Source organism: Martes martes (assembly GCF_963455335.1).
Source record: "Martes martes genome assembly, chromosome: 10".
In the NCBI taxonomy this organism is placed as follows: Eukaryota; Metazoa; Chordata; class Mammalia; order Carnivora; family Mustelidae; genus Martes; species Martes martes.
Genome location: NC_137898.1, coordinates 4,610,456 through 4,749,468, shown reverse-complemented (window position 1 = coordinate 4,749,468; position 139,013 = coordinate 4,610,456). Strand labels below are relative to the sequence as shown.

At 57.9% G+C, this 139,013-nt stretch overlaps 2 protein-coding genes across 2 annotated transcripts; one reads left to right on the top strand and one right to left on the bottom strand.

Moving 5' to 3' along the window:
• Positions 1-2,924: 2,924 nt before the first annotated feature.
• On the bottom strand, positions 2,925-13,869 carry LOC308351679 (uncharacterized protein C11orf24). The gene is made up of 4 exons (XM_080817553.1): positions 13,717-13,869; positions 9,476-9,676; positions 5,071-5,244; positions 2,925-4,320 (listed from the first exon to the last, which is right to left on the bottom strand). The coding sequence occupies exons 3-4, from the start codon at positions 5,144-5,146 to the stop codon at positions 3,206-3,208; spliced, it is 1,191 nt and encodes a 396-aa protein (XP_080673679.1). The 5' UTR covers positions 5,147-5,244; positions 9,476-9,676; positions 13,717-13,869; the 3' UTR covers positions 2,925-3,205.
• A 25,404-nt stretch (positions 13,870-39,273) lies between these two features.
• Positions 39,274-138,132, top strand: LRP5 (LDL receptor related protein 5). The gene is made up of 23 exons (XM_080814892.1): positions 39,274-39,463; positions 66,257-66,653; positions 72,167-72,364; positions 75,691-75,887; positions 76,912-77,043; positions 93,271-93,667; positions 95,019-95,190; positions 103,754-103,970; positions 106,000-106,289; positions 107,842-108,068; positions 109,381-109,565; positions 111,853-112,176; positions 113,187-113,386; positions 118,199-118,407; positions 119,563-119,753; positions 120,263-120,472; positions 123,279-123,404; positions 126,361-126,597; positions 128,800-128,910; positions 130,702-130,938; positions 131,147-131,286; positions 135,786-135,883; positions 137,665-138,132. The coding sequence occupies exons 1-23, from the start codon at positions 39,400-39,402 to the stop codon at positions 137,924-137,926; spliced, it is 4,821 nt and encodes a 1,606-aa protein (XP_080671018.1). The 5' UTR covers positions 39,274-39,399; the 3' UTR covers positions 137,927-138,132.
• The last annotated feature ends 881 nt before the right edge of the window (positions 138,133-139,013 follow it).

Here is a 139,013-nt window from a genome sequence, read left to right as displayed (position 1 = left end):
AAAGGTGAACCCCAGACAGCACACCACTTCATCTGTAGAGACTTTAGTGCAACAAAATAATGTCTAAACCCAAAATCAGATGACGTGCTTCTGCAGAGCACCCTCCTGGGCCTCCGCCGGCAGTCAGAAGCCACCGAGGGACCTAGTGGGGGGCGGGGTATCATGTGGCTGAGCGTGGCTCGCTCTGCACAACCCAGCCGGTTGCTTCTGGGAGGAAGCGCGGGCGTGCGCTCTACCTGAACTCCTGGTGTGTCCTTCTGCTGGAGCGCAGGTGACAGAATTCCACGGAGAACAGTAGTCCCACAGGAAGACAACCCAGCCTGGGAGCACGTAGGGGTGAGCCTTCTCTAGTGTGGGCTTGCCAGGAATTCCAGGGGAGCTAAGCTGGAGGGATGCCCCCGGGGTGGGAGAGCCAGGGTGCCGGGCGCCGCCGGGCCGAGCACCCAGGGTGAGGGAGGGAGGCTTGGCCACCAGGGGGAGCCCTTGGACTTCCCTGGCTTGGGAACATGGGGCTGCCCCCAGGGGGAAATAGGGCGGGCTCTGTTCCTTGGGTGTCCCAGCTGCCTGTGTCCTTAGATCTTGTCCTGCCATTTGCGGAGAGGGTGGTCTTGGGCAAGCCCCTTGGCTTTCCCACACCTTGGTCTAACTCACTGGAGGGAAGAGAGACCCCTTGGGGGCCGAGCCCCGAATCTGCTTTTCCCTGCGCGTTGGCCTTCCATTCAGACTCTCAAACAGGGACCTGCTGCTCCGGGCACTGAACCAGCCCGAGTCCCTTGCCTCCGCAGGAAGACGCTAGGAAGAGAAGCTCTGAGCCCCCTCTGCCGGGCAGCCTTCCCTGACCTTCCCAGGAGGGTCAGGTGCCTCTTCCGTGAACCTACCATCTCTTGCCTCCTTCCTCACATCTCACCGGCCCATGTGAGCTCCTGTGGGTTAGGCGGGTGGATTCCTCTCTGAATCCCCGACTGGTTGGCAAACCGCGGGTACTCGGTAAGTACCCGACAAGCTCATGCTGGACGGGTCTTCCGAGCAGGCCAGGAATGGCGGCCTGCTCACCGCAGTCTCGGGGCCTCCAAGGCAGGGGAGTCGTCGGGGACAGGCCTAAAAGCACGGGGAAGGGGTGCCTGGCCGGCTCCCTCGGGGGAGCAGGCGACCCCTGGTCTCAGGGTTGTGAGTTTGAGTCCCACGCTGGATGCGGAGATTACTTTAAAATCTCAAAAAAATTAAAAAAAAAAAAAAAAAGCATGTAGGGTGGTTGGTGGGACCCTGGGCTGAAGGCCAGGTCCCTAACTCAGGTAAACGGCAATGCCTTTAGGTTTAGGAAGAATTCCAAAGGCCCAACACACTCCAGGGGCCAGTGCTGAGCTTGGCCTTGGACGCTATGAGTTGAGGCACCTGCGGCCCGCATGGGGAGCCAAAGCGACTAGATGGTTGGGAACATGAGCCCCCAAGGAGGGAGGGACGGGCACTGCCACCAGTTCTCAGGGGATGAAAGGGCAGGAGGTCCCAGGCTGGGGCGGCGGGGACAGGCAGGCCCTGACATCCCAAGTCTCCAATCCTTGTAAGTGGTGTGTCGGGCAGAGGCCCCCAGTCGCAAGCTGAAGACGAAAGTCATCCCCGTGCGTTGCCCCCATCCTACCTCCCTGGAAGGGAACAAAGCACCCAGTTTGTGGGGACAGCCTCCAAGTTCTGGGTCTCGTGTGAGACTCAACCAGCCAGGACGTGAAACCCACCTTTGTAGGCAGGTAGGTCCCAACCTGGGCTGCCAGGTGGCAGCTGGTGGAGGAAAGGGCACCCTCCAAAGCCCCGGTCCCCACGCCGACAGCAAAGCTGCTGTCCGGGGAAAGCGGTGCAGGCTGGCGGCCGCCCGGGCCGGGAGCTCGAACAAGCACTTTCAAGGTGTGAGGATGTTCTGATGCCCGCTCCCCGCTCTGTTTCTCCATCCTTGGCTCCTCCGGGATTTCTCGGTGATTCTAGGTCTCCCCATTCCACAGATGTAGAAGTGGAGCTCCAGAACACGCCACACCCGCTCCAAGTCACCCTTGGTCTGGGGACGCAGCTTTACGGGCTGCCCACCAGCTCTGGCAACCTGGGGCGGGTAGGCGGAGCCAAGGCCATGCCCTACCTGGGCAGGTGAGTCGGCAAAGACGCGGGACTCCGGAATGGGTTTAACCTCAATGCCGGCCCTCAGTGGGTGAGTGCGTCTCCCCCTCCTGTGCCTCAGTGCCCCCACCTTTAGGATGGGGATCTAGTGCTTCTGTGCTGGGGTCGAGGAGGGGGTTAGGTTAGTGCGTTAAGCACGAGGACAGCAGCCGGCATGGGACAGGCACTCTGTGTCAGCTCTGAGGGCTGGAACCTGGGAACCCGGGGACGTCACCCTGCTCGGGAGAGAGGGCCCTGGGTGCATGCAGGCCTGGGGCTCCCCTGCCTTCTGGAGTGACGTGGGGCAAGGTGCTAGTAGGGACGGTCCCACCACACCAGCTGACTGGGTTTTCACGGGGCGAGTGCACAGTGTGAGCTGGGCAGGTTCACTGAGAATTCAGGCCAAGCAGGTCCAGGCTGAGCCGGCCACAACGGGCAGCTCACCGGGTCAGTGTGTGGGACTCAGCTCTCTCGTGCGCAAATCCGGCTCCCAAGCTTGCACCAGCGAACAATTCAGAAAAGGGACATCTGTGGGAAGGCCCTGTCTCCAGGGGGTGCCAGAGATGCCCAGGGCCTGGGGCAACCCTCCCCCCACCCACGGAGCACAGGCGCGATCGGCATTAACAGTGAGGCCCCAGGAAACGGCGCGGACACAGCAGACCCCAGACCCCGGCGTTACCGTAAAGGCTGATGAACACGAACCCCATCACGCGCGTCCCAGGAAGGCCCCCCCGGGCGCGATGGCGGACAGGACACGGCCTACACAAATGGGGGGACACGGGTCTGAACGGAAGGTGGTCATTGCTTTAATTCAGGTCAGGATCCACACGGGGCCCCGCCAGCCCCGCCCACGGCGCGATCGCTGCCCGTCCCACGGACATGATTGTTTACAAAAATAAATACGAAAAAGCGGCCGCTCTCGAGTGATCGTGGACTCAATCCGACAGCGAGGAAATGTGCGGAGACGTCCGGCCTGCGTCCTAATTGCACCAAAAGGATCTGGAAGCACTTGGTTTGGTCTCAGAGGCGACACGGCAGGAGGGGCGGGCTGGGCGCCCTCGGCCGCTCACATTTCCGAGTCCGCGTACATCCCGTTGATGAGATAGTCCACCTGCGTGTACTCCTTCTTCCTGTAGCTCTCGAAGGCTTGCAGGGCGAGCAGAACCACGACGACGATGAAGAGGGCCACCCCGAGGAAGAGCGCCGCCAGCAGGAAACCCTTGTTCACCAGAGACGGGCTGAGGGGCCTGGTGGTGACCACCACGTACTGGCCTTGGGTGCTGAGCGGGCACAAGTCTGTGGCCGACATCTTCGTGCTCCCGGGAGCCCCCGGCGTCGGGATGGAGGCCGCCGTGCCAGGAGGGGTTTCAGGCGGCACTTGGTCCGGTGTCCGGGCTGTGCCTGGCGCCGCGGCCCCGTGCGTTGATGGGGCAGGGCTCGGCGGGGTCGTGGGGGACGCGGCCTCCCCCCTGGGGGTCGGGCTGGCGGGGGGCACAGGTGCTGGCGCTGTGCTGGTGGTCGGCTCCTGGGCGTGGGCCGTGGTGGTGGTCACTGCTGTGGTGGCCACGGGAGTCAAGGATGGGTGGGTGGACTCTGAGGCTATGCGGGAGAGGGTGGGTGTGGGCCCACTTGCCGTGCCAGCCGTGGGCCAGCCTGTTGATGCCTGGACGGCGGGGGCTTGTGTGGACACGTTAAGCACGTGGGGACCCGAGGTGGCCGTGGGACCGGCTGTGGAGTTGCCGGGGGTGTGCTGGGAAGGGCTGTGTGTGCCCGTCGGCGTGTGGGCAGTCATGACAGTCCCAGTGGCAGGCTGAGCGCTGGTGGCCAGTGTCGTCAGAGCTGCTGTCCCTGGCAGTGGGCTGCCACTTGGCACCTGCGTGTGGGGGACACGGACGGCGGTGGAGGATGGGGTCCGCTGTGATGCTGCCGGGGCAGGGGGCTGGGGTACCCCGGAGGCTACGCGTTCAGGGGAACTTTCCGTCCCCGCGTCTGTCCTGAGTGTTCTCCCTGCTGTGACTGCAGGAGACCTGGCGTTGGCCACCGGGGTCCCTGTGGCCAATGGGACAGGAGAAGGTGTCACTGCGGTCGTTATTTCGGACATTCCATTAAGGACTCTGGTAACTGTCATCACAGATGCACTTTTCTTGGCTGCATTATCTGTCTGGTTGAGGACTAAGTGCCCTTAAAGTCAGAAAAGGGAGAAAAAGATACCGTCACTTTCCATCCTGTGCAGGGAATTGGCTCAGAGTATCTTAGTTTGTGGCCTGTCAGTCTGGCCCGGGTGGCCTTTTGGCCTCAGCCCAGTGAGAACGAAGGAGGTGAATTGTGAACACGTTTCCCTCCTATCCTCCCCGTGAGCACACGGAGCCTGCTGCCCCACAGAGGGGCACTCGGCACTTTGACATAAGAACTCCCTTGTCCTCTGAACCCGAGCCCGTTGAAGGCTCAAGAGCTTCACTCTTGGGTCCAATTCCCAAAACATCAATCAGAGGGAAAGTCTCACCTTTGAGGTGTGATTCACCATTAAGAAAACCCATCACACACATGCGCTTTAGAAACCAGATACATCAGCGCCCAGACAGTCACACCGTAAAACAATTCTTGGCTTTCTGGAAGGATTTGTGGCAGGAATTCCCGGAGATGATCAGTGTCTGGCACAGAGCAGGAGTGTAATGAGATATCTGATGTATGAGCAGACGAATACCCCAGTGAAGCTCGGTTTTATAGGAGAAATTGTGCAGGGCCAAGCAAGTGACCCTGTCAGGACTCAGAGCTCAGAGGCCCAGTGCCCGGGAGCTTTCTCCCCAAGCTGGCCCTTGGTGGCTCTGGGGCTCGCGACTCACTGGACTAGGCCTACACACGTCCCTTGGGCTCAGGGTGCTTTGGGATCACTGTGGGCCTGACCAGCAGTCATTGGGTTTTCTCACTTACGTGCATCCCGGGATGGCACTTGGCTCTCGGATAAGGACAAGGAGGAAATCCAAACGAGCACGAGGGCTGTCCACATCTTGTGGGTGAGCTAGGAGCCAGGCTGGACGGTCCCTGGGGCTCCCAGCTGGCCACTCCTCAGGCTGCTGGTGACTCCCTGCTGCTCGGCTGAAGGATCTGGTAAAAAAGGTGTCTGGTGAGTAACGCACAGCCTCACCTGGGCCATGGGGCATGGCGGGGGGCCTGCCCTGGAGGCTTCTAAAAGGTCAAGGCTGCAAACCGAGCTGAGTATTTTGACCAGGGCCTGGCACCCAGAACAGTGTGATACCTCTCATCCATGGTGATCTAGTGACCTGCCCCACGCCTGCATTTGATGGGTTTAGAGGATTCTTTGACCCACTTTCATTCTGCGTCTCAACCTTTGTAAGCGCCCACTTTCCTGCCCAGAGTTCCTAGTGTGAAAGAGCAGGAGAGAAAGGGCCAAGAACTGACCATGCTCACAAGGCCAAGGCCTTTCGATAACCAAGATCGGCCAAGGTCACATATCAGGCCCAGGGTATTTGTGTACACCCCACGATAGCTGACCTCACCTTTCACATGGGAGATATCGTTTAGCTAGCCAGCCAACTAGCCCCCATTCATCTACCTGTCCATCATGTGTCATCCACTCACCCATCTAGTAACCACCCAGCCATCCATCAATGCACTCATCCAACATCCATCTATCCATCATTCACCCATCATCCACCCACCCACCCATCCATCCATCATCCATCCATCCATCATCCACCCATCCATCATCCATCCATCATCCATCCATCATCCATCCACCATCCATCATCCAACCACCCATCCATCCATCATCCACCCACCCATCCATCCATCATCCATCCATCATCCATCCATCCATCATCCACCCACCCATCCACCCATCCATCATCCATCCATCCATCATCCACCCATCCATCATCCATCCATCATCCATCCATCATCCATCCACCATCCATCATCCAACCACCCATCCATCCATCATCCACCCACCCATCCATCCCTCATCCATCCCTCATCCATCCATCATCCATCCATCCATCCATCCATCCATCATCCATCCATCCATCCATCCATCCATCATCCACCTACCCTTCCATCCATCCAATATTCCCTGAGAGCCTGCCCATGTGCCGGGCAGTGCACGTAGAACAAAAAGACGAAAGCCACACAACTCTGTCCTCTAGGCAGCCTGCCGTCCAGTAGGAAACACAGAAAAGAGGTCACTGCAAGCTGCTGCAAGCATAGAGGAGAGGCGTGACTCAGTGCCCGGAGCAGGCAGGGGATGGTGCACGGGAAGGCCTTGACATGTACGTCGGAGGCTGGTCCTCTGTGTGGAGGCCCCATTGGTGAGTGGGGGAGACAGGGTGCTGTGGGGCCTAGAGGAGGCACTGAATTCTGGTCGGTGGAGAGGTGTGGCCAGGGAAGGCTTCCTGGGAACGCAACAGGTGGGCCATGTTCTGAAGGATGGATGGGATCCGCCTGGTGGGGAAGGTGTGGGGGAGGTGGGTGGGAGAGCACAGCAGGTGACAGCAGCGGGGCCAGAGGCTGGGGGACAGTGTGCTGAGACCTGGGATCAGACCAGAGATTGGCAGGCCACCACTGGGCAGCTGGGGTTTGCGGGGGTGCTGAGGCAGGTGGTCACCAGCACGGGAAGATGCTTGGGCAGGAGGGACAGAGGAGGGGCAGGCGTGACAGGAGCCCAGTGAGGAGGTGGCAGGGGTAGCAACACAGGCAGAAGGGGACAAGGCCACGGGAAGCTGAAGGACTAGACCGGGGGGGGGGGGCACTGCAAGAGACAGAGGTAGTAGCAAGGACCTGGTTACCTAGTTGTCCGCAGAAACTTCCAGAAATGCCACAACAGCTGAGCCTCACCAAGAGGAGGACTGGGCCCAGCCAGACCTGGCTTCCCAAGTACACAGGGGTCTCCCCACCCTCACCCTGGGGCCCTCCAGTGTGCTGGTAGGCTGGTATCCCTCACTGTAGGGTTGCACTGGGGAGCAGAGGGGCCCACTGGCCTCAAGAGTCCCATCACTTCATGCCCTCCTGGTCCTGGGTGGCCCCTAATCCTGATCAGTGTCCCAAGACCCGCGTGGCTGCCTGCAAGGCCCGGTCCTCTCCAGACAATGATGCAGTCACACGCAGTCATGCTTGGTCCCATGACTGAACACCTGATTTGAAAACAGGCCTGCCGGGAGCGGAGGGCAGGCAACGACCCAGGGGCTCCCGAGGGCACCTGCCTGAAGATACCCAAGGCCTCGGTCTTTCCGCGGCCCTTACCACAGAGCTCTCGAGCTGCACAGGACGGCATGGAAGGCAGCGCTCGAGTCACGCTAAGGGAAAATGTCCTGATCGGCTCCTCAGCTGGCGTGAAGGCTACCCGCTACCCTCCGTGGCCCGGCACCTAGGCGGCCCCTGGTGATCGGGCCAGGTTCACCGTCTTTCCACGAGCCCTGAGTCATGAATGAATCACCCTCATGCATCCCTATCCTGGCCCTGATCCACATACCACCCCACAGCTTCCAGAAAGATCCCTGCAACCCACAAAGGTGATCCTGCCTCCACTGCTCAGACCCCACACTATCCCAGGATAACCCCTAAACTCATTAACACGGCCAAGGTGGCCTTCAAAATCCGGCCCGGCTACCTCTGCCCCACGGGCCCAACCCCATGGGGCACGTGGAGTTCCTGCAGTTTCCAGCCCTGCACCAGGCTTAGCCACCAGTGCGCCCCAACAAGCCCGTCTGGCCCTGCTAGGAGCTCCGCCAAGCAGCCCCTGCGTGGCAGAGAGGGACGTGTAGAGAGTGGCCGCCTGGTGGCTTTCTGGCTCCTGTGATCAGAGGGGACTGTGGGAAAGTAGCCCCACGACAGGAAAGCCCCTCGAGCACGAACTCTTCCGGAAAGCCGGCACATACCTTGATGCTTCTCACCCCTTTGCAAGGGTCCCCAGCTTTATTCTAGTTCCCAGTTGCACCTTCCACCCAAAACTGCCCATAAGGGCTCCTGGATGCTTAGAGGTCTAGAGGACTCAGCCAGAAGCTACCAATCTGCATCTTTTCTTTTCTTTTTTCTTCCTCTAGATTTTGTTCATTTATTTGACAAAGAGATAGAGCCAGAGAGGACAAGCAGGGGGAGGGGTGGAGGAAGAGGGAGAAGCAGTTCTCCCTGCTGAGCGGAGAGCCCAGCGGGACTCGATCCCAGGACCCCGGGATCATGACCCGAGCTGAAAGCAGACGCCCAACCGACTGAGCTGCCCAGGTGCCCCCGCATCTGTTTTCTGGAGTGCAAAAGACATTCTTTGTTCTGGCAGAAACAAGTGGGGGCAGGGTGGGGAGAGAAGACACAGACCGATGCCACGGACGAAAGAACTGAAACTGGAAGGTTTCGGGAACAAAGAACCCACACTCCCCATGAACCGAGGCAACAACGCAGCTGGTGCTCAGTGAATAAATGTATTTAAATGGCTCTTGCTTTGGTCGCTCACGTCTACTGAATGTATTTAAAACGCTAGCACTGCCGGGCCCAACATGCTCCCTGCACGGATCTGGGCTCCGCGGGGGGTGGGGAGGATGACGTGACCGGGGCTTCCTGCATGCGCCCCGGGCACTAGTGCCTTCTGCTGCCCCCCTCGCTACAGATCTCCAGGCCAGAGTCAGCAAACTTTTTCTCTAAAGAGCTAGACAGCGAATGTTTTAGATTTTATGGGCCACGCCGTCTCTGTCTCAGCTACACTTGTGAACGATGGGTGTGGCTGTGTCCCAATAAAACTTTATTTAAAAAAAACAGACAGGAGGCGGGACTCGGCCCACGGGCCATAGTTTGCCAACCCTGCTCTAGCACTGGAAGGAACTCCAGAGCGGATAACCGAGCTTAGGGAGAGAGGAACTGAGTCACTGCGCCAAATGGATTTCCTCCTTTTCTTTCAGCTCCTCAATGCGGAACAGACATGGACTGGACTGTCTCGCTGGTGGTCTGGGGACAGACTCTGGCCTCTCTCCTCCCAGAATGGCTGCTGCTAGGCGGCTCCTCACCCCCCAGCCCCAGCATCGGTGAGGGGCAAGCATCGCGAGATCTCAACACCAGGCCCCGAGGAAACCCCCTGCGGTTTGGGAGTCTGTGTCACCAGAACAGCAGAGGGCCACAGAGGACCACATGCTCCCAGCCCCTCCTGGCGTCCCTGCTCCTAGCCCCGCCCTCCTGGTCTACCTGGGAAGGGAAAACCTGCTGTCCATGAAATGCCACAGAACAGGCCACTTTGGGCTCTGCTGTCTGTCCTTTTCCCCCACTTTGCAGCGAAGCCCTCGAGGGGCCCTCTCAATGGTGAGCAGGTGGTCCTGCCTGCAGGGCCATGGACACTCACCAGACGCAGCTGCTCAGGTCAAGCTCCCACGCTGGGCCCTTGTCGTCCCTGGAGAGCGGCGGGCTTGGCACCGTGTGCTTGCGGGGCGAGGTCTGGCTTTGCAGGAGGTGAGAGCAGCTTCGAGGAGAACTTGCAGGCCACGGCATGCTTTGCGGCCCACGTGGGACATGGGCAGATGCCCCGCTCTGGGAACAGACGCATCTACGGTTCAAAAAAGAGTAAATACTCCTTAGGTAAAGCAGAGGGGGGAAAGCCCGGGGAGGAGGGAGTCACTGGCAGAACAGCCTTAAATAGACGATTGTGCTGGGAAACTGACAATGTCTATTAGAACTTTCAATGTTGGGCACCTGGGTGGCTCAGTGGGTTAAAGCCTCTGCCTTCGGCTCAGGTCATGATCTCAGGGTCCTGGGATCGAGCCCCACATCGGGCTCTCTGCTCAGCAGGGAGCCTGCTTCCTCCTCTCTCTCTGCCTGCCTCTCTGCCTGCTTGTGATCTCTGTCTGTCAAATAAATAAATAAAATATTTTAAAAAAAAAAGAACTTTCAATGCCAAGACTTAGCAATGGAGCGCTTTCTACTGCTGGAATTTCTTCCAAGGAAGCAAGTGGATGGGTGTTTAAAGATGGAGGTCTAAAAAGATGTTCATCATGGCGTTATTTATAACAGCAAAACAACTGGAGTGGTTATAGAAGATACGGCCCCACCCACATATCAAATACTATGGCAGCTGTTCAAAAAATATACAACTTCCGGGTGCCAGGGTGGCTTGGTCGGTGGAGTGCGTGGCTCTTGGTCTCAGGTTGTGAGTTCAAGCCCCGCACTGGGTGCAGAGATTGCTTATAAATAAAGTCTTAAAAAAATATATAGCTTCCTCTTTATTGACATGGGCCACATGTACCAATAGATGGAAAAAAAGCAGGTCATACAACAGTATATATACCAGGATTCTCTTTTTATTTAAGTAGACATTTGTTGGGGCGCTGGGTGGCTCAGTCAGTTAAGCGTCTGCCTTTGGCTCAGGTCATGATCGCAGGGTCCTGGGACTGAGCCCCATGTTGGGCTCCCTGCTCAGCGGAGAGCCTGCTTCTCCCTCTCCCACTTTCCCTGCTTGTGTTCCCTCTCTCGTTGTCCCTCTCACTTTTAAATAAAGATTATTTTATTAATTAAATAAAGAAATCATTAAATAAATTAAATTAAATTAAATATATTTTTTAAGATTTTATTTTATTTTTTAAAAGATTTTATTTATTTATTTGTCAGAGAGAGAGAGAGAGAGAGAGAGCGCGCACAGGCAGACAGAGTGGCAGAGGGAGAAGCAGGCTCCCTGCGGAGCAAGGAGCCCGATGCAGGACTCGATCCCAGGACACCGGGATCATGCCCTGAGCCGAAGGCAGCCGCTTAGCCAACTGAGCCACCCAGGCGTCCCAATAAAGAAAATCTTTAAAAAATAAATAAATAGACATTTGTTAAGGGATCTGGAGAGATTTACACCAGAGCATTAATGATAGTTATGCCTGGGGAACGAATTTACTGGTGACTTTCATCTTCCACCATATATATATATATATATATATATGCATATATATATATATTTTTTTTTTCTTGCACAAGCATTTTGGAAACCATTTCGACCCATGAAGGAAAACTGTGTCTGATTTTCTTCAGGTATTTTGAGCTGCGGGGGCAGGAAGGCACAGAGTAACCCTGCGAGATATAGTTTCACATGTGGATTTTAATGATTTAGAGAAACTCCATAATTTACGTATCAGGAACTTCATTCTTCTAGGAGCCAGCCACAACTTCAGAGGAACCAGAAGGACAGTTGTAATGCAAAGACAGTAACCAGCACAAATGATTCTCTCCCTGGTGACTATTTAATGGAAACTTGGGAGATTAAGAAATAGCTCCTCACCTCCTTAGGAGGTGGGGATGTGTGAGGACCCCCATGGGCTCACTCTCTAATACAAACACTCACAGGTGTACACACAGACACACACGCATGCATGTATGCAACTGCACACACAGTTACAAACACATGTGAGTGCACAGACGGAGCATGTTTCCAACACTATGTCAAAGAAACTCCACAAGTTTCTCCGGAAACTTCTACTGACACCGTCACCGCTTATGTACTCCCAGCCCCTGGCACTGGTGGTCACTCCCACAGAGATGGGAATTGGCTGCCCATAGAGTCCAGAACAGGCCCTCGTTGGGCCATGACTTCATCTGTCTGGAAGGTTCTGCCTCCACTTCCCAAAAGCACATTCTAAATGTCAAGATTCACATGTGAGGACCTGCGCTAATCTTTGTAAGCTGACTCGCAATGGACAAACCATGAGCAAGATTTAAAATGATACTCCGTCCTGCAAAGGCTTCCCCGAGCTTTAAGCGAGGGGCCGGCCAGTCATTCTCATTATTAGGGTGCAGGGAGACTAGGTAGCTCGAGGCCTCAGACTATAATAGATGGAAAGAAAAGAGACCCCTGGCGCAAGAAGGGAACCAACAAGAAAGAATGAAGTTATTATTAAACGGAAGACCCGCAGATGGAGAGACAGGGGTTAGGCTGCTGCTGGGATCCCCTCTTTTTCAGCAGTCAGCTCCCCACAAGTTCCGCTGGGGGGAAGCACCCCCTGAGCCAGGTGACCCTCCATCAGAAAGGCAACCCCGGACTGTGGCCCTAGGTGTCAACATCCTGATCCTTTTCTGGTCCATGATCTTGTGATACCTTCCAATACCCCTTGTCTCTGAATTATTATGTTCCCAAACTTGGCTTGATTTTTTTTTTTTTTTTTACGATTTTCTTTATTTATTTGAGAGTGAGAGAGAGAGAGAGCATGAGCAGGGGGAGCTACAGAGGGAGATGGAGAAGCAGGCTCCCCACTGAGCAGGGAGCCCAACATGGGGCTTGATCCCAGGACCCTGAGATCACTACTCAAGCAGAAAGCAGATGCTCAACCAACTGAGCCACCCAGTTGCCCCTTGGCTTGATTTTTACAAAAACTCTTTTAGGAACCTGTTACATGCCGAGTGCTGTGTGCTGATTACATGCCCGCGGACTCCGAATGGCTGGCTTCCTTCTCCTGGCCTACACTGGTTCCCAGGATCTTATACAAGTAACCCTTAGGCTTGGTAAGGGATTATAGGTGTCACCCCTACATTCCATCAGTCCAGTAAGATCTAAATCAGCAGCAGCATGGCCTGGGCCCCTACTCCAAGCTGGACAGGATTAATACAGCAAGGAGCAGGAAGTGCAGAAACAAATACAGGGCAAACCCTAGATACCTAATCCCAGCACGTCACCTGGCTGAACTTTGGCAGCAGAACCCAAGGAACACAGGTGTGTGGTTCTGCATATACAGACATTGCCCTGTGGTCTAAAGGACGTGTCTTCGTGGCAGATGGGAACTGAAGTGGGTATCATCCTAATTACCCTGCTTGCTTCTGTAAGTTTCTGCACCTTTTGGTATCACAGCTAAATGCTGATCAAAGGCTAGTTTTCGCTGGCACTGTGGGCAAATCTGGCATTCCCTTGTCCATAAAGCAAGTCCTGCCTATAGGAGGAAAATTCGTATTTTAAATACTTTCCTCACCGATTTCAGGGAAATTTTTAAAGATGCTTCCTCCAGGCGGTAAAAATAACTGCATGTTGGGATAGGCAGATTTCTAAGCATGATGTTTATGTCTTACGGCAAACCATGTGGATGCTGATTCCGCCTCTCAGCCGGATCGTGAGCTGCACACAGTAAGCAGCCACCGGGCTCCCACGGGGGAGGGAGGCAGGCGGATGGAAAGGCACAACCCCTCCCAGGTGGAGGGCCTGGGGAAGGCCTGGGTCACCTAAAAAGCCAATTCTTTCTTGGAGGGCAGCACTCTGGGGCCCAGCCTTGCCCCGGGAAAGCCTTTCAGTTCCCCGCGCATTTGGGAGTGTCCCGACTCTCCCACCCTCCGCTCCCAAACTCCAACGAGCCGGCCTCTCCCCCGGTTTGGGATACCCCCTGCAGCCCTCCTCCTCCCTCCGGCCTCTGGGTCCCCCATCGGTGCCCCACCTGACTCCCTCCGTTCCTTCCTCCCTCCTGGCCTCCTCGTCTTGCACCTGTGCCCCCACTGATCTTTGCCAGGTCGCCCTCCTGCCTCTTGTGCCCCCATTCAAGCCTCCTCCTGCCCCCACCTCCCTCCCTCGCTCGCAAGCCGGTTCAGGGAGCCGTGACAACAGCTCCCCGGGCGGCGGCGCGGGCCCCTTACCCGGGCGCGGCAGGCCTGCGGCAGCCGGGCGGCCGTCGGACGGCGGGGAAGTACCCGCGGCCCGGCGTGGAGACGTGGCCGGCAGCGGAGCACAGCGCCCGAGCCAAGACTGCTCAAGGCAGCCGCCCCAGCTCGGGCCCCGCCCGGACCGCCCCGGAACTGACGTCACCGGAGGCGGGCCCCTAGTGGGCGGGGCAGCTCCGCCCGGAGTAGGGAGGGGCCCGCGGGGCCCGGAGCCGCCGAAAAGGAGCCGGAAGCGAGGGGCGTGGCCGCCCTCAGGCTCCGCCCACCGCGGGGCGGCTCGGACTCCGTCGAGCTCGTGGCCGGAAGCGGCCCGGAGCTGCCGTTTCGGACGGGCGTGCGGCGGAAGTGGTGGTGCCCCGCCTCCGCCGCAGCCTGTGGGAGCTCGGACGTACCCCGGCAGCGCGCAGGGGCCCGAGCCCTGGGTGTGGCCCAGAGTGCCGCCCTCCTCCCTCCCACTTGGCCCAGCCCTTGGGGGGTCCAGTCGGTAAGGAATCGTGGGTGTGGTGGCCCCGCGCGGGGTTCCGTGTCTGACCTGCAGGTTCACTGATTTAATTGCGACAGCTCTGTAGGGGCTTTGTGCCTCTTTCACGGACGCAGAAGCGGAGACTCAGTGTCCAGTAACTGTGAGACGCCCGGTAACAACGGGGCCGCGTGGAGCGCAAGGGAACGTGTGTAGGACTTGACCTAGAAGTAGGCTTTGCGAACGACTAGTTGTGTGACCCAACCCCGCTCTGTGTAAAGCTCCCTCGGGACCCCCAAGTCCAAAGGAGGCGTGTCTGTGGAGGATGATCTCGTGGGAATAAACCAAAGGCTTTATTTTCAGACCGCTGTGTAGCCTGTCCTGGGGTCCTGGGCTGAGAAACGAAGCCAGACGGTGTGCGAAGGGAAGGTCAGCTCCCTGCTCTGAGCTCTGGGAGAGCCTGAAAGGCAGTTCAGAGCTGCCATCCCCAGGCCCACCTCCTCGTTTCAAGTTGTGTAGAACTTAACACTACGAACGCGAGTTTGCCGGGACCCAGGCCAGTTGGGAGGGAAGACAAGATCTTTTTGCTTTGAGTTTGCTCTGATTTCCCCAACTCGCTCAGATCTAACAAGGGCAGCATCTGCGTTCAGGAGAAAATATACCCAATGGCTAGTAGTAGTTCTGTGTTTTTCTTCCTCAAAAATCAATATCTGTGGCTGTTTTCTCTTCGGTAAAATCAGGACAGTTTTTACTGCTAAGGCTGAAATTAAAAAGATAAAGACATACGCCTCCTTGAAGACCTCCTAGTCTAGGGAAGGGTCTGTTGGCCCCCTCTCTGCTCTTGTAAGTAAAGTTTTTTTGGGGACACGGTTACACCTTTTATATATTGTCTAGGCTTTTGCACTGCAAGGACAGAGTTGAATAATTGCAGTAAAAACTGTGTGACTCACGACACCTGAAATACTTACTGCCTGGTCCTTTACAGAAAATATGTGCGAGCCCCCAGCCTAAGGGGTTACTAGAAAATGGTTTTCAGATGACAGTGGTACTATGTCGCCACGGTGGTCCAGAATACAGGGAAATTCATTCTCTTGTAGAGGAATGTTGCACCTTTCCAGTGGATTGGGGTTACCTGGAACCTCATGTGGTGCATAGCTCTGGGAACTGCATAGCTGCTTCTGCGGAGTATTGTGAAGAGTAGAGCAGGGCTCTGCGCTGCTGTTGATGGTAGTGGATTACGTTAAAGTGAAGGCTTTTGTCTCAGGGTACAGATTATCTCGGGTGCTTTCTGTGCAAAAGAGCTAATAATAAACTCAGAGCCCAGTGTTCTTAGTTGTTGAATTACATTATTATTTGAATATACTCCATGCTCTGGAGTGACCCTGCCTGGCTTCAAACTCCAGCTCCATTTTTTAGCTGAGTGACAGTGAGCAAGAGTCTTAGTCTTTCTGTGCCTCAGTTTTATCATTATTCATGGTAGTTCTGTTCAGCCAGGTTTCCATGAAGACCGACTTAGTGAATTCTGAACCCTCACTCTTAGGGGAAAAAACATGGACAGAATTTCCCTTCGTGCTCAGCCCTTCATTGTCATTATTAATCGAAGCTTCCTTTTTGCTTTCCTTTTGCTCCATAGAAAATTGCTTCCTTTTTGCTCCGCAGAAAATTAAGGACATAAAAATTATGAGAATTTATAGAAAAAAGATCGATAATGATGAGGATAGAAATATAATTATGTATGCATTATTGGGCTACTGTTTCTGACCTGTCACTTATAGTGTTCAGAAATATAAAGTTTGGGGGCATCTGGGTGGCTCAGTGGGTTAAGCCTCTGCCTTCAACTCAAGTCATGATCTCAGGGTCCCGGCATCAAGCCCCACATTGGGCTCTCTGCTCGGCGTGGAGCCTGCTTCTCCCTCTCTCTCTGCCTGCCTCTCTGCCTACTTGTAATCTCTCTCTCTCCCTGTCAAATAAATAAATAAAATCTTAAAAAAATATATTAAGTGTGGCAATCTCCTAGCTAATTACCCAAAGGAAGTGAAAACATATGCACCCACAAACACCTGCATGAAAATGTCTACAGCAACTTTATTCACGATTGCCAAAAGCTGGAGACACTCAAATGACAATCAGTGGGTGACAGGATATAACGTTTCAGTACATCTATGTAACAGACTCCTACTCAGCCATAGAAAGCAGAATTACTGATAACAGTCACCAACACTGAAGAATCTCAAAAGCATTATGCTAAGAGAAACCAACCGGACAAAAGAAACTATTGTTGAGGAAGGTCATTGAGAGGACGTGACCTCCGGTTGAACTGTGAGCTGGAGCCGGGCACTCAGAGGCTCCTCAGCTTCTCTCCTGTCCTTGGAATGTGGGTTCTGCTTGCCTTTCCCTCTCCCAGAGGCTGCTGCAAGGATATAGGCTTGAGATAGTGACGTGATGTTGAGAACACCTGCACGTTGTATGGTCCTGAACCTGGTTAAGGTCTCTCTCTCTCTAAACTTCCAAGATTCAACAGCTGGTGTAGGGATTCACTCACATTGTGGCCGCTCCAGACAAGCCTCGTACGTAAGTTCCCTTCACTTATTAAAACTGCCACCCAGCAACCCACAGTGGTCTTTCTCTTTCTTTGGTCTCTTCCTCCCCTCTGCATTTTGGGGCCAATTTCAGATTATACACGGGAAGCTCCCCAAGAAGTTACAAACCAACATCTACATACAGTGATTCCATGTATATGACATTCATGAAAAGACAGAAGTATAGAGACAGGAATCGGTAGTCACCAGGGGATGGGAGAGGGGACAGGAATTGGCTTCGACTTGCCAAATAAAGCGCAGGCTGCCCAGCTAGATTTGCTAAATCTGGCAACTCTAGATTGACTAGCAAGGAGCCTAAGAGAATTTGGGGGGGGGGGATGACGGAGGTATTATGTGTCTTGATTGTGGTGACAGTAGCAGGACTGAATACATTTCTTACAAGTCATGAAGATGTGAATTTTACTGAATGTAAACTGTGCCTCAATACATTTAACTGAAAAAACAAATGCTCTGCTGTAAAGAAAGGCGAAAATTAAAGGATAGTTGCATGAGCATGTGTGTGTGTGTAAGGAGAACTGAACACTTAAAATGGATGCATTTTGTTGCATATAAATTACCCCAATAAGTTTGGTTTTTAAAAAGTTACGCTAGGGATAAAAAGAGTATCACTTCATGGGTGCCTGTGTAGCTCAGTCAGTTAAACATCTGCCTTCAGCCAGGTCATGATATTAGGGTCCTGGGATCCAGCCCTGCTTGGACTCCCTGTTCAGTGGGGAGCCTGCTTCTCTCCCTCCCTCTGCCCTTCCCCCCTGCTTGTGTGCACGCGCTCTCTCTCTCTCTCTCAAATAAATAAATAAAATCTTTTAAAAAAAGTGTCACTTCAAAAAATTTTTTTTAAAGATTTTACGTATTTATTAGAGAGAGAGAGAGCGAGCACAGGCAGATAGAGTGGCAGGCAGAGGCAGAGGGAGAAGCAGGCTCCCCGCGGAGCAAGGAGCCCGATGTGGGACTTGATCCCAGGACACTGGGATCATGACCTAAGCCGCAGACAGCCGCTTAACCAACTGAGCCACCCAGGTGTCCCTACAAGCTTTCATTATTTACATGAGATATAATTAACTACCTCAAATGTCTAAGAGAGTCAACTTAAAGTCAATTAAAAGTTGTAAGAACAAAAGAAAAAGTTGTAAGAACAAGTCAGTCATCTGTCTGGATGCAAAAGAAATACAGGTCAATAGATTTCTTGTATGCCAACAGTAATGAGCTAAAACATTTTTTAAAATTAATTAATTAATTAATTAATTAAAAGGCTCCACACCCAGTGGTGGGGCTTGAACTCACGACCCCCAAAGTAAGAGTCACATGCTTTACCCACTGAGCCGGCCAGGCGCCCTTAAAAAAATTTTAACATCAGTTACTCTGATAACAAAATTATAAAATACCTTAGGGATACATTAGTAGAAACATTCAGGACTTATGCAGGCTTTCTGACTTGCTTTATATGGAGAACTTAAAAATAAATTTGAATAAATGAAGAGGTACATCATGTTTCTGGACTGAAAAATGAAATCTCATAAGATGTCAATTTTCCCAAGTTAATCCACAGGTTTAATGCAATTCTTTTTTTTTTTTTTTTAAGATTTTTTATTTATTTATTTGCCAGAGAGAGAGAGATCACAAGTAGGCAGAGGCAGGCAGAGAGAGAGGGGGAAGCACCTCCCTGTGGAGCAGAGAGCCCAATGCGGGGCTTGATCCCAGGACCCTGAGACCATGACCTGAGCTGAAGGAAGGGGCTTAACCCACTGAGCCACCCAGGCGCCCAGGTTTAAAGCAATTCTTAAAAAAAAACCCAAATCCTCATTTTGTATTCTTTTGGAACTTGAGAAAATAATTCTAACGTTTGGGCAGCCTGCTGGCTCAAGTCAGTAGAGCACGTGACTCTAGATGTCAGGGTCATGAGTTCAAGCCCCACGTTGAGTGTAGAGGCTACCTAAAAAGGCCCCATGCCTTGCAAAATGCACATGGAGGTGCTTCTCTTCCTCAGCATCAGGGAAGATGAGCCACCCTCTACCGCTCCTGGGCACAGCCTTCTACCAACCTCCCCATCCCACCTCTGATGGCATCAGGCCACTGTCATCCCCCATCCCTCCTTTGATATCATCAAGGGGGCCTCCATGGTTTGTATGCTCTGATTCAGAGTCCTATGTGAATTATTGCTTGGGTCCATTTGTCACTTGAACCACAATATCAGGACCCTGTCATCATTCATGTGCGGAGGCTCCCCGCTCTTGAGCCATCCTTCCAGCTGTCCAACCTCATTACTCCCACTGCACCTGCCTGTGAGCCTCACCCTACCTGTAGCCCATTCCCCTCTCTGCTTTCTTGCCCTTTGCCCTGCCGTCCTCCAGCTGGGATTCTGCGATCCAACGAGCACGTCAGTCTAACGCAACAACTTCAACTTCAGTGTTCTTCCCCATGCCCGTGTGGCAACACCATGTCCCTGGATGCGTCCAGCGGTCTGCCTCTTTCCTGCCTACACCTGGGTGCTGAAGAAGATCTGTGGTGTCCAGCCTTGGCAGGGCCCTCTGGGCTGCCAGAAATCCCACACTTTCCTGGGACGCCCTTTGCTTCTACTTCCTTCCACCCTCTTCAAAGCCCCATGCTCACTCTCTCCGCCTGCACACAGGCAGGCCTGGCCCACAGCCACCCTTTCCTTCTCCCTTCCTATTAAGATGGAAGAGGAGTTCCCTCCTGTGGAAGATGATCTCCTCACCTGATCTCCAGTGTTTTCTGTAGAACTCAGGACCGCCAGCCAACAATTCCCATTCCGTCTGATGCACCTGTCCCTCTCTACTGGCGTCTTCCCATTAACACTCCAACACTTGGGTTCTCATCTAACTTTCTGAGTTGGATATTTATTTCACGCTCCACCTTGTCTTTTTTTCTAAGATATGTGTATGAGACTAAAAATGCCCTCTCTGTGCTGCTTTCACTGTACCCTACTGTTTTGGGATATAGTATTCTTATTATTTTTTTCGTTCAAAGTATTTCTCAATTCCTGTCTGAATTCTGAATTATTCCTTGGATCCATTTGTTACTTGAATGTGTGTTTCTTCATTTCCCTGCAAATAGGGATTTTCCAACTTTTTGTTTCATTTTGGTTTCTAGATGAATTGCGCTGTGGTCAGAGAGAATGTGCTATATGGTATTTCATCCCTTGAGATTTGCTGGAACTGCTTTATGGGCCAGGATATGGTCACTTTGCACAAATGTTCTGAGTGTGCCTGAAAAAAATGAGTGATCTTCAGTGCTCTCTACCCATCAATTCAAGCTGTTCGCTATTTATGTTTTCCAAATCTATATCCTTACCGATTTTTTGTCTACTTGTTCTGTCAATTAGTGAGAGAGAAGGGTTAAACTATCCTGTGAATTATAGCTTTTCCATTTCTCCTTGGTGTTCTATTCATTTTTGCTTTACTTACTAAAGGGCTATGTTATTAGGTGCATATCAGTTTATTTTTAAGTTTGTATTTATTTATTTATTTATTTATTTGAGAGAGAGAAAGCATGAGCAGGAGAAGGGGCAGAAGGGGAGGGAGGAAGACTCTACAGGTGATTCCATACCAAGCCAGAACCCGGTGCAGGGCTCAAACCGGTGACAGTGAGATCATGACCCAGGAAAGGAGCCTGCTCTAAGTCAGACTTGCAGGCAGTCACACTGAGATCTCTAGCAACAACGCAGGAAGGTAAACATCACTCTCGAAACAACCAGCCCGGTATGGCCAGGATTTTATTAACAACTGCCCATCTCCATAATTTTTGTCCCTGCTTTCAGTGCAGGCCAACCACGGGAGGCCAAGTATGCTCCCCTCGCCAGTCGCATAGGACGCCCCACTTCTAGGCAGTCTGCCTACAACTTCCCAGGCCAGCAGCCTCCAATCAGGGCACACCTGGAGCCTTCCCTTCCGCGCAATAGAACCTTCCCCCCCTTTGGCCTGCCTGAATTTGTGCTAACCACGAGCGATGGTGGTTGACTTCTTTGCTGTAGCAAGCTTGACTCAGTAGCCTCGACTCGTTTCGTTTGGGCGGTCTTCGTTTATTTCCACGCTTACCGTTCATCTCTTTCCCTACAGCAGAAGCCACCCTCTTTGGGGGCTGCAGAGTGTTCCTGTCCACCGCACGGGCCCCTCGGTTTGCAGCTGGGAAAAGACAGCGCCCTGCCCAGCACAGCTCTGCGGAGGGCCCGGCTTGCTGAGTGCTTTGCAGCCAGGCCCCTCGAACAAAGGCTCCCTTGTCATCCACTACGTGTGGACTTTCTGCTGCCCAAGAGACACGTTTGCAGTTAGGCTCCCTGCAAGTCAGACTCGGAGTTGCCTGGGTTCGAGTGCAAGAGGTTTATCGTGCAGGTTTTTGGGACAGATACCCATGGGGAAGTGCAGGATGCAGAAATAGACAAAAGAAGCCTCTGGACTGAGATGGGGCCAGAGCACAGCCTCAGGTCATTCTATAGGGCTCTCTGCAGGGGGACGAGGGGCCGGGCCTGAGCCTTTATGCCCCGACATCAGCCAGTCATTGAATGCAGCTGCCCCAAGAAGGGGCCGTGACCTTGGGACAGGCAGCTTCCATTGTCCAAGATCAAGTTCAGGAGACGGACTCCACTGAGAGCAGCTGGCTGCCCCCACTCCAAGCTGCCAGGGAATGAGTGCTTCAGTCCCAGGGGAGGAAGGGTGTCGGGGGCGGGGGGTGTCTGTCACGGTGCACTGCAGAACCCTAAAGCCTGCCCTATCAGAAGCCAGAGGAACTTGCACATTTGCACTGGTGAAGAAACCAATGGCAGTCGGCTTGTGGACTTCAGCGGCTCCAGAGAGTGAGGGCAAGCCAAACAAGGGGGCTCCCACAGAGTCAGAGCTCACAGAAGAGCCTGGGAGAGTCTAACGGGAGCCTCACAGTGGGCGCACATAGGCCATGGACAGTTTCCCCAAACCAAAAAGACATCATTTCCAACATTAACAATTCAAAAGGGGAAATAGGAAAAAACAATAGTCACAGGTGAGAACCTTCTGAAAGATCAGATGGAAAAGCCGAGAACAGAAAGCAAAATTATAGTGAAAATGGAAATTGACACGAAAGAGAGCAGAGATCTGCAAGTCAGATCTAGAAGGCTCCTGCCACGAAGGATGGAACTTCCAGAAGGGAAAGGGGGTTAGAAGTGGGGTAGGGATGACAGGAATGACAGCGCTGGCCCTGCCAGCCTGCGAAGAACTGGTAAGAATATGGGGAGGTGCTCGGGACATAGTGTCAGGTGGAAAAAAAAACAAAACAAGATAAAAACTGCATATAAAACGCAATTACTCTTTTGTATCTCATGAATTCCATGTGACTGTATTTCCAGTTTAAAAATGTAAAGAACAAAATAAAAGACGCAGTTAAAGGAAGAATGAAAACATATGTATAAATGTAGGGGGAAAGTAGTTAAATCATCCTCTTTCTCTCTCTCTTTTTAGCTGAAATGATTAAACAGCTAGAAAGCCCAAGACAACATAAAAAAAAAAAAAGATGCACCTTGCCCTTGATCTTGATTTCTAAATACCATTCTTTTTTTTTTTTTTCTTTTAAGTAGGCTCCACACGCAGCATGGAGCCCAACACGGAGTTTGAACTCATGACCCTGAGATCAAGACCAGAGTTGAGATCAAGAGTCAGATGCTTAACCCATTGAGCCACCCAGGTGACCCTAAATACCACTCTTTGTAAAAGGAACAAGGTTCCCTGGAGAACTGGTGAAGTGATTGACTCTAGGGCTTGGCAGGGAATACGCCAGATAATCCCGAAGGACCTTTAGAGTCACACAAGTAGGGAAATGCTGAAAAAAAAAACAAATAATTATACAGTGCCCCTAATGGAGGGTTTTTGTCAAAGGAGCACAGGAGCCCACCGAAGGGGTTCCCAGTGACTGCAGCTGAAGAAATTTGAGCAAGAAAACAGGTAAAATAGTATTGAACTAAGCCCTAAGTATAAAATAAATACCCACGAGTGATATAAGTAAATGGCTAATAGGTACATAGGAGCGGCCATGGGGGGGGGCGGGCAGAGAGTTCAGTGTCCCATGCAGAAGAATTCTTTTTTTTTTTTTTAATTAAGATTATTTATTTATTTATTTATTTGACAGACAGAGATCACAAGTAGGCAGAGAGGCAGGCAGTGGGGGTGGGCAGGTTCCCTGCTGAGCAGAGAGCCCGATGTGGGGCTCGATCCCAGGACCCTGAGATCATGACCGGAGCCGAAGGCAGAGGCTTAACCCACTGAGCCACCCAGGCGCCCCACAGAATTCTAAATAACTTATACAGATGGCCCACCGTTGGGGAGGTGGAGAACCTCATCCTTTCTTATCTGTGGGCTGCCCCAAGGGATTTCCTTCCAAAAAGCACAGTGTGGAAACAGGGAGTGAGTAACTTTGCCGTGGGGAAATCTCACACACACCTCAGCCAGGCTGTCAAGGTCAGCATGAACGGTGGTAAGCCAGTCATGTTGACGTTCCCTTCATGTGACATGATGAACCTCTGTGGCCTTCCTTCCCCAAGCCCCTAAATCCTGTCTAATCATGAGGGGAAAGACTCCAAAGGAGAGACGTTCTACGTACAGACTTGTGACCGGTGCTCCTGGAAACTGTCCAGGTGAGCCAAAGCACGGACCGTCCAAGAGACTGTTCCAGCCCAGATAAGCCTACGAAGACAGGATTAGATGTGAGGTGACATCCCACAGGGGCTCCTGGAACGGAAAAAGAACAGTAGGTAGAACTACGGAAATCTGGGGGCGCCTGGGTGGCTCAGTCGGTTAGGTATCTGACTTTTTTTTTTTTTAAAGATTTTATTCATTTGTCAGAGAGTGAGAGAGAGCACAAGTAGGGGGAGCGGCAGGCAGAGGGAGAAGCAGGCTCCTCACTGAGCGAGGAGCCCAATGCAGGACTTGATCCCGGGTACTTGGGATCATGACCTGAGCTGAAGGCAGATACTTAGGAAGTAATACGCAGACATATTGGAAAAGAAGGAATAAAACTCTCTTTCTCTCTTTGGTAGCTAATATGATTAAATAGATAGAAAACCCAAGGTAGAAAAACTTTAAAATAATTAAAATACAGGGGCGCCTAGGTGGCTCAGCTGGTTAAGCATCAGACTCTTGATTTTGACTCAGGTCACGATCTCAGGGTGGTGAGATCCAGCCCCTTGTCGGGCTCCATGCTGGGCGTGGAGTCTGCTTGGGATTCTCTCTCTCCCACTCTCTCTGCCCCTTCCCACCCTGCAGGTGTGCATCTTCTCTCTCTGTAAATAAATACGTAAATAAGTTAAAAATTAAAATAAAAACCAAGATGAAACAGGACAGACTTCGTACTCAGATCTTGGTTTCTAAATACCGTTCTCTCATCAAAGGAGCCGGGGCTCCTGGGAGAACCGATGATTTTAGCTCTGGGGCAGGGAAAATTGAAGATGGTCCCGGACTGTTTATGGGGCCAGACATTAGGGAAGCACGGGGGGCAGGTCACGTTCGTTAGAGGGACAGGAGCCAAGTACAGAGCTCCCGTGACCAGCACCGCAACAGCTGGGCTCACGAAATAAAGAAGGGCAGTACGCGATCAGGACCCAAAGAATAAACCCGATACCCGTGGGTCCACACTCGTCTACACAAGCGAGAAAAACGACGAAACCCACAACGCTGTCCTGCGGTTTCTCAGGCTCTCGTGGCTTCCTCCCGCACACACAGCGGACGGTACCACTACTGCACACGTTTATTTTGTTTCAACCAAATGTTTCCCAGTTTTGTCACCTCCCTTTCCCCTAAGAACGGGTTCCAGCAGCGTCTCTTCTGGGGGTGGGTTGGCGAACTCCCTTCGTTCTGTCTGAAAACGGGTTTCCTCGGCCCCGAGCTCTAAGCTGGTTGTGCAGGGTCTGCGATGCTCCGAGCAGGTGTTTCCGCTCTGAGGTCCTCCCCCGGTGCTGCCCCCCACCCCGGGGCCGGGCTGGCGGGCACTGGCCCGTGTGCGTTCTGCCTTCCCTCCCGCCGCCTTTGGGAGCTCTTTCTTCCGTCCTGCGGTCATCACTGTTGGGCCGGGGGCAGACGACCCATTGCTTGTTCTGCTTCTGGGTGTTCCTGCCCCGCCCCCCTGGGCAGCTTCCTCCAGGAGGGCCTCCGGCCGGACACTTCACCACCACAGGCTTCCCTGGCACTCGAGGGTGGATTTGCAGGAAGTGCCGCTGGCACCACACCTCGGTGACCTCTCCGGCATCTTCTGCCCTCTTGGGTGAGGGCTGGGTCTCCGCCCGCGGATCATCTTTGCTGGGCCCTTTGTCTCGGTCCTTGTATCTGCTGCTCCTGTGTTCTTTGGCACCTCTTGCTCCCCCACCCCCCTCACTGCCCTCCCTGTTATTTTGTTCTTTAGCATAAACTTTCCTTGTTCATTGACTCTGTGATTTCTGTCTCTTGACTGGGCCTGAACGTATCCCTATGTGTCTAGGTGTGGATTTCTTGTTTTCTTTTCCTTTCTTTAAAAAAAAAAAAAAAATCCTGTTTGCTGGGCACCTGGGTGGCTCAGTCACTTAAGCATCTGCCTTCGGTTCAGGTCATGATCCTGGGGTCCCGGGATCGAGCCCTGCATTGGGCTCCCTGCTCCGTGGGGAGTCTGCTTCCCCATCTGCTGCTCTCCCCGCTCATGCTCTCTCATTCTCTCTCACATAAACCAATCATAAATAAATGACACCTTAAAATAAACATGCAGGAAACATTTCTTATTAAAAAATAATATATAAAATATATCAATATAAAATATTTTTATGAAAATTTTATAAAATTATATAAAATATATAAATAATATAAAAAATAATAAAATAAGGACGCCTGGGTGGCTCAGTCGGTTAAGTGTCTGCCTTCAGCTCAGGTCATGATCCTAGGGCTCTGGGATCGAGCCCCACTTCAGGCTCCTTGCCCAGTGGGGAACCTCCTTCTCCCTCTGCCTGATGCCCCCCCTGCATGGGCTCCTCCCTCTCTCTCTCTCTCTCTGACAAATAAGTAAATAAAATCTGAAAAAATAAAATAAAATAAATAAAAGTCCTGCTTGGGATTCCCTGGGTTTTCTGAGTCCGAGGACTTCGGGTCCGCGATCACTCCTTCAAACTTCTGCAAACTCTGAGCCATTCGCCCAGTGAAAAGAGCCTCTGCCCCTCTGTGGCTTTTCCTTCTTCAGGCGGGTGCTCTGCGAGGCCTTCTTGCCGGCCCCCAGCCCCGTGTCCTTGCCTCTCATTTACAAAAATCTTAGCTGAGCTATAATTCACATACCACGCAGGTCACCTGTTTCAAGCAAAGAATGATAGTTTTTCGTACGTTCACAGGGTTGTGCAACCATCCCTTCAACTGACGCTAGAACATTTCATCACCCTGAGAAGAAAGCCCACGGCCATCAGCAGCCACTCTCCATCCTCCCATTCCCCTACTCTTGGCAACCTTTAACCCGCTTTGTGTCTGCGGATTTGCCTCTCCCGGTGGTTTCAAATAAACGGAATCATGCAACATGTGGTCTTTTGTGCCTGGTTTCTTTCCTTCAGCGTAACAGTTTTGAGATTCCTCCCTGTTTTATTGCCAAATAATATCCCCTTGTATCAATAAATGGCATGCTGGATTTATTGATACAATATCGATACCTAATCAATATCTTATCATTTGGGTTGCTTCTACTTTGGGGCCATCAAGAATAACCCCGCTGCGAAATTTCATGTGCGCGTTTTCATGTGGATTTTCCCCTTCATTTCTCTTGAGTAGATGCCTGGGAACGTGGCGGTGCTGGGTATAACCTTTAACCTTTGGAGGATCTTCCAGAATGTTTTCCGGTAGAAACAGCGTAGAACACACCATTGTATGTTCCCACCAGAAACGTGGAGCTAACTTCCTTTTTACCTGTTTGTCTCTCTGACTTCACTCCGAGCAATCTCTCCCGTCTGTCTCCACAACACTCACCGCTCCTGTCACATCCTTAACCTGGCCACTCGGTTCCCAGCTGCAATGATCATTTTTATTTCTGGAATCCTTCTTTAGTCCTTTTCTGTAATTTCTCTGAAAATATGATGGTTTCTTGCTTCTTTGTCATACTTTCAATATCCTGTTTTATTTCTTTTTTTTTAAAGATTTTATTTATTTATTGAGAGACAGAGCACACAAGCAGGGTGAGGGGCAGAGGGAGAGAGAGAATCTGAAGCAGGTTCCCCACTCAGCACAGAGCCCTACGTGAGGCTTGATCTCAGACCCTGAGATCATGACCTGAGCCGAAATCAAGAGTCGGATGTTTAACTGACTGAGCCACCCAGGCGCCCCCTATTTTACTTTTTCAAACATTTGAAGAGGCTTTTTTTTTTTTTTTTTTAAATGGTTCACGACCAAACTTCCTCTGAACTTGAGGGTCTGCGGCCCTCACGGCTCTGGACCACTGTTTGCTCTTCTTGCTGGCGCTTGCTTATGGTGGCTCATTTCCCGACGGGCTCTGTGCGCTCCTTCGCTTCTTTGGCGGGAAGCCTCTGTGGGCTTGGTCTGAAGCGCATTTGCTCCTGGGTTTCCTTTGCTTTATCAGGCTCTGTGAACCAGTACCAATGGGGACCGCTTTATTTATTTATTTAAAAAAGATTTTATTTATTTATTTGACAGGCAGAGATCAGTAGTAGGCAGAGAGGCAGGCAGAGAGAGAGGGGGAAGCAGGCTCCCTGCTGAGCAGAGAGCCCGATGTGGGGCTCCATCCCAGGACCCTGAGATCATGACCTGAGCCGAAGGCAGAGGCTTAACCCACTGAGCCACCCAGGTGCCCCTCTCAGTATGGTTTTGAAGCAAATTCTAGACATTAGGCTCTTCCATCTGAATACTTGGGTATGAGTCTCCAAACAATGAAAGCTCTTTAAAAAATAGAGCTGCAACATCTGTATTCACACACCAAAAATTTAGAAGAATAATTCCCTAGTATCATCAGTGTTTACATTCCTGCTATAATCAGGGCTCAACTTGCCCGTTATCTCAAAAATACAAATATGCGGGGACGCCTGGGTGGCTCAGTTGGTTAAGCCGCTGCCTTCGGCTCAGGTCATGATCCCAGGGTCCTGGGATCGAGTCCCACATCGGGCTCCTTGCTCAGCAGGGAGACTGCTTCTCTCGCTGCCTCTGCCTGCCTCTCTGCCTACTTGTGTGTACTTTCTCTCTGACAAATAAATAAATAAAATCTTTAAAAAAAAAAATACAAATATGGCTTTCTTTTTACGTCTGGCTGGGAAGATGTCCCCTACTGTCCTGCCAACTCCACCATGCCTTAAAAAAGTTTTTAAAAATTAATATCGTTTCAGTATTTTTACATGTTCTGTGTCAAGAGGTGCCCTCTGGATATCTAACCTGTCACTCTGCCAGAAACAGAAGCTTCTGACCACAATTTTGCAGTAAAAATGTCATCTCGGGGGCACCGGGCTGGCTCAGTCAGACGAGCCTGTGACTCTTAAGTTGGAGCCCTGTGTTGGGTGTAGAGATCATGTAAAAATAGAACCTTTTTTTAAAAAATGTCATCTCTGAGGCACTGGGGTGGCTTGGTTAGTTGGGTGACAGACTTTGGTTCGGGTTGTGATCCTGGGATCCCAGGATCGAGTCCTGCATTGGGTTCCTTGCTCAGCATGGTGTCTGCTTCTCCCTCTGACCCACCCCCCTATGTTCTCTCTCTCTGTCTCTCTCTCAAATACATTAATAAAAATCTTTTTTAAAAAAAGAGGCATCTCCACATATTTGCTTAGAAAAAAAAGACTGGAAGGAAATAAAGAGCAACGCTAACAGTACTGAGAGCTCTGTCCGAAGACTCTGTATGATTTTTGTTATCCTCTTTATCCTTTCCCATCTGCAATGAGCATGAATGAATTCTATAATCAGAATACAGAATAAATCCCATTAACCTAATGGAAACCATAGGACTGCCTCCGAAACTGGGCTCCTCCCTCTCTGACTTTTAGCCTCATGGACACTAGCCTTACTGTAATGATCACAGGGCTGCCCCAGGCCATTTGCACATTCCTCAGTCTATTGGGGATGCAAAGGGATTGGGGGGGAATCCCGACTGCATCCCTCCCCCACCTGCCCATTGTCTTGCCCTTGGCTGAGGGTCCTGAGCCAGCAGGGAAGGGGCAGGGCAGGCTAACAGTGGAGCTGCCTAGAGTTTTTCCTAGGAGATCTGGCAAACATGCCCAGGGCAGACATGAGGAAGGACAACCCTCAAAGGGTCGGTGGCAGCTGCTCACCTTGGTTGAGGGGATTTGGAAGGATATCAACCTCCCTGGCCCTGCAGAGGTCACTTGGACAGCCCTTAGTGAAAGTTTGTGTGGGACTTGGGGGGGCGCTGCCCCCACCCCCATAAATCCCCTCTCCTGGGATCCTTGGCTGAGGCTGGCTGGGCTCCAGACGTGGTGCTCAGCCTCTCTGAGCCTGTTGTCTTATCACAAGATGGAGATACCAGAGTCCACCTGGGGAGGGTGATATGGAGGCTCAGTGGCTGTTACGGGTCTCCAGATGTGTCTGTCGGTCCCCAGCGTGGGCTGAGGAACGAGGTGCCCTGCTTGTGAAGGTTATGTGCAGACCAGGGAGACTTGGAGTGGCTCTGCCCTAAAGGGCACCTACCCAGGTGTTAGGAGAGTCCATCCAGCCTGGGCGCCCAGGACCCCTCCTCCCGGCACATGCTGGAAGCCCAGCCAACGGGTAACATTGTATGTGTGCTAACCATTTTTTTTTTGCCCCTCCTCTGCTCTCTCTCTGCCTCTCTGTCTCTCTCTCTTTTTCTTTCTGGAGCGTTCTTTCTGCCACACCCCTTTAGGAACTAATGGGAACCTAGGCTTTCAGGCAAGATTTTTCCAGGTCTGGCTACCTGGGGACCTCAGTCCCCAACACAGCCCAGCCAGTGGCTACCCCCATTAGCACCGCCCGGAAAACTGAGGGCCCCAGGGAGGGGGGCTCAACAGCTTGCCCAAGCGCGTCTTCCAGCAGCGCCCACCGATCAGCGAGCCCGCCTTCTTTCCTCCTACCACTACGGCATCAGGTGTTGTGGTTTCTTTGGTGGGGGGCGGGTCCGCCTTCAAGGGTGGTTTCGCAGGTTCCCCCAGCGCCCGGAAGAGCCAGGCCGGCCGGAGGCTGCTGCCCCCTCCTGGCCGCATGGCTGACTGCAGGCCGGGGGACCCGGAGCGCCCAGAGCCCGGGGACGCCTCCGTCAGCCCTCCCCGGCCCCAGCTGCTTCTCGCCAGAAAGGACGCAGAACCTTGTGGAGAGAAGAAATAACGGAGTCTGCCGTCCCATCCCTGGGTCACTGAGGAACCTCAGTCAAGTCACCCATCTTGGCCCTGGCCTCAGTTTCCCCCTCTGCAAAATGGGCATAAATAAGTGAGACCTTCCTTGAAAGGCTGTTAGGAGGCAAGGGGCTCCGCGGGGCTCCTGGAGAGCTCGCCCTGCAGCCTCTGGCACAGGGAGATCAGCGAGAAGGCCTGAGGTCCGTTTCCTCCTCGCAGGACCGTACAAAGTCTGCAGCACTTTGTTGACTGAAAGCCAGGGGCCGCCCATCAAAGGCGCCCGGTGCCCTTGTCCACTGCCCGCTGTGATCTTTGGTCAGAGAATCATAGGAAAACAGGAAGGACGTGTGATCCTGGCCTGGGAGGGGACACTGGCAGGAGGCATGTCCCCCATGGCCAGGTACCCCCAACCTCAGGCTCTCAGCTTCGCCTCCTGCACCCGATAAGGGCTGAAGGCCAAGGCCCAGGGAGGAGCAGTCAAGCCCAGGGTCTCCCTCCCCGGCTTCGTGAGGGTTCTGCGTCCTGGCTGCCCCGACGCTCCAGCAATGCCAGGCCCGGCTCTCCTGCTGGCCTGCGGAGGCCACTCCCACCAGAGCCTAGGGGCTGCTGTTCTGAGACCTCAGCACAGGGATGGAGGGGACTTTCTGGGACTAGTAGGGACACAAGACCCCCTGGGTCTGCCCTCAGCCCTGAGACTCACGCCCTCCTCCACCTGGTCCAGGCAAAGCCTCCTGCCCCGAGTGCCTCCCATGACTTCCCTTGTCACGGCTCCCAGGGCGTCCACATCCCAGGATTCTACTGGGAGGGAGTTTGTCCTGCAGGAAGGGAGGGCCTGAGCCCCCGACTGGGCTCCTGGAGCGCCCCGAGGGGACAATGCACAGTATTCCAGCAATGCAAAGCCCTCATCAGGGGGATCCCCTGTCTGGGTCCTTGCCCCTACAGCCTGCCTACCTACAGATCCCCTTCCCCTCCACACCCCAGAAATCAGCCCCAGACCTGAGAGTGAGCATTCCAAGCACACACCCTGTCTCCTACCAGGGGCACCCAGCCTCTCCAGGGCTGCCTGTCCCAGCTGACCCACAGTGAGGGCAGAGTTCACCCAGTTCACCCTCCGTGGTGGCTGATGGGGGCCTCCCCCACGCGGAGTATCAGCAGAACCTACTTTCTCTTTGCCCCTCCCCCGTCCCTGCCTGAGCCCATTCGTTGGCCTCACCCAGTGACCATCACATTGGCAGAAGGACAGCCACTAGACCCAGAGAGCCAGGGCCTGGGAGGACTGTGACCAGTCTGGAGAATCTGCGCCTTACTGGCAGGGAGGGGATGGGTGCCAGCAGGAGAAGATGCTCCAGACCTGGGACCTGGCAGGAGCAGGAGCCACGGGGCACTGGGGAGCCATAGAGGGTTGATGTGTAGGGAGGCCACGGTCAGATGGACCTTTCAGGACCATCAGGCTGGTGATGCTGATGGCCAGACTGTGGTGGGGAGAGCCTGGGAGCCGTAGCTAGCAGTGGAGATGGAAAACAGCTGCAGGGTGGGGGGCCAGGCCTGCAGCAGGGGACGGCGTGGGCAGGAGGGGCTGGGGCTGGGAGAGGGGGGCCACTGAAGGGGCGTTGGAGGGGACTCAAGGAAGCCTAGGACGGAGGCCTGGGGTGGAGGAAGTCGCAGAATCTAGAAGCAAGAGACAGTAGGAATGGCCTTTGGGGCTGGCGATGGGAAGACCACGGCAGGGACAGGACTGAGGGAGCGGGAGGTGAGGACGGGAGGCGGTGCGTGTGGATGGTGGGCTGGAGAGTCTTGGCAGCTGAGGGGACAGAGAGGAGAGAATGCAGGGGAGTGGTGAGTCTGGGTTGTGCTTTCTTGAGAGGGCAGACCCTCGCTCTGGGTTGAAGCTGAGCGGGTAGAGCTGGGAGAGGGGCAGTGTCAGGAGGGGTCCTGGCGGGAGCCGAGTTCCTGGCGAAGGAGAGGTGGTCTGTGAAAGGAGGGGGATTAGCCTGGCAGGAGGAGTGCCCCCACCCCACCTTGGACCCTGGATCCCGGCTCCAACAACACAGGGCTCAGAGTCCGGGCTGTGTGCTGGGCTCCCTCAGACCCACCCTCCCACCTGCCGATGTCACCTGGGGCAGAGGTCAGGTGAGCTCACCAGATTCTCGCTCCCAGATTCCAACGCAGAACTCCCTCGAATCCAGACGATTCTACTCGGCACTGCCTTCCTGATGTTAGGAAGGACAGAACTGATGTCCGGGAGGACAGAACATTCCGTGTTCTGTAGTCTCATTTATAACTTTTTTTTCAGTGACCACCCAGAATTTTACTACCCAGACTCTAAATTTGCTAAGGTTTTGTTGCCACATTTGCCAAAAATATAAATATTGAGGACATATGGTGTTTCTCCACTGAATAGTTTGGAAGAGATCTCCTAGGAAAATTTTCCTACAAACACAGTTTGTCACAACTAAAAAAATGCTTATGGGGTGCCTGGGCGGCTCAGTCGGTCACGCGTCCCACTCTTGGTTCAGCTCACATAGGGCTGCCCGCTCAGCGGGGAGTCTGTTTCTCCCTCTGCCCCTCCCCCTGCTCGTGCACCCTCTCTCTCTCTTGCTCGCTCTGTCTCTCAATTAAGTAAATAAAATCTTTAAAAGATGCTCATAATTTTTAATATCATCAAAATTATTTCTTTAAGCAGGATATATCAGCCGGGATGTCTCTTTTGTCTCTTTTTATTTAGGAAAATCCCTCTGTTTAAAAAAAAAGAAAATCCAACATCGATGTGTTCAGGAGGGATTTTCAACTTTTAGGTGGCAGGCACAGTGCAGGACCTGCTTTGTGCTTTTGCCCCGGGTCCCCATGGTCTTGCTCTGTGCCCGATGAATTAAGGATCAAGGCAGCTGTACCTGCCTGGCCAGCCACGGAACTGGGCAAAGTCATGTGTCCAGGGGTCAGACGGCATCTGAGAAATAGCCAAGGTGTCCACAAAGACCCCAAGAGGGAAAGAATCGACATTTGGAGTCCCCAGACCTACAGGCGCCCAGCTGGGTCACAGGGATGCCTGTCCGTCCCCCGCTTCCCCCCTCCCCCCACTCCCGCCCCAGCCCTTCCCCTCCCCCATGTCCCTCCCTCCCCTGCTCCAGCCTTGAGAAGAGCAGAGGCCAGCTGGCCCTCTCACGATGGGGCTCCCCTGCCCCCAGCCCAGTCCAGCTGGAGGAAGGGAGTAGAAATGACTTTGAATAAACTTCAGTTTTGACCGTTAAACCACCGCTGGAGTCGCAGCTGCTAACCAATGCTGTTTTGGGGACCAGAAATGACCCGAGGACCTTACTGCACCTGAGAGTGACCAGAGAGGTGTGGCAGCTGCCTCAGTTTCCACCCAGGTGCGCGGGCCCAGGTGCTTTCTGCCCCCACCGGGGAGTCCTCCGTGTTCAACTAAGTGTGTGCTGCATGCTTAGCGCTGGGGAAAAGCCAGGTGCACGTGAGCCACTGTGCGTTTCCAAATAGCTCCTCAAGGTCACAGACAACCACCCATCTGCCGAGTCCAGGGTGCGAGTCTCTGGGCAGCAGCCAGGCTGGCCGTCCACTCACTTTCTCCCCTGGTTTCTGGGAGCCCCTCTATCCTGGTCCCCTCACCTCTGAGCTTGGAGGCCCCCAGGAGCCACCTTGGACCTTTGTCGGCTCGGATGCTTCTCCAGGATCCTGGCCTGAACACTGACGATTCTCGCGTTGCTACGCCCAACCCAGCCCCCCTCCCTGAATCCCAGACCCTTCCATTCTGCTCCTCCGCTGGGAACTCATCAATAGCTAGATGAGTTCACAGCAGGACGCCACACCCTGAGTCTCCGTCTCTTGCCTTTCATTCAGCAACACCATCTCAATGAATGGCAGCCCAGCCTTCCAGGGGCTCGGGCCAAATGCTTTGACAGCATCCTTGACTCCTTCTCTCAGCCTTGATATCGCCCTGCATGTCCTCTCTCCCCCCAGAGAGACCCAGAATCCAACAACTTCTCACCATCTTCGCTGCTGCCATCCTAGTCCCCACCACCTTGAACTTGGGCCCCTGCAGGGGCCCCTCCACTGGCCTGCCTGGTTGCTCTCCTGCCCCCACTGCCTATTTCCCACACAGTAGCGGAGAGATTCCATAACACAGAAATCAGATCCTATGCTCCCTTTGCTGCTGGCCCTCCGGGGAGCCCCCTCACTCAGAGAGGTGAAGGCCTCCACGACCCTGCAGAGCTGGCCCACTCCTTTCTGACCTTGGCTCTCCCTGCTTGGCTCCTCTGGCCCCTCACTGTGCCTCTGGGCCTTTGCACTGGCCTTCCCCGCTGGCGGCAAGGCTCACTCCCTCCCTTCTCCCAGTCAACAGATGTTGCCTCCGGTATCCCTTGATCCTCTTAACGTTGCTTTATTTTTCCAGAACAGGCATTACCATATGACTCCCCAGAGCACGGGTGGGAAATGTGTCTGTAAGCGAGCAGACAGCAAGCAGCTTAGGCTTTGCGGGCATCTCTGTTGCAACCCCTTGACCTTACCCTGATGGTCTGAAGACAGTTCGGGGATGGTACCCCGGACAAACCTTTACCTCTCTGACCTCAGTTTCCTTCCCTGTAAAATGGGTTTGAGAAAGTTAAGATCTGTACTACTGGCCTGTGTCTGCTGTAGCAAACCATAGGCTGGAGGTCTTAAAGCAGCAGAAATGTATTCTTTCGCACCCTGGAGGCCAGAAGTCGGAGACGCAGGTGTTAGCAGGCTGCGTTCCCTTCTGAGGCTCGGGGGGAGGATCGTTCCTGCCTCTTCTGCCTTCTGGGGGCTCCAGGTGCTCCTGGGCTCCTGGCCGCATCCCTCCCACCTCTGCCTCTGTGGTCACACTGGGGCTCCTTCTCTTTCTCCTCTTCTTCTGTCTCATATCACCCTCTGTCTTTCTGGCATAAGGACAACTGTCACTGGGCTTAGGGTCTGCCCAGATAATCCAGAATGGTCTCCTCATTTTGTGATCCTTAACTTAATGATACCCGCGAAGACCTTTTGTGCAAGTAAGCTAACGTGCCCAGGTTCCTGGGATTAGGATGTGGATACGTCTTTTTTTCGGGGAGGGGGGCCACCATTCAACCCACTACAGGTATCTTTAAAGTGCCTTAAAAGGAAAACGAAACCGGAACAACAGCTTCTTAATCTGCCGTGAAAAGAAAATGAGGTGGACCAGAATCTGGTGCACCTCGGTCAAGAACATGGTCCCCAAGGACGCAGCTCACACGGCTGCCGAACCATCAGGAGGGCTGGAGCTCAGGGCTGCAGAAGGTCAGGGCTGGTGACAACTATCTGAGGGAGCAGGCGAGGTGGGGAGGTGACACTGAGTAGGTGCCAGCATGTCCACTGTCCTGCCCTGTCTGGGGCCCATGTTAATCACAATCCACATTTGGGCTGGGTTTTAAAGCCTAAATAGCATTTTTTGTGTCTCTTCTTACTCGAGGTTCACGCCAGCACCGACAGGTAAGAAGTCAATCAGACAGCACCAAACCCATCGTACGAATGCGGACATTGAGGCTCAGAGAGGTGAAGTTCAGCTGTTTCCATGCCACCATGCCCGCTGCCACCTAAGCCTTCCACTGCCCACCCCCACTCGGCAGTGGCCACAGTGGGAGTCAGCGGTGCAGGGGAGAGGCTGGCGGGGCTCAGTGACATTCCCACCGCGCGGCTCTATCGAGCAGCGCTCAGGAGGATGATTGTGGCTGGGAAAGTCCGGGAACACTGGGACCCCAGGCACACCTCTGATCACAGTGGCCAGGCCCGCCAGTCAGGAGGGCGCTCATGCCCAGAATAACTCTCCCCAGAGTCAGCAAGTTCCAGCTTGGGAGGGAAACCAAACAGGCACTTTCGCTCAAGTGTCCCAGGGCTGAGATGTCATCCTCTGATGGGCCCTAAATGGACCCCGGTTGAGCCCCTGTCCCCGGAAACGATTAGATCCAGCAGGTGCCAAGCCCGTTACCTCACTGGGATGGAACTTGCATCTGAGGGACGAACTGAGAGCCAACGCTTCCAAATGGGGGGCCTGAGGAAAGGTCGGCGGTGTGGCGAGCTGTGATAGGCAGTCTTTGGGGGAAGTGGGAGCTTAGCACATTCTCCGGTTGCTTCTTACATGAGTGAGGAGTCTAAAAATTACTGCCCTCGTGACGATGGAACCCTACAGAATCACATAGGGATTCATCCTCCTGTGTTCTCTGCAAACGACTTTTCTAAAGTTCTGATAGGAGTCGGGAAACCTAGGATCTTGCTCTGCTGCGTTGAGACCCGGGGCTTGGTCCTCCCTTCTTGGGACGGGGGTGGTCTCTGCTGGCTCCTCACCTTCCGCATCTCAGGGTCAGCCCAGGAAACCGTGGGGGCGCGCCTGCAGCCCCGGCCCCGCCATCCCCTCCCCAGCACGGCGTCTTCTGTGTTGACTAAATTCTCCCATTTGGAGAGTCAAGCTTTCCATCTCCCTCTTTGAGAACCAAGAATCTCAATGTCTGTCTGTGTGTCCTTTTACTCTGGTTCATTTTCCTTTTAATCGTTCGTATAACTGGGTCCTCTCTTCCCCTCGATGCCTTCTCAGACCTAGAACCTTGATTCGAACTTCGGACCAGCTGCTGTTAGAGGCGTCCTCTTAGCAGAGGCCCTGGGGCTCTTCCCCAGCGCCTTTAGCCAGTCTCATTAGCTTTTCCTAAAGCATGCCGAACCCAGTTCCTTTTCGCCATTCGGGAGCCTCCTGCCCCCCAACCCTGTCCGCCCAAGCCACCATCTCTCCTGGCTGCTGCTATGGGACCCACATGCGGACCAGTCTCCCATATCTCCTCTTCTCTCCTGTCCTGTTCCCACTCAGCAGCCAGAGTGCTCCTTCTATGAACCTAAGTCAGAGCTTTTCGCTTCATTCTGTCATTCAACAAACATTTATTGAGCACCTACTGTCTCCCGGTCTAGACTTGGGATACACAGGGAACAAAACAAATGAAAATCTCTGTCTCTAGAGATTCTATTCTAGTGGAGGGCAGAAAAGTGAGTCAACAGTATGTCAGATGTTGGTAAGAGCCAGGAGAAAAGTAAAACAAAAAAAAAAGAGCAGGAAATATCTGCCAGGCTGGGTGAGGGAGGGGGTGTGGTTTACTATTTTCAAAAGAGAGTCAGGGGAGGCCTGGATGAGGAGATGAAGATGTAAGGGAATAAATCAGTTGGAAAAATAGGGTAAAAGTACCAGCAGAGAGACGAGCAAGTGCAAAGGCCCTGAGGCAGGAGTGTGTCTGGTGTGTTTGAGGACCAGTAAGGGGACCTCTGTGGCTGGAGCAGGGTGAGGAAGAGGAGGGACCGTGCATTAGGAAGTCGGAGCGATAAAGGGACAGATGTGGCCGGATCAGGCCCTTCGGTGCCATAAGGCCTTCGGCTCTGTTCTGAGATGGGAGTCATAGTAGATTCTTGAGCAGAAGAGGGAACGTGATCTGTCTTGTTTCAACAGGCTCACTCTGGCTGCTGGGAGAGGAGGAGGAGGGGGGTCATGGCAGGAAGTGGGAGACCCGTCAGGGCGGAGAGGTGTTGGTAGTGGAGAGGCTGCAAGCCCTGGGAGTCTGCATCCGGCCCAGGAGAGGCAGCAGGACAGGCTCCTGGACCCGTGTGTGGGGCCTGCGTGAGGAACAGCAAGGAAACAGGTTTTGCTACTTAAACCCCCATAACGGTTTCCTGTTGCTCTTGTGATAAGTTCTGGACATGTTTTCCAGGCCCGTCCGCTTCTCCTAATGCAGCGCTGCCCCCTTCCACCGCGACCCGCGGCCTTGGCCTTTGGGCTTCCTCCCGCGAGTCCAGCATCCAGGCGGGCCCCTGCCCAGGGCCTTCACCCTTGATGCTGTCTCTGCCTGAACTGCTCTCCCCACAGCGTGCCTGGTCCTGAGTTGCGGCCAGCGTGTCCCCACCTCCCTAAGTCACAACGTCCCAAGACTCTGCAGCCTAACACCATCTGTCTTTCATGGCCTCTCTTGTAGTCTGTTCATGGTGTTTTTGTTTTTCTGTCTTCAATTTATCTATCTCTTGTATTTTATTTTATTTTATTATTTGTCTCCCTCTCTAGAACATAAGCCCCAGGCAGACAGAGACTTCTGCCTGACACTAGCTTTGTAAAGCTGTCCCCAATACACGAAGAGTCAAGTGGGCATCAAGTGCAAATCCTGGAGTATGGGGTTGCTCGTGTGAGTTATAGCTGGCTCTCTGGCACCTGCGAGGCAGGCATCGCTATACCTATTTTATAAGGGAGAAAACACTACCCCAGAGGTTATATTTAGATCCGCCCAAGGGCACACCCCCTTCTAGGAAGCAGCAGAGCCAGGGTTTGACCTTGGGCCCACCAGTTCCAGAGCCAGTGCTTTGCCCCCCACCCTCCCCCCACCCCCCAGGCCCTCCTGTGTCCTGAGGGTTCCGAGCGGAGCTGCCTCCTCGGTTGGGCGCAGAGCCGGGAGGAAGGGGGGCGCTCGGTTCCATGCTTGCTTTATGAGCCAGAGGTGAGGTCTGACGTCCTCCAGGGGCTCTCTGCCTCGGCCGGTCTAGAGGCGCATTTGGAAGAACAGCGTGTCTACTGCTCAGGGCTCGTGTTCTGTAACTAGCATAGAAGGTATATATTTAGTTAAACAAAAACTAACCTCAAGCTCACCCCCACTCCCAGCCTGGCAGCTCCCTCCTCTGTTCATCATCCGCTTCTGTCCCTGCCCCTGACCGACTCGCGGTCACCCTCCTCTGCCCTCCCGGGCGCCCTCACCGGTGAGAGCAGGTGTCTTGGGGCCGCTCCCAGCGACCGGACCCTGCCAGGGTGGCTGCGGTCGCGGGAAAGTGCACACACCTGGCTCCGGGCTCCTGGCTTCCCACGGAGGAATTGCCCCGCAGTGTGCCCCCCTTCCCACGCCCCGCCCCCTGTGCCTCAGTTTCCCCGCCGGCAAAGGCCGGGTCCTTGCCGCTCTACAGGTGACACACCTGCTTCCGGGACTCAATCGGCCCCGGAGCCCCCCTCCCCCGCGGGCCGTCAAGCCAGCTCCGACCCAGCGCCCCCGCCTCCCCGGGGAGCCCCCCGGGGAGGCGGGGGCGCGGGGAGGACCGCGGGCCGGCTCCGGGGGGCGCCCGCGGGAGGGCGCGGCGGCGCGGGGGGCGGAGACGCGGCGCGGCTTCCGCTCCCGCGCCTCCTCCCTCCTCCCCCGCCGTCCTGGTCCGCGGCGCCCGAGCAGGGGAGGCGGCAGGCGCCGGGAGCCGCGCGAGGAGCCGCCGCCGCCGCCGCCGCCGCCGCGCCATGGAGCCCGAGTGAGCGCGCGCGGGCCCACCCGGCCCCGGACAACATGGAGGCGGCGCCGCCGCGGCTGCTGCTGCTCGCGCTCTGCTGCAGCCTGGCCCCCGCCGCGGGTAGGTGGGCGCCGGCCGCGGGGACAATGGCCCGGCGGCCAAGTGCGCGGCGCGCGGAAGCGACTTTGCAAGTTGGGGGCGAGTTGGGGCGCGCGCCGCGGGTGCCCGCCGCCCCCCCTGCCCGCCGCCGTCCCGGGGGGGGGGTGACCACGCGCGGGCCCTTTGTCTCGCCCGCCCGGGCCCCTCCCGGGAAGGCCGGGCCCCGTCCCGCGTCCCGGGCCGGCGAGGAGAGCGCGCGGGCGGCGCCGACCCCGCCAGGTGCGGCGCGGGCGGGTCCTCACCTGCCCGCGGCCCGGGGCGCGCTCCGGAGTGCGGCCGCGTGTGGCCGGCGGGGAGAGGCCGCGCCGGGACCGTGGGGACCCCGCGCCGCGGGCCGGCGCCGAGCGGGGACTTTCGGCCCAGAGACAGGCCTCGCCGCCCTGCGTCGGGGACTCCTCCTCGAGCCCGTTTCCGATGGCCGCGCGGCCGGCCTGCCAGCCCCGAGAACTGATTTAAGTTGCGGAGAAAGTTCTCAGATCGGGCGCCGGCGGCCTGGCCTGTTGCGCGGCCCCCTGCCATCCGCGAGGCTGTCGGCTTCCGAGCGGACCGACACCTGCCAGGTGCCCGGAGGACCCGTCTCGCCGCCGGGCCCCCCGCCCCCACCCAGCACCCCGCAGTGGCACCGGGCCGGTGTCCACGCCAGGGGTGGCCTCGTGGGGCCGCCGCGCGGGGTGACGTGGTCGCAGAGCCCGGCGTGGTCGAGAGGCGCGCTGGTGCCCTCCCTTGTGCACACCCTTCGGGAGATCGAGGGCTGGGGACCTTTCTCTCCAACTTTTGGTGTGTCCCAAGGGGTGGAGTTGAGGTCAGGAGGACTCAGGAAACCTAAGCGCGCTGTGAAACGCTACACATGTTCTTTTAATTTGGAGATTGCCATGTGGTTTTGAAGCAAATCTCTTGCTACCTAAATCATTCTCTTCGGACGTGAGTGTTTTGTTTTTCTGGAGTGTGGCTGGCCAAACCGGACAGGGCCACGGAGCCCTGGGCTCCCCCGGCTGCTGTTCTGCTGCTGGGAGCGGATTTTTGGAGGTGGTGCTGGTGGTGGCGGTGGTGGGTGGCTCAGGTCCCTTTGTCTGGGCCTCTTTAAGGCAAACAGCTGTCTCCCTGAATATTTCCAGTGTGGGACATTGCCGGGAGGTGTCCCGGCCAGGCGCTGTGGTCACATTCCCAGTGCTGCGGCCTCTTCATTGAGGTTGGGGGGGGGGCATCGAGGGGATAGTTTCCCCAGGTCCCTTTGCCTCCCAGTCCAAGCCTCCAGAATGCTGGCGGGTTCACCCCAAATTTATCTCCCTGGGGAGTGTGTTTACATTTCTCGGCCATGTCTGATACTAGCAAAACAAGGTGACGACAAAACAGTATCTGGGTAGTTCAGGCCAACGCTGCTGCTTTTCTTTCCGGAAATGCCTGGATCACGGAGGCAAAAGGTTTTTTTTTTTTTTTTGGAAGATGTTTGTTTTAAAGGTGGGGTTTCTCGGCGGGCTGTGTTGCTTTTCACTTCGCTGCTGTTTTGGATTTCCTGTACCTTTTGGGGTGACGTTGCTGGAGTCGAATGCCTGTTGTTTCGTGGTTCGAGGCCCTAAGGAGAAGAAGTCCCATCTGTGGAGTTCAGTCGTGTAGGAGGCAAAAATAGAGCTGATTATTTTAACATTAGGAAGCATGTCAACGGCACGGGCCAATGTGGCAACCCAGTCCTAAAATGGAAGGAGCGGGAGGATTCCTTCTGCACAACTGCTTCGACTGTGCTTGCTGGTGCCCCTGATGTCTGTGTCAGATTTACGCCTTGGTCCGGAGTGGAGCCAGTAAGCTGGTAGCTAATTATTTTTCCTGATTGCTTCCTGTTGCAATTTAAAGCTGTGAGCCCACGGAAATGCCTTTGTTTTAGTGGTCCCGGTGCTGGGAATGGCCTTTCCCAGCTCCTCAGGCACAGGCCTCTCCCCTCTCTCTGGCCCCACAGCACTTGCTACGGGACCACCTGTCCAGGACGCCCCCCCCCCCAGCCTCCCTACCGAGGGCGGTTCCTGCAGATGCCCACTGGAAGGGCCCAGCAGGTGGGTGCTGAGTTCATGACTGAATGCTGTGGAGTCCACTGAGAGAGGTGCCCCCCCCCCCGTTTTTCAAAGCAGGGCCCACGTGCTTTTAACCCTCCCTGTTCAAATCCAAGAATTTATCCCGTCAGCCCCTATGATCCCACATTTGCTGTGGAGATCCTGTCGCATTTGGAACCCATTTAATTTCAGCCGCACTGTATCACCGCTCAGGCATTTAGCAGAATTTGCACACTGCTGTGGGGGGAGGGGGGAGGGGGTGGGGGGTGCAGTCAGGTGAGTAGGACTCAGCATGAATGCTTGCCCCCACAGCCTGGGCTGAGGATGGTACTCTGGGGCCAGCCCAGCCTGGGTTTCCCTACTCGGGAGATATTTGACTTTGGCTGACTTACTTAGCTGTTCTGTGTCCAGCGCGTTGAGGTCCAAAAGTGCTTTTTACACAATCTGGATCTTTCTTCCGCACGCGACCTTGGATATCTAGTCCAGTGTCCTGACTCACTGATTGCTGCAACCCTGGTGGGGGCTCCTGAGGTCATGAGCAGTGGAGACAGAGCCCGAGTACCAGGGGCTGACGTCAGCCAGTGCTCGCCACGTGAAGGAGCTCGGCCGGCCAAGCCCACCTTGTGGGTTTTAGTTTTCCCTTCTGCGAAATGGGTTAATAGTACTTCCTACCACTCACTCAGTGAGTTAACGCCTGCCTGGCACTCCGTCAGCTCTCGTCCTTGCTGCGGTGACTCTTTGGCCCCCGATTCTGTTTGAAGCGCGGGGACAGAATGGCGGTGGCAGGTGAGGCTGTCAGGGTGCTCTGTGTCGATGTGAAGAGAGGCACACGGAAGCCGCTCGGGCAGCTGTGGGAGCAGTAAGTCCCAGGGTCTCTCCCTCACAGTCCCAGAGTCCTGGCCTCGACGACCGGGTGGTCTCCGCCACTGAAAGAGGCCAGATCGCCATGCAGAGTCGTGATGTGCTCTAGAAGGCGATGGAAGCTTCTGGAAGAATTTAGTCAGGCCTAGGAAACAGACTAGGAAACGTAGGCTGGAGTCGTAAGGCTTGTCCTAGGTGAAAGGTGCTGAATTGATTTTTTTTTTTAATTGAGGTGAAAATCACATAATATAAAATGAACCTTTTGAAAGGATACAGTTTGCCGGCGTTGAGTACTTTCACCGTACTGTGTCGCCACCCACTCAATCTAGTGACAGACATTTCTGTCTCCCCCAAATAAAACCCCACACGCATTGAACAAGAGCTTCCCGTTCCCCTGCCAGCAGCCCGCTTTCTGGCTCAATGGGGTTTGCTGTTCTGGACGTTTCTATATGTGGGGTCACATGAGACGTAGACTGTTGGTGTCTGGTGGCTTCTGTCACTTGTGTCACTGAGCCTCTGTGTTTTCGAGGTTCATCCACGCTGTAGCATATGTCCCCGTTCCATTCCTTTTTGGTGCTGAGCAGTACTCGTCGTCTGGTCAGAGTGCATTTCGCTTATCCACTCACCCATCCGTGGATCGGCCTCGGTTGGGGCCCGCTCGGCAGCCACGAGCTGCGGGCCCTGCTGTCCGAGTGGGGTTTGCAACCGTGGAGCTGTTGGAAGCTGGGCCGGGAGCGAACAGATTTGTTCTTAAATCTGCATCTCCGTTCGGAGACTTGAGAGCTGGTGGCCGAGGCTGGGGACAAGCCGAGGGCCCGTGCTGGCCTCCAGGAGGAGGGATGCCGGGAGGTGGCCTTCGCTCCGTGTTCAGTGTCGCCACAGCCCCAAGAGACACTGCGCAGTTGTGGCTTATGCCGTTTCTTGGACCGTCGCTTAAGACGCTCTCAGTGCGGGAAGGCTCTGTTGGGAGCGAGGGGCTGTGTCCCTCGCCCCCTGTGTTCGCTGACACACTTAGGCCTGCTGGGGGACTGTCCTGGGGACAGTCCTGTTGAGGCAGCGGCCCGTCTGGCCAGGAGCCGCCCCCCCCGGGTCCCGCCTGTGGCTCCAGTCTGGTCTCTGCTTTCTCGGGGGAGCGGTTTGCTAGCCCCTGGCCTCGGGTTCGTCATCCACAAAAGTGGGGCGTGGGGTCTGGCTTGTGGGGTTCAGTGAGCCCGTGTCCAGGAGGAGGGACCAGAAGGCTCTTCCCCCAAGACCGGGTTCAGCGGGAGGGACACCCAAGGGGTCCTGCCCTGCCCTATCCAGGTTGTCTTTTCAGCGTGCTGGAGGGCACGGTCAGAGTCAAGTTGGAGAATGTCTTCCCCAGTGGGGGGCCAGGAGTGCTGAGACCTGTTGGGAGTCTGGGTTTGGCGCTGGCTTGTCCCCGAGGGGTGCCTGGTAGCCCTGAACCTGTGTAGAGCTCTAACAGGGAGCAGACCTGGCTGCTGACCCTTCCCTGGTGAGGAAGGGTGTCCCACTCCCCGAAGCCACGTGGCGCCCTCGTGCACCTCCATTCCGCCCCCGCCAAGCCCTGAGCGGCCCCGGCTCCTGTGCGGCTCCCAGGCCAGCCTTGCCCACCTGGCTGGGGCCGGTTAACCCTCTGCGGGCCCCACCCTTGGCCTGCCAGGGGAGTGCCCCGCTCACGGCGGCCCTGTGTGCGGGAACGTCAGGTCCAGATGGAGTTTGTGCCCGGAGTCATGTCCGCTGTGTCTTTCTTGCTTGGGGTCTCTCTTGCCCCGGGGGAGGTTATCGTGGTGATGTCACATCTGAGCCCTGTTGCAGGGGTGGGGCATACTGTACTTTCTGGGTATTTTCTTATTTGCTTTATTGGTTGGTATTTAATTCAGTGCTTTCAGTTTGCCTCATTGCAGTTTTCTGGTGCTGAAAGTTAAGCAAGATTCGCTCAGGGAGGAAAGTAGTTTTTAGCCTTTTTGGGGTCTCATGCGCCCCCCTGAGAATATGGTAAGGCTCCTCTGGCTGGAAGGAACCAGCGAGAGTGGGGCACGCACACTGGGCCCCTGACTGCCTCCCTGTGGGGTCTGGGGTGCACTTCTCTTCCACGAACCTCAGTTTCCGACTTCTTTGTTTTTTTTTTTTTTTTTTTAAAGATTTAATTAATTTATTTGACAGAGAGAATGAGAGGAAGCACTAGCAGGGGGAATGGCAGGCAGAGGGGAGGGACGGAGGGAGAAGCAGACTCCCCGCTGAGAGCCCCCCCCCCCGTGGGGCTGGATCCCAGGACCCCGGGATCATGCCCTGAGCCGAAGGGAGACGCTTAGCTGACTGAGCCACCCAAGCTTCCCTAGTTCCACAACTTTTTTTATTGCCTGAAACAGAAACTGTGTCCCTGAGCTGTCACGCCCCCGTCGTCGCTCTCTGCAGCTCCCGCTCACCCCTGTCCTGCTTTCCCGTGGCTGCGAATCTGCCCGCTCTCCCTGCCTCCTCTTCGTGGAGTCGTCCGGCGTTTGTCCTTCGGTGGCTGCCTGATCTCATCTAGCCCGATGTTTTCGGGTTCCTCCGAGCCGTAGCGTGTGGCAGAACTCCATTCCCTCTTGTGGCCGAGTCCTATCTCCCCGTGTGGACGGCGCACGTTCTGTTCACCCACGTGCCTGCTGGTGGACCCCGGGGCTCTTACCCCTCTGGCTGCTGCTGAGAACCTGGCTGTGCGAGCATCTCTCTGGGTCCCTGCCTTCACTTTGGGGCACGTGCCTGGGAGTGGGACTGCTGGACCACATGGTAGTTCTGTGTTGGAGTTTTTTTTTTTTTGAGGATCCATCAATCTGTGCTGTTCAGCGGCTGCCCTGTGTAAGTGGCCAGCAGCCGGGGAGTTCGTCTCTCCACATCCTGCTGGACGCCTCTTTGCTTTGCTTCGCCTTTTTTTTTTTTTTTTTTTGCATGTACTTGTTGGCCATTTGCCTCTATGAATAGGTAGAAATACTTAAATGCTTAAATGCTTAAGTGCTATTACAATCATGGCATGCGGCAGTGACCCCTTTGTTCACTCCTATCTGTGCGTTTGTGCACGGGCGTATCTGTAGGATATGTTCCTTGTCCCAGAGTATATCCACTTGGAAGCTGGTAACGATACTGACCAGTTCCTCCAAAGAGGCCACAGCGGTTCAGACCCTGCCGGGCATCTGTGAAGGTACGTGCTTCCCCGTGCCCTCGCCTCAGCTGGCAATGACCAGATTCCTTTCTTCTTAAGTCGGTTTGTTTAAAAACTATGACATCTTTTGATTGGCGCATCCCTCGTGACTGGCTTCTTGGCCATTTAACCATTTGTATGTTTTTTTCTGTAAATTGCCTGCTGTTGTCCCGAGCCCATTTCTCTGTGCAGTGGATCATCTTTTTCTTATTGATCTGTAGGAGCTGTGTCTTTGGCATGGACCGGGGCTCTGTGAAATGTGTTCCTCATTCTTCTTCTGATCTGGAGTTAGTCTTTCACCCTTATTTCTGGCAATTTATTATCATATCAAATTTATTAATTTATTATCATGAAGGCATTAAAAAGTCTCATGTAATCAAAACCACGTCTGTTCCCTTGAGGTTTCTGGGTTTTGTGCTTTATTTCTCTCCCGCCAGATTATAAACATCTCTTCCTTTATTTTCTTCCAGGGCCGTTAGTGTTTTGTGCTCTATATTCAGACATTATTTTCACTAATTTGGGGGAGGTCTACGGTGTGAGGTAGGGATCTGATCTGTCCCTGATGTGTGTCGCCCCCACCCCCACCCCCCACCATCATGAGATAGGGACTTGTCCCAGCACCTTGATGGAAAGGCCCATCCTACCCCCCATTCCTGTAAACCACCACTCATTATTTCGTGCGCAGTGTTCACGGATGGTGTGGCTCCGTGTCCTGGTGCCTTCCGTTCTGCTCCGTGGACCTGTGGGTGTCTGTCTTCACCAGTATGCGGTTTGAACCTCGGTAGCATTGTGGTGAATTTTGAGACCGAGTGTGTCACTCCCCCTTCGTTGTCTTCAAAAAATTACGTCGACTGTTCTTGAACCTTTATTCTTTCTTGTGATAAACTTCACAGTGAGCTGATCAGGTTCCTTCCTTTGATCTCTTGATCCGGAGACCGTAAATGGCCACATTCAACAGGTGTCAGAGGCCCGGGTTCAGACGTGCTCTCCGGCGACCAAGCTGGCCTCTGGCTCTGGAAGTAAATTCATCTTCCGCCACGAAGGAGCCAGTCTTCATATTTTTGCTTCCTCTTACGCGGAGTGGTGTAGAGGTGACATTTGTGCTGGATCGCCCACCGCGCCCCTGTTCCGGGGCTCACACCAGCGTTTGCTCGGGCGACCAACTCTGCTGCAACTGATGCCAGCATGAGCCCGAAGGCGAATATAATTACCGCGTAAATTACCGCTCCCCTCCCCGAGTTCATTCCAGAACAAAATGTGACTGACTTTAATTTCTTACCTGGCTTGCACCCCCTTATTAGCTCAGTGGGGAGGTGGTACCCGCCTAGAGTAGAAGTCTTAGGGAATTGCTCAACCGGGCATTAAAGGCCACCCGAGCGCGTGGCCCTGGCCAGAACATGTCAGCCGGGGGCCTGGGTGCCTTCCAGCCTGTCCGCGCGCAGCAGCTGCCACCCTGGAGTGGGCCCTGGGAGGAGCTGGCCTTCTCCGCGGTGGGAGCCTAGGGGTGGCCGGACTGCAAGATGGTTTCAGAGCAAGATGTGTTCGCAAGTTGCTTTTTGGGGGGAAGGCCGTTTCTCTGAACTTTCTCCAGAACATCAGCTCCAGAAAGAGCCTGACGGAGTGTGCACTGTCTCCCCGCCTCCTCCAGATTCCTCCTTACTGAGGCTGGGGCGCAGGGCCGACCCTGACACCCATTCTCCCTCTGCCCTGCGATGGAGGCCTGGGCTCTGTTCCCTCCGGCACGTTGGAAAGCCCGGGTGCTCCTTTCCTTCCCACCCCCTTTCCCCCACTTCTCCGGCCGAGGCCTCACCTGTCGGTCCCCTCAGTTCTCACCCTTGGAGTGGGAGACTCCACCAGCAGGTCTTCTAGAACCGCCCCCCCCACCCCCGCCCATTTACCTTTCACTCTGGCCAGACGACGTTTTCCCAAAACTCGTTTCATCATGTCCTTCCCCTTCTCAGAAATGACACCAGTTTCCCAACATCTGAAGTGGGAACTTTTGGGCCTAGTATTCCGTGTGGCCCCTGGGCTGGCTTTAGCCCTCTCCTGTGCTTCCTGGGCTGAGCACTTCTCCAGACAGGTCCGTCTCCTCTAGAGTCTAGAACCTTCCATGGCCCACCCAGGCTGAGAGGGCCTTGGGGACAGAGGCTGCCTTCATGCTTGTTCTTCCACCTGCTGTCTGGCGTGGGGGAGATGCTTGGTGGCTGTCCCAAGGCTTCCCACAGCCTCATCTGTCCAGGGAGCAAATCTTACACATCCTTAGGTCGACAGCGTGGTAAACTCCCACCCCCATCGTGGTATCCAGTGCTGCTGTGTTCCCTGGATTCTAGAACACCGGTCCTACATAGCAGAAGCCGCGTGGGGCCGCGTGGGGCTGAGTGTGAGATCCACTCTGCCACCAGAAACCTGTATTCCTTTTTTTTTTTTTTTCAAGATTTTATTTATTTATTTGACGGAGATCACAAGTAGGCAGAGAGGCAGGCAGAGAGAGAGGGGGAAGCAGGCTCCCTGCTGAGCAGAGAGCCCGATGCGGGGCTTGATCCCAGGACCCTGAGAGCATGACCTGAGGTGAAGGCAGAGGCTTAACCCCCCTGAGCCCCTCAGGCACCCCAGAAACCCGTATCCCTGAGGCACGGCCTCTGAGAGGACCCACTACAAATTAGCTGTTTTACTTCAAGAAACCCAGTGTGTCCTGGACACACTTAATCATGGAGTCCCATGTCCATGAACTACTGCCCACTGTGGGGGGATCGTGCTGGCTGTCCCCGTGTCATCTGTGTTTGCCCAGAGTTCTCCTGTCCCACGGGCGGGTTAAGTATTGGCTCACGAGGGCTGCGGGGCTGGTTCCCCAGCCCTGCCAGGGAGCGGCCCCGGCACCGGGGACCTGTGTGGGCATCACTGGCCCGAGAGGAGCGTGGGCCTGGTCGCCTCGGTGCCAGCTGTGGCCCCAGCCTTGCCTTTCCCCACATAGCAGGTGGCCACCTGGCCTTGCCTTTGTCGAGCAGAACAGCCCCGAAGCGTGTCATCCTTTGCTCGGGCCCCCAACCTGCTGGGCAGGGCACAGAGCGCCCCGTCCCTGGGGAGGATGCAGGGTGGGCCGTCTGCAGCTCAGGCAGTCCCTGCCTTTGTTGCCCCCAGGTGGCCGCAGCAGAGGGAGTGGAAGGGCCCCCGGAGGCTCTGGTCATTTTCCTGTAATCCCCACCTTCTTCCGGGGAGCGTGTGGGGGACCCCTTAAAGGGAAAGAGCAGTTTTCGTCCGCTGGGCTACCATTTCTAGTCTGGAAAACATTTTCCCTTTGTTTGGAAACATTGTCTCCTTTCGGGGAAAGGGCCCTTGTTAAGTATTAACTTTTCTGCTTTATTGATTTGGCCACGCACATGGCCCGTGCAGCTGGTCGGAGCTCCGCAAGGTCTTGAAGCTCCGGCGCCGGAAAGTCTCGGGTTCCCTTTGCCCTCACAGAGGGGTCTTCGTTCAGCTTTTTCTGCACCAAAAGCACCTCTGTGGTCCCTTGGGCCGCAGACCTGGGCCAGGAGTAAGCGATTTGGTGGGTGAAGTGGAAACATTCCAGGATCCAGGCAGGTGGGCGCTGGGCCCCACCAGTCCCCTTGCTCTGCTCTACCTGGGAGGATCCAGAAGGACCTGCTCCGAAACGCCCCCTCCCCCATCGCCGCAAAGCATCCCTCCAGCTGGACTCCTGCATCCCTGCGTGGCCCGGTTCATGAGATGTCTCCACAGAGCAGGGACTTGCCGGGGCCCCAGCCCCATCAGGATGGAACGGGACCAGAGGTGGGACTCCCATCACGCAGGCCCAGGGATCCCGTTAGGGTCCCGCCTGACCGTGGGCCTGCGAGACAGAGTGCCCAGGGTCTCTGGGCCTGGAATCCCTGATCTGTCAGCACAGTAAGAGAGGAAGGTACTCTCCCAGATGGCTGAGATCTGGGCACGGGAGGGGTTCAGGGTTTTCCTGAGTTGCACTAGGTCGAGTCAGCAGAGCAGGATGCAGAAGCAGGTGGGAAGGCAGAGTTAGGAATGTGTCCATGGTCCTCATTTTAACATTTGGTTAAAGTGCCCCCCCCTTCCACTCTTTGCGGGTGTGAAGAACACAGGTGGGCCTCCTTTCTTCTTGCCTGCCTGTAGTCCCAAAGGCCGGCTGGGTCACCAGTAGGTACTCGGGAAGGGCACCCCACTGTCGCACATGAGGCACGGTGGGTGTTCACGTCCAGCAGCTGCCCACCACTCAGGGGCTGGCCCCCCAGCGGAGTCTTGGGTACCCCTGGACTGAGGACATGCTGCACCCCAGCCTCCTTCCCTGCCACCTCCCCCGGGTTCACTGTGAGCAGCTGAGCGGGCTGCCAGAGGGATCCTAGCAGGGAGCCCAGGGGCCCCCTGGGGAGCCTGGAACCCCAGGCGGTGCAGGCCTCTGCCACCTGTTCCGGCCCGGCCCACGTTCCTGGCTCTGCTCTCAGCTCTGCGGCATTGGGCAAGTGAGTCGGCTCCTCTGGGCCTCAGTTTCCTCCCGTGTCGGAGGGGTCATCGTCGCCCGAGGATGCGGCGGGGCCGCAGAGTGCTTAACACGGGGCTGGCTGCCGGTGAGTGCTCAATAATTATTAGCTATTAGGGTTATTATTACAATCATAATTGTTGTTCTCCGGGGAGAGGGCCCTCGGGGGATTCGGGAGTCAAGTTCAACTCCAGCTGAGTGGCGGCTGGGCTGGAACCAGCTGAGCTCAGACTCACGGGAAGGTGGGGCGCTGGGCTGCGTGAACGGCCGTGTCGAGCCTGGTCCCTCTGCACTGAATTTGCTTCCTCGTCTTGGTGCGGCCCGGCGGGCGTGGACGCTGGAAGCCCCGGGCCTGGGGGAGCCGGTGCGTGTCCGTCGGGGATGGGGATGCTTCCTGGGATCTTTGCTCTGTCAGAGGCGTGGCAGGGGGTGCTTTGGGTTTCACTCCTTCATCTGGATTTGCTGGCATCGATTTTTAGGGTGTTGCCAGCATGTCCCTTGCCTGTCCCTCCTCGGAGGAAGTTGTTAGGGACCCCGCTTTCTTTGCCCTGTTGTCTGTGTTCGTCCTGGGCTGGGGGCAGGGTATCCTCTGCAGCGGCTCGGCCACCTGGCCGGCCAGCAGTTGTCTCTGGTCCTCTCGTCTTGGTCACCGCTCCAGCTCCATCAGTCCCCGCCGAAGGCAGAGGAGGGAGCCCGGGCACCACGTCTTCACCCTCGGGTGAGCTCCCTGCTCCATCTGACTCCCCCCGCCCCAGTATGTGGATGGTCAATGCCTTTGCTCTGGGTGGCAGACGGGGGCCCTGTGCCCGAAATTGGTGAGAAAGGCTGCTTTCCAGCCCGTGTGCCAGACCGGGTCTCCCACTGCCACAGCCCGCAGGAGGGGCGCAGGCCCCGCGGCCCTGAGCTCCTGCCCCTCCCTCTGCACCTGCCCTCTGGCCGAGAGCCCAGGTGGGACCTGCCCGTCCCCTCTGCAGCCGGGGCTGGCTTTCCTAACTTCCTGTTGCCTCTAGCCCGAGAGTAATCTAAGCCCCTAGCAGGTGCTCCTGTGTGCCTGACCCAGAACTAGGCCCCTGGAACAGGATGAACACAGGCAGGCCGCGGCCCTGTCCTCATGGTCAGCCCAGGCCGGGCCAGGGACGGGACTAGAACGCTCCGACCCTCGGCCGGCAGGGACTGCCCTGGAGGAGAGGCCGTGAGGGGAGGGCACCCGGGCACCCCCCGACCCTGTGCCGTCTGGACCCCGGCTTCCTCGGCATGGCTCACGCCCTCTCGGGAGAGCACTGTGGCCTCCCTCCGCGCGGTGTTTGCCGTCTGCTGCCTGGCGGGCCGGTTTTCCACTGCTGCGACCTTCACAGGAGCCCTGGAGGCAGGGAGGCTGGCCACGTCTCTGTGGTCCCGGAAGAGGCTCAGGGTGCTGACCTGGGTTTGGGGAGTGAGCCCGTGGGGGTGGGGGCGGGAGCTCCCTCCCCCGACCCCAGCACTCCCCGCTCCGTGTGCAACAGGAGTGTTGGGCCCTGTTGTGAGGGAGGCGTGGAGCTCCGCGCTGAGAGCCCACTGGTCCCTGTGAGGGGGTCCTCACTGTGGAGTGTGGATTCCCACCCCCGGGTTGCCGTGTGGTTCTAATGCTTGGCGTGTCCCTACCCGCTTCCTACAGATGGGAACGGTGACTCAGGAGAACCTGGACCCTATACAGGGTTGTGCCGGGACGACGGGGGGTGGTGGGTGAGGGCTGGGGTAGGAGCCGCAGGATGACCGGAGGGGCTGCTGCCCCCCCCGTCTGACCTGGGTCCCCCCTCTAAAGCCACAGTCTTCTGGGACCTGCTCTCTCTGCCTGAGGAGGAGCTGTGTGGCGCCCCAGGCTGCAGGGGCCCCTCTCTGTTCTGTTTCCTCTTCTCTCTGGGGACGCAGGGGTTGTCCTGGAAACCAGGACCCGGATATGCGGTCAGGTGCTGGGAGGCCACTGTCCCGAGGGACAGAGGCTGAGGGACGGGGCCTCCTCCTTGGAGTGTGGCAGGGTCACTGCCATGCCTTGGGGGTCCCTCTGAGGGACCTTGTCTTTCTTGTCTCTCTGACCCTTCTGCAGAGAGATCTTGGGGTCATTTCATTGCCCCATTAGGCAGAACGAATGAACTTCAAGTACTTTGGCCAGAACCTGCGCTCTTTGCTCTCCCACGTTGCTGACTAGCGGAGGGTGACTTTGGGCAGGAGACCCAGTCCCGTCGTGCCTCAGTCCCCTGGTCCGCACCCCAGCATCCCCACACACCAGCAGAGCTCGGCTTCTCCACATTCTCATGCAACTCCAGACCCGACCCCTGGCTTGTTCCCAGGGTAATCAGAGCTGGTCCTCAGTGCTGCGCTCTGTAGGCAGCCCCCAGACCTGCGTTCGGGACCCGGAAGATCCCGCCCTTCAAGGCAGGTTAGTGCTCAGAGAGGCTGTAGTGGGGACCAAGAGGCGAGCGTTTAAAGCAGACCACGGGGAGGATGGTTTGTCTGTCCACCTTGCCCTGCCTGGGACAGAGGTGTCGGGAGCCTGAGGTCTTCTGTTTGGCTCCTGGCCGCAGCCTCAAGGCCTCTGCGCCCAGCGGGCTGCTTTTTTCAGGAACAGTAGATCATTTGAAAGCAGAGCCTCCCCGTTTTGCCCCGTAAAAAGGAGATTTTGTACAGTGATGGTAAATTTGGCACGCCTTTATTATTATTATTTTTTTTTTGCACCACTTAAAGAAAATAAAAGCTGGTACAAAGGTATGTTTGTTTCTGAAATGCGTTTCCTCTCCCAGATGTTCTCTTCTGCCAATTCCAAAATGCGTTCTGAGCTCAGTTATTTCCTCTCTGCCGAGAACAATGAGATCTCTGTGACCACACGGGGAAAGCGCCGTCTTCCTCGCCAGTGGGGCTGGGGGCGGGGGGCGCAGGGGTCCCACCTCCTCCCTCTTCAGTGGAAACGACCCGCTCGCTGCCAGCCCGGAGAGAGACCCCCGCTGACTGTTGCGGATTTGGCAGCCGGCTTGCTTGCCGGTGGTGGGAGCTTGCATGGGGTGGGGGAGGCGCTTAGAGGCACGGGGTGCTCTGCACCTTTGTTCCTGAATCTTGAGTTTGCTGTGTGGCCTTGTACTAAATTCTTGGATGTGCACTGCCTTCGTGCTCCCTGGGATGTGGGACTGTCTGGGCTCCCTGGAGCTGATCTGGCCCCTTCTTTCTTGCATCTGATACTGGTCCCCGGCCAAAGGGCAGGTATCCAGGACCTAGCGCAGAGGCCGAGCCGGCTGGAAAGCCAGGTGGAACTGGGTGGGCGTTACCAGGGTCAGCGGAGCCTCAGGCCTTCCCCGGCTGGTGGACCTGTCCCCTTTTCCACTTGAGACGAGGGGCGCGTGTGCTCCTTGGGAGCTGTGAACCACACACTCTGCCCACGCTCGCCCATAATCCACACGCGCGTGCACCCACGTGCAGTACCCTTAGAACCTTCTTGGGTGGTTTCCACGGACTGTGAAGAGACCCGTAACAGCTGGCACTCAGGATGGTTTTGATACTGGTCTCCATCAGGAACGTTCTCTATAGGGCGTGCATTTCATGCGATCTTTACTTTTTGGTCGATGCCTCCTGCCTTAGAATACCCACAACACAGCTCTAGTCCCCGCACGTTTATGGGGTTCCGAGCAGGTTGTAAGGGATGTCCAGTGGACTCATTTAATCCCTGCAGTCGCTCTGGGGACCACACGCGTAGACTAAGGTTAGGAAAGCCTGCAAGACTTGCTTGGGATCGAGCAGGGCTAAAATTGGCCCGCCGAGGCCCCGCTGCCTACCCCTTCGTTGCCATTTGAATCATAAAAGTGTTTTCTTTCATCTATAAAGGAAATAGGCTGCCGAGCCCCCAGCACATTTCAACAAGTGGCTTTCGTTATGGGGGGGTGGGAAGGGTAGTGAGGCCAGAGGGCGCTCCTGGGTGACCCCACCTTCTGTGGGAACCCGAGCGGCCCTGTGGTGCCTGTTTGCATGGGGCAGGATGCCGGGTGGAAGCTACTGCCCCCAACCCCTTTGCTGGAATGGGCCAGCAGGTCAGGCCCCCAGGGCCCCCGAGTCAGTCTCTGCCATGGCCTTGGGCCACTTCCGGGAGCAGGGAGCTGTTGAACCGAAATGGTATGTAATCAGAATGCTATATTTTGTCGAAAATAAGAATGTTAGTAACGGGCTGGTTTCTGGCAAGTCAAACTGGGACTCTGAAATACATATTTTTCCCTGCTCTGCCCTAAACCTTCTAATTAGTGAAAAACGCACATTTGCAAACATAAATCAAATGTCATCTTTCCTACCAAGTTGTCCTAGGTATCCCTGAGTTGGTAGCATTCCATGGGGGCTAAATTAGGGCTTGCAGAGTGCCTGTGCGCGTGTACGAGAGAGCAAGGGGGCGGGAGGGAGACACTGGGCTGCCTGCGGGTGAGCCCTGGCCGCCTGCTCCCTTCCCTCGAAGCCCCGTCACCGGTCAGCACCTGCACGGTCACTGCAGCAAAATGGATATATCCGCCCAATTAAAACATAGTTGGTAGTGGAGGTGGCTTCCGGGAGAAGCACTTTCCCTCCCAGGGAAATCTCTGCGGTGCTTGTAACCAGACCCTGACATCTACCACCAGTGGGCTCTGTTAATGGGCTCCTTTTCGGGAAGGGCAACTCGTCTCTGGGAACCGGCCCTGGTGTGGGCCATGTCCTCCCTCACTGGCAGTGGGACCAGCTCTGGGGGCCCCGTGCACTTCTGGGGCTGGGTTCAAGGACGTGGCCTTGGGGTCCCAGGCAGTTGGGGTCATTTCTGGTTCCGTGCTATGTTGGCGGGTAGGATGCTTTCTTGCCTGTGTGGACCGGTGTCGTGGAGCTCGTTGGGTCACTTGTGTCTGGGGTGGTTTGTTGTAGATGATTTCCCAGTAGCCAGATGCAGAAAGCCTCTTTGATAGGATTGACATCCTCTGGTCGGAAGACCATGTGGCCCCAGAGAGCCCCCAGGCTTGGACATCATTCTTCCTGTTCACACAAAGGGAAGGAGGTTGCTGGGGGTTGGGAAGCGAGTGTGTCGAGCTGGACGCGGCCGGCACTCTGGGATCTGTGGTGCCTCTGGCCAGTCTGTCCTGATGGCTCCTGTTCAGTTTTGCTTTGTGTTTTCTGTTTCACTTCACCTTCAGGCCAGTATTTTTCAAAACGTGTCCCCTCGGTCAAAACTACATGGCGCTCTTTCATCAGATACACTCGGACGTGAAATAGGTTTCCTTACTGCGGGACTTCTCAGAGCCTTTAAAATGGCAATTTCTTGCTAGACTATGTCCCCCTCTCCCTAGGCTCACTTTACAGGTTGGTGGTTACCAGTGTGTGAGCTGGGCTGTGTCCAGACTGACATGGGACGTCACCAGCACCGTTCTTTCCTGTCACCTGCTTTGGCGTGGTTCTTCACACTCCTCGCCTCTGGGCAGTGGTCTCACTCTGCTGACTGTTCGGAGTAGCCAAGCTTCATGTCTGAGTCCAAGGTCAGAGGAAGCTCCTACCCACTCCCATCAAGAGACTGGGTGAGACTCGTCAACTTTGACATTCCGTGAAGTGGTTTGTTGGTTGCTTCTGGGATTGGTCCCCTCAAATAGACTTGGGTGAGATGGGGGGCATGGTGGGAGGCAGTGGAGGAAAGAGCCACATTAGGATCCGGGGCTCTACCCCTCAGCGCCCCCCTCCCCCCATTGCCTGCTGTGTGACCTCAGTGAGCTGCTGGAGAGATTTGATATCTCCAAAAAAATAAAATAAAATAAAAATAAAACTGCTCCTCCGTCAGGCCGGGGTGGGGGTGTTTTGAGATTGAGTTGGGTTAAGGTGGAGGGTGATGAGCTGTAGGCCCTCGGCAGATGCCAGTTCCTTCCCCTCCCTGCCCATCCCTCTGGGGTCCGCTGACCGGTGTGGGACTTGGGGTGGGGGCTTGGTGCTGGGGGGCTGGGGGCTTGGTGCTGAGGGGCTGGCTTCAGTTGAGAAGTGGTTTCCGGGACTTGCACGGTGGGAGGCTTACTGGCCATCTGACGGTCATCCCTGGACATGTCCTGGGTTAGGGGTGAGCCTCTGCTGGGTGGGAATTAGGGCCACACAGTTACCCCTGAAAGGGGCCCATGTCACTCAGGCCAGGGTTGGGAACCGCACAATGGCCCCTGGCGGTGGTGGGCGACCCAGACTGATACTCAGGGGTCCCTCTGGCAGGTCTCGGTGGGTCCATGCCAGGTCCTGGGCCTTTGCTCGTCTCCCAGGACCTTGCGGAGTACCCGAGCCCAGGCTCTTCCTCAACACGGGCCGGAGTGTCCTTGTGCCTGCCTCAGGGCGCAGCTCCCCCACACGCAGGGGGACAGCGGGGACCCCCCACCAGCCCTTTTCCCTATTTAATGAAAACCCTAATTAAGGGCTTTCCTCTAAGCTTCTTTGTGCTCTGAGGTGTCTGAAACTTCATTTTCTTTGTATCTTTTGCAACTGATTTCTTCTTTCCTGCTCCACCCCCTAAACCTGCCCCTGTCGTTTCCTGTCTGTCTGTGTCCCTGACCTTTGCAATGTGGTCCCTGCTCTGGAAACTTGCCTGGGCCTCAGAGTTAATTACCCTGTGAGTGTGTGTGTGTGTGTGTGTGTGTGTGTGTGTGTGTGTGTCTGTGCGCACGTGCATGCTCGCTAGGGTTAGGAAGCCTAGCATGGCAGTTGGGGACAGCAGAAATGGGACAACCAAGCCAGAGGAAGGGGGTGGCTCTGAGCGACGCTGTGAGCCCAGGCTGGCAAGCCTGTGGACGGAGAAGCAGGTGGGCAGACACTGGGAGCCTGGCAGGTGCGAGGCAAGCCTGAGGGCCTGGCACCAACCTCTGTGACTGGCTGGGACACGGGTGGTGGGACGGGAGGTGGTGGCCTTGCTTCTGTATCCAGCAATGTGCATAGACCTCAGCAGAGACATTCGCCAGTGAATGTCCACAGCTTGGCATCATAGTCCAGGTCGAGGATAGACCTTCTGGTGTTCTGGAAGATTCCTCGAGCTTCTTTCTAACTGTCCCCTGCCCGCCTTGTCCCAGGAGGCACCACTCAAGTTTTGTGCGTTCTGAACTCCCCACGCTTGTGGTTGTAATGAAAGCTCTTTCTTTTTATCCCAAGCGGCCTTGGTGTGGGAGTGGGTAGATAAGCAGTCCTTTGTAATGGGTTATCGTCTTATGCTAGCCTTGGCTGTATCTGCTTTGGATTTGAAGCAAAATAGGAGATTTATTTGTAATTTTTGTGCAACCGTCAGCGTACCTGATCGATGGCCGGGTGGTTATCGGGATCGCGCCTGGCACAGGGAGGGCAGAAGGAGGGCGCTCTGCCAGAAGCCCCAGGTGCCAGGCCCGGCCTTGGAGGGGTGTCCCCCCCCCCAGGCAGCTGGGCCCTGCTGTGCCCGGGCCCGTGGGTGGCAGCAGCCATCCCTGCCCCGAGGAGACGGTGCCAGCTGGGCGGTCTCATGGAGGACCCCGCTTTCACCTGGGCCGGGTGTGGGACCGGGGAGAGCCCGGTCTCCTTGGTCTTCTCTGGGGGAAGTGGGGGCCGGAGGGAAGCCTGGGGGCTGGGACCAGGTTGAGGGGGGGAGAGGCGTTTGGGCAGATCCTTGGGGACTGGGTCTGGGATGAACAGATGGGTGGGGTGGCTTTGGGGGCTGTGACGGGGCAGGTGCGGGGGGGGGGGCTAGGGGAGCGGCGTCTTCCCCGGGCTTTGGGAGAGGTTATCGAGGTTTCCGGCTCCGCCTCGGCCCATTCAGGCCGACCACTTGGACTTTCCTGAGCTTTCCGTAAAAGGCAGAACATCTGTTCAGTCAAGGGAAACCCAACATTTATTATTGTTGTAAATGTCAAGTCGCGCCTTTGGAACATTGTGGAACTGCAGGATGTGTCGTGGAGGGTGTCATGGAGGGGAGCCCTCTTAGTTGAGTGGGAAGCCCCGGATGGAAGGTGAGACTCTGTCACTGGGATGGCGGTCGCCGCGGCCTCTGGGCCCAGTGACAGGGTGCCCCCCTTGCTCCGGGCACCGGGGTGCAGAGGCCCGCGTTGGGGAGGTTCCTGGCTTTGAGGAACTGCCCACATGAAGGGTTGTCTGGGCGTTTAATATGACCGTAGTCTGGAAGCTGCCATGAGAAGCTGCCCTGGGGTTTTGCTGAGGTCGGTGCTCACAGTCAAGCCACAGACATTTCCAGCCATTTTAACATCCCTGCGTTCAGCGCTAAGCAGTCAAGGTTAGGCTCCTTGTACTTGGAGGTGAGGGACTGAACCTCTCTGGGCGCAGAGCTGGGGAGACGAGTTCACTCGCCCTTTTGGGAACTGCACCTATTTCTCCTCGATCCCTCTCATTTTAGCCAGATCAGGGCCTTTCCTGCATTTCCTCTCAAAGGGGAAATAGAACTTTCCTGCCCCGGGGGGGGGGGGTGGGAAGAGGCTTTCACAGCTCCTTCAAGGAGCCCCTGTGCCAGCCCAAGTTCCTTTGAGGTCTGCTTTATCAGAGCTGTTAAGGGAATTCTGCAGTTTCTCTCTGTTGGAGTCCTGCGACTTTTTTTTTTAAATGATGGTTTGAACGAGGATTCTATCTAAGTAATAATGTACAAGACTGTTTGGAAAAATGATACAATTTTATGGAAGGACCCTAAATAAGATTTAAATCAATGTGCATGGATAGGAACACACTATGCTAGAGAGGCAACTTTCTCCCACGTTGGTCTGTGGATTCAGCACGACTCCACGGTGTCCCGCCTTCCCCCGGGCCCAGATGCCGGCCCCTGGCACGTGAGGAAACCGGGTGGTGACGGGGTGCGGCGTGGAGGTGCTGGTAGTGACATGGCCTGGGGCGCCGGGCCACCGAGAAGCAAGAAGGGGGTGCGGTGAGCGGCAGAGGCCCGGAGTGCCTGGGAAGTCGGTTATACTGAGCAAGTAAGTGGCTCGTCGGTCACAACGGCCGGTGTCCGGTTCGGAGAAGCTGCTGACCAGGCCAGCGAGGGGGAGGATTAGAAAGCGCCCCCGGGAAAATGTGCCACGCGTGCTGGGGGATTTTTACCGCGTGTGCACACACACCCACGCAGAAGGAGACGCAGAACTAGCTCTAGGTGCACACGTGTGTAAAAGCGCGTGTATACCAGACCATCGACTCTCCTTATCTATAGTCGTGTGTTCTGGAAAGTCACTGCCGACGTGAATTAGCGAAGGTGGGGAAATGCAGGGCTGGCCTCCCGGGAGGCTCTGGTCACACAGCTGCAGCCACCGACCAGCGAGCCGCGTGGAATCTAGTTTCCCACGGGCCTTCATTGAAAGAGCCCTCGTTTCTCATGCGTGGCTGAGTCAGGAGCCCTGAACTCAAGGCCACCGTGCTGGGGGTCGTGCCCGAAGGACGTCCCTCCCGCATGAACCCACACCGCCGGGCACTGCAGTCTGGGGACCGTTTGGACCGGCGACGCCACGCCGACGAGCCGCAGAAAGGACACCGGCTTGCCGTGTGAGCGGAAATGCTATGGCAAGAGTGTTGTCTCGGTCCCTCTCGGTGGGACACGCTGGTCGGGCGATGGCTCTTTCCGCCTGTGCGTGGGCGTGCACGTCCAGGGATGACCACGGACGCTCTACGGGTGACTTGGAGGCTCTGATAAAACGTAGTGAGTGGCCCGCCCAGACACGGGCTGTGTGCGGATGATGAGGGTGGCCCGTGCTTGTGTTCCCTAGCTCTGTCTCCCGACAGCCCCGGAGACGGTGACTTCCCAGGGACAGTGAGCACAGCCCGTGGCCAGGTCCGGGCTTCCAAAGCTCACTTTCCCCGGAGACGAGCCAGAGCTCGTCAGAGGAGAGGCCGGTGCCAGGCCTGCGGGAGGGAAAGGGGCACCTGTGTCAGGAGCGTGTCATTAGGCCAGAAAGTAAAGAAATCCTTGGGGGGCCGTGGGGAGGTGCCAAGAGGACACCAGGGCCAGCCCGCAGGGAGTCTCGCAGTCCGAGCGCAGGGAGGAATGGACATCAGAGCTAACGGGATCATTGGATCGTAACCTGTTTAATGAGCTAGGAATAGTGAGTCTACACTGGCTCAAATACACGGATATGGAGCACCTTGGGACACGCTTTAATGAGAGCTCAACGTTTAAAACAGACCCCGAATGCAGGCTCTACCTAGAGTTCCAAGTCGTTCTCTTCAGTAGCTGGTAGCGTTCTGTAATGTTACTGCACCATCCGTTTTGGTTTACGTTGTTGTGTTAAAACACACAGCACATAAAATTTAGCATCTTCACCGCGTAAAAGCGTCCGGCCCCGTGGCATGGAGTACGGTCACGCAGTCGTGCAAGCGTCCCTTCCACCCCCCTCCCACGGCGACGATGCGCCCCCCGAAGCCAGGCCTTCGCTCCGAGACAGCAGTGCGGTAAGCATCCTTGTGTGTCTTTCTTCCCACCGGCTGTGCATTGACTTTTCTTGCCTTTTCGTACTGAGAACCCTGTAAGATTTCATGAAACCTCCCAGCAGAGCGCATGCAATTCGGGGGGCCGGTTGTAAAAGCGTGTAGTGGGCCGTAGCAGGCCCGAGACAGCCAGGATGTGCTGGGGAGGAATCCGGAGGGGCTGGCTCTGCCCCGTGTGGGGCGCGTGGGTCTGGTTCAGGGCTGGACAGGAGGGTGAGAGCAGAGCAGAGGGAAGGCGGGAGAGGACCCAGGTGTAGCTGGAGGTGTGGCACGAGCAGGAGAGGCGTGCTGGAGCTCCTGCCGCTGGGGATGGGGTGTGCAGGCGGGTAGTGTCCGTACCCCGTTCGAGAAACTGCTAGGAGGCCCCCAGAGCTGTCAGGTGTCGGGCAAGTTGCCTGTAAGCCATGCAGGCCGTCTTGAGTAAAGTTACCTTGAGGGCAAGGATGGGTCTTGGTCTTGAGCCTGGGCACGCTCGGCAGTAACAGTCTTATTCATCCTTCAAGGCTCTGGTCTCACTTCCTCCAGGAAGCCCACCAGGTCCAGCCAGAGGTTCGCTGTCCTTCAGGCTCCGGGTACTTCCCGTCTGTGGCACTCACCTGCCATTTCTTCTTGTTTAAGTTAACTGTGTGCGCAGCGCGTGTCCTGCCCAACTGACACAGGCTCCTTGAGTGTGGCCTCACGTAGTTTTCCCTCCCTCGAGGGCGGGTGTGGGATGAAAGCCCCCGCCCCTGCCACAGCTGGTGCCCGGGCCTCGCTGCTCCGGTGAGCGATACAGTGCTCGCCGGGTATCAGGGAGGCAAGGACTAAAACTGTTGCTTCTTTGGTGGAGTCGCAGAGGATTGGGTTACCTTGAGCGGGCTGTGTTCAGTGTAACCATGTGAACGGTGTAAAATACAGCCATTGGAATGACGGCCAGACATCTGCTATGAATTCTATATATAAATACTGGATATGCTTACACGGGGTAGCGTGCGGTGGCCGGCGCTGGGTTTTCCGACTCCCGATCTTACTGCGGTGGGGACTGGGAATTGGTCACAGGTCCTGGTCCCCAAGGGAGGAGGGAGAAGGAGCCGGCCTTTGTTCGACGCTGCTCTGCCGAGGGGGGCTGGGAACATCCGACCGCCTGCAGACAGGTGGGAGGGCCTCCTCCCAGCCCCCCACCAGGGAGGTGCAGAGAACCCACAGGACTTTATGGGGTGTCCTGAGGGTCGTGGCAAGAAGGGGCCGTGGACATCCAGGGTCACGGAAAGGGTCATCTGCGCCTGGTTAAACCAAGGGAGAATTTTGCAGGGGGAGTCAGGCTGCTTGGGGCGCGGGGGTGCCTTTTGAGAGTGGATCTCATTTCCTGCCTCCGAAGTTTTGCCCCCAATCTCATGGCGAGAGGCCAGGCCCCCGGAGTCCGCGTCCACGCACATTCTTGTGGAGCAGGGCCGGCCCGGGGTTGGACGGAGGAAGTAATTACTGCCCGCCCCGGCTGCTGTCCACTGAACGTTTCAGATGTGCCGCTTCTGGGCCGGACCTTTGGGTGACTCGCCCGGGTCACGCCCCACAGTCTCTGAAGTGGAGGTACCACGGTCACCCCCATTTCAGACCAGACATTGCCGTCTGAGAGGGCAGGTCTGGGCGGTCGCCCCGGGCTGGCTCCGGGGCTCACACTCCGAGCGTGGACCCGGTCTGTCGGCCCTTCAGTTTTGGGTCCTGAAAAATACATTGGCACAGATGACGTTGTAGCAACATAAACGGAATTCAGGGCGAACACAGGACAAGTCTGTCCACCCAGAGACCCGGCAAGGTCGCCTTCCCTGGCGTCCCATTCAGTCTTCGTTCCCACCCAGCGCGTTGGCATTAACTGTGCGAGTACAGATCCGGGCTTGAAGTCAGGCCGGTGGGTGCGTTGTGACCCAACACGTTATCGTGCCCCTTCTCCAATGTCACTGCAGCCACTTTCCTATGGTTCTGTGGATGTGATTTTGTGCTGAGCGGACAGTCTGGTTACCCCCGACTTTGGAGATATTTTGTTTGTTTTTGGTTATAAATAGGGCAGCAGCCAGTACTGCAGTCAGGACAGTCCTCCTCCCTCTGGTGCTCCCGGGGGTGATTCCTGCAAGGGTGCCCCCCGGGGGGAGGGTTAGGGTTTTCGTGGTCCTTGATACCAGTTGCTACTGTGTTTTCCAAAAGGGTTTTTCCTGGCGTCTGTGGCCTCCCGGTGACAGTGTGATTTTTCCCAGTGACCCGTGTGGGTTCCAAAGCTAGGAGGTGGCCCAGCCCAGTGGCTCCTGGTCTCGGTCCATCCTCCCCCCCAACTCTTCCGTCTTGTGTCGCACTCTTTCTTCCCGTGATTCCTTCTCACCGCCCAGAAGCTCAGGCTCTGAGTCAACAAATCGTCCCTGGGTGGAGTGACCTGGGGTAGGTCAGGTTGCCTTTCCCAGAGCTGTAGTGACCTCATCCCAGGGAGATGAGAGGGTCTTGGGCATATGGGTGCACAGGGAAGGAGCACGTAGGACCAGCATCTGTTCCTCCCACATGCTTCACCCCAGGACCTTTGCACTGGCCATTCCCTCTGCTGGTGATGCCTTCCCTTCCACCTTCCCTCACCCTTTCACATCTTTGCCCCATTGTCACTTTCTTAGGGCAACTGTCCTGACCATCTTACGGGAAGTGACAGCCGCCACTCCCAGACCCCTTACCCTGCTCTGTTTTTCCAAACCACCCGTTGATGTTTCAAGGAACTAACCTGGCCTATTTACTGTATTTATTGCTTATTGTCTGTTTCCCCGTTGTGACGTAGGACATGGAGGTGGGTTCTGCGTGTTGCCGATGGTGCGTCATGGCCCTCTGCCCCCACTCTCCTGGCCGGCTCTGTCCCGGTCTCAGTGCAGAGCGCCACCCGTCCTGACTGCTGTCTTGAGAGCTTCCTCTCCCTTCTGCTCTGCTCTCTTCTCTTCCGTCTGGCCCTGCTCCCACCATCATCCGCATGGCAGGCTGGCTCCTGGCCGTCCTGCCCCGGCGTCTCTCCACCGGTGGGATAGAACGGCCCCCAGGATGCCGTATCTCCCATTGGGAGGGCCACATTGGCCAGGGTTCCCCAGGCCCTGCGCAGGCCACCAGGAGAGTGGGTGCTCTCACCCGCGGGACTGGGGTGAGGCGCGTGCCTCTGGGGAGTCGGGAGTGGAGCGTGCCATGCTTTCTAAACATCCCAGAAGCAGGAGCTGCTCCTTCTGGCAAAAGCCTGCCTGGTGGGGCCACACCCGCCCGGGCTGCACGGAACCTCACCCACTGCCCACCCACCCACTCCTGGCTCTCCAGGGTGGCTCCCCCTCCCCGAGAGCCTCACTTTGGGAAAAGCACAAGAAATTGAACACCCCCCTTCTGTGGCCTTTGAAGGGTGCACCTGAACTGCCCAGAGTGTAAACCGTGGTGAAAATGTGGTCTTTCCAGTTTGGGGAGAAAGTACAGAGCAGAGCTAGGATTTCTTGCGCCTGGGGCAGCTTCCAGGGGCTCCCTTCCTCCCTCCCCCTCCATCTCCCCAGCCCAGGCTCCTCTCCTGCTGGGCAGGGTGTTTCGGGTTTCTGGCCACTCGCTGCCCACCCCTGGGGTACCTCTTCCGTAGTGCTTCCCCTGCCCGCTGGAGAGCAGCCGATGGGAGACTGCTTGTCTGTGGGGCGGGCGCCCTGATGATGCTCGCACCTGGTGCGTCTCCCCTGCAGCCCCTCCCCTGTAGTCCCCTACTAGTGCTTGAATACTTGTGGCCGTGGGGAGCTTGCTCCCTCCTGGGACAGATGCTAACTTCTAGAAGTCAGCAGCTACCCCTGGCCTCTGCTCGCTTTAGCAAGGGGTCGTCGGGCCGGAGCTGGGTCCTCCCTGGTAGGAGGACGTCATGAGGTCTTGGTGAGAGCACTGTGTGTGCACCTGTGTAGGGTCTGGGTCTGGGGAGAGGATCCGTTTATCCGAGAGCCCCGTGGCCCTCAGAAGGTGGAGAATCACAGTGTGGAATTTCAGCTCTGCCTACCCGGGCAGGTCATGCCTTGGCTGGGTGACTGGGGACGAGCCAGGGAACTTGGCCACGGGGAACCTCAGGGGTCTGGGCGCCGTAAACCTCGCTGGCGGAACGGGATGGCTGGTGACCCTTGCTCTGGGTGACCGGGAACAGCAAGACAATGGTGAATGGGAATGTGCTCCAGGCCCGTCCCGCCACCCTGGGTGTGCCGTGGGGGGTCTCTGTTGGTGGTGGCTTTGCCCGCCTGTGTCGCTGTATCCTCCAGACCCCACATATGACCCTGTTTGCAGTGAAGGCCCCCCTGCCTCTGGTTCTCACGGATTCTTCCTCTGGAGGTTTTGGACCCTCCCCAGGCTGGGCATCCTCTCCGTCCCCCCACTGTGCTCTAGGGCTGGCCGGCTCCCGAGTCTCAGATGGCGCCCAGCCTCTGGCCGGGCCGTCGGCGGTGGGCGTCCCTCTTCACTCCCTGGGGCTTCTAGCTGGGGGTGGGGACCGACACCCTTCTGGACAGTCCCCCTTTTCCTTCCCACCTCTCCCAGGGCAGAGGTGACGGACCTCCTTAAGCTGGGGGTGCGGGAGGCGGGTGGGGCGCGGGAACCGGATGAGCAGGGCTCCTGCTGTGTGCCAGCCCCGGGCAGGTGGACCCGTGGTGTGCTGGGAGCGAGTCCTGTGAGAAGCTGGGAAAACAGGAAAAGTCCCATTTCTTAATGATTAAAAACTTTTTAGTGAAGTAAATACACACAGAAAAGTGATGTATGTTTGCAGACCAAACGCACCCACGCGCCCAGCGCACAAGTGGTCCAGTGTGCAGAGGCCTTGAGTGTGCTGTTGAACTTGGCTGTGCGGGCACCCCTCCGGGTCTCCTCTTCCCCATCCACAGAGTGCACGCGACGCCCTCCGCAGCCCAGGCCCCTCACGGGGTCCCCAGGACGCTTGCAGGGGAGCCTGCACGGCTCTGCGTGTCATGGATGACCTGCAGGGACCCGGCGGCCTGTGACGATGCAGCTTCTTTCCTCTCTGTCTGCGTCTGCTTGGGGCAGGGAGGGGCGGGGAGATCCAGGGACAGACGTCCTTTGTGGCCATCTCCTCGCAGGAGGTCGGGATGCCCGGCTCACATGTAGCTGTACCGCCCCTGCCTGATCTTTACAAGTGTCCCTCCCTGCCTTGTGACGTCGTGGTGCCAGGTGCTGGTGGCAGTGGTAGAGCCCCAAGGGGGTCCTGACCTCCAGCTCTCCTTATGTCCCCCATGTCCTCAGGGGGCGTGGCCCGGGTTGGAGCCCGGCGGTGGCCGTGGCAGCCTCTCAGCCCCGCCGCGGCACAGGGTGCTGTCGAAGGGGTATGAGCTGAGGGGTGGCACTCTGGAGTGGGAAACCGAGGTCACAGTGCCAGGAAGGGGCCTGGGTTGGGACAACGGGTCCAGGAACTGTAAGGGAATCCCGAGGCCCGGCCAGGACTGTGCCCCGATGTCCCCCTCTCTTGCATCAGGCTGATGCGACTTCTCTGGAGCCCCTAGAGGCGCCGGGTGGCCTGGCCGTGGCATCCTGGCGTGAGGGGGCAGGCGTGGCAGGAAGAGTCCCCTGGGACTGCCTGCCCACGCGCCGAGGGGAGCGGGAGGAAGGAGCAGAGGGGCCGGGGTGCGGGGGTGGGGGCCAGGAGCTCTCGGGGCCCGTGGCCCCCTATGCCGGGCCGTGGGACCCCCAACTTGGGCCCGGTCCTCACTGATCGCTTCCCCGCGCCCCCACAGCCTCGCCTCTCCTGCTGTTCGCCAACCGCCGGGACGTGCGGCTGGTGGACGCCGGCGGAGTCAAGCTGGAGTCCACCATCGTGGTCAGCGGCCTGGAGGACGCGGCCGCCGTGGACTTCCAGTTCTCCAAGGGAGCCGTGTACTGGACGGACGTGAGCGAGGAGGCCATCAAACAGACCTACCTGAACCAGACGGGGGTCGCCGTGCAGAACGTGGTCATCTCCGGCCTGGTGTCCCCCGACGGCCTGGCCTGCGACTGGGTCGGCAAGAAGCTGTACTGGACGGACTCGGAGACCAACCGCATCGAGGTGGCCGACCTCAACGGGACGTCGCGGAAGGTCCTCTTCTGGCAGGACCTCGACCAGCCACGGGCCATCGCCTTGGACCCCGCTCACGGGTAAGCCCAGCCGCCTTTCTCTTTGGCGGGGGGGCCCGGGGGGCTCTTGTTTCCCTCTTGAATTGACTTGAGCCCAAGCAGCTTTTTCAGAGAAAACCTGGCCATCTTGAAAGGAGTTTGCCTTTTGGAGCCTGTTTTTGGGAACCATTTCCCCTTGAAAGGCCATGCTTCGGTCTCTGTTTGAAACCTGTGGCGTCCAAGGCTCCCGACGTGAATCACCAGGTCTCTGTTGTGTGTGTGATGGCGTCCGAGGCGGTCAGACCCTCCCGCAGGTTGAATCTGCGCCTTCCACACCTTTCTAACGGCGTTTGCTGAAAACGGTATAAAAGGTGAAGGTCCTCGTCCGGAAGTGGAACTGGCCGGGCGGATTGTCTCTCTGGCCTCTTCCGGAAGCCCTCTGCTCTCCTCTGCTCCCCCATCGAGCTGAGCTCACTGTGACCCATGAAGGCCCAGGGCCCAGCCCTGGGTTCCAGGTGGGACCGTGGGAGTGGCAGTAAAGCTAGGAACATCCTGGGGTTTGAAGACAGATCATGGGGAGGTGGCCGAGGGGCACGGCCCACCCTGGCCGGGCCCATTCTAGACTTTTCCGAGTGGGAGCAGTTTGCTCTGTCACCCCTCTGCCCTCAGTCTCCTCTCCCACAGCCTGGGAGTGACACAGCCTTACCTGGGCGGCAGGTGTCCGGCTACCTGGTGGCGGCAGCCGACCCACGCCAGTGTGTGTCTGGCTCTCTGCTGGTTCGGTGGTCAGAGTGGATGGCTCCCTGACGTCTTGAACAGGAACATAGTAGGACCCCTGGGTTCTGCTCCCGATGCCACCTGCTTGCCCCGGTCCTGGCGGTGCCTTCTCTTCCTGGTCAGCCCGCCCCAGGTGGGTGGAACAGGGGCCAGGAGGTGGAGGCCTGTCTCGCCGAGGCTGGGGGAACAGGGGAAGGGGTGCTGTGGCGGGCGAGTACCCCGCCTGACAGTGTGCGGACTTAGCAAACGCACCCCACCCCCGGCTCTCGTGTCCTCCATGCGCACACACACGAGGTCAGGGATGGTCTGGGGTTTATCGCCCGGGAGTCAGACCAGACAGGCCTGGTGCGTCTACCCCAGAGGAGCCCCCCAGCCCCAGCTGGGGGCCAAACTCGATAGTGACTTCCCTTAGGCCCCTCTTGCCCCCACTTCCACGCAGGCTGAGCTGCCAGGGGCCAGGCGGACCTTCCAGGATGTTCCCTATCTCTGACCTCTCCCGTACTGCGGGGCGACCCCAGGACTCCTGGAATCCGACCACCCTTCAGGAGGTGGTGGCTGGCATGGGCTGAGTCATTCGGCTAAGAGGGGACATTGTCAGTGATAGGAGAGGCTGAGGGGTGCCACCTCGAGGCCCTTGCAATGCACTGGAGGGAGAAGACCATAAGCAGATAGTACGTCCCAGAGGGATGTGTGCCACGGAGGAGAGTAACGCGGGGCCTGAGGACAAAGAGGGTGAGGCAAGGGGCTTCCTGTCATAGGTTAGGAGACTAAGAACATCTGTGGGTGATATTTGAGCAAAGACCTAAAGCAGATGAGAGTGAGAGCCATGTGGCCATCCAGGGGATGAATATTCTAGGCAGTGTAAGTGGCCAGTGCAAAGGCCCTGGGGTAGGAGGAGGCTTGGCCTGTTGGTGGGGCTGTAGTGAAGTGAAGGGGAGAATGGAGGACACAGAGCAGGGGAAAGGGTAGGTCCTGTTTAGAGTAGAAGAGTTGCTGGGGGGGGTCCCTCTGGTCGTTGGAGTGAGGGTGGACTTTGGGGTGGGAGCCGGGGGTCGTTTGCAGTTATCACCATGATCTGGTGATATAAGGTAGGGGAGTGGATCAGGAAGCTAGTGGGCTGTGGGTGAGAAGTGGCCAGATTCGGGATCAGAATCACACAGGTTTGCTGGTTCTTTGCATGTGGGTTAGAGACAAAGGCAAGAAGCAAGGGCCACGCACTGCTGTCCTGTGCCTCAGTGTCCCCATCTGTACAGGGTGGGACCGTGTCCCGTGTCATGCAGGAAACGCCAAGAACAGTTAGCGGCTTCAGTGAGTCTTAGTTGTTGAAATACTAAAGATGCCCCTCGCTCACCACCCCAGATACAGTCTCCGTGTCCATGCCCATGTGTCTTCTTTCTTCCTCGTGACCTTTCTTCCTCATGACCTCTCCCTTGTGATCAACCATTGGTTGGTTGGGAGGGGCTTGTGCTCAGTGGGGAGGCTCTGGGTTCCTGGTTGGGGAGGTGCTCGGGGCTTGGTGGGGAGGTGCTCGGGGCTTGGTGGGGAGGTGCTCGGCGCTTGGTGGAGAGGTGCTCGGTGCTTGGTGGGAGGTGCTTGGCGCTTGGTGGGGAGCTATCTTCTCCATGTTCATGTCCAGGCTGGCCTCACTTGTACCATCACTGGGAGTCAGTCATTCTCTAGCTCAGGCTTTTCTTACTAAATGTTTGAAATCCTTTCTGATCTTGCCTCTGAATTCTCTCCAACACCCCAGCCCCTGGGGCAAAGTTGACTTTGGTGTTGATGCCCTGGGAAGGACTCCCCAACTGGCGTTCCCCTCACACTTCCCCTGTGGTGAGGGTTTGAGATGCCCGTTCTGTCCCCTTGGGCACAGGTAGCAAAGTAAGCATCCAGACAGGGTTAAGGGAAGCCACCACCCTCCCCAGGGTCAGGGGCCCCTGGGGCAGCAGAGCCAGCCCTGGGGAGGGCCCTCGGGCCCCAAGTACCAGGAGCCCAGTACCGGGAGCCGGAGAGACACCAGCCCAGCGCTTTGAGGGGAGGCCCAGGCCGGTATCAGCCAGCGAGGGGCTGCAGTCGCTCCGGTCTCAAGTTAAAGCCAGGCTGAAACCCAACCCCTTCTTTAAAATGCAAAATGGTCCTTCCCTAAAATAACACACAGCCGCGACCCGCGACCGACCCGCGACCGACCCACGACCGACCCACGACCGACCGCACAAAGAGCAGGCAGCCGTGCCTTCCTTCGGAAGTGGGTTTCCCCCGTGGAACCGGGCTGGGCCCCCGGCAGCGTTCAGGATTTTACAAAAGCACATCCACGCCAGCGAGTCTCTGGGAACGGAGTGGCTCGCAAATTCCCCATTTAAGGAAACCAGCGGGCCTCTGTTATGAAACCCGGGGGAAGGAATTTGAATTATGCTCCTTGCAGGGGTCCAGAGCCTTCACATTTTCCGCCCTTTCTCGCCGGCTGCAGGACAGCATCTAGGGAGGTTACGAGCCGATGGCTCTGAGATCGATTCTCCTGATACCTTCTCGGTGCATGGCGGGACGGCTGGCTCCTTCCAGGCTGCTGGGGGGCGGGACAGGCGCTGGGAAGAAGGGCGCCCGCAGCAGGTCGGCGGGAGCCTTTGCTGAGCTGGCGGACAGCACCTGCCCGCCCGGGGCCGCTGGGAAAAGCACGCCAACGCCCTGGGCCTGCTGGCCCAGGGGACAGTCCCCCGACGGCCAGGCCCTGGCCTCACTCAGAGAGCCATGCAGTGCTCCCGGAGCCGCCGGCACGTGCCTGGGGCAGGTCCGCCTTCCGGAGCCTCAGTTTTCCCATCTGTCCAGTGGGAAGAGCGATTCCCGCTCCCCCTGTGTTAGCCAAGTGCTCACTAGCTGCAGAGGAGAGAGTGCAAGAGAGGCCCGTGGGAGAAGAGTTCTGCGTGCGGGGCGCTTTCTTCTCCTGTCTGTCCCCACTTGGGCTGGAGAGCAGGGGAGCTCGGTGACAGGAACCTTGCTGGCACGTGGGCAGGAGGCTGCCTTTGGCGTGGCTCAGGGACCTGTCACAGCTCCTCTAGCAGATCGTCCTGGCATCGGCTCAGAATGACACCCCCCTGGGAAGGCTGTATGGCCTCATCCATGGGGTGGCCCTTCCGGCACTCACACCTCCCATGGCCACAGGGGCCCACTGGACGAGCACCCCTGAGAGGCAGGGTGGGGCTTGTTGTCCCCATGCCCCTGGCGAGTGCGCCGGCCCCTGGCCCACATCAGCGGCTCAGAATTTGCTGAGAGGGGAGGAGATCCCACCTGGGAAGAAGTAGAGCCCATAGCGGTGGGGGACTTGCTAAGTCGGAGAGAAGCAGCTCGAAGCGAAGAGAGGGTCTGTGGACCGGAAACCAGAATGCCCGAGAAGGGACAGTGCAGGGTCTCCCCCCGCTGGATTTGCACTACCCGAAGGCCTCCCACGGGTGGCACAAGTGGGGCGGGGAGCTCCCTGCCTTCCCAGGTCAGGGTTCCAGGTGGACTCCCGGTGGCCGGTGTGGATGAGCTGCCGGTCTTTAAAGCAGTCCCTGAGGCCAAGGGTTATGGGATTTGCTGATTAGCCACGACCCACCCATGCCCACCCACCCTGCGAGGAGGGCAGTGGGGGGAGACTGCCCCATGGGGAAACACCACTCGTGGGAGCAGGGCTTCTTCAAGGGAAACTGGACACTGTCCTCCTTGTCAGCAGGGAGACACGGGTGGACCAAATAAAGCAGGTCTGCCACCCGCGTGTCGCGTGGCTCATCCGCGTCCGACCGGAACCTGAGGGGCCCGTGTCCTCCAGGCAGGTGTCGTTCTTCTCAGCTGCCCCCAGGAACCCAAGCCCAGCTTCGAGGAACACGCTGGGTTTTCGCCTCCCCGGAGAGCTAGACGTGTTCTCTGGGTGCTGGCGGGGTTTGAACCTGTCACCCCAGATGCCTGGTGTCACCGCACGTCGTGTCCACTTACTTGGTGGGCTGTCACACAAGGAAGCCTTTCAGGAGGAGGGGTGGCTTCTCGTGGATGTGAGGGGCCTGTCCCTTCCTGGAGGCTGGAGGGTGTGGATGGGCAGTGGTGAATCACCCACAAGCCCCTCCGGGCAGAACTGCAGTCATGCCCACCTGTGTGGGGTTTTTTTAATAGACTCCATTTTTTTTTTGCTGTTGTTAAATAAAACCCCTGGGCAGCCCCTCATCTTTTTCTAGTCTCTGTAGTTCTGCCTTTTCCAGAATGTCCTGTGGTTGGAGTCACCGTACATAACCCTTTCAGAATGGCTCTTTCTCTGAGTAATAAACATCTAAGATTCCTCCCTAGCTTAATGGCTCATTTTTTTAATGTGCCGAACACTATCCCACCCTACATATTTTTAATTGGCTTTAGCAGTTCATTTGCAGCATTTTCGTAGTAGCAAAAAAATCAGAAAGAACTCGAACGTCAGACGTGGCGTCACGTAAGTAATTTACGATATCCTATCGCCATTAAGAGAACAAGGAGGTTTCTATTAGCAGAAAGAGAGGGTACTCAGAGGGGATCGCCGAGGACAAGTTGGAATAGTGTATTTTGGTTTGCCAACTTGGTTTAAGAATTAATATGTTCCTAACTGCTTAGGAGACAAATCGGAAGGGAGACTAGCCCAGCCCCTAAGCACTGGTTACCTCTAGTGGGCGAGATTCGGGGACGAATTCTCAGTCTCCGTCTAACACGTTTGCACTCGTGTAGACAGAAGACAGACACAAAGCAGCCCCGGGCAAGCTTTCTCTGCTCATGCTCTGCCCCCTCGTTAGGTACATGTACTGGACAGACTGGGGCGAGACACCTCGAATCGAGCGGGCGGGAATGGACGGCAGTACCCGGAAAATCATCGTGGACTCCGACATCTACTGGCCCAACGGGCTGACCATCGACTTGGAGGAGCAGAAGCTGTACTGGGCCGACGCCAAGCTCAGCTTCATCCACCGTGCCAACCTGGATGGCTCGTTCCGGTAAGCGCCCGCCCGCGCGGGGGTCCCCACTTTGCCCTGTGCTCCCCAGCCCCCCACCAAGGTCCAGGCTGGGTGTTGGCAGGTGACCCTTCTTAACTCAGACCCGGGGTCTCGTATCTGAAACCCTGGGGGCCCGAGGAGTTCTGGACTCTTCAGAACTTGACACAGTGGTCGAGTGCACACAGGTCGTCAGACTCCACCGCGAGCGAGGTCTGGGGGGGCACCTGCCATCCGCCATGTGACTGTGTCCGCGGCAAAACACAGAATAGTCATTCTGAGCGCGGTCGGAAGACGAAAAACAGCCCCACATCCACACACGGGTTTTGCAGCAAACGAGTTACAGAAGTCTTGCCGTTTTCAAAGTTGTTTAGGGTTTCAGAATGGTGGAGAAGGGGTTGTGGACCTAAAGCCTAGGGGTCCGACAGGGATGTAGAGAGTAGACTGCACCCCCTTCCTCCTGTCACCAAGTACGCGCCCTGAGGGCAGGAGCAGGGCTGGTCTTGGGGTTCACTGCCTTCCGCAGTCTTGCCAGAGGGCCTCACGCCTAATACTTGCTCCGTAAAATGAGTTAAATGAGTAGCTGTGAAGGGTTTTTCACTCGTTAGGTAATTGCTTGTAGAGCTTTCTGGTTAGCTTAGCTTAACAGCCGTCTACGTCGTCATGCTGTAACCACAGGGACATCCCTTCTGTGCACAGGGCTTTGTTTCCTTTCATTTATTGAATTTGTGCCTGGTCTTGGGGAATCCTCCTGGGAGGACAGACCCTGCTCCTGCCCCCAGTGGAGCTCCTGAACCAGGCAGGGAGTTAGTGGGTGCCGGTGTCGTGGGCTGCAGTCACGTAGCATGGGGAGGACTCGGCTGGATCTCTGCACACACAGGCAGATGATGAGGCTGACAGATCTGAGGGCGTTAGCAGGTTTGCCACGTTTTATCTGGGCCTGCGTAGTAGTTTATCTGTTGCTGTGTAACAAAATACCCCCAAACTTGGCCACCTAAATCAGCAAACAGGGGTTTTTTTTGCGGGGAGAGGGTATCAGGAATTAGGAGTGGTTTAGCTGACTTAGCTCAGAGTGTGCCCTGTGGTTATAGTCAAGCTCCTGGCAGGGGCTGTGGTCATCCGAAGGCTTGACTGAGTCAAATGACGGCTGTTGGCAGGAGGCCTCAGTTCCTCCTTGACCTCTGCTGACCATGCCCAGCTGGTTTGAAACATTCTATCCCATTGTCTCTGTGAGCACAGACTGGCCTGGGGCCTGGGTGGAGACTTGGAAAGTGTGGCAGCCTGGGGAGATGTGGTCGTTGGGAAGCTGAGGGATCCTGGCGGTTGTGAAGGGAGTGTTGGAGGCTGGAAAGGCTGCAGTCTGGGGGTGCCTGGTGGAGGGATCGTGACAGGACAGCAAGGATGGTGGTGGCACTTAAGACATGATAAGGGTGGTGGTGGTGATAATGGTGATGGTGGTGATGGCGGTGATGGTGGTGAAGATGATGATGGTGATGGTGGTGGTGATGGTGACGATGATGGTGGTGATGGCGGTGATGATGTTGACAATGGTGGTGATGATGGTAACGATGGTGATGGTGGTGATGCAGTGATGGTGGTGATGGTGACGATGTTGGTGATGATGGTGATGATGGTGACAATGGTGGTGATGATGGTAACGATGGTGATGGTGGTGATGCAGTGATGGTGGTGATGATGGTGACGATTTGGTGATGATGGTGATGGTGACAATGGTGGTGATGATGGTGGTGATGGTGATGATGGCGACTATGGTGACAATGATGGTGATGGTGATGATGATTATGGTGACGATGATGGTGATGATGGTGATAGTGATGGTGATGATGGTGGTGATGGTGATGATGATTATGGTAACAATGATGGTGATTATGGTGATGATGGTGATGGTGGTGGTGGTGACAATGTTGGTGGTGATGGTGATGATTATGGTGACAATGATGGTGACGATGGTGATGGTGATAGTGATAGTGGGACTGGGGTGGAGGGGATATGAGGGGTAACAGCTGAGTGGGCTCGGGGTTCTCCTGAGGTTAATGGGAATGGTTGGGAAGTAGATGGAGGCTGTAGTTGAATAACATCCTAAGCATGCTGCATAGCACAAAATTATTCACTTAACAAAATGGTTAATTCTGTGTTACGTGCATTTCTCTCAATAGTTTATTTTAAAAAGTAGCATCAAGGGGATGCCTGGGTGTTTCAGTCAGTTAAGTGTCTGCCTTTGGCTCAGGTCATGGTCCTGGAGTCCTGGAATGGAGTCCCACGTGGGGCTCCCTGCTCAGTGGGGAGCCTGCTTCTCCCTCTGCCTGATGCCCCCCCTGCATGTGCTGTCTCTCTGACAAATACATAAAAATCTTTAAAGGTGGGCAGCTGGGTGGCAGTTGGTTGGGTGCCTGCTTTCGGCTCAGGTCATGGTCCTGGAGTCCTGGGATAGAGTCCCGCATCGGGCCCCCGGCTCTGTGTGGAGTCTGCTTCTCCCTCTCACCTTGTCCCCTCTTGTGCTCTCTCTCACTGTCTCTCTCTCAAATAAATAAAATCTTGAAAAAAAAAGATCTTAAAAGGTGATGTCAAGAAGACAAAAAGGGGGCAGCATTGGGTCAGATCTGGAAAGAGCAGGGAATGTGGCTTTAAGTTGTTTAGTAACACCTTGTACGTGTTGCTGTCTCCACAGTGCGGTGCCAGGGGCGGGGGGCGGCGGGGGGGTGGTGGTGGTGGTGGTGCTGGGGACCAGCCCCCTGCAGCTGTCCCCCACCAAGGAGCCTGGAGGCAGGGAGGGTCATTAAACTGGATAATCACCCACGCTACCAGGTGTCAAATTCTGAATCATTACCAGCATCCATAATCTCGTTAAAAACTAGTTCTCGTTTGCTGAACATTATAAATACATAGAAGAGAGCTGCTTTCCCTTGCATTGTTATCAAATTCAGTGTATCCTGATCCTATAAATTACAGCAACGAGCAGGCGCATTTGGTCCAATTTGTAAGCTGTCGAAACATCAGGGCAAAGCAGGCACGCTGGTCTCCAGCTCGTTGCCCCGTCGGCTGCGGCCTCCCCCTTGCCGTTTTTCTTCCTCCTTTTTTCCCTGGGGAGCACTTTGCCACCAGCCACTGTTCTAGAAACAGGTCCGGAGGGGAGGCCCGTGTCTCTGGGAGGGCGGCGTCTGGGAAGTGCCCCACACGCACCGGGACGGTTCCCAGGATGCCTGCCCCCCTGTGTCCTACCGTGAGTGGGTCCACATGACCGGCTGGGAGTGTGTGGGGCTGAGGGGAATCTTCTGATGGCTCCTCGCCCTGCCCGCACGCCCCTGCAGGCAGAAGGTGGTGGAGGGCAGCCTGACGCACCCCTTTGCCCTGACGCTCTCCGGGGACACTCTGTACTGGACGGACTGGCAGACCCGCTCCATCCACGCCTGTAACAAGAGGACCGGAGAGAAGAGGAAGGAGATCCTTAGTGCGCTCTACTCGCCCATGGACATTCAAGTGCTCAGCCCGGAGCGGCAACCTTACTGTAAGTGCGGCGCTGGGGGTGGCTGGTGGCTTCCCTCGGCTGAGGCCCCCAGGCTGGGGGCGCCGACCTCAGCAGCGGCAGAGAGGAGGTGCTGGTAGAGGGGAGGGAGGTGTTTTCAGAGTGCAGGGCTAGGCTGGGGGGCAGCGGCAGGTGGGGACCCCCACTGCAGCTGTCCTCTCTGTGCAGGTGGCAAAGGGACTCCCAAGGAAGGTTGCTTTTTTCCAGAAGTTATGTAGTCAGCAATGAATGATCTGCTGTAAATTGAGGCTCTCAGCCTGGGGTCCCCAGAGGGTGGTGGCTGGGGTCCTTGTTGGTGACGAGTGGGCTCAGGGCTCCGGTGACAGGCAGCCAGCAGGGTCCTTGGGGACCAGGGTGCTGTAGAAGTTTCTCGCTTTGAACTTAACAGTGAGGGGTCCAAAAGGGGCAACCGTTGTCAATGCCGAAAGCAAGGTGGGGTTCTCGGCAATTGTTTTTTGGTGAGAACATCTTGGTCCTTAAATGCATCCATGCTTGGGGCAGTCCACACCTGGAAGGCAGCGTGTGGGAGAGGAGAGACACCACCCCAGAAATCTCCAGTTGACGGGGGTGGTTCATAGTCTGCATTTCAGGGTACCGTCCCCCAGCCTGCCCCGGGCAGAACGAAGTGCCGGCAGTGTTCAGGTCGGTTGGTGTTGGATGTGGATGGGCTTGGGAGAGTGCAAAGGGTTGCCAGCAGCATCCAGGCCTGGCCACCAAGTGCATATGCCAATCCTGTGGGGTCCAAGCCCATCACCGAGATTAGACAGGCCTCTGGTCCGGGAGCCTCCGGTCCATACTGCAGGTCCTGAGAGCCCGTTGGGGAAGGCCAAGGGTGGCCTTCATGGAGGAGGTGTTGTCTGAGGCGCCCTGAGGAAGAGTGGGTTTCTGACTGTAGAAGAGTGAGGGGAGGGGCAGAGCAGGGAGGACACCCCGCCAGGACTGGTGCGTGGGGCGGGAGTGGGGTCTGTGGCTCGAGCCTTCCCTCACTCTGCCCCGTCTTCCCCAGTCCACACGCGGTGTGCAGAGGACAACGGCGGCTGCTCCCACCTGTGCCTGCTGTCCCCGAGGGAGCCTTTCTACACGTGCGCCTGCCCCACTGGTGTGCAGCTCCACGACAACGGCAAGACGTGCAAGGCAGGTGAGATGGGGCGCCGGCTGAGGGCTGGCCTGGTGGGGGACGGGGGGTGTCGGGGGTGGCCACCGGGGCAGCGCCCCGTCCTGCCGCAGTGAGGGTTTCACGCGTTCTGGGCTCCCATCCGCTGGGACCGGGGTTTGCTCTGGGTTCTGCCTGGCGGGCCTGTCACCGGGCTCGGGGACTCCGGTTCTGGTCCGTCGGGTGAGCTTGCGGGGGGCCGTCCGCACGCCGTGACGGTGGCCCAGATGCTCGCTGTCGCGAACTGCCCCACGGAAACCGTGGGGACTAGAAGAATGACGTCCGTCGGGGAGGACCCCGTGAGCCGGGAGGCGCCCCACGATCCGGCGCCCGGCACTGTGGTTTCATCCGCATTGATACGGGATTTATGATTCGTGTTTACCTTGCATCCCATCTCGATGGGGTCTTCACACCCCATAGCCCGCCCCCTGGAAATTGGGGCCGGAGGCACATGCTCGATGGGAGAAAGCTTTGGGCAGCCGCCGGCCCGCCCCACGCAGCGGGTTTTCCTTTGCCTCACGGGTTCGTCCGCCTCTTTGTTCCCCTCCCGAGGTCTCAGCCCTGGCTCTTCGAGGACGCTTGTGTGATTCTGTTTTCATGAAGCGTCACCTCCTCGTCTGGGGCGCTGTCTGGGGCTCTCTGTTGCCGGGTGTCAGCTTCCGAGCGTGCTCGTCTGGAAATAACTGCGGCTAGGACGCAGCCGTCGCTGGGGATGTCCCGGGCCCAGGGCAGCTGGCTGGCCCCGGAGGGGGCCCCGGACCGGCCGGTGAGCGCTAGTGAGAGGCGTCAGGGAGCGACCACCCCTGGGCCAGCCACCGTTGTGGGAAGGAAAGGAAAGGGAGGCCGGGGATTCCCTGGGGACCCGGGGGCAGTGGGGGAGGGAGTGTTACCAGAACTTGAGCACAGGTTTATTTATTTACTTATTGTAACGTTTTTTTTTTTTAAGATTTTATTTATTTATTTGAGAGAGAGAGAGCACGCGAGAGCGCACAGGCAGTGGTGAGGGAGAAGCGGGCTGCCCACTGAGCGAGGAGCCCACTGCGGGCTCCGTCCCAGGATCCTGGGATCACGACCCCAGCGGAAGGCAGCCGCCCGGTGGATGGAGCCTTCCAGGGGCCCCGTGAGCGCGGGTCTAAAACAGAATGTTTGGGGCCACCGGTGGCTCAGTGGGTGGAGCCCCCAGGTCTTGGTTTCGGCTCAGGTCAGGATCTCAGGGTCGTGGGATCGAGCCCTGCGTCGGGCTCTGCGCTCACTGTGGTGTCTCCTTGAGATTCTCTCTCTCTCAGTCTCTCTCTCTCTCACATAAATAAATCTTTAAAAAACCCACAAAAACTAAAAAGTTCATCCCGGCAAATCTGAAAAATGTGAAGTATACCGAGTCCCCCATATCCATGGGGAATGACCGTGGCCCATTAGGGGCTGGGCTTGGAGAGTAAAGCAGTCAGTGACACTGACACTGACACTGACACTGACACTGACCCCCCCCCCCCAGCCCTTCTTAGAGCAAATGTGCTAGAGGGGGTGGGGCTGACAGGAAGCCGGCAGCCACACGAATGAATAAAGCCCGAATGAATAAAGCCCATTCAGACCGGGTCAGGGTGAGAACCGCACAAAGGAGGGACTCAGATGCGGGTGGGGGACACTGGGATGAAAGGTCAGAGAAGGGCCTTCCCTGGAGACAATTAACAGGGAGGAAGGGCAAGGAATGGTGAGAAGGAACAGCATGTGTGGCGGCCCTGAGGCAGGGGCTAGGCGGTGTCAGGACTGACCTCACAGGGCTCCAGTCTGCACCGTCGCTCAGGGCCCCGAGTTCACAAGAGCCCCGTGCTTGGTTTAAGGCTCTGTTGTTGCGGACTTGAAATGCTTAATCACTTTTGGACAGGGGGCCCCACAGTTTTGTTTGGTGGTGGCCTTGCCGATTTTGCAGCCAGCCCTGCTTTGTGTGTAGGAGAAACCCGAGGGCAGTCCGGAGGTCGTCTTCATATTTTCGTGACTCTTTTTCCGCTGCTTTTCCACTTGCGTCTGTGCATTTTACTGGACATTATTTCTAATTATAGGAGGTGTATACGCTTCCAAAACGCGAGTTTCAGTGTCTGAAAGTTGTTTGTCCACTGAACCGTCTTTCCCCGTTGGGCATTTCTGTTTCACTTGTGTCTCTGCTATTTCCCAGTCGTGCTGCCTTGGGAGAGCCAGCCTGGGGCCTGGCCTCCGGACCGGAGGGAGCAGAATCTGGTGTCTGTCGCTGCCGTCTGGGGGTGAGCCCCGCCGAGCCGGGGTGCTGGCTGGGGAGGTGAGGTCGGCTCTGGGAGGAGGGCAAGCGTGGCGAATGCAGGCGTGGTTGCCGTCTCTGCCCGCCTGGGGTGTCTGGAGCCGGGGTGCACATGACATATGGGGAAAGAGTGAGAGGGGTGGCACAATTTCCCCCCACCCCCTGGCAAGGTAGGTCACACAGAAGTGCCCGCCTTATTGGGGAGCTTGCCCGGGGCCGCCTTTGGTCGCCGGGGGTGGACAGTATCTGGGGCCTGGTCGCTCCGCGCCTCTCTTCCTCATCTGTGCGTTGGGGGTCACGGGCCACGCCCTCCCCGGGGAGGCGGGGGGAGGACACAGGGTATTGACGGGACTCAGAAGCACTGTGCGGGGCGCCGGGTGTGTGATCGGGGCAGAGCGTGGTAGCCCCTTCCACCGTTCACACCCTTGGGGTCCATCCGTCTGCACGTTGGGCCAGAGGGAGTAGGGCGGGTCATCCTGGGGCCTAAGTTTGCCTCCCCCACCCCGCCACCGTCTGAGGGTCCCCCCACCCCCTGGGGGAGGGCTGATTTCTTTGCCAGGCAGAGGAGCAGGGACGTTCTGACTCCCCGTTGGGGCCTCTGCTCTCCAGGCACCACTGCCTACAGTCCCTTTGGAGGACATTCTGTTCCTCCTGCAAACGTCCACGGAGGGGGGTCGTCCAGAGGGCGGAGGAGAGGAGATGTGCTGGGGTAAGAGGGCTTCCTGGAGGCGGCTGCCCAGCGGGGAGGGGGCTGGAAGGTATGGCGAAGAGCTGACACTGGCCCCTGTGGGCTGGACCTGGTGGATTAGCCCCACAGCCTGTCCCTGTGGGCAGCTGCTGGCAGGGGGCCGGTCCGCAAACTCCTGGCCAGCTTGCAGAGTCCCCTGGCACTCAGTGGCACAGGGCCACCCTCCCTGGTCTAGCGAGAGCTGTCTCGTCTCCCAGCTGAAAAGGGCACTTTCATAAGTCACTCAGTTGGAGAACGCCAGGCGTGAGGAAGAAAGCCGTCCTTGTTGGCTCGGGTGGGTGTGGGTCCAGGAGTCGGTCACACGGAGCAGCTCAGGGGACCCAGGGGCTGAGGTTGTGTCCTGCTTTTGCTCCAGGTGCCCTGTGTGTGCCCCTGGTTTTTCCAATTATGTGGGACGGGCTAAAACCAGCAGCAGTCTGCAGGGAGCAGGAAGGTCCCAGAGGACACAGAAGGGATGGGCTGGGGCTCTTGCTCTGTGTGCGAGGGTGACGGTCGGGTTCCGTGTTTCTCTAAGAGCGGTTCCCACCCCACGTGCTTCCTGCTCATTGACTGGCTGGTTCTGGGCCCTGCGTGGGGCCTCTGTGGCTTCCTTCCCCGGAGCCACTAGAAGTTGGGGTGGGAAGGGACAAACAGAGTTTCCTAGAAGTTTTGGGTTGAGTTGAGAAGAAATCCAGGAGCTTCTGAGAACATTGCAAGGGCTTGCCACCAAGGTGGCTTTCTGGAAATTCGGGATGGAAACGTGGGGGATATCTGTGCATGTTTCTTAATCCAGAGGGATCGGGGCATGAGCGAGGAATGGGTTCTCCTTCAGGGGCTTTCCTTCTGTTTGGGCGACAATCACGGTCAGAGACGGCTGCGAGTGGGGGCCTAGGTATTGGGATTTTACAGCACCTCACAACTCCGCCTGTAGACGGGTTTTAGGGTGCAGATCTCCTGCCCTCCAGGTTTTATTCCTGGCCTCAGAATGTCACATTAAAGGAAAACGTTTGATGAAGACACTGTGGGTGTTTCCTTTCCTCACCTGGCCCTCCAGGCCGCCCCGCGTGCATGGGCGTGGGTAGTTGTGCCTGTCGGCGGGTGTAAATTACACACGGAATATGGATTTTGACCACTGACATTGTGCAGGCAGTTGTGAAAGTGGCCTGGAGAGCGTAGCTGGCAACACAAGGGTAAGACAGAGGAAGCAGACACTGAGTCCCGCTGATTGCCCGAGCTGAGCGGAGCTCAGAGGTCCCAGAGCGCGGGAACCCGGTGCAGGGCCCCTCGCTGGCCGGAACTGAGCAGAACTTATGGACGCTGCCGGCAATGGGGAGGGGCTTCCTGGTGGCCATGGGGAGGATGGGATACAGAGTCGGCCCAGGAGGACCCCCCTGGGCCATGGAATGGGTGTGGTCTGGGCCTGTAGGGGTGAATACTGAGACCGTATGCCGAGGGCCAGGAGGTCCTGGTCTAGAGGAAAGACCTTTGGAAGGGAGAAATGGAGGGTCCCAACTTCCGCTCTTCTGAAAGGGGAGGTGTCAGAGGCGACATTGGCGGCATCGAACGTGGCTTTGTTCTGTAGCTGAGTCCGCTGGAGAGTTTTGGGGAAATTCAGTCTCAGGGAGACCCAGAATTTAGAGCAATTTCCAGTCAGGTGATGGCTTTGTATGTCTAGTTACTGTTTTATGATACCGGCACTCACGTCCTGGCTGTGTGATCTTGGGAAACTAACCCAGCCTCTGTGCTTCCAGTCGCTTCACTTGCAAAAAGTACCTGATTCTTGGGAGGATGGCCTGGCTTCCCAGCAAATAGGAGCCGCGCTTCAGTTTGAACTTGAACTTGGAGCCAGGCAGGCAGTCTGATTTGGCGTCAGGAGAGGAATTCTTCCCCGAATGCTTGAAATCAGAAGCAGCTGATGAGGCTGGGTGGCGGCCAGAGGAGGGTTGAGGGGGCGCAGGCGGGGTGGGGAGCCCTCCTCACACAGCCGGTGGAAAGCGAGCAGAAGAGTGAGGTGTGTGTCTTTTTTTTTTTTTTTTAAGATTTTATTTATTTATTTGACAGACAGAGATCACAAGTAGGCAGAGAGGCAGAGGGAGAGGAAGGGAAGCAGGCTCCCCGCTGAGCAGAGAGCCCGATGCAGGGCTCGATCCCAGGACCCTGGGACCATGACCTGAGCCAAAGGCAGAGGCTTTAACCCACTGAGCCACCCAGGCGCCCCAATGAGGTGTGTGTCTGGAGTGCACTGGGCACGTGGCTCCTTTCCAGGGGTGAAGGCCAGCATCGGGCCGGGCGGGACTGGGGTCTGAGGCAGGGGTCTGGATGTGTCCGAATCACTCGGAGCCTGACGTCACATCCAGGTTGCCCAGCCCCAGCAAGTCAGAGCGTCCAGGACAAGGGGTGGGTGTGGGAAGCAGAGGGCTGAGTCTGCCCTTGACACCTGCCCAAGGCAGGCTGATGTGTTGCAGTTTGGGGGAACCCTCCGCACGGCGGGTGGCATCTCAGGACCTGAAGCCGTGGCCTCAGGCATGACTTGTGGGTTCCTGGGGCTTTCACTCTGGGCGTCTGACCATTCATGCTGTGGAGTTAAATCGGAAGAAACGTTCGTGATACGCACGGGCGCTATTTTTCCCTGCTTTTGAGCAGATGAAAGCCTGCCCTGTGCAGGGTGTTGGTGCCTTCCCCCGAGGAAGGGGCTGAGGTGGTTGATGCTCAGACCCCAGTGAACAGGGGATGTGACAGCCCAGGGCCCGCACACGGCCCGGTAGAAGCAGAGGTTTGCACCGGCGCCGAGTGTGGCCTTCTCACCTGTCAGGTGCACGAGCAGGAAGACTTCCTGCCCCGCGGCTGGGGGGTCAGAGGAGAGGCTGCTTTCCAGTGCCTGGGTGGGGGCCACACAGACAGGACGGCAGATCTGGACTCCCTTGCTTTGTATCAGCAGTGTCTTGTGTCCTCTGGCCCTGTGGGCGGGAGACAGCCACTCCCCACAGGGTGCCGTGTCTCATGGTCCCCCAGACCCTCATGATGTGGCCCACTGGGGGTCCTGTAGGCTCTGAGACTGGGAAGGATGGCAGAGCAAGTGGCCCCCTCCCGGGCCCCGGCTCTGGGGGTCGGTGGAGGGGGACTTGGTGAGACCCTGGGAGCCTGAGTGACTCTTGTCCCCAGAGCCAGTGGGGGAGGGTGCCCGGGCCAGGCTGCGATCCCACGCACCATGCGACCTCCAGCGCCGGCCCCCCCCAGCCCTCCCCAGCAGCCTGGCCAATGGAGGCGCCCAGCTGGCTTTGGTTTTCCCCATGTTTTTCCAATTATGTGGGACGGGCTAAAAACAGCAGTAGCGGGGCCTTATTTGGGAGTTCCCACCGTCACCCGAGCAAGCCCGCGGCTCCCCTCCTCGCTCCAGCAGCGGCTCCTTGTGGAACGAGCCCCTGTTGTGACTTTCGTTCCTGCGCATTCCTCCCCGCCAGGGGCTTCTGGGCGCTGTGTGCCCTGCTCGGGGCTGAATGACCTGGGCAGGTGACTTGCTGGGGCTGTGTCCAGGGCACGTGGCTTCCCTGCCCCGGGGGGAGGGGACGGGGCAGGCTGCCACCCCATTTTGTGCCCTCCACCGTGGCCTTCCCCACAGAGGCCGTGGCTGCGTGTTGGGGCAGGTGGGAGGCTCGGGCTTCGTGATTTACGGGTCCGCCTGCCGCACCTCGCCAAGAAGTAGTTTTAACAGATGTTCGCGGGGACAGGAAACAAAAGGACGAGGGGATGTGGGGGCCGAGGTGGGGGGTAGGGGGTGGGGGAACAGAGGCGTCACTGTCGGGTCTGACGGGCAGACTGACAACTGGGCCGATGTCTCAAAGCCCCTCACGTCCATCCGTCTCTCTGGGTGGATTAGCCGAGGCTCGGGGCCGAGGAATAAGGGGCGCGTTTGTTCCCAGTCTGGCTGTCTTGTCACTTATCAGAGAAGTAGGTCAAAGGGAAAAGAAAGGAGGCCCTTGTGGCCGAGGCCGCCGCCGCCCGGGCCGTGATTGGCGTTGACTCTGCAAACAGAAGGCAGCTGCTGTTCTCAGCCACGGACCGTGAGTTTTTAATAGCAAGGAAATCAGATTGCACAGTCCCAGGAAATGGTGTCACAAGTCCAGGCACTAACTTTTTTTTTTTCGTTTTCTTCGGGAAATGGAGGTGTAACTTGCAGACAGTAAAATGCAGTCTAAGTGTCTGCTGTGATTCGCTTTGACAGTCACGCACGTCTGCCTCGCTCCCACCCCCGTCCGGATGCAGAACACTTCCAGCTCCCGGAACATTCCCGGGGGCCCGCTGCAGCCCCCCTCCCCACCCCGCCGGGGCAGCCCCGGCCTGACTTCCGTCACCATGGATTAGCTTGGCTGTTCGGCAGCACCCCAGAAACGGAACCACACGTTCCGTGTGCTCCTTTGTGTCTGAGCCCGAAGACTAAATTCTAAATCTAATAAAAGAGGAGAGGGGAGCACCGCCCTATTCTTAGAAAGAGAAAACTGTCATCCCAGGGCCCGGCGAGGCTGGGCGGCGCCTCCCGGGTGCCCTGCGTTCCCCCCATGGAGAGTGACGCCGCAGTCACTCCCCGCGCTGGCCCCAGGCCCCCCCCGCAGCCTGTGCAGTGTCCCCCTTGCTGGCCCAGTCGGGTCCAGCTCCAGCCCGGCCCCAGAGCTCAGGCAGCTTCTGTCGTCTGCGGAGTCAGGTTCTGGGTTCGAGGTCCAGGCCCTTGGTGAAGCCCATTGGCTGCGGGAGAAAGGCCTCACCTGGCCCAGCCCTGCCCGCCACGTGCCCCTCCTGCCCGCTCTGGCTTTGGGGACGGCTGCAGGTCCTCTGTCTTGGTTCCACGGACCGTGGCCTGGCGCGTGTACCCTCTCCAGTTTGCAGAGCCCTGGAGGCAGTGAGCTGGTGGCTCGCGTGTGCTGGGCCGACGCCCGGGCCTCTGGCGTGTCCTCAGACGCCCGCCGCGCCTCCAGGAGATGCGTTTTGATGCGCTCCCTTGTCCCCGCACAGGAGGGATCCTGGCTTCCCGCAGGACCAGTGTCAGGCCCGGGAAGAATGCTGGGAGAGTCGACGAGGTTCCTTCCAGAGCACCTGCTGTGGCAAGCGCTGAGGTTTTCTGGTTCTCCTGGGGCGGCCGGGCCTGACTCGGCTGACTGCACCCTTGTCCCCTTCCCGCCACTCCTGGTTAAGTGGGAATCAGGGGATCTGATTGGCTGTGACCTGGTAACATGCAGGGTGTTCCCGTCTCACTGACCTGGGAGTGTCAAACAGGCTCATGTCTCCTAATGAACCTTATACACCCTGAGGTGCTGGGGCGCCAGGCTGGCTGGCTCTGTCCGCTAAGCATCCGACTCTTCACCTCTCACCTCAGGTCCTGATCTCAGGGTTGTGAGTTCAAGCCCCACGTCGGGCCCTATACTAGGCGTGGAGCCGACCTTAAAACAACCAAACCAAACAGAAAACCCTGTATGGTGCAGTGCCCTTGAGTTAGGGTAAACCACGCGCACCCTGGTACCCCCCTTCACCCCCAGCCTCCTCCGTGGTTCTGGCCTCGCCGCCGGGGTACGGTGCCCAGTAGCACCGGGGTCTCACGGGAGCTGGTCCGAGGGGCTGGGGCCGGCCTGCTTTGGAGGTTTGGGCAGCCAGAGCTTACGCAAGGCCCCAGAGAAAGGGATGGAGGCAGGATTTGGACCAAGCAGCCTGGCCCGGGGGAGCTTTCCTGGGCTGTGCAGAGAGGGGCGGGGCTGCCACCACCTCCAGGAGCTGCAGGACAGGATGTCATCGGAGGAAGGACTACGGGACACCTGCAGCGTGCCTGGGCTCGGGAAGGCACTCTGAGTGCTTTTTTTTTTCTTTTTTTGTAAGATTTTATTTATTTGAGAGAGTGAGGGAGAGCGTGAGCAAGGGGAAACGGGAGAGCGCCCGACGCGGGCCTCGACCCCAGGGCTCTGGGGCCACAACCTGAGCCGAGGGCAGACACTTAACCCGCTGAGCCAGCCGGCCCGCTCTGTGGGGTTGTTTTGAAAGACTTGAGCCACGTGCCCAGAGAGGTGGGACCTCCCTGTGGGTCCCCTACTGTTTCTTGTCATCCAGCCCTACGTTCCCCTGTTTCAGGCTACCAGTCGCCCAACTTTAATTGGTCCAATCAGCTGTCCTTTGTTCAAGGCCCTCTGGGCGGGGTCGTGAGCCTTCAGGGTGCATCTCTGTACCTGTAGCTCAAAGAGAATGTGGCCTGAGGCAGGTCCCTGGGGCGTGCTCAGTGCCACTGGGAGGGGGACCTGTGCTGGGGCTGCGGCCTTGGGCTCAGAGGCTCACTGACTGTCACAGGACCTCCCAGCCTCCCTGGGGAGCCTTAGCCACTCCTGATTCTTACCTGTGAGGAGACAGAGGTCAAGTTGCTCACCCCAGGTGGCTCAGTGAGGAAATACGGCTGGGGGCTGCAGTTGGCTATGACCTTCCGGCTGGGTGGTGAGCAGTCCCTGAGGGGCAGGGGTAGGGCAGGTGGCAGAGGACCATGGCTGACCCCTGGCTGTGGGAGAACAAGGGAGTCGCGAGGCTGGCACTGACCTTGCTGCCTCGGCTGCCTTAGGCCTCAAGGCAGAGGAGTGACTCCCCCATTTTATTGCTGTGCCGATGGAGGCCTGGACTCCGGGCCGAGGCGATAGCCTCCCACGGGCTCATGGGAGGCCCGGGGTGGGTCGCGCAGACAGACAGCTGCTCGGGCCTCTGGTTTCCAGTGGAGCCAGTGCCTGGCCCAGCCACTTCCCCTGTGGTCACTCGGCACGGCCTTCTGGGCCAGGGCGCCGGGCTGTGGTCTCAGCGCCTGTCCAACAGCTTACCCCAGGGGGCCATGGGGAAATTTAATCAATTGCTGAAAAACAAAAATAAGTTGGCTGCCGACCAGCTGTGAAGCTGTTTATGGCCTCAGAGACGGTAGCGTGGAGGGCGGGCTGCGCTGGGACCTGGCTCTGCCCGTGCGAAGTCCGGGGTCGGGGGGTAGGGAGGGGGGTTGGGGCCGAAGGGGGGCGGGAGGCTCCGCATCCAGAGTCCAGCACGAGGAAAAGAAGGCGGCAGAAGGACCGACTGGGGTGGCGTGAGCCTCTGGGTGGGGGCCCATCCCCTCTTGGAGATGCAGTTGGTTCAGTGGGGACAGTTGTCATGTCCGCTCTGCCCGCCGAAAAGGCCAGGCCCCGATGCTGGGTGCCGGGGTGGGGGGAACGTGGGGCGCGGGGCCGCCGCCTCTCTCCTCTGTTGATTTGGTCAGTCCACATCCTGGAACGTGTGGTTTTGCTCATCGTGAAAAATCCTTTCCCGTGTTGGGGAGCAGAGGGGATGAACCGTAAGACTTTCCAGGTTTCCCCGCTGGAGCATGTGGCCGGGGCTCTCCTCCTCCTGGGCTACGGGGGAGGGACTGCGGCTCCTTCTGCCCACCCCCCCCACCCCACCCCCGTTCTTCCCTCCCACTTGGCTCAGGCCAAATAGGTCAGCCCTGCGTGGCCACTCTATTCCCGCTTGTCGCCTGGTCAGACAGCCTCGTTGTCCCCCAGAGCCCAGCCCCTCCCCCCATCGCCGGAACCACGAGGCCTCTCCGAATCAGCCCGGGCACCGTGTTTTAAAGTCTTGATGTTTTCCGGTTGAAAAGTAACATTTGTGACCACCCTCGAAAGGACGACATCCCACAAAATAACAGAAATTAAAAGCCACCCGCGATGTGGCCACCCAGAGGTGACGCTCTCCTGTCCCCTCTGCTCGCGTTCAGATTCTGGGTTGGCACGAGTCCTTCATCGCGTGGGGGCCCCGCCGCGCCCGACCTCCTCCACTGCCTGCCGGGCGTTTCCTCCCCCAGCCCTGCCCCGGAGCCCGGTGCTCTCGCGGGCCCTTTTCGCTGTTCTCGAGTTGTGGGATATGGATGGTGCCGCAGGCCCTTTTCTTCGGGTTTGGATTTTGCTGTGATCGCAAGGCCTCGGTGACCCTCCCCAGCCAGGAATCCGCCTGTGTGTCCAGCAGCTGCTTCGGGCTGGGCTTGCAGAGGGGAAACTGGCGGGTCACGGGGTCCCCGAGCCACACTGCCGTCCAGGAAGCGCGGGCCCGGCACAGTCCTCCGGGAGGCGGGGGCCCTGCTGCAGCCGCGCTGAGCGGCCGGACTTTTCCCCTCTGGAATCTTCTTCAGGTCACCCGTCTCTCCTGGTTGTTGCCGAGGTCTGGGTGGCTTTTTTCTTGACTTGGACGCCTTTCAGTGAATTTGAATGAGGCATAGACTTTGGCTTGTATGGCTGTTATAGGTTTCGGGAAAATCAAGCAGGGGATCCCGAGAGTTCCTGTGACCCCACTCGCCCTCCTGACACGCTTCTGCTGCGATTAGGACGGGCTGTCGCCTGTTGTGAAAGGCACACGTGAGGGCCGGGGACCCACAGCCTTGCTCGGCCGGAGGGCCACATGGCTCACCACCTGCTTTTCTGCAACTGTTTTTGCAGGGTTGAAAAGGGATTCACAAGAAGAATGTTTTGTGACGTGGGAAAAAGATAGGGAATACGAATTTTGGTGTCCCTACGTGAAGCCTGGGACCCACAGAGGCGGGTCCCTTATAGCACACGTGTGCAGACCCCGCCGGAGACCAGAAGGAAGACCGGGAATGGGCCAAAGATAGCCACTGGGGACATTTGCGTGTGTTTCCTGCCAGGCTTTTGTTCGGGGAGGCTCTTGTTTGTCTTGTGGCTGGGCCCCTGCTGCACGGAGAGCGTGCTGTTTGCACGAGGCTGCCCCGTAGACGGCGACGGGCTCAGCGCTGTCCCAGCGTCCAGTGTGCACGGTGCACTTGGGCCAGCCCCATTCCCATCCATCCCGGCTGCAGCAGTGACCCTGTGCGCTCTGGAGGTCCCCCTGGCCCTTGGCCCTGGCTGTCCTTCCACAGAACCTTTCCTCTCACCTCTGCTCCCCACCGCTTGTGGGGTGTGTCGTGTCCCCCAAAAAGACGTGTCGAGGCCCCAGAACCTGTGAATGGGCCCTAACTCGGAAACAGGGTCTCTGCAGGTGTAACCGAGTTAAGATAAGGTCCTCCTGGAGTCGGGTGGGCCCTGAGTCCGATGACTAGTGACCGTTATAAGAAGGAAATGGAGACGCAGAGACGCAGGAGAGGAGGCTGTATGAAGACAGGCAGAGGCTAGAATGGTGAAACCACAGGCCAAGACCCGTCTAGGGCTTGCTGGTAACCACCAGAAGCGGAAAGAGCCAGGGACGTCTCCAGAGCCTTCGGGAGAGTGTCGGCCTGCCAGCCCCCGGGGCGTTTACTTCTGGCCTCCAGAACCGTGGAGTCCGTTTCCGCCCTTACGAGGCCCCCCACCCCCTGTTTGCGCTGATGTGTTAAGGCACTTTCTCCGGCATCTCGCCTGCTCTGTGTAACCCACGGGACGGTGCCCTGCGACGGAAGCCAGCTTGGTCCGGAGGGACGTTGGCAGGCAGGGGTGGTGTTGAACTTGCCATGCCTGTGACATTGGGCCATCCCTCAGGTCCGCTTTTGTGTTGTGAGAACGCCCGCTGCCAGGAAGGCTGTGCCCTGGCCTGGCCTGTGGTCCGTGCCCCGCGCTTGGCCCCAGGACAGGGGCGCTGCCCTTCTTTCCTGCGCTGGTGCGTGCAGGGAGGAAGGGGAGAGGTCAGGAGTCCGCCCGAAGGAGGCTCCAGGGACGGCTGCCCAGCCGGCGAGGGGAAGGTTTCACTTTCCTTGGCAGCCTGTGGGGCAGGCTATTTGTTTGAACAACCCCAAAGAAAGCCATTTGGCCCAACTGTTAGTTTCTAACCAATTTACTTCCCTGGTGTTTAAACAAACCCCTACCCAGAATCCGTGTCTGGTCCCAGGGAAGAGGGTGGCCTCCCCTCCTCCTGGCCCGGCCCAGTGCCCAACACCCGCCCGGGGGGCCCGAGGCCAGGGCTGCCACTCAGACCTGGCTGCAGACAGCCCTGGAGGTCCTCTGGGAGCGGGAGCCTCAGCCAGTGGCCCACGGAGCCCAGGCGGGGGTTCTCTCTCTGCGGCTGCCCCCCCCTCCCCCCCCGCCGCCGGCCTGGTCCTGGGCAGAGAGCTCTGGCCCTCTGTGCTTCACGCAGTAGGCTGGGCTGGGGCTTTCACCCGCCGGGTCCTCGTCTTCCAAGCCAAGCTCAAATAAAAACTTCAAAGGCTCTGCAGCCTAAGGGGTGTCAGACAACCCCCCCCCCCCGGAGTCAATTATCACCTACAGATTTATCCTGGCATTTAATTACTGCCTTAGTCACAGAGACTTAGAGACGCTGATAATGGGGTTCCCTGGCCGTGGGTTGTGCTGGAGGCTTTGTATTGACCTGGTTAATGGAAGGCTGGGGCCCCCGATGGCTCTGTGCCCCTCGGGGACACTCCGCCGGAGTCTAGTACACAGTCACAGCTGCACGAATCTGAGGTTCTTGGAGCCGGGGGCCAGGATTCCCCGTCTCAGCTGGGCCCTTTACAGGCCCACCTGTAACCGCACCTCTCCTTCCTAGCCCCCGTTCACGGACGCTCTTCCTCCCCGAAGGGCTCTGCCCTGTGTGTGTGACCCCAGGAACCCCGGCGGGGCCGGGGGGATCCTGGGCCTGTCCACCCCCGCCCCCAGCTCCTGGTCTAAAGTAGCGGCCGCAGAGGGACCTGGTCGGGGGGCCGAGCCAGCCGCCCGGCGGCGCAGCAGCACCGGGCTTCCTGCGTGCCGTCTGGCGAGAGCCGAGTGTGCGCGGGACCTTTTTTTCCCCACTTCCTCCTGCGGGCCCTTGTGCGGGGAGCTTAACCTCTCTGTGCCTTGAGTTCCTCATCAGTAAAATGGGGCATAGTCGTACCTCTGGGATGGTTTGAGGCTCACACTATTTTAGGTGATTGTGTCTGGAGGACCCCCGGAACGGGGATGGGGAAACAGGTGCTGGAGGTGTTTTGGGGCACCGGGTGTTTGGGGCACCCGGGTGGCTCAGTCAGTCAGGCGTCCGACTCTTGATTTTGGCTCAGGTCATGATCTCAGGGTCGTGAGATTGAGCCCCGTGTCAGGCTCCGTGCTCGGCAAGCAGTCTGCTTGGAATTCCCTCTCCCTCTTCCTCTGCCCCTCCCTCCCGCTCGTGTTCTTTCTCTCTCAAATTAAAAAAAAAAAAAAAAAAAAAAAACCAACTTAAAAAAAAAATGTGTTTTGGGACAGAGCATTGGTTCCCCTCAGGGACCAGTGTTTTCTCTGGGGAGGAAGTACTGCTTGAGGTAAAGCGGGGTTTGACACACACCCTTCCGCCTTGCACGGTGAGCTGCCCCGGCCTCCACTCAGGAGCCCGACAGCCTCTTCAGATGGGTCTGTAGACACCCCCTCTTGGGACGGGGCTCTTCCCAGGCGTGCCCTGGAGGGGCATCCCCCGTCCCTCCATCATGGGAGATGAAGCCAGAGCCTTTCCCGGAGTTTGGTTTTATGGTTCCCTTGATGTCAGAGTCAGATAGAAACTCACACACCAGCAGGTTGCGCTGATTCTTCACTGTAAATGGGGAGACCAGAGCCCGGAGAAGGTTAGACACCTGTCCAGAGTCATACAGAGACCTCTGCCCTGCGTTCTCCCTGTTCGTCTACGGATGTCAGCACCTGCCCTGGGTGCGGCCCCGGGGTCTGCAGAGAGCCGAGGGGGCATGTGCACGAACGAATCCCAGTGAAACATGCAGTGTGTGTGTGTGAGTGAGTGTGTGTGTGTGTGGCCAGCCCATCCATTGGGGTAAGGGTGGTAGGAAAGCTTCCTGGAGGAGGAGGGGGAGGTGTGGGACCTGGGCCTTGAAGGACAGGTCAGATGTCAACAGAACATTTTGGGAATAAAGCCCCGAGGAAGACAATTTGTTAAAATTCAGAGTTCCCCTCCCCTCCTTCCAATGCACACCGTATCAGCGCCAGATCTGGATTTGGGTCTCGGAGTTTCCAAAGCAGTCAGGCACTTGGGGTGCCTTCTGGGCACCGCCTGCCTCAGTTTCCCAGCCCTGGGCTCAGGAAACGAGTGCTGTCATGTGTCGCCCTCTAGTGGAGGAATTGGGTGATGAGCTGTGCACCTTGGAGCAGGACTGTGAGGATCCCCGTCCCACCCTTACTTGAAATGCAGGTCAGGGGATCCCAGGTGGACTCTGCAAGGCACCGGGCGCCGGAGAGAGTCTGCTGTCTGAGGGCTACGGCTTGCCCAGGCAGCCGCCTGCAGAGCTGGGCCTGGGGGCCTGAGGTTGACAGATGTGCCCGGCTGGTTCTGTCCCTGTCCCCATCCTGCGTTGCTGCGTAACTTGAGGCGGGTCCTTCCCCCATTCTGGGCCTTTTATCAGACCGGGCAAGTAGTCCCAAAGTTCTAGAAGGGGTCTCTGGGCCTAAACTTGGTTCTGCGAGTCCTGGAGACCAGAAGGGGCCAGAATGAACGAGGGGACAAGGACCCAGCTCTGGGGGAGGGCACACAGCCTCCAGGGACATCCCGGTCAGGGTTGGGGAGTGCCGTGAGGCTCCCTGTGCTGTTTGCCCTGGAAGTTCCGACAAATCCCAGCAGGGAGGGTCCAGGGTGGAGTCGAAATGTTAACCCTGCTGGGGTGGCAGAGGGAGCCCGGGGCACCTGCCGCCCGGTGCTCGCCCCCGGCAGTGAGAGAGTCACGTGGGAAGGAATCGGACCGTGCAGGAACCTGTGCCATTAGGTGGCTTGAAGCTGCCTTGGAGGGGTGAGCAGGGCGGGGCGGGGGGGCCTCATGAGGAAGTGGCATCTGAGCTGAGCCATGAAGCGGGAGCACGGGGAAGGTGCGGCCCAGTGGGGGCTTTGAGAAGTGTGGCTGCCAGTGGTGGTCTGGGGCCCGGTGCTTCCGTGGGATCTGCGTCTGGAACTGGTTTGTGGCTGGGAGAGGAGCTTGCAGGGACGAAGGGACACTGAGTGGGAAGCAGCTCTTCCGTGGTGGTGGAGGTCAGGTGGCTTTGTGGCTTTTGGCTGGTTGCTTGACCTCTCTGTGCCTACATGGTCTCCTCGATACTATGATGATACAAACAGTGCCGGTCTCCTAGAGCCCTCATGGGGATGAGCTAGTGACCACGGAGGAGTGTCACGGCGAGTGTTACCTACGGCCACCGGTGGCTGTGCAGAAGCTCTGACCCCGGGGGCTGGCTGAGCCCCTCCCTGCCATGCCCAGCGCAGGCCTGGTCTGCTGTCCTGCTGCCGGCCTCTGACCCCACCGCATGTGCTCCCGCAGGGGCCGAGGAGGTGCTGCTGCTGGCCCGGCGGACGGACCTGCGGAGGATCTCGCTGGACACGCCGGACTTCACTGACATCGTGCTGCAGGTTGATGACATCCGACATGCCATTGCCATCGACTACGACCCGCTGGAGGGCTATGTCTACTGGACAGACGATGAGGTGCGGGCCATCCGCAGGGCATACCTGGACGGGTCAGGGGCACAGACGCTAGTCAACACCGAGATCAACGACCCCGATGGCATCGCAGTCGACTGGGTGGCCCGCAACCTCTACTGGACAGACACGGGCACCGACCGCATCGAGGTGACACGTCTCAATGGCACCTCCCGCAAGATCCTGGTGTCCGAGGACCTGGACGAGCCCCGGGCCATTGTGCTGCACCCTGTGATGGGGTAAGTGGACCTCCTACCTGGTTGGGGGGCTGGGAGCCAGGCCACCAGAAGTGAGAGATACTAGCGGTTCTGGAACTTTCGCCAGCATCAGAGAAGAGAAGGCTTGTTAAGATTCAGGTGGCTGGACCCCTTCCCAGAGTCCTGATTCAGGAGGTCTGGGGCGGGGCCTGGGAACCTGAATTTCTCACAAGCTCCCCCCGGTGATGCTGCTGCTGGTCCAGGGCCCAGACTTTGCGATGCTATGACGTCATGTACGTGTGTACAGGGCCTGGAGAGCTGGGGGGAGTCATTGCTTTCCATGGGCCTCACCCTTCTCACCCGTGAAATGGAATGGTTCACCAGGGTGGTTTCTAGGCTGATGACAGGATGTACTTAACGACATATAGGCTAGGTCTTTTCTGAGCATTGCACACGGTGAATCTTTACCTCCTCCTCTCTCCCCCGGAGGTGGGTACAGTTGTATAGTAGAGGAAGCTGAAGCCCAGAGAGGTTAAGGGACTCACCTAAGGTCACACAGCAGGATGCTGGGATCGGACCAGGCAGTGTGACTCCAACTTTCCATTTTGGGATTCTGTGAAAACGGCTTGTCCGTCGACGTAGGAGCCTTTCTGAGAACTTCTGCAGCTCAGAGCAGGGTAGCAGCTCCCTTCCTGGGGGCTCATGACCAACAGCGGGAAAGTGGCGGGAGGGAGGAGGAGGAGTTGGAGCTCTTGGCGGTGGAGCCGGGGCTGCAGGGGGAGCCTCTGGCCCTCTGTGCGGGATACCGCGTGGTATCCTGGAGACAGCCTGGAGGAGGAGCTGGAAGGACAGAAGGGAGACCTGGGAGCTGTGCCTGTGGGGACTAGCAGAGCCACAGCGGCTGTCACCGTGGTCCCTGGCAGGGGCTGTCAAGTGCTGCTCAGAGGCTCAGAACACGCGGTGACCCGCTCAAGGTGCCTGTTGGCAGAGCTGGGCCTCGTGGCCCGTCTGCCCGTGGAGCCTGCGCTTTGTGCACAGGACCCCTTCGGCTCTTTGAGGAAGCTTCCGCTCCACGTGGGCCCCCTGCCCAGTGCTCGGCCCCTCCGGCCCATGGGTCTCCCAGTACATCTGCCGTCCACCCACCTGCAGGACAGGAGAGGGGTCCCATCTGCCCCCTTCGAGTCCCAGGACGCCGGATTGTGAAGCCCATGCTGTGGGCACCCCCGTTTCCTGTGGATCCCCTGGTCCCGTGGGGGGGGGGGCTTGGCGCTCACGTGGGCAGGGAGCCAGCACTGTGTGAGCGCCCTTCAGGATGGGGAGGGCGTGGTCCTCAGCCCTGGGCCTGCGGTGTGGACGGGATGGACAGCGTCAAGGACATGTGCTTCCTCTCCAGCCTCATGTATTGGACAGACTGGGGGGAGAACCCCAAAATCGAACGCGCCAACCTGGATGGGCAGGAGCGGCACGTCCTGGTGAACACGTCCCTTGGGTGGCCCAACGGCTTGGCCCTGGACCTGCAGGAGGGAAAGCTGTACTGGGGAGACGCCAAGACGGACAAAATCGAGGTGAGTCCTCCCTGCTGGTGGGCGCTGGTTCCCGAAGCTGTTTGATGAAGGTTGTGCTGTCTGGCACAGCCCAGCAGGCCTGGAGGCTCTGGAGACTGTGACGTGTACCAGGCGGGCAGTGGACGGATGCCTGTGCTCTGCTGGGGATTTTTTAAGATTTTATTTTTTTAGAGAGAGAGAGAGCGTGTGCACTTCTGTGTGTGTGTGTGTGTGTGTGTGTGTTCGAGCCAGGGGGAGGGCAGAGAGAGAGAGAGAGAATCCCAACAGGCCCCACACTGAGCGCAGAGCAGGACGCGGGGCTCCGTCTCATGACCCTGAGATCGTGACCTGAGCCAAAATCAGGAGTCGGATGCTTGACCGACTGAGCCTCTGTGCTCTGCTGTTTGGCCAAATAGGATCCTTGAAAAAATAATCTATTGTGATACTTTTCGACGTGCAAGAGGCCCGTAAGGAGCCGTGTGGCCGAGTGAATGCCGTCGCAGGGCACTGCGCTCGTGTGAGAGGTTTTCGGGGGGAACTGGGTGAAGGACACATGGGAGCTCCTCTAGTGACTTCTTGTGTGTCTTCAACTATTTCAAAAACAAAATCTCTGTTTTCAAATTTATTTCTTTATTTGAGAGAGCACGCCTGCTCGCCAGCTAGCAGGGGTGGGGGAAGGGGCCGAGGGAAGGGGAGAGTGAGAATCCCAAGCAGACTCCCTGCTGAGCACGGAGGCGGACGTGGGGCTCGATCTCATGACCCTGAGATCATGACCTGAGCCAAAATCAAGAGTGTCAGTTGCTTAACTGACAGATCCACCCAGGTGTCCCTTGAAACACAAAATCTTGGTGAAAACTCACACGCACGTGCCCACCACGCAGCGTAGGACCGAGAATCTTACGTGGTTGCAGCCAGAGGTGACCACCATTCTGAATCTGGTGACGCGTTCCCAAGGCGTTTTCTCTTGCCAGGTGGACGTCTCCCGGAACGGTGTGTCATCCTGTTCTGTGTGATTCCGTGTGATTAATTTAAGCAATGTCCAGATGTGTTCTTTGGCAACTTGCTCTTTGCTCGTGGGTGTACTTTTTGGAGGTGCTCTCGATACAGTCGTTCAGTTTGTCCTCATAGCAGGAAAGTCCCCGACGTATGTGCCCGTCCTCAGTGTGGACGCCTCCCCTCCGTGCTGGGCACATCACTGCTTATGGACAACCCCACCTGGGGGTAAACTTCTCTCCTCTCTCAGCTTCAGGGGGAGCCCCCCACCAGGCAGCTTGCCGGGGGAGGGCGGGAGCAAGGAGACCGACGTGCGTCTGGGTCGCAGGGTTTCATGCCACACTCCTGGAAGGGGACTCTGAGCTGGGTTGGTGCCTCTTCCGCCCAAGTCGCTGTCCGAGTGGCCAGTTCCTGCCGGGCTCCCTACAGACAACCCTGTTGCTAAAGGGAGTTTCTCTTGAGCCTCTGAGTCTGAAGGCATGACCCTTGTTTCCCTTGGGGTCAGCCAAGAAGGCTCCGCCCTGTGGACCCCACCCACACCCGGAGCAGCTGGGGGGCTGGGGACATGTATGTCGGCTGATGCTGCCGGACATGTAACAGGCGTGGCTCCGTGTACTCCCACGGTGGGGTGCTGGGGCCGTTTACTGTGCGAACACACACATGACCCACGATGACCATCTTCACCATTTTAAAGTGTGCCCATTCAGCGGCCTCGCCCACGTTCACAGAGCTGACCCACAGCAGCCACCACCGCTGCCCCAGTCCAGAATATTTTCGTCACCCGAGACCCCGTGCCCATTAAGCAGCCAGTCCTGTTCTCCCCTCCCCCCACCAGCCCCCAGCACCCACGGATCTCCCGTGGTCCCTGTGGAGTGGGCTGTCCCGGATGTTTCATGTGAGTGTGGTCCTTCGGCACGTAGCCTTCCACACCTGGCTTCTTCACGCAGCGTGTTGTTTTTGGAATTTATCTACATGGTGGCCCCTATCCTCATTTCGTTTTTATGGCCCAGTGACACCGGTCGCACGGACGGACCGCACACTGTCCACCCGTCTGTTGATGGGCATTTGCACTGTTTCCCCCTTTTGGCTGCCATGAGCGAGGCTGTCAAGGGTACCGTGTGCAAGTTCTGTCACGTGCCGCCTGTTAGTTCTCCGGGGTGTACGCGGAGGAGCGGAACTGCTGGACCACGTGGGGGTTTTACACGTGGTTCACGGACGCGCCGTCAGAGTGCTCCATGGTGTGCCCCGCTCCACGCTCTCTGTCCCTGGCAGCGCGCATGTCCTCTCTGCACAGCCTTGGCCACTGTAATGTTCCACGCCCTTTATCCTGACCATAGCCGTCCTGCCGGGTGCCCTGGGGTGTCCCTGGCTTTGACTGGCATTTTCCCGATGACAGGTGAAAGGTTGTTTGTCCCCCGAGAGTATTTGGAGGTATGTGGCGTGCTCCCCATTCGTGGATGAGAAGCGGAGGTCCGGGGGGACGGTGCCTTGCTCAAGGTCATGTGGCAAGTGGGTGGGTTTTGATTTTCCACGTTTAGAACCAATCCGCAGACAAAGCCCTAAGACAGCGTCAGGCTTCCAGACGGAATCTAAACGTTATCCTCTTGGTAACCGCTAAGTGGAAGGGACAGAAGTCAGGAGGCGCGAGGCTGGGGAGAGGTGGGAGCGCGGTTTCAAGGGTAACCGACCGAGGAAGACGGTCCGTCTCGGTAGCGTGAGGAGAGGGAGGGCCTGGAGTCAGGGCCGGAGTCTTGACCTGCACAGGGGCCACGAGGGCAGACCAGGAACGCACGCGCCGAGTGTGTTATCTGTTTGGAGCTAATCCCCGGAAAGTGTGAAGAGAGACGCTGCAGAATTAGAATTTGGGAATCTTTGATCGAGCCGACTTGGGAAATGCAGGTGTGTCGGTGTTCTCAAACTACATGCCTGAGGGTCCCTTTCTTTCCCCACCTTGGCTCTGGTGGCACACATTTTGGGAATGCCGACCCCGGCGGAGTGCGTCGCTGCCACCTCCCACACATCCAGGGCCGGCCCTAGCTGCGGGGTTTGTGCCGGGCACCCCTCCACCCCTGCCCCGGGGGCGGGGGGCGACGCTGCTGACGTGCGTGGACGTGGAGACCGTCCTCCACGGAAGCTCAGCGTGTCTTCTCCCCGCAGTGGGGACGCCCCAGGCGAGTGTGGTGCTGGCTTCTTGGACTCTAAGCATTCTTTTCAGTGGGGACATACCCCAGACACAGGTGTGAACATTTTGGAGGTGGCCCAAGCGTGCTAGGGGCCTTGCCTCCAAGTCCCTGCTGTGGCCTCTCGGCCCTCACTCTCGGGTCCCGGAGTTCGCTGCCGAGCACCTGCGGAGTGCCAGCTCCGTTCCAGGTTCCTGGGCCAGCTCGGTACGTGTGCCCAACAGCTGTTCTCTGCTGTGCCCCTCAGGACCACGCTTTGGATCAGGCCACAGGCTTCGTGCAGGAGCCCCTGCTGACCGTCACAGAGGATCCCCGGGGCTCCCAGGGGAACCCCTGAGGGACCAGGGGCTGTGTTTACTTCCCAGTTTCCAGGTGGGAGGAATGGTCCGGGGAGGTATAAACCAGGCTAGGGCAGCAATAGGACATGCTTCTAGCAGTGGTGACGTTTCCCAGAAATCATGCCCAGTGACAACGGAACGGCCGGGCCAGGTGCTAAGGAGCCCAAGCGCAGGCCTCCGGCCTACCTCGCACAGTTGCCTTTGATGGGGAGAATGGATTTTGTGCAGCCTGGTTGTGCGCTCGGCCTGGCTCTGAACACAGAGGGAAGGCCCTGGAAGAAAGGAACTGCAGACAGTGACAAACTGGCTGTCCCTTTGAAGAGGTAATCGGGCTCCCGTGTCCCGCCCACCAGGCCCCCGAGAAGGACTTTATAGGGCAGCTGTGGCTAATCCCTGGATGAACCGGGAGGAGAACAAAGGTCTGGAAGGGCCGGACTGGTGACACGGGGATTCATCTGGATGGCATTAGCGGCACGTAGATGCGACTTACGGGACAGGCCGAATTGCGGGCGAGTCTGGGCTGCCCTGCAGGTGGGCCCTCCTGCCGGCCTTGTCTGTGACAGCTGTCCTGCATGTCAGGGTCAGGCCAGCCCCTTGGCTGGCCCGCTAGCTGCCACTGTGACCGTTGGGAGTCGTGGGGTGGCTCCCCCCAGGGGAGTTGGCTCAGGCTGGGAGGCGCCCCGACTTCCCTCCTGCAGGCTGGAGCCATGTGGGGTGGGTGGGGGCTGAGGTCCATGGACACAGCCCCCGATTCCCCTCTGTGTCCCCACAGCTGCCTTTTCTACGTGTCCCACCCTCCTGGGCTAGGAATTCCCTGGGACACCTCCTAACCCATCTGCCCGACTCTAGAGCCCTGAGGCCCAGCCCTTCCCATGACCCCAGCTGCGCCCTCAGGACCGGTCTCCGGTGTCCCCACGGCCACCATTGGTTGTGCACTCCCCCCACCCTGAGGGGCTCCCCACCCGGAAAACACTTGCCCTCCTCCTCCGACCCGCCGCAGGCCTTAGGTCTCGTGTCACAGGGGTCAGCCGGATTCATAAAAGCCCCTAGGACTTGCTGTCTCCCTGAGCTGTCTCCCACCAGTGGCCGCTGGGGCCCCGCACTTCTCTGTCCACTCTTGGCAGACGCTGGGCCCGTCCTGCCTCTGTCCCTGCTGCTTGGCAGACACAGGCTCATGACGGCCCAGCGTGGGCCCCCCTTCCCCCCCCCACCCTTCCCATCCGAGTGCCCTCCGAGTCCACGTGCCCAGCCGCCCCCGGCCCCCTCCCTCGGAAGCCCGGAGCTCCCCCCTGCCACATGCTCCGGTCTCCTGCATGGGGACGACTCGCCTTCTCCAGAACACTGGTTCCCACCTCGAGGCCGCATCTCCCGGCCGGAAGCCGCAGCGCCTTTGAGACCGGGCCAGCGCTCGTGCTCCGGATTAGCCGCCGGGTCCCCAGCACCATTATGGTCACCACCTCACTCGTTTGTCAGTCGGTCTCATCTCCCAAAGCAGACAGGAGCTCTCGCTCGGGTCCGGCTTGGGGTCGGCCGTCTCCGCGCTGCTGGTGGGCTGGGACTCAGGACACACCGCGTCTGTATGGAGAGTGCCCGCTCCCACACTCTCTCTGTGGCTCCCACTGGCCCCTTTCCCACGGCTGCTCAGCAGGTCCCTGGACAGAGCTCCCATCACGTCCCCCAGCCCCTTCCGCGCCCCCCGGCGAGCACCTGTCCCTTCCAGGCGCCCACGGACGCCGCCCCACCTGGAAGAGCAGCAGGGGGCGGACCTGTGGCCCGACGGGGCGGACGTTCAGGAGGGAAGATAGACACCGGGGGGACGGGACAGCGGCAGCACGTCGGAGGGACGTTGAGGAGAGGGGATGGGGCGCGGGGGTGGGACGGCATCCTAGCTCCCCGGACGGCGCCTGAGCTGATTTTCTAGCCGCGTGTGTCCCGGAGCCCTGCCTTCGCGGACTTGTTGTGCGGATCCTGTTGTCTTCTGCTTCCAGAGTAGAGGGAGGAATCGTGCCCCTTAGTGCTGACAGGGACAAAGCGTTTAGACAGCCGGGCACACACACCGTGACGCCTGTCCCCGGAGCGTGGTTTCAACCAATGCTGAGTTGAAGCGGGGACCGGTCCTGCCCCTTTGAAGTCCCGAGCTGTCTTTGTGAAGCTTCGTCCTCGGCTGTTTCCCTCCGGGGGTGCTCGGACTCGTGGATGGAACAAGCCAAGGTCTCATAGGCCAACCCGGGCTCTTTAGCCTGTCTCTGTGGTGGGGGTGTCACCTGCATGTGGCTTGCCGCGGACTTGCTGCCCCCCACCCCCGAACATCTGGGCTCTCTGCGGCCCCCTGCTGTCTCACCCTGACCAGGGCAGTGGGAGCTGGTGGGTCCTGCCCCTGACACCTGCCGTCGGGCCGGCTCTGGGACAGAGCACCTGGTCCGTGCCGCCTGTGGGGCAGGCTGGCAGGCGGGCTGAGAAGTCACGACTGAGAAGTTATGCATATATCTGTCTCCCTGCCCCGGACACGGACTGGGTTGGTGGACACAGACATGCACTTGGCTGTCTGGCACAGCCAAGGTAAATATTCGGCACGAGAGTGACGGCTGCCAGGCCAGGTGGCTGGGTGTCCCTTGTCCCCCAGGGAAGAAGGTAGAACGTGGGGCTTCCGGGCAACTGAGCCGTGTGTGTGTGCCCCCAAGTGTGTGTTCAAGATCTTGTTTATTACGTGGAACAAAATAACCAGGGCGGGGCACCTGGGTGGCTCAGTGGGTTAAGCCTCTGCCTTCGGCTCAGGTCATGATCTCAGGGTCCTGGGATCGAGCCCCACATCGGGCTCTCTGCTCAGCGGGGAGCCTGCTTCCTCCTCTCTCTCTGCCTGCCTCTATGCCTGCTTGTGATCTCTCTGTCAAATAAGTAGAATATTAAAAAAAAAATAACCAGGGCGGTTCTAATTTGGGGGGTTACGTCTGACTGTGGTGGTGACTCCGTCAGAAAACAGGAGTCTTTTCCCTTGAAACGTGCACTTTCAAAGGGTTGGTCTTGGCCTCCTGTCTCTCGGCAGGGTGGCTATCTGGGCCCACCATTTTGTGGGCCTCCCTGCAGACCCCCCGCGGATGCTGCCCCTCAGAGCGCAGCTGCGGGTGGGCTTCCTTGGGATCTGCTTGTCCCACTTCTCTGTGGCCCTTCTGCCCAGACCCGGGCACGGAACGTGGAGTTGGCCCCGCGCAGGAGGACGGAAGCCAGAGGTCAGAGAGGGCAGCGCGGGCCCCGGGCACCCTTGGCGTCTGGCGTGATCATTCCTGACACAGCGTCTTGGTGAAACGTCCAGTTTCCTTTCCTGAAGACCAAGGGCAGGGGCGCTCAGCCATAGACCAGATCTTAGACTCTACAGCCCGTGGGCCGGCTTGCCCGTGTCTGCGCCACTCTCACACGCAGGGCGGTTTTCATACTTTTAAATGATCAGGGGGAAGAATCGAAAGAAAAACAGTATTTCGTGATACGTGAAAATGACACGAAATCCAAATTTCGGTGTCCACAGAGCTGTTTCTGTTTCTTGCATGCACGATGCTGTGTCGGCGCACACACAGCCTTGCTCGCTCGCTTACACGCTCTCCGACGGGGTGTGTTCCTGAGGGTACCGTCTTCTTCTTCTCCCAACCTCACCTCCTCGGCCACGAGCCCAGGATGAGACCCCACCCGCGGGCAAGTTTTGTGCGGAGCGTTCTCTGAGGGCCGGTGCCCAAACCGTTTGGAAGGCTTAGTCCATCACCTGCCACTTGCTAACCAGCGGGGCCAGCGTGGTGCCCCGGAGATGAGCACAGCGATTGGTACAACCTGAGCTCCTCCCTCCAGGTGAGGCGGGCAGTGCCCCTTGCTCTGGGTACAAGGGCGTCCCCCAATCTCGCGTTCTGGCCTGGGGGTACGTTGGAACCCCAGCGGGGAGCCGCTTCCAGGATCCATAGGGGGCCGGCACCTCCCACTTCCGTGTGAATTGCCCCAGATTGGGGGCCCGGGCGTTGTCTTTGGTTAAGTTGCCTGGACGACGTCAGCTGCTCCCCTCAGTCGCAGGTGGAGAAACTGAGGCCCCCGGGGCGCGGGGGCTTGCTGGGCCCCTCCTGGGTGACCTGGCAGTTTTGTCCCGTGCTGTCCTATGGCAGACGGATCCAAGTCTCTTCTGTTCAGTGTGAATCTGATCTGTCTTCTGTTCTCACCACCTGCAAAACAGAGTGTTTGTCACTTTTCTGCGGAGCTGGAAACAATTTTGACTGCAGGGGGTCTGCTGGGACTTGCCGTGTCGCTTTCATCCTGGCCCAAGAGCCGGAGAAGCTCGATGTTGTGTTTTATCGAGTTTTGCTTTCAACATCAGCGGCTATAGGATCATCTGTCATCGGAATCCCATCTTACCCTGTTTGTGTGTTTCCGTCGGTTAAGGCGTTTTTATGTCTGACAGCGGTTTTCTCCTTTGTGGCTTTTGTGGTTAATGCTTTTCATCAGCGCTGGTTCTTCAAGAGAAAGAGCTAGCTTTCATATCTCAGAGTAAAGGGCCACTGGTGCGGGGGGGTTGAAAAGCATCTGAGAGTTACGGGCTCAGACTCGGGGCCAGAAGGGCCCCCCGAGGTCGTCTGGACCTGACCAAGCAAGACATCAGTCCACGGACCAGCGCGCGGCCTTGCCCAGGGCCCCGGGCATGTTCGTAACGCAGCCTCTGGAAACTCACGTCTGCGTCGAGCCTGTGATCTGACACCTTCCTGGCCGGCGGACTGTTGCTATCGGAGCCTGCCCCGGTCTGAGCCCTGCACCTCGGTCCTGCTCATCGATCAGCAGCAGGAAGGGAGAGCAGAGCTGTCTGCCTCGCCGGGCCCTCTCAGTGCTATGTCCGTACCCAAGTAGGGGAGGCTGCAGGGAGAGCCCTGAGCCAGCCCCACCACTGAAAATGTCATTTGTCTAGCTCTGCCGGGAGCCACGGCCCCTGGCGTCATAGCATGGCCTCGCGGGGTGCAGGCAGAACGGAGCCTCCTAGGCATTGGGCCTGTCCCGGTTCCGGCCGCTCAGGCCCGAGGCCGGTTCATACCTGTGTCTGCCGTCCCGCAGGTAATCAACGTTGACGGGACGAAGAGGCGGACACTCCTGGAGGACAAGCTCCCCCACATTTTCGGGTTCACACTGCTGGGGGACTTCATCTACTGGACCGACTGGCAGCGGCGCAGCATCGAGCGCGTGCACAAGGTCAAGGCCAGCCGGGACGTCATCATCGACCAGCTGCCCGACCTGATGGGGCTGAAGGCCGTGAACGTGGCCAAGGCTGTCGGTGAGTCTGCTCAGTCTCCAGCCGCCAGTGAGCCACGCCGAGTGGCACCAGGAAGAAGCAGTGGGCTCGTGGCGGCCCTTCAGTCCACGGGCACCCACCCTGGGGATGGGCAGGGCGGGGTACGGTGAGATCTGGTGGAGGACAGCTGGGAACGGGCGTGGTGTCTCCGCCGGAGATATCGACTAGGTCATGGTTGTGGACTGGGTGCTGCTGGCCGCAGTTGTTACAGTCACCGCTGATGTTTGCCAAGTGTCTGCTGTGTGCTAGGCTCTGTCTAAGTGCCGTAATGCCCGGAGCAACCCCATACGCTAATGACAGTATTGCCGCATTTGCCCTGGGAAGGAGGAGGGACGCGTGGCCACGTTGCTGGTATGGCCGAGCTCGGAACTCACTCTGGGTCTGCCTCAACCTCGTCACTGGGGTGGGCGGTGGTGATTGTCCAGTGTGGCCAGGCTGGACCTTCAGATGCACACCTTGTTTTTTTTTTTTAAGATTTTATTTATTCATTTGAGAGAGAGCATGAGGGGAGGGAGGGGCAGAGAAAGAGGGAGAGGGACAGGCAGACTCCCCACTGAGCAGGGAGCCCAATGTGGGGCTTGATCCCAGGACCCCCAGATCATGACCAGAGCTGAAGTCAGATCCTTAACTGACAGAGCCACACAGGCGCCCCAAATACACAGCTTTTATCTGAAAACCAGGATCCCCAAAAAGCTCACTTAACATGATTTGTCTCTTTCTGAAAACGATTCCAAATGTGGGTCATTAGGCTACACAGGAGAGAGAGAGAGTAGCGTCCAGGTGTGGTGGGGGCGGGGCTTCGTGCCCAGTGGGGGGCCTCTGCACCTGCTGCAGCACCTGCACGCGGGGGGGCTCTGTAGGCCTCTGCTGGAGGAATGAATGAAGGAATGAATGAATGAACAGGCAGAGAAGATCCTGGGCTTGGCCTCAGGTAGCTCCCAGCCTCCCCGTCTAGCAGCTGAGACCCTCTGTAGCGCTATGCCAGGTAGTGGCTGTAACGGATGGTGGGGATGCCTGGCTTTAACACCCAGGGGAGGTCACTTGAACTTGGAATTGAGGGAGCAGGTGGGGGCAGGGTGGGCCAAGCCGAGGGGCAGCTGTGCAAAGGCCTTAGCCATCCAGCGACCCGGGTTCCTGACAAAGAGGCGATGGGACCGGTAAGCTCCGTTTCGCCGTCACCTTTTAGAACCTGCAGATTATCTACCGTGGAAGGTGAGCCCGTGTGTGAGCGATGGTTTAGATACACAAAAGAGAACCCAGCGGGTCAGAAAAAAGATGTGTCCATCGGGCATGCTTTCCAGTTGAGAGATTGGGTTCATCTCTCTGTCTCATCTCAGGACTTACTGAGAGAGATGGGGAGAAGGATTCTTCTTTTAGCTAAAATACTTAACTCTGTGTTAAAGCCACTTTCAACAACGCCTCAGTAGCTAACTGAGAGCAATGGGGGGCCCAAAACAAACAAACACCCTAAGTTTTCTGCTTCAATGAGGAGGAGACCCCTTCGGTGCTCCTGGGCGAGTCTGAGTGTGTGAGGCGTCGGTGTCCGGGGGGCCATCCGGGAAGTCAGTCTGGCCAGCAGGCCCGGAGTCCAGGCCCGGGTGCATGTGTGCGTGTGTGCATGCGTGCGCGCCTGTGAGTTACCCCCTCACGTGGCATTCTTACACCTGTGCCCCTTCCTGCCCGTGTCACCTTCACCAGCCTCTCTGGGCTTCACTTTCCGTGACTAGAGAACAGGGGGGAGCGGCTTCTGCCTTCCCAGCTGCTGGACGGACGGACAGACTGAGTTCAAAGGCACTGGGTCACCCCCGGTGCAGAGCCAGCCCCGTTGACATCGTTAGCGTCCCTTCCCCGTAGTGGGGGAGGACCTCCGTTTCCGTCATCCCCGCCCCCCCCGCCCCGCCCGGTGTCCCCACGTGCTGTCCGGCGGGGACAGAGCCCCGTGTGACCACGGAGCCACGCACGCCTCTGTCTGCGGGGCTGCCGAGCGCCAGAGCTGCTGTGCTCGTTCCAGGAACCAACGCGTGTGCGGACAAGAACGGGGGCTGCAGCCACCTGTGCTTCTTCACGCCTCACGCCACCAAGTGCGGCTGCCCCATCGGCCTGGAGCTGCTGAGCGACCTGAAGACCTGCATCGTCCCCGAGGCTTTCCTGGTGTTCACCAGCCGCGCCGCCATCCACCGGATCTCCCTGGAGACCAACAACAACGACGTGGCCATCCCGCTGACCGGCGTCAAGGAGGCCTCGGCGCTGGACTTCGACGTGTCCAACAATCACATCTACTGGACGGACGTCAGCCTGAAGGTACGGTCCGCGAGGTGGCCTCTGCCAGCGCCGTCTTGAAGGCTTTCGTGGTCTTTTCGAAAGAGCTGTAATATGTAGGGGCGCCTGGGTGGCTCAGTCGGTCAGCGTCCGACTCTCGATCTCAGCTCAGGTCTTGATCTCGGGGTCGTGAGTTCAAGCCCCGCGTTGGGCTCCGTGCTGGGCGTGAAGCCTATTTAAAAAAAAAAAAAAAAAGCTGTAGTATTTATGGTAACATGATCTACAACCAGAAAGTCTGAGAAAACTGTTTTAATAAACGAACACGAACGATTATCACGAGGAGATCCCCTAGACGCAGATGGGCTTTTCTGGAGCGATTGCGGGTCTGTGAGACGTTTTGTTTTAAGTTGACACCGTCTTTGGCTTCGCTCCCTCAGCAGTGCCCACCTGCTTAGCAAATGCTGTCCCTAGGCATGGCGCGAATACACAGGGACACGCAGAAGGGCCTTTTCTTCTTGTAAAGCAGGATTCTGCAAACCAGCTTGCGGGCTGACCCCCTGGTTGTGTAAATAAAGTTTTATTGGAACATAGTGATGCCCATTTGTCTATGGGTTGTCCGCGCCTGCACTTGTATAGTGGCCCCAGAGCTGTGTGGCCCTCGGAGCCTGCATATTTACTGTGTGTCCCTTTATGGAAAAGTGTGCCAGGCCCTGTTCTGTCCTAGACAACCGAGCTCGTTGATCTTATTCTCCCGATGGTGTTACACATCTCTTTGAGATTTTTCTGATTCTGAAAGTCATGGGAGCTCACTGAAGAAAGAGGACAGGAGACAGAAAAGGATAAAGAAGAAAGTAAAAATAAAATAAAAATTAAAATGCCTCATCTCCCCTCCGCTGACATTTCCAGGGAGTTCCCGATGTCAGTGCTGCTCATGGTCCCCGTCAGGTGCGCTAGAGGGTTCTGTGTCCTGGTGTCTTTCACTTAACAGTATAAGAGCTCGGGCCGCCTGGGTGGCTCGGTCGTTGAACGTCTGCCTTCGGCTCAGGTCATGATCTCCGTGTCCTGGGATCAAGCCTCCTATCGGGCCCTCTGCTCGGCGGGAAGCCTGCTTCTCCCTCTCCCACTCCCCCTGCTTGTGTTCCCTCTCTCGCTCTCGCTCTCGCTCTCTCTGTCAAATAAATAAAATCTTTAAAAACAAACATGTACGAGGTAACTGATACGCTGCTAGGAACTCTAGGTGAGGGACGTAGTCTCCCCAGATACTCCCTATTTTACGTAGCCAGTTTCCTTCTTTTAAACGTGCTAGCTTCCAGCCTCTGTGTGGTTTCCATGACTCGTCATCTTTTGCATTTTTTATTAGTTTCCTGGGACAAAACTTCATGAAACTTAAATACTATCAAATCTTTTTTTTTCCCCTAAAAATGTTGTATTTTGCTACATTTCAAGCGTTCATTGAAAAACCCCTGCATGTTGGCGATCGGGTGCGCGATGCGGTCAGCAGCTGCTCTGGGTGGCCGGGCGTCCATCTCGGGGTCTGAGGTCTGCGGGAAGGCCGGTTCCTAACCCGTGGCCCTTGCCTCCTCCCCTGCTACAGACCATCAGCCGAGCGTTCATGAACGGGAGCTCCGTGGAGCACGTGATCGAGTTTGGCCTCGACTACCCGGAAGGCATGGCCGTCGACTGGGTGGGCAAGAACCTCTACTGGGCAGACACTGGGACCAACAGGATCGAAGTGGCCCGGTTGGACGGACAGTTCCGGCAGGTCCTCGTGTGGAGGGACCTGGACAACCCGAGGTCACTGGCCCTGGACCCCACCAAAGGGTAAGAGCCATCTTTGCCCACCAGGTGTGTCCCCCTCCCCCCCCACCACTTCCGTACATCAGCCAGCGCGTGACGACCGTAGCCCTGGGGGGGTGGCTGCCCAGCGGACCCTCGCGTGACAGCAGTCCCAACCGCTGCCGGCTCTGAGGCGGCTGGGGCCAGCGGGCCCGTGGAGGTCTCTAGTTTATTTCACAGAGGGGAAACTGAGGCCCAGAGCAGCAGGGAGGAAGGAGGGATGCTTGTCTCAGTGCAGCATCTGGGGGGCCGGGGACCTCCAAGGGGCAAGTGTCTCTGTCCCTGAATTTCCAGAGGGGGAAACGGAGCCGCAGAGAAGCTGAGCGACTCACTGAGCGTCCTGTAAGCGGGGAGGGCAGAGCCAGGCTCCTTCCCTCGCCCCGTGTTGCTGGCTCTGAGGGCCCTGGACCCGGCAAGCTCGGAAGGGGCTCCTTGCTGGACCTCCCAGGCAGGGTCCCACCTGCCTCACCAGGCACCTGCTCTTTTTGACCTGGCAGGAGCCCTGGGCGCGGGGCCCGCGGGGGGCCGGGATTGAGCCTCCCTGTGCGCCAGAGTCTTCTGTGCCGCAGACCCGGTGCTCGCCCCCCAGTGCTCGCCCCCCAGTGCATCAGAGCTGTGTACGCCATACCCCAAGCGCTGCCTGTCGCACGTGGTTAGGGAAGGAGAGATTGCAGGATGGAGCAGAGAGAAGGGCCCGGTTGTAGCCAAAGGGCGAGTAAAACGCCTGTGGTTCTGGAACGGGGGCTCCTTCTGTAGAGCTGCTGGAGAAGAAGGGAGGCAGACCCTTTGGAGGCAGGAAAGCCGGGTTTGGATCCTGGCCCCGTAGTGCCTGCTGGCCTCCGACTCTTGTCCTCTGTCCCTTTTGAGTAAGGGGACGGTGTGTCCTGGCTCACCCACATTCATCCCGGCTTCCCCGGTCACCCTGGTGTCCTGTCCAGCTTAATTAGCATTTGTCTCTGACAAGAGTGTCTCCCTGGAGCTCTAGCACAAGGTCACCCCATCTGTGCCCCCAGTCTGGGTCTGTAAACGGATGTGTTTGCCCTTATCCTGCAGGTGAGCGCTGTGGGAGTTCAGGAGGCAGGAGGCAGCCAGGTGACGGCACCTGGAGGGACGACGGTGGCGTCGTAGGCTGCTCCCAGGGTGTTGCCCTTCTCCCGCTTCCTGGAGGGATGTCACCGATGTGGCTTTCTCCAGGATGGAGAGGGCCACGCCAAGGGGACGGTGGTGGTCGTGTCCCCCTGCCCTGCTGTGCGAGTGGACGTGCCTGAGCCCGCCCTGCCCTCCCTGTGTCTTCCAGCTACATCTACTGGACTGAGTGGGGGGGGAAACCCAGGATCGTGCGGGCCTTCATGGACGGGACCAACTGCATGACACTGGTGGACAAGGTGGGTCGGGCCAACGACCTCACCATCGACTATGCCGACCAGCGTCTCTACTGGACGGACCTGGACACCAACATGATCGAGTCGTCTGACATGCTGGGTGAGGGCCAGGTGGGGTCCAGCCGGGCAGGGGCATCCCTGGGCGGGGGGGCCGGCTCCCTCTCCACCCCCACTGCACTGTTCTTCTGGCCTGCGAGCCCTGAAGCCCCGCGGGAGATGTGGACCCCGCCCCGGCTGCCCCTCCAGCTTCGTCTTCTCCCGGGGCTCGTCCCTTTCCTCCCTGGTGCCGTTGCTGTAGGCATGTCTACAGAGGCCCTGGGGACAGCGGTTTCCTGCACACCTACTAAGAACCAGGGCCCGGCGAAGCTTTGTGCCGGGACTCTAACATGGTGTAGGTTTTCACTGATGGGGAAACTGAGGCCCGGGGAGGCGCCAGGATTTCCCTGAGGTCGCAGGGTGCTGCCCAGATACCATCTCCATCTGACCCGGGGCGCCTACTCTGTGCAGGCCATTACTCTCGGTTCACTCATAGGTCACATATGAGAGGCCACTCATAGACCCCACGTCCTGGGATCAGGTGAAAAAAAAAAAAACAAACCTCATTCCAGGTACCCTACCAGTGGGGGCAGGACGTGCAGATCTAGGTTCTGTACTGCTGGAGGGAGAGGTTATGTTAGCTCTCGTACGTAACCAAGCGATAAGGCGGCCCCATGCGTGGAGAGAATTTGATTTTCTGATCGCCGCTGCCCCCTGTGATGGGCGTGGTTGTACCCATTTTATGGGTAAGAAAACAGAGGCGTGGGCCGGCTGGATGGCTTGTCCCAGGTACTGTGTGAGCAGAGCCAGAGCTGGAACCCCGGTGTCCCCGGTGTCCTGGCTTCTGCTCGGGGCAGGCCGTACCCGCCCTGCACGCTGCCTGTCCGGGTTTCTGAGTCTGCTGGCAAGGTTGGAATGTGTCTTTGAGTGAGCCACGCCGGCCCCCCACGGTAGAATTACGAGAGGCTGATGCCTGAGGAGGGAGCCACCCCTGAATGGCGGTGGTTGCGGGACGCGATGACGCTCACCGACGGCCCCAGAGGGAAGACGCACTGGGGGGAAATCAGCACCAGAAACTTCCACGGCCCTGCTGCGTGCAGGTGGCCACGTGCCGTGGGCCTGGCTGTCACTCTGCCCTAGCACGCTCTCCGTCTAATGCTGTAGACATTTACGCACTGGGGGCCTCCCTCTGACGGTGCGGCCTCAGCCACGCTCCTTAACCCTCCTGGGCGCTCGGTTCCCCAACACGGACGGCACCGCCTCACGCAGCTGCCGTGGGGGGACCTGGGTGAAAGCACGTCTCCCCAAGAGTGGCCGGCGGGAGCGCGGGGCCCAGGGGCGCGTGTGCGAGCCTGTGTTTCATGGAAGCACTCGGGAGTGTCTATATGTAATAAAGGGCTTGTTTTTTTTTTTTTTAAAGATTTTATTTACTTATTTGACAGAGATCACAAGTAGGCAGAGAGGCAGGCAGAGAGAGAGAGGAGGAAGCAGGCTCCCTGCGGAGCAGAGAGCCCGATGTGGGGCTCGATCCCAGGACCCTGGGATCATGACCCGAGCCGAAGGCAGAGGCTTTAACCCACTGAGCCACCCAGGCACCCCTAAAGGGCTTGTTTTTGATGGCAAAATAATCAACATAGGGCATTTCTGAAAACACAGAAACACAGGGAGAGAAAGTAATTATTATGAATAATTATTCATAATTTTCACCACCCCGTGATAATCAATATTGATGTGTCAGCATGTTTTTTTTCTAGTCTCAAAATTTTTCATTTTTTTTAAGGTTTTAAATAATCTCTACCCCCAGTAGGGGGCTCAAACTCATGACCTTCAAGAGTTGCATGCTCCAAGGACAAAGCTAGCGGGGGCCCCTCCTTTAATTTTTTTTTTTTTTAAGTTTTTAAAAAGATTTATTGATTTATTTGAGAGCGAGAGAATGCACGTGCTCGAGCGTGGGGAGGGTCCCAGGGAGAAGCAGACCCCCTGCTGAGCACGGAGCCCGACATGGGGCTCGATCCCAGGACTCCAGGATCATGACCTGAGCTGAAGGCAGAAACTCCACCGACTGAGCCCCCCAGGCGCCCCGTCTGCTCTACCAGTGATGGGCACCTGGGTTGTTTCCCAGTTGCGGCTCTGCGCACGTTGTAGTCTGTCATTGGAGTGACAGCTCATGCGTTTCCGCTGCGGTGGCGGGGGGCATGCGCCTGGGCCCAGAGTAGGTGGCCTCCAGCTGCCGTCGCCCCTGCTTCTTTCCAAAGTGGGGGAATGCAGGTTGTCGGGCAGCCTTGAACCGGTCGGCCCTGCGTGGAGGCCCGGCCGTGCGTCGCTGATGTCGCAGGCCTGTGTCCACGCAGGTCAGGAGCGCGTTGTGATCGCGGACGACCTCCCGCACCCCTTCGGCCTGACGCAGTACAGCGATTACATCTACTGGACCGACTGGAACCTGCACAGCATCGAGAGGGCCGACAAGACCAGCGGCCGGAACCGCACCCTCATCCAGGGCCACCTGGACTTCGTGATGGACATCCTGGTGTTCCACTCCTCCCGCCAGGACGGCCTCAACGATTGCATGCACAACAACGGGCAGTGCGGGCAGCTGTGCCTTGCCGTCCCCGGCGGCCACCGCTGTGGCTGTGCCTCACACTACACCCTGGACCCCAGCAGCCGCAACTGCAGCCGTGAGTGCCTCGCTGTGCCCCCGCACCCCCACCCCGTGGTAGGTCAGGCTGGCTCCGGGGGTGGAGGCGCAAAGGAGCCTCTTCTCTGGAGGTACCTTGGCGTCCGTGGATGGTTGAGTGGGCTGTGCACTGCATAAGCCACGTGGTATCTGGAGGCCTAGGCCCGACTCTGTGATCGAGTGCTCTCCCCAGTGACTGGATTTTATATCCAGAGATCCCCCTATGGGCTGTCAAGGGCTGAGGATTTGGCCCATGCATTTGTGTCTTGATGAGGCAACAGGTCCTCTGCCCAGCAGGGGCTTCCCTACTCTTATGCTCCCTTTGGTCCTGCGTCCCTGTCCCCTGGGGGCCATCACCTTGAAGGGTCAAGGGAAGGTGCAGGTAACCCACCAGTGGGGACAGCTGTGACTTGAGTCTCTGCCCTTGGGGCTGGCAGACCTGGGGCCATGATTTAGTTTCAAATCATCCAGCTGTAATTCTCGGACGGTGGCTCGAACCGTCGGCCTCCAGCCTCCTACACATTCTCGGCTGTGCCATTCCTGCACGTAGGCTGTTTGGCTCACTGACACGCCCGTAAAGTGTCCCCTCCCGTGTCAAGGTCACTGCATACCGTTTCAGTGGTTCCCATGAGCGCATGTAGGCACGAGGCAAATGATAGAGCCATCCGGGCATTAAGTACATTTCTGGAGGGAGTTAGGTGTTTACTACCCTTACCCTTCTTCTGTCTTGAGTCTTGATAATTTAAAGATGCCGTCCGTTTCAAAATAGCTCATGCGTTTAGGAAATACTGAAACATCAGAGACACACATCACGTGGAAAGTAGAATTTGCCATAGTCCCCCCCAACCCAAGGAAGCCACGTTATGTCCTTCCAGCACTCCCCCTGCGGCTTCTAGTAGGTGCATATGCAAACCTGCCTCTCGCGAGAGAGCGGAACGCCGTCCCTCCCTGCCGACCCCGTCCTCGGCTCCGGACGCTGACGCGCAGCCCCGTCTGTTCGCCCCGTTCTAGCGCCCACCACCTTCTTGCTGTTCAGCCAGAAATGTGCCATCAGCCGCATGATCCCCGACGACCAGCACAGCCCAGACCTCATCCTGCCCCTGCACGGGCTGAGGAACGTCAAGGCCATCGACTATGACCCCCTGGACAAGTTCATCTACTGGGTGGATGGACGCCAGAACATCAAGCGAGCCAAGGACGACGGGACCCAGGCAAGCGAACCTGTTGGGGGGACACGGGGGTCACTTCCGCAAGGAGCTCCCCAGGACCGTTTCCAGGCTGCCACCCCGTTTTGGTTAGCAGAGGGGTGCCAAGAGAGCACGGCTTGTGTCAACAACCATCTGAGCTCTAATTATGTCATCCAGGGTATATCCTGAGCAGCGAGAAACCCTCCGATTATGATTATATGTAGAAATGGGATTTTTTTTTCTTTCCATAGTGATTTTGTGCCAGGCTGGTTGGTATTGGTTTTTCTGAATTTATTCTTAGTTCATAGGACTCGTAGAGTCCGTTTTGCTGTAATGCAACGCATGCGTTTCCAAACCTTGCGACGCTGTGCGGAATCTCACAGCAAAGCCGCAGGGCTGTGGGAGTAGGGTGAGGTGCACGGCCCTTAAAACTCTTGCCAGGGACACGTGAGAATAGGGACCTCATAAGTACAGGTGCCCCTTTTTGCATATGTTAAATGATTCAAGACACAACTCCTAATGACCTTGAAGACACCTGAAGTTGGCTGGGGACGTGGGGCCGGAGGGTTTGCGTAGACCCACGGGAGGTGGCCCGTCCGAGGTGGGGCGGGAAGTTACACCCCCAGCGTGCCCAGGCGTGGCTCGTGGCCTGCAGGGGGGCGGAGGGCGCTGCCGGTGTGTGCTCGTGCAGGTGCATGCGGCTCGCTCGGGCCCACGGCGGTCCTCGAGGTCATCCAGCGTTTTCTCACAGGTGAAATCGTGCTTTGGCAAACGCAAACTCCGTGCAAGGCTCAGACGGGCCTGGGTGAATCGCTAGATCAGAGCCCGCACGCGTTTTCAAAGTACTTCTCGTAGCGGAACTGGCGGCTCTCGTGTTAGCTGTTGGGGGCATGTTCCATGGAGGACAGCCCCACGGTGGCTTCGGGGCCCACGTGGGGTCTCCATGTGCCTGGCGGCACTGGCCTTCTGTTGGGGTGGCGCTCACCGACACGCCCGGCTCATCCTGCCGGTGTCCAGGAGCTGCCGGACCCAGCGCTCCCTGTCTCTGCGGTGCGGTCAGGGCCGGACCTCCTGTCCTCACGGTAAAGTCTTGGTGCTGCCACAAGACGACGTAGAGAAATGCTGCTGGTGGAAACTTCCAGACGATTTCCGTGTCTATGAAGGTCCCTTGGCTGTTCTCCACCCTGACTTGGGTCCCAGCGCTGTGCATCCGGGCTGGGCCTCACTCTGGACAGAGTGCCCCATGGACAGCACGGCGCTGACGAGCCGTCCCCTGCGTTCTGTGTCCCTGGTTGGTGATAAAAGTCCCAGCTGAGCCCGGGCAGCCGCGGTGTCATCTCTGCAGTCGGCGGAGCCCGGCGGAATGGTGGGAATGTGTTCCTTTCATCCGTCCCGTGCAGGTGACAGCCACGGGCAGTCCTTTGGAGGACGGAAAGTGTGAATTGATGGCCCGTGGCTTCCCTGCAGAGGAAGGTACTGGGGGCAGGTCGCCTTAACGTCGCATCAGGAGGTGTTCTCGCCTGGGGTCTGACAAAAGCAGCGAGGGACTTTGAAGGAAAAACCTTTTAGGGACACCTTCTGGGTTTCTGCTTGATCTGGGAAACGTCTGTTTCCCTCCCTGGAGTCTTGCTGGACTTCACCCTTTGGTGGCTCTGATTCCTTGTCGGGGGCGCCCTTTGCCCCCAAGGAGGATGTTTTATTTTATTTACTTATTTATTTTTAAAGATTTTTGTTTATTTGAGAGAGAGAGTATGCGAGAGCGCAAGCAGGGGGAGGCGCAGAGGGAGAGAGAGCAGGCTCCCCAGTGGGCAGCGAGCCCAGCAGGACACGGGGGCTCAGGGTTCGATCCCAGGACGCTGAGATCATGACCCGAGCGAGCTGAAGGCAGACAGACACTTAACGGACCGAGTTACCCAGGTGTGCCCCCCACACTCCAAGGATGATGTTTTAAATCACCTACTCAACTGAACTGTTTTTCCAGTAAACTATTTTTAAAGATTTTTTTATTTGTTTGTTAATTTGACAGACAGAGATCACAAGTCAGCAGAGAGGCAGGGAGAGAGAGAGGGGGAAGCAGGCTCCCCGCTGAGCAGAGAGCCCGATGTGGGGCTCAATCCCAGGACCCTGAGATCATGACCTGAGCCAAAGGCAGAGGCTTTAACCCACTGAGCCACCCAGGCACCCCATGTAAACTATTTTTATTGTACTAAATATATATAAGAAAAGGACACCTGGGTGGCTCAGTAGGTTGAGCGTTTGCCTTCGGCTCAGGTCATGACCCCAGGGTCCTGGGATCGAGTCCCACATCAGGCTCTCTGCTTGGTGGGGTGGCTGCTTCTCCCTCTGCCTGCTGCTCCCCCTGCTTGTGTGCGAGCACTCTCTTCTCTCTCTGGCAAACAAATAAAATTTTTTTTTAAAATATTTTATTTATTCACTTGACACAGAGAGATCACAAGTAGGCAGAGAGAGAGAGAGGGAGGGAGGGAGGGAGAGAGGAAGGGAAGCAGACTCCCTGCCAAGCAGAGAACCCGATGTGGGGCTTGATCCCAGGACCCTGGGATCATGACCTGAGCCGAAGGCAGAGGCTTTAACCCACTGAGCCACCCAGGCGCCCCAAACAAATAAAATTTTAAAAAAATCTTTAATAAGTATATATAACATCAAATTTACCATTTTATTTTATTTTTTAAAGATTTTATTTGTTTATTTGACAGAGATCACAAGTAGGCAGAGAGGCAGGCAGAGAGAGAGAGAGAAACAGGCTCCCTGCTGAGCAGAGAGCCCAATGTGGGGCTCGATCCCAGGACCCTGAGATCATGACCTGAGCCAAAAGCAGAGGCTCAACCCAGTGAGCCACCCAGGTGCCCCAAATTTACCATTTTAACCATTTTCAAGTATACAGGTCAGCATTACCAAGGACACTTGCATTTTCATGCCACTGTCACCACCTACCATCTCCAGAATTCCATCACCTTCCCAAACTAAGTCTGTCTCCACTAAACACTCGCTCCGCCACCCCCTCCGCCAGCCCTTGGCAACCTCCTTTCTACTTCCTGTCTCTGTGAATTTGATTTTTCCAAGTGCGTCATGCAGGCGGGATCCCGCAGTACTCGTCTCTTTGTGTCTGGCCTCTCCCACTCACCCTGATGTCTTCAAGGTTCATCTGCATCATAGCAGGTGTCAGAATGTCCTTCCTCTTAAGGTGGAGGATACCCCACGGTGCGGACGACCACAGCTGCTCGGTCCGTCCACCGACAGACGCTGGGTCTTAGGGCTGTCGTGACTGCCCTGCTGTGGACATTGCCACATGGCTAGCCGCTGCCCAGGACTGGCGAGAGGGAGGGGTGTTGATTGTGGTGTCCGATAGGATTCTATTAAGGAATTTTGCATTTGTGTCAGTATCATTACTGACATTGAAGTTGGAGTTCGGGTTTTCTAACTGGTTGGTCGTTACCGGCCGTCGGCCAGAGGATAGGTGTGGGCGCCCCATGCATTTCGCAGCTGGTTGTTCCTATAACTGGTGCCCCAGAGGCTGTTTTTACACCCCGCCTCGCAGATCCACCCTCCCTGGGGAACCTGATTCCTACTAGGGCCGACTGGAATCTTGCTGCACTCCCAGCACGCCCAGCAGGTGCTCTGGGCTCTGGTCTTTGGCCAGAATCTATGGGTTTGAGGAAAGGAATGTGGCCAGTTGGAGCTGAGGCTTGGCTCCTAGAGCCCCCAACTCTTGGGGATGTGGATGTTGGTATCTACGGAGACACACAGTCCTTTAAAGTGGTGCTTTGCATTCAGACATGAGTCACACACTTATAGCTGCCCAGTGTTTCTGGGCCAGGGGCTGCTGTGCGGGAGGGGGGAGGGTGGTATTCCTTTCTAGCTGGGTTCCAGAGGCTGGGTGTGGTAGAGGGGCTTCCTTTTGGCCACAAGCCCCTTCTTGCACCAGGAGACTTCGTTTTGACTGCTAGCAGGAGGTGGACAAAGTTTACAATGACCTCTTAGCCAAGCATCGTGCTAATGATGCCCTTCTCAGAGAAAGTGACTTTTCATCTAAACCGTTGGTGGTAGCTCTGGGAAGCCCACTTGGCACCAGGTCATATCACCTGAGAACCTGAACGTGGTCTTTCTGGGTAACCCAGGGGGCCCAGATCCCCCAGGGAGTCAGGCTTCTGGCCGTAAGGGAGATGAGGGTGACACTGGGCTCTCCCCTCCTCCCGCAGCATTTCGTGAAACAGGGCGTTCTCTGCCGGTAGCTCCGAAAGCCAGAGCTCAACCCTGAGACGCCGCAGATGGCAGAGAGTCAGGCAGAGCTCTGCAGAGAGCCTCCCGGGGCAGAGACGCAGGGTGGCCACACTGCTGGGCTCCCCTTAGGGAAGAGGGCTGCGAGGGGTAGACTCTGTTCTCTGCACCTATTGTCCTGCGCCCTAAATTTGAAAAAAATAACAAGGTTGGAAGGTCTCCTTCCTAAAGCACGGGTCCAAGACACGAAGCAAGGAGAGAGCAGATGTTTTGAGAAGGCAGCTGTGAGCCTGGGCTCATTGTGTGGCCACCAGGCGGCCCTTCTGTGGGGCAGGAACAGGACGCGGAGGGCCTGGGAGCTGACGGCCCACTGCGAATTTGCGGATGGGCGGGCTGGAGACCCGAGCTACCGGCCGAGAGCCCGGCCACGAGCTGCTGCTTGCTAAGTTTCCCGCTCAAGCCGGCGTGCGGTGCGCGCTGGCCCGACAGGATGGGGCCCCAGACCGGGTTGGAGTCCCACCTTGCAGTCTGGACGCAGACACCGAGGCCTCCGCCCTCCGGCGATGTCCGTAGCCAAGGCTCGTCTCTTCCTTGTTACAGCCCTTCGTTTTGACCTCCCCGAGCCCGAGCCAGAACCCGGACAGGCAGCCCCACGACCTCAGCATCGACGTCTACAGCCGGATGCTCTTCTGGACGTGTGAGGCCACCAACACCATCAACGTCCACCGGCTGAACGGAGACGCCATGGGTGTGGTGCTCCGTGGGGACCGTGACAAGCCGCGGGCCATCGTCGTCAACGCCGAGCGGGGGTGCGAGGCCGAGGCGCGGGCGGGCACCGCAGTGCGGGGTTCTGCATCCCAGCGGGGAGACACGGGGAGGATAGAAGTTTTGGTTCCTAGGTTTTACACCATCCCCCTCAAAGCTGAACCCAAAACAAAAATCCCTTCCAGAACATCCCAGCTGATGGCTGGTCATTCGCTTGCATATGTTCCATCACGGGGAGCTCACTCTCTGAACTCCGGGGAGCTTCTTCCTTCCACGAAGAGGCGGGCAGACTCGGAGGGTCCCAACGGGAATAACCAGGGGGAGGGGGACACTGAAAGCCGCGTGACATAAAGCTCAGGAATAAAGCTAGGCACGTGAAGGTCTGGGGGCGGGCAGCGGGCACATGACCGCCACCTTCAGGTACCTACAGGGCTGCCACCAGGAGGGGCTCAGACTTGTGGAGGGACCCCTTGATGAGGCTCAGGCCTGGGGACGACCCGAGTGAACACTGCCCGGTGGGCCGGGCAGACCCAAAGTCAAAACCTGACCCCATCACTTGCTGCCCGTGGGACCCCAGGCTAGGGACGTCAGCTCAGGGACTCGGTGTCTCCATCCGGGAATCCGAGGATGGTGGTGATGTCAGCCCCTGCAGCACACGAGGCCTCGGAGGGCACAAGCCTGGTTATTTTGGGGGGCTCTCTAGCAACCTAATGGGCCTCCCTTGAGGCTGGCCTCCATAGAGGCAGGGACTTCTCAGCCAGAGCACGTGCTAGTCCTCGAGGCTGTCACAGCAAGTGACTATCAGCGGGGGGGTTACAGGAACAGATGCTGGTCCTTTCACCGTGCCAGGGACCAGAAGTCTGAAGTCAGCGGTCAGCAGGGCTGTCCCCCTCGGGAGGCTCTGCGGGGACCCTTGTCTCTCTTCCAGCTTCAGGGGTGGGGGGGGCTCCAGGTGTCGACCAGATGGCCTCACCTTGATTCTTAATGGCATCTACAAAGACTCACTTTCCAATTAAGGTCAGGTTCTGAGCTCTGGGTAGATAGGACTTCTTGGGGGACACCATTCAGCCCCGCACAGCCCTGGGGGCCAGCCCTGCCGGGTCGGGGGCTGGCCTGTGCGGTGCTTTGCGTGCTCGATCCTGGCCGCGGAGGTGGCGGGCCGCGACCCCCGTCCTTCACCCGCCCCCCCCCCCCCACAGGTACCTGTACTTCACCAACATGCAGGACCGCGCGGCCAAGATCGAGCGAGCGGCCTTGGACGGCACCGAGCGTGAGGTCCTGTTCACCACAGGCCTCATCCGGCCCGTGGCCCTCGTGGTGGACAACAGGCTGGGCAAGCTCTTCTGGGTGGACGCGGACCTGAAGCGCATCGAAAGCTGTGACCTGTCAGGTATGTGCCCGGGGGCCGCCTGGGGCTTGGGTCCCTCAGCAACCCGTAGGTCTGACCTTCCCCAGGACAGCCCGCTCGCCCCCCTCGTCATCCGTCATGGGGGTACCAGCCGCCGCGTTCGTCAGGGCTCTGTTTTGGGTGGGCCTCGTGCTGGGGCTTGGTGTCTGCCACAGACGGTCCCAGCCGAGTGTTCCAGACGTAGGTCCTGAATGATCCCCACGTGCTGAGGCAGAGGAGGAGTCTCAGAGAGGGTGGGTGACCCGCCCAGGGTCCCCCAGCGCAGGCGGGGCCAGGAGTCGGACCCCTCCGCCCCTAGCACCGCACTTCCAGCCGCCCCGAGGCGCTTTTCTTCTGAGCGAGGCTCCTTCCGGGGCAGCCTCACTAGCTCCCGGCCCCGGGCCAGAGCACCGAATCCCCCCGGGGTCCCCGGCAGCCCTCTGTTCCGAGCCGCACCTGGACTGAGCTCTGGGGGTCGGCCGCCCCTTGGGGGGCCCTTGTCCCACTCGCAGGGGCCAACCGCCTGACCCTGGAGGACGCCAACATCGTGCAGCCGGCGGGCCTGACCGTGCTGGGCGGACACCTCTACTGGATCGACCGGCAGCAGCAGATGATCGAGCGTGTGGAGAAGACCACCGGCGACAAGCGGACGCGGGTCCAGGGCCGCGTCGCCCACCTGACCGGCATCCACGCCGTGGAGGAGATCAGCCTGGAGGAGTTCTGTACGTGTTGGGGGGCGGGGGCGGGTGTTGTGGGCAGGAGCCCGCCGGGAGGGTGGGCATCGGTGCCGAGCTCTGAACCGACCCCTCGGAGCAAGTAGGAGACTGGTCGGGGTGAGGGGCTGCGGGACGGGCCGTTGGCCAGGGCCGCTCTTGGGCCGTCCATCCGCCACCCCTCCGTCCGAGGCTGACCCCCTCCTCTACTACCAGCTGGACAAACTGCTCTGCTTTTCGGGGGTCCTGTGGTGAGAGTCACCCACCTTTGAACTAGTGCCCCCTTTGATGAACTCCCGCTCAACGGATCAGTAGCCTTACTGCCATCTGCGAAGCCCCATTGTCGTGTACGGTGACCAGACCGTAGGCATGACCGCTCATCATTGCCACTGTGCAGGCGAGCAGGCTGGGAGGCGGAATTTAGGATTCTACCCGCAACAGTCTGGGCTGTGCCCAAGGCTGGGAGAGGGGGACCCCTACCCATGGGACCTCTTGTTCCTCCACCCCCTCCATATATGGCTAGAGATGGGTATAGGAGCTTGTGTGTGTGTCTGTCTGTCTGCCCAGTCTGTATTCAGTAACTAGACCTCGGCTGCCGGCTGGATGCTTGCTGCTGGGACAGAGCGTTGAGCAGGGCCGTCACTGTCCCTGTCCCTGTCCTGTCCAGCTACCTTCAAGCTGCCCATCTTCCGGGCCCTGGGGGCCGCCCCACCTCCCCCACGGCCCCTCACCCTCCCGCTGGCTCACGGGAGTCCCCGTCTCTGATTGCCTTTCCTGTCCTGCTCTGAGGGACTCCTGCTAATTCCTTGGCTCCCTCTTGACTCAGGTGTCCTGCTCTTAGTGGATAAGCTTCTCTCTTGACCTGGGGACGTCACCCCTGATAAACTGAATGGTGGCTTCTGTGTTGACTGCTGGGTGGCTGGTTTCTGGCCTGGTGGGTTCTTGGCCTGGTGGGTTCTTGTCCGGGTCCGGGATAAGTGAAGTTGCCGGGTAGGCGGCTTCCAGATCACTCGGGTGCCTGATGGATGGGGGTCCGAGTGCCCGAGTTTCCCTTCTCAGCCAAGCCACGGATTCCTGGGCGTCACAGCCTTGAGAACTGCTGGCCCGTGGTCAGCATGGTGAACTTTGAGCCCACGAATGTCCAGTCCTGCGGGTGTTGGCACGAAGCCCAGCACGCCGACCGGCAGATCCTTGGACCTGAGGGGGTGGGAGCACCAGGAAATGTTTAACAAACAGGGCTGAGGCTGGAAACTGGGGCGTCCCTGTGAGTGCAAATGTGCAATGTCTGGGGTGACACAGAGAGGCTCCTCGTTTGGGGGAGAGTGGGAGATCCTTGAGTGAGCTCTCCGGTGTTGATTTGGGATGTGGGGCACCCAACCTACTTACTCTGGAAATTCTGCAGCTCTGCTCTAAACCACGGGCGGCGCTCTCCGGCCCCTGGAGCCCATCTGGGATTTTGTAAATAAAGTTTTATTGGCACACGGCCACACCCTTGTTTTCTGTGCCACACACAGCCGCCTTTGTGTGACAGCTGGCAGACTTGTGACAGACGATGTGGCCCGTCAAGCCAAAAGGATTTACTTTCTTTTTTTTTTTTAAATTTTTTTTTTAAAGATTTTATTTATTTATTTGACAGACAGAGATCACAAGTAGGCAGACAGGCAGGCAGATGAGAGAGAGGAGGTAGCAGGCTCCCTGCAGAGCAGAGGCCGATGCGGGGCTCGATCCCAGGACCCTGGGACCATGACCTGAGCTGAAGGCAGAGGCTTCAACCCACGGAGCCACCCAGGCGCCCCAAGGATTTACTTTCTTGTTTATGGAAAAAGTTTGCTGACCCCTGCCCTAAACTGTGACTTCTGTCACTTTACGCACTTAATCCCAGAGGCTGAGGTAGGGCACTGGTTCTTCTGCGAGGCTGGGGGTCGTGCTCTTTCTCACTTCCTCTCACCGGAGGGAGGGCAGCCACCCTCCCAGGCTTCTTCCTGTCGGTCAGGTGTTGGTTAAGTCGGTTCATTGAACTGAAACCTGCGAGTTCCCTGGGGATTCGCTGTCCTTCCCTTTATCCCCACGTGGGTTAGCTTCCTGGGGCTGCGGTAACAAACCGCCCCCAGGTGACCCAATGCAATGGCAGCATGTTCTCCTACAGGCTGGAGGCCAGACGACTGAGGTCAAGGGGGCAGCGGGGCCTGCACCCCTTCTGGGGGCTGGGGGTGGGGACGGCTCTTTGCCCCTTCCGGTCTGTGGTGGTGGCAGGTGCTCCTCATGTCCCTGGAGCTCCAGTCTCCGCCTCTCTCATCGCACAGACTTCGCCCCTGTGTCTGCATCTCCGCCTCCCCTGGGGTCTCTTACAGGGACACCTGTCGTTGGATTTATGGCCCCCCCAAAAAATCCAGGAAGATCTCCCTGGATCCTTAACTTGATTACATCTGTGAAGACCCTTTTTCCCAATAAAGTCCCATTCACAGATTCTAGGCATTAGGACGTGTGTGGGGGGGGGAGCCTCTGCCCAATCCGCTACACCATGAGAGACTGGCAGTATAGACCGGTGGTTGTGAACATGGCGGGAGTGGGTGTAGACGGGCCAGGGTAGGATGTGAGCGCTTTTGGCTTCCGCTTCCCTGTCTGTGAGATGCGTGGCAGAGGAAGTGGACTCCGTAAGCTGCCCTGTGAACTAAGCAGGGCGATGTGTCGCCCTGGCCCACGGGAGCACCCATTCTTGTGAGTTCTGGCCTTGCCCTGGTTTCCAGCACCCTCCAGGCTGCAGTGTTGAGGTGAGAGCCAGAGCCCAACCCGCTCCCTCTTGGTGTCTCCACAGCAGCCCACCCGTGCGCCCGGGACAACGGCGGCTGCTCCCACATCTGCATCGCCAAGGGCGACGGGACCCCACGGTGCTCCTGCCCAGTCCACCTCGTGCTCCTGCAGAACCTGCTGACCTGTGGGGGTAGGTGTGACTTCAGCGGTTACTCCTGGGACACTGGGTTCCCCGCCGGCCAGGTCCCTGCTTCACAGCCTTTTAAAATCACAGTCACTGTGGCATCCGGCCTCCAGAGCCGATTGTCCCTCCTCTTCCAATGTATGCATTTGGGGCTGCGAATTTCCCTCGCAGTACTGCTTTTGCTGCATCCTTCAAATTTTGATACGTTCTATTTTCTTCCCTTAGTTTAAGTTGTTTTAGAAGTTCTCCTAAGATCATCTCTTTGGCGCCTGAGTTATTTAGAAGTGTGTTGTTTTAATATCGAAATAATTGGGGATTTCCTAGCTCTCTCTCTGTGACTTGTTTCTAGTTTAAAGATCTATTTAGTTTTATTTGAGAGAGAGAGAGTGCGAGTGGGGGGAGACAGACGGGGAGAGAGAGAATCTCAAGCAGACTCCCTCCTGAGCACAGAGCCTGATGCGGGGCTGGATCCCAGGACTCTGAGATCATGACCTGAGCCAAAAGCATGAGTTGGATGCTTAACCAGCTGGGCCACCCAGGAGCCCCAGATTTCTTCTTTAATTCCACTGTGGTCGGAGAACGTACTTTGTCTGACTGCTATCTGTCTAGCTTTGTTCAGGTGTCTATGACGACCCAGCATGTGGTCTTCCTTGGCGAGTGTTCCGTGTCCGCTTGAGAAGGACGAGTCATCTGCTCGTGTCGGGGGAAGTATTCTGTAGAAGTCAGTTAGATCCAGTGGATGGGTAGTGGTGTTCAGGCCACCTGTGAGCTCTGCTTGCCTGTTTCTCTTTGTAATTTTGTCTGTTCTCCCTCCTTCCACCCTGGACCCTCTTTTTCCCCTAAAGCTGAGTGGGGAGTGGTCAAGAATGTAAGCTTGGGGTCAGGCACACCTGGCTCAGATCCCGGCTCTACCACTTCCCAGCTGAGCCATCCTGGGCTGATCACCTGCCCTCTCTGAGCCCTCGTTTTCTCTTCCGTGGAATAGAGAGGTCGAGAGCACCTGCCTCGGAGTCGTGGTGGTGTTACATAACGAGCACTTTGCATGGTCCCCGGCATGTGGCCCACAGGAATGCCAGTTTGCTAATTGGTGGTGGAACGCTGGGCAGTCCCAGTAAAAAGTGACCATTGTTATCCTTCCTTCGATGAAGCCCACATCCCAGGGCTTCCTCTCTCCTGCCCCCAGAACTCAGGCTGGTTTTAATTCTGTCCCTTTTCTGCTTATCCTCGGCCCTTAGGGCTCCCACACTGTGTCCTACACACAGCAGATGCCCGTTCTCAGCTCACCTTGCCCCTGGAGCTCAGGGGGTAGGACCACAGGGCCTGTCCTTCTGGAACTTTCTCCCGCCTTGCCTTACACTGTGAACCTCAGAGATCTTTGCCTAGAGCAGAGAGGACATTTTGTGGCTGTCCCCGATGGGGGCCACCTTGGCCCTCCTGAGTTCTTACAGCTTTTTTCCAAGTTCCAGCCTCAGGACTCACGTGGTTTTGTGGCCTGAGTCGCTTTGACCCCCGCAGATGTCCAAGCTGCTCTGGCAAAGAGGGGACTGCCCAGAGCGCTCAGCTGTCCCTTGGAGCCCAGCCCTGGGCCTCTACCTGAACGAGGTGCCGCCTCGGCCCCTCTCCCAGCCCTCAGTTCGGCCCTTCAGACGTGTGGATGCCTGGCTACTTCTCTGGGGGGAGCACAGAAGGATAAGAGCTCGGAGGGGTTCTCGGGGGTGACGAGGGCCCTTGTGCCTCCCGAGGTGGCAGGAGCCAGATGGCAGAAGGGGTGGCCAGCCACGTGCTTCAGCTTTCTCGGGCGCTGCCACTAAAGCCTGTTGAGCCCTTCCTGAGCCAGAGGCAGCCACACACACCCACGCTCGCCTTGCCATCCTGTGAGGAGCGTGGGATGCGGCGTGGCTGCTTCTGTGTTAGGGACGAGGGGACGGAGGCTCTGGGAGGTTGGGGCATTCGTCTGGTTGTACAGATTTGCCGAAGGGCGCCGAGGTTCAACCCCAGACCTGTCCGACTCCCACCCGGTCCCATCCTGCTCCCCAGCTGAGTCCTGGCCGGCACCTGGCCTGCACCTGGCCTGCACTGAGGAAAGTGGATGTGAGGAATGGCGTGACTTGCCATGGTCACCTGGGAGGAGATGGCCCCAGGTCTCCTGTCTCCTGCTCACCCAGTCCCCCACCTTCAGATGACTCCCTCCACTGGGAGCCTTCCTCCTCCCCCTTGCACCCTCCTACCATGGCATCCTCGCTCTCCCGCCTCTCCTTAGCCTGCTCCCCACCCCCCCAGCTGTATCCGGGGCTGTGCTGACCACCCGCAGAGTCCCAGCCCCACTGCTCCAGCTGCTCCAGACCTGTGACAAGTGTAGGTCCCGAGCACCTGCTTTCTGACCCCCCATCTCCCCGGGGGCTGTGTGTGTTGTGTGTGGGTATATGTGTGCACGCCACAGACACTTGGGTGTGGCCAGGCGGGCATGCGTACAGACTCTACATGAGATGGACAGCCCAGCTGGGGACCCCAGGCAGGCAAAGGTAGGGCCCCAGTTGGGGCTCCGGTGGGTATCCCTAGAGACCTGGCCCAGTGCCTGAGGTGCATGTGAGGAGATGGAGAGCCACCCCCAGGGGGGGTCTGCCCTGGCTTCCCAGTGGTCAGAGTGGAGTTTCTAGCTAAGAGCATTTTCTGCTCAACTTGGTGTTCACCTGCTGCTTGAAGCTCAGGTTTCCCGTTCAGCACCCTTTCCCTGCAGTTACAAAAAGCAGCAAAGGAGATTCGTGTCTCCCTTCAGCAAACGTCCATGACCCCCACCTTCATCTTACACTGGGGCTAGAGGCGGGACCGTGACTCGTCACACTGCCCTGGAGACCGGGCGGTATAGCACCCTGATCGAGCTGAACCATCTCCCGCTTGGAAGCCGAGCAGCGCCTGGCCCCGCGGGGCGGTGGGTCACGGTGTTTGCCGTGTTTCCCCGCAGAGCCTCCCACCTGCTCCCCCGACCAGTTCGCCTGCGCCACTGGGGAGATTGACTGCATCCCCGGGGCCTGGCGCTGCGACGGCTTCCCCGAGTGTGACGACCAGAGCGACGAGGAGGGCTGCCCGGTGTGCTCAGCCGCCCAGTTCCCCTGTGCGCGGGGCCAGTGCGTGGACCTGCGCCTGCGATGCGACGGCGAGGCCGACTGCCAGGACCGCTCGGACGAGGCCGACTGCGACGGTGAGGTCCGAGGGCTCCCTGCTGGCCCCGCCCCCTCCGGGTCCCGCCCCACCTGCCCGGCCCCTCCTCTGGCCCCGCCCCTCCCGGCCCCGCCCCCGCCTCCGCCAGACCCTCCCAGAATCTGCTCCCACCTCTGCCCACCTCCTCCCTTGCGGGCCCTGGCCCCTTCCCCACCTCCCCCGACCCCCGGGCCTGCTCCATCCCGGCTGCCTCCTCCTCAGATGCCAGCCACTGGCCCTGCCCTTCTGGGGCTCGGGCTCAGTCTGGCCACGTAAGAGCAGGTTTGCCAGAGAACCTTTGCCAGGGTGAAAGTGCCAGACTCTCCTCGGTTTAGGAGAGGAAAAGGTTACTTTCAGGCCCACTGAGGAAAACCTTGTCATCCACCCCGTCCCGTCCGGTCAGGCGATCTGGCCCGAAGACAGACTGAGAGAGCCTTCCCTCACTGGGTCGAGTTTCACCAGAACCCAAGGCAGATCCAGGAGTCAGCTGGATTTCCGTGGTGCTCGCTCTGATTAATCCCGGTCCCCACGGGCGTTGCTGTCCTCTGCGGAGGGGTGTACCGGGTAGCGCTGGCGCCTGGGTGGTTTTAGCACCCCTCTGAGCCAAAGGGACCAAAAGATTTCCTTAGTCACCCCCAGTCCACTCTGACCAGCAGGATCTTCCATATCCCATCTGTGTGCCTCCTTTGAGTTTTCCTTTTATAAACGACGTGCTCAGTAGTTTTCTGCCGCGTACCGTCAGCACCATGGCCCCACGACTGAGCTTGGGGGGCGGGGGGCTCCGCTGTCTTCCCCACAGCTGGCGGGTGTGTTCTTAGATAACTCCCGTGCTCATTGGTCACCGTCCACTGTCCCCTGCATGGTGAGCAGCCATCTTGTGGGAGATGAGGGCCTGGGGGGGGGGGTTGCTGCTTTCTCAGCTGGTTCTATAGAAAGCTGCAGACGGGAAGTCTTGCCGGCTTAGGGACCCTTTGAGAATTTGAGGGCGGTGGCAGACTGCAGCCCCAGCGCCAGATCCCCACTGCCACCGGAGTGAGTGCCGGATCCCCAGATCCCCCAGATCCCGACTGCCACCTGCCAGGTTCCTTTGTTTACACGTTGCCTATTTACATACGTTTACATACATAAGCATGTAGATTTACATACTGATCTTGCCATGAAACAGCAGAGTACCGTCCGTCCTTACAACAGAGACCCGCTGCCCTCAAAGCTTGAACACCTATTACCTGGCGCCTTACAGGAGAGTCTGCGGAGTCCCATCATACACCCTCGCCCTAGCGCAGGTGTTTTGGTGACAGTCTCAGGGGATGGCAGGAGCCCAGACTAGGAACCATGCCCCGCTTCTTTCTCCGTGAATGTCGATCCTGGTGCAAAGTTCAGCCCTGACAGCAAGCCCTGTTCGGGCTCTGGGCTTTCCCTTCTCTTTCAGAAGCCTCCTCCCGGCTTTGTTGCCTCCGATTATCCCACCCGCTGCAAGGATAGGGTCCCCTCATCTCTGGTTCCCAAGGAGGGGCCCTCGGGGCAGGGCAGGTAGGGAGATTAAATAGCAGACTCTGGGGGTGGGCGATGGCAGAGCCCCCTCCACCCCACCCCCGGCAGTGCCTTCCTTGGAGAGCGGTGGCTCCTTCCAGGTCCGCGTTCTGGAGCCCGGAGGGAGAGAGACAGCAGGTAGTACACGGGTTTCTTCCTCCTGGTCCAGCAGGCTGTGAGCTTCCTTTGCCTTCCTGGCTGAGCTCTGCTCCACCTTCCTGCTCCTCCGCCCTGGGAACTCTGCTGAGAAAGCACCTGTCCGCTGCCCCACCCCTTCTAGGTCATTCCTCTTGTTGGCTCTTGCCTCCCCATCACGCAGGCGAGCCCTGGGGCGGAGGCTGTGTTTGTCCTGGCCCTGTCTGGGCCTGACCCGTGGTAGGAGCCTGATCAATACCTCCCAGGGGTCGCTGAGGTCCCTTCCCTGCCAGCCCTACCCCGGCATCACACAGGCCTCGGAACCGGGGGTCATCGCGGGGAGGGTAGAGACCGTGTTTGCTGTGACTGCTCCCTGACCCTATCCTAGAAAGGGTCCCACTGGTCTGCTCTGCATCTGGAACCCGGACCTCCTTGCTGGGTCTTTGTGGCGGGGAGCACTGGCTGTGGGCTCTCCACTTAGCGCACCTGGCCGCATCACAGCCTGTGTCCTCTCTGAGCGCGCGCCTCCTCCTTGCAGCCATCTGCCTGCCCAACCAGTTCCGCTGCGCCAGCGGCCAGTGCGTCCTCATCAAGCAGCAGTGTGACTCCTTCCCCGACTGCATCGACGGCTCCGATGAGCTCATGTGCGGTGAGCCAGCTTCCCGTGGAGGGGTCGCCCTGCACGAGTGTGGGGTCTTAGAGGGAGGAAGTAGGCTGGGGGCCGAACTAAGAGGCTAGAAGGTTAGGAGTACTCGGCCTTGGGGGCCGGGGTGGGGGAGGGAGGCTGGCAGGGAAGCCTTCCGGGAAGGAGAGGCAGTGGTGAGGCTGAGCTGGGGGGGGGGTTGGCCCTGGGGTGTTTCTGGCTGTGACAGTGACGGGCCCCCCTGTGGGGTAGATGGGGGGGACTGCAGCTGACTGTGCCTGAGGGGGCGTGCTTCTGCCCACTAGGACCTCACACCGGGGCATCTGTTGGGCAGCGAGACTGCTCTGATGGGGTCGGGGTGGTCCTTTCCCTGTCAGCCTGTTCTCTGGGTGAGGAGGTGCATGTCCACATGCACACACGTGCTCTGTGCCTCTTGAGTGACGCGGCCTGTATAGTCAGAGATGGGGGCCACAGGATGTGAGGCCAGGGCACTCAGGGAAGGCTTCCTGGAGGTGGTGGCTCTCGAAAGGCTGTCTTCGTTTCAGACAGGAAGGGAGCTAGAGCCCCAGACAGGAAGTGGGAGTGTACACATGTGTTTGGGGACCGTGGGCTCTCCGTTTACTGTCGAGGTACCTGGGCTGAGAGAGGTCTTGTGAGCGGGGAAGGGGGAGGGGGCCCCGAACACTTTTGTACCTCCATGTGAAGCCAGGTGAGGCACCTCGGTTATCATCTCAAGCAAGTGAGTAACCTGGGGCCAGAGGACAGAGATGGGTGCCACCCGGGGTCTGAGCCCCGGCCCCTTTGCTGGGCCGGTGCCAGTCTGACGGTGATTCCGGTGTCAGGGGTGACATTCATCCGTAGTCTGGTGCTGCCACCCGAGCCAGCACATTCCTCCTTCCCCTTGGGTGTTGGCCGGCAGGAGGGGACATAGTGGAATGCCCTTGAGCTCCTCAGGCCAGCCTGATGGGAAACCCGGCGTCCTTTTGTGAAAGTTGAGTTTCGAGCCTTGGGCTCCCTCCCCATCCCCTGAGGCTTTGACAGGGGAGCCAGCCCGAGGAGTCCCCCCACCTGGCCCTCGCACTGGTGGGACCCCCAGAAGGACTCCCGGGCTCCTTGCAGCCCTGAGTGGGCTCCGGCTTTGCAGGTTTGATGGAACCCCCATGCCCAGGCTCCGTCACATGGCGCCCTTCGTGCTGCCCTCACGTTGGGCCTCTGTGCGAGGCAGGCGCGTGGGTCACAGGGCAGGCCTCCCGGCCTGGGTGCGCCATCAGTCCAGCCAGTCCCTGCACGGGGGTGACGTCCCCTGCTAGACAGGCTCGCAGCCCCGGGAGCTGCCTGCCTGCCCCACACCCGAATCCGGCTCCAGTCCCTGGCTCCAGGGGCCTCCAGGCCCAGCCGTCTGGGGGCCGTGACTCCCAGACCCCCGTGACTCAGAGAGCCTCGAGACTTGGGGCTGAATCCGAGGCCGCCGTCGGGGAGTCGCTGTTGAGGGGTTGTTGGGAAGTAGGTAAAGCTCAGCCAGCCAGGAGGGGAGGGGGGATGAGGGGGAGGAGGGCGGGTGAGGAGAAGGGAGGAGGGCGCTCCTGGCAGACCGGGGGCGGGGGTGGGGGTGCAGTGTGTCAGCGGTACTGAGGTTAGCCTGGCACCCCAGCACCCCGGCATCTCCCTCTTCCCCCCCCACCACCCACGGGTGCTGGGCCTGAACCAGTCCCTCCGGGGCATGCGGGGTCCACCCCCACAGGGGAGCCTGTGCCTTCGCACAACGCCCGCCATCTCTCCCTGTCCGTTCTCCGGCAGAGATCACCAAGCCGCCGTCTGACGACAGCCCGGCCCACAGCAGCGCCATCGGGCCCGTCATTGGCATCATCCTGTCCCTGTTTGTCATGGGCGGGGTCTACTTCGTGTGCCAGCGTGTGCTGTGTCAGCGCTATGCTGGGGCCAGCGGGCACTTCCCACATGAGTACGTCAGTGGGACCCCCCACGTTCCCCTCAATTTCATAGCCCCCGGCAGCTCCCAGCATGGTCCCTTCACAGGTAAGATGTTGGCACTGTGTGCAAGGCCCTGGGCAGGGGGGGAGGAGTGGCTGGGGCAGGGTGTGGGGCGGGGGGGCGGGGGCAGGGACAGGACAGGGCTCACCCACCTGAGCCTGGGTCATAGCGGGCAGCAGGAGCCAAGGAGCATGTGCTATGTCTTGGGGGGGGCCTGGCCCCTGACCCACCTTGTCCCCCTCCCCGCCGGCAGGCATCTCATGTGGCAAGTCCATGATGAGCTCCGTGAGCCTGATGGGGGGCCGGGGTGGTGTTCCCCTCTATGACCGGAACCACGTCACCGGGGCCTCATCCAGCAGCTCGTCCAGCACCAAGGCCACCCTGTACCCGCCGGTGAGTGGGGGTGGGAGCAGGCCTGCCCGTCCGGGGACCCTCCACCATCTGTGGCTGGCCGGGGGATGCCTGGTGTGACTCAGGGTTCCGTGAACCACTAGCCGTCCCGCCGGCACAGAGAAGGCCGGGAGCGCTTGCCCTCTACCCTGCGCGCGTCTTACCGTTTTTCTCTTGGGACGTTTTCTGCCGAGGAGGGGAACCCTCATTCGTTGTGGCTAACCTGGAAACCCTCCCCCCTCCCCAGAGAGCAAGGGCAGAGTCTCCCCCACAGCCCCAGCTCCTAGCATTGCTGTTGGACATTTCAGTGTCCTTGTGGCCGGCTTCGTTCCTCATAGGCCCGCCCCGTCTATGACGGCCTCTTGTAGGGCCAGTCTGGACGGGGCGCTCCCGACGGGGCCTGTGGGAGCTTCTCCTTAGCGTCCCTGCTGAGACCACCCTATTTTCCCTCCCAAGGCCCTGCTGGGTCCCAGAAAACAGCTGGATTGTTTTCCAAAGGCCTGGCACTCACAGGTGACTTTTGTGACGGAAACGGTCCGTGGAGGCCACATGGGCTGAGGGCCGGGTCCTCGCCAAGCCGCACGCTACAGAGAAATGACCGTACAGAGGGCAGAACACTGAAGGTTCCTACCAGGGGACCCCTCCCGAGGCTGGCTGGGTGGGGGCTGGGGGATGCTCTTCTAAGAGCACAGCTCCAGGGACCTGGGTGAGCTCCACACATGAGCTCAGTCTGTGTAGACAAGCATCAGGGTCTGGCGTTACCTGGTTCTACACTTTTTAATCCTTAAAAACCCAACTTCCTGCAACAGAATGCTCTTCTGATCTGAACACTGTCTCTGAGCTTTCCGCCGGGGCTAGGTGTTTCTGCCTTCCTGGCGTCTCCTGTCCGGGCTTCCTGCCCCTGATCCCATCTGACACTGGCAGCCCTGGGAGGAAGGGGACAGCAAGGGTCACTCTCTGGGCTTTGCCCGCCGGGAACTGCGTCTCCTGGAGGCTGTCGGCCTGGGCTGTGTCTAGGGGCAGCTTGTGGCTCTTTGCCGCAAGCCTGGAGTTTAGAACACTCCCCAGCACCCTTCTGGTCCTCTCTGCTGCCGCCATCCCCTGACTCTCACATGCGCCACGGGACCCGCTAGAAATACCAGCTCACTCCAGGACCACCCCCTGCACCTGCGCACGCAGACCCCCGGAGGTTCAGCGCCCTGGCTTCCCTGTCCCCTGGCTCCGCTGGGAGCTGGGGTGGGGCAGGGGATTCTTATTAGCAGCAAGAGATGATACTATTACCAGCCCAGCTGTTTTTTTAAGCGGCTTTGTTGAGCTACAACTTGCATTCCGTACAGTTCACCCACTTAAGGGGTGGAATTCGGCGGTGGTTAGTATAGTCACAGGTGTGGGCGACCGTTGCCGCCATTCTAGAACATTTCCGTCTTGCCAGAGAGAAACCCCTGTGAAGCTAGCTGTTTTCAAATTAACTGCATTCTTTCACATCAGTAATAGAGGCTCGTGGTGCAAAATTCAAAAGGTACAGCAGAATGCACAGCAGAAAGAGGGTCGATCACCCCCCTACTCCGAGCAAGAACCCCCGCCTCCCAGAGCCACATCCTATGGCCAGTGTGTCCAATGTCCTCCCGGGTCATCTGTACACAGCAAGTACATTGGAGGCTGGACTTTGTTTTCCCAGGCGAGAGAGTAACTATTTTTACTTTGTATTTTGAGATCATTGTCAACTCACACAGGTTGTTACGAACATAGAGAGAGCTCACGTACGCTTCACCCAGATCCCCCCGAAAGCAGCATCTCGCATCTCCAGCATCTTGGTCCTCCTGGGCCGCTCTGACGAAGTGATCACAGACGGGTGGGGCTTTACAGCTGTTTTTCACAGTTTGGGAGGCTGTAAAGTCCAAGATCAAGGCACTGACAGATTTGGGGTCTTGTGGGGGCCCCGTTCCTGGTTCACAGAAGGCAGCCTCATCCTCCTCACGGGACACAGCGGGGTCTGTTATCCGGGCCCACCCCCTGATCCCATCACATTGGGGGTTAGGATTCAGCACAGGACTCGGGGGGGGACACAAGTATTCAGTCTAGGACAGTAGCACAACATAAGTGGTAGGGCACTGATAGGATATATATTTTTTTAAAGACTTTATTTATTTATTTATTTGACAGACAGAGATCACAAGTAGGCAGAGAGGCAGGCAGAGAGAGAGGAGGAAGCAGGCTCCCTGCTGAGCAGAGAGCCCGATGTGGGGCTCGATCCCAGGACGCTGGGGTCACGACCCGATCCGAAGGCAGAGGCTTTACCCCACTGAGCCACCCAGGCGCCCCTGATAGGATATTTTTGGCTTTGTTCAGATTTTGCCAGTTTTACAAATGTGCTTTTTTCATTTTTAAGACTCTTCCTTGGGACGCCCAGGTGGCTCAGCCGGTTGGGCGGCTGCCTTCGGTTCAGGTCATGATCCTAAGGTCCTGGGATCCAGCCCCACGTTGGGCTTCTGGCTCAGCGGGGGGCCTGCTTCTCCCTCTGCCCGCTGCTCCCCCTGCTTGTGAGCTCTCTCTCTCTCTCTCTCTGATTTAAAAAAAAAAAAATGCTGTTTCTTAAGGGAAGTTTAGGTTCATAGCGAAATTGAGAGGAAGGTGCAGAGATTTCCCACATGCCTCCTGCCCCCAACGCGGACGGCTTCCCTCCTTGTCACCGTCCTGCACCAGAGTGACATACTAACGGACGAACCCGCGTGGACACATCAGAATCACACCAAGGCCACCGCCGGCAGGACGGCTCGCTCTTGGTGTGGCGCGTTCTGTGGGCTCGGGCTAGCGTGCGGGGACACGGGTGTGCCGTTCCAGGATCACTTCATACGTGCCCTCTGGGACCCACATGACAGCATCGAAGGCAAGGATAGCCGCTCTCCCAGCTCGGCCCTCGGCAGCTAAAGTAAAAGCTGGCCTCTTCCAGCGGGTCTGCTGCTCCGCGAACCACCGCACTCTCTGTGCGCTCCATCAACCCGACCAGAAGGCGCGCTCTCCTGAGCCCACGTCGCAGAGGGGCCGCCCCCTGAACTTGGGAAGAGCCCCCCAGGACAGTGCTGGGGGAGGCAGCACCCACCCCTGCAGAGGAAAGGATGTGGGCAGAATCCCAAAGCTCACCTCGGAGGGGGAGAGGAGGGGAATCCAGATCCGGTCAGATTCATGGGCAGAAGAGGAAGCAGGACCCCAAGGGCGCAGGGGGCGGGGGCGGATCTAGGAGGCCCTTTCTGCTGGCCTTCCCTGCCGGGTACCTGTTCCCCCTCTGAATGACACCCCCTCAGTATCGTGTGCTCCCAACTCTGGGGACAAATCCCAAGGAATCCCCAGGCTGACTCTTTGGCCCAGAGAGGACCGTCCCCAGAATAAGGAGTAGGGGGGCTCTTGCTACTCCCCAAAGGGCACTTCTTTTTTTTTTTTTTTTTTTTTTTTTTTTGGTCAAAGGGTGAGAGAGAGCACAAGCCAGGGGAGTGTCAGGCAGATGGAGAACTAGGCTCCCCGCTGAGCAAGGAGCCTGATGTGAGACTCGATCCCAGGACCCTGGGATCATGATCTGAGGCAAAGGCAGACGCTTAACCGACTAAGCCACCCAGGCGTCCCACAAAGGACACTTCTTATGGGTTACTCACCACGTGTCACCAGGGGCCACGCCACAGCTGGGAAGTGGTTGATCAGGACCCATACACATCTGCCTGTCGGGAAAGGCTGTGCCCTTCCTGCTGCCCTCCAGTCCCTCAGGACACGTGGTGACAGCCATGTTCCCATTCAGCTGTGGGAGTCCCAGAAGCCGGGTCTGGCTGTGACCCCATAAAAGCCTGCGTGCTCAGAAGGGCCGTGTGATGGGTGAGGTGTCACCGGTGGCGGCCGCTGGGGAAGACACAGATGGGGTGTGTCACCGGGGGCCTCAGGTCCCTCTGTCCCTCTGTCCCTCTGTTGGGCCAGTCATGGGCTGCCTGGCTCTGGAGGGTGCATCGTGTTCATCATCGCAGTTTGGGGCAGTCCATCCCAAGAAAGGGGCACCTTTCCCTGATTTGCGTGGTGGGGCCGTGTGGGGCCAGGGCCCGACTCTCAGCAGGGCGACCCCTGTACCGGGTCAGGGTTCCAACCAGAACTCGGAGCCACCTCGGCGTTAGGAATAAGGAAGTTCTTGTAGGAATTCGTCTTCGCACCATGTGGAGAGAGGTGGGGAAGTCAGAGTCCAAAAGGGGAGTGGGAGGAGTCCCAGAGGAGCTTTGTGAGGCGCCCGCTGGCACCGGGGGACACCCCAGGGCCTGCGGGGACATCTGTGGCTGGTGTGGGCCTGGGGTCATGAGGTCTATAGGCGGTATTTGGGCCACAGGCACTGCTGTGACGGCCTTCAGGGCTGAGGGGACAGCTGTTGATTCCCCATAGCGTGGGGCTCATGCCAAGTAGGCCCCGTGCAGACCCATTGGGGGGCGGGGGGCAACACCGGAAGCCCATAACCCTTGCCTGGCTCTTCTCAGATCCTGAACCCGCCGCCATCCCCCGCCACGGACCCCTCCTTGTACAACGTGGACATGTTCTACTCTTCAAACATTCCCACCACCGCGAGACCCTACAGGTACGAGGTCCCTGCCACCCCACTGGCCGGCTGGGTCTCCCGACAAGCCTATGATACAGGAGGGGCCTTGTCCCCATTTCCTGGATGAGAAAACCTAGCAGAGAGGTCCAGGGTGCTGGTGGCCTCTCCTGGGCCCTCAGACCATACCGGGCTTGCCTCCCCATGGAGTGAACCGGGCCTGCCTGTCGAGTCCCAGAAACCAACCAAATCCCATGTTCGGACCAGGATCTGGAATCCAGAAGTAGCTCTGGGGGTATTCTGTTCAGTGGGGACGCACCCAGACAGGCGAGGCCTTGAATGACGCCACCAGGGGCTTCCCACCGTGACCTGGCCGGGCCCCCACTGCCCATGGAGGCCAGTACCCAGGGGCGAAGGTTTGCCTGTGTCTGAAGCCAGCTGCAGGACGCGGTGGCAGTGCCACCACCTGCTGCCACTGTCCCCGAATGATCAGATCCAAGTCACGTAACTGCTGTCGTGGCCCCTGCCACTGGGGGCCCTCAGCAGGATGATCCTCTCGCAACCCACTACCGGGAACCCCGCAGATCTGCTCGCCCCCCAGGTTGTCCAGCTGGGGTTGCATTCCCCACCTCCCTGGGTCGGGGGGACACTTGAGAATGCTGAGAAGAGGGATCTGGGTGTGCTGCTGGCCTGTGTCCAGGGGCCAGGTCAGGGCCTGAGGTGGCCTTCCGCACGGGTGTCCTGGACCCCTCACCCCACGGGAGCTACCTGAAGGGGCAGGTTGAGGCAGAGGCTTGGAGTGGCGACCCCTCCCCCCCTTCTCCCCTCTCCTCCCTCTCCCCATCCTCCTCCCCTCCTCCCCCTCCTCCTCCCCGCTGGAGTGGCCGCTGTGGAGACTCAGAGCGCGGCTTCACCTGCCATCTGGTGGCCGTTTCAGGAACTCTGGGGCCCGAAGAGGAGCGGGGCCCCTTGTTACTGGGTCACTGCCCGAGTCGGGGACCTGCAGTGGTTCCGCCCCCCCCCACCCCCCAGTGCCTCAGCGCCTCATGTGTCCCCAGGCTGTCACATACACACTCGCCAGACCCCTCAGTCTCTGGCCCACCCCCGGCTTTACTCCTTACATTGATTTTTGTGCCGCTTCGTCCCCGCCCCTGCCTGTCAGGGTCCCTTCCTGCCCCTCCCGGGTCCTCCCGCTGCACCTTCTCAGCGCCACGTGCCCTGCGCGGGCCCCAAGGTGCTGGCTGCACCTCCTCGGCCTCGATGAGCCCCCTCGGGCTCTGAAACACACTCCAGTCCCCACCCCCAGCTCGGGCCCTTTGGCTGCCCCACCTAGAGCCTGAGGGTGCAGGAGACATCTGGGAGGCACCTCCTGGGTCGAGTGCCTTAACTCAACGGGGACCCCTTCCAGGCCCAGTGGTCTCTGATATTTATAGGAATGACATAATGGGGAACAGTTGTCAAGCACTCCCTGGTGTCCGGCCCTGCTTCTAGCACTTTCCGTGCAGAATCTCATTGACCCTTCACAAGCCCCTTTGGAACCGGGTACTGTTTCTTCCGTATTTTACGAAGGTGAAACTGAAGCCCAGAGGAGTTAAGTCACCCAAGGCCAACCAGGCGGGCTCTGGAATCCCTTCTCCATACAGGCAACCTTGGCCTCAGGAGGCGGTCCTTGCCAGGGCCTCCCGCCCCCTTCCTCGGTGCAGGCGCGCCCACTTCAGAGGTGGGGACTCGAGGCTCAGAGAGACCGCACCCGAGGGAGGGGCCCCTGTGTCTCTTCCCTGAGCCGAGGGCCCACGCCCCTGTGTCCCCTGTGTCCCCTTTAGGCCCTACATTATCCGAGGCATGGCCCCCCCCACGACGCCCTGCAGCACGGATGTTTGCGACAGCGACTACAGCGCCAGCCGCTGGAAGGCCAGCAAGTACTACCTGGATTTGAACTCGGACTCAGACCCCTACCCCCCGCCGCCCACGCCCCACAGCCAGTACCTGTCAGCGGAGGACAGCTGCCCCCCTTCGCCCGCCACGGAGAGGAGCTACTTCCACCTCTTCCCTCCCCCTCCGTCCCCCTGCACGGACTCCTCCTGACCTCTGCGACGCCCCGGCCTCATTGCCCCCTTGTAAATAGTTTTAAATATGAACAAAGAAAAAAATATATTTTATGATTAAAAAAATAAATATAGTGGGGATTTTAAAAACAGGAATGTGAACAGTGACGGGGGTGGGAGGGCTGGGAAAACTTTGTACAGTGGAGAAAATATTTATAAACTTAATTTTTTTAAAACGTCACTGCCATTCTTTTGTGCCTTGTGTGTTTTTGAATCGAGTGTCCTCACAGAGGCGATCCCAGCCTCCGCCCTCCCCTGGACAGCTGTCAGAGTTGTGCACTCATCCTCCGGAGCACTGTGTCTCTATCAGGCCCCACCCCAGGCTGCAGGCGCGCAGGCAGGAGGCCTGATTTGTGCCATCATGAAGGGCCTCTGTACCGTATGTGCTTCGCTGTTGCCCATGCTGAAATTCGGAATAGTTTTTAAAAAATTTTTTTAAAGATTTTATTTATTTATTTGTGTGGCAGAGAGGCTTGATCCCAGGACCCTGGGATCATGACCTGAGCCGAAGGCAGAGGCTTTAACCCACTGAGCCACCCAGGCGCCCCTCGGAATAGTTTTTAAGAGGCCCTGCATTTTCATTTTGCACTGGGCTCTGCAGATTATGTACCTGGGCTTTGGGCTACTTCTTGGCCAGTCTCTGCTTCCATCTGATCTCTGTGTGTGGCCGCCCCGGCTGCCGGCCAGGGGATCCCTCCTGGCCCCACCCTCCATGTGGACCCCAGTGGTTGGGGCTGCCCGGCCGCTCTGGCCCAGGGTGGGGTGGGAACCTCCCAGCTCTCCTGCCTTCCCTGGTTGCCGCCCTGTCCTTTCCAGCAGACAAGCCCCAGAGAGCCTGGTCGTCACAGAGACAGTCAATAAACACAGCCCCAGGCCTGTCCTGTTACCCACTGGGGTGGTACGGGAGGAGACCAAGAGACGGGGCCTCCTGCCTGCCCCTGGGCGGGGTTGGGGGGGGGTCTCCAGGCTGCAGGAGACTGAGAAGTCACAAAGTCATGAGTCATGAAAAGGCCTGGCTGCCCTCCCCCCGCTCCCACGGCCGTGCCAGGCAGGAAGGGCCTACCCGC

Excerpts from the sequence above, each read along its gene's own strand:
- LOC308351679 (XM_080817553.1), bottom strand. The coding sequence starts at position 5,146 with ATGTGGACAGCCCTCGTGCTCGTTTGGATTTCCTCCTTGTCCTTATCC. Across the intron at positions 4,321-5,070 it reads AGTGCCATCCCGGGATGCAC|GGCACTTAGTCCTCAACCAG; the intron begins GTAAGTGAGAAA and ends TCTGACTTTAAG.
- LRP5 (XM_080814892.1), top strand. The coding sequence starts at position 39,400 with ATGGAGGCGGCGCCGCCGCGGCTGCTGCTGCTCGCGCTCTGCTGCAGC. Across the intron at positions 113,387-118,198 it reads CCAAGGACGACGGGACCCAG|CCCTTCGTTTTGACCTCCCC; the intron begins GCAAGCGAACCT and ends TCCTTGTTACAG. Across the intron at positions 131,287-135,785 it reads AGGCCACCCTGTACCCGCCG|ATCCTGAACCCGCCGCCATC; the intron begins GTGAGTGGGGGT and ends GGCTCTTCTCAG.